This window comes from Phascolarctos cinereus, unplaced genomic scaffold (genome assembly GCF_003287225.1).
Source record: "Phascolarctos cinereus isolate Bilbo 61053 unplaced genomic scaffold, phaCin_HiC Scaffold_3;HRSCAF=262, whole genome shotgun sequence".
Taxonomy (NCBI): domain Eukaryota; kingdom Metazoa; phylum Chordata; class Mammalia; order Diprotodontia; family Phascolarctidae; genus Phascolarctos; species Phascolarctos cinereus.
The window spans coordinates 248,924,330-249,068,508 of NW_027555736.1; the positions used below are offsets into that span (position 1 = coordinate 248,924,330).

Genomic DNA, 144,179 nt, shown 5'->3' on the forward strand with positions numbered 1-144,179 from the left:
TATAGTATATTATTAATTAAATTAATGTTATTTTGTATATTTTATATTATTAATTATTATTAGAATCATGACTATTAGAATTATTGTGTTAAATTTATTATAATACTTAAAAATAATCTATATATAATAGAGATTTATAGTTTCATATCCAATTCTTTTTTTCTGCTTTTCTTTGTATGTGGGAATGATTGAGTCTGTTAATGTCTGTCAAGTCCATAATTTTTTTTAAAAAAGGGAAATCATAAAAGAAAAAAAGAATCTGTGTGCTAAGAGAACTGCTTCTCTTTTTAAAAATTTTTTTATTGATATATTTTGATTTATCAACATTACTTCCATATGCTTTTGAATCTAAAATTTTTCTCCCCCTTCCTCCCCACCACCCTCCCCAAGACAGTGCACAATCTGATATAGGCTATACATTTACGTTCCTATTAAACATATTTTCACATTAGTGAAGTTGTAAGTAAAAATTAAAACCAATAGGAGGAACCATCAGAAAGAAGAAACAAAACTCAACAGAAGAGAAAAAAAATTCACATTCACAGTTATGATTACTATCTGTGTCTTTTTCTCCATCCTTTTTTCCCCCATTTATGCTTTTCTTTCTCCTTTCTCCTTTCCCCCCATCACTAGTGTTTTGCTTTTGACCACCACCTCCTTCAGTCTCTCCTCCCTTCTATTATCCATTTCCCTTTTCTTCCCCTTTGCCCTTACTGCTTCTTCCCTCCCTTCTATCCCCCCCTCCCTTTTCTTTCCCCTTTTCCTTCCTACTGTCTATAGGGCAAGTTAGATTTCTATACCTAACTGATTATGTTATGCCCTTCTTGAGCCAAATCTCATGAGAGTAAGGTTCAAACAATGCTCACCCCGCCCCTTCTTTCCCTCTGCTGTAATAGGATTTTCTGTCTTTTCCTGTAATGTAATTTACCCTTGTCTGCCTCCTCCTTTCTCAGTACATTTTCTAAGATCAGACTAATCCACTTACTTGGATCCATTTAACCCACTCGATTAGATTTTTTTATCATTACATCAAAATCAACTAATATCCACCCCCTTTATGTATACTCCTTTAACATGGTGTAATAACAATAGAGTTCTCAAGAGTTTCAAGTGTCATCTTCCCTTGTAGGGATGTAAACAGTCGGCCCTTATTAACAACATTTTGTATCTTTCTGTCCCATTTGCCTTTTTATGTCTTTCTTGAATCTTGTACTTGAAGATCAAATTTTTTGTTGAGCTCTGTCCTTTTTATCAGGAGATTTGAAAGTCCCTTATTTCATTGAATATCCATCTCCTCCCTTGAAAACTCATGCTCATTTTTGCAGGGTGGTTGATCCTTGGCTGCAATTCAAGCTCCTTTGCCTTCTGGAATATCATGTTCCGCGCCTTGCCGTCTTTTAATGTAGAAGCTGCAAGGTCCTATGTAATCCTGACTGTGATTGCATGAATATATGTATACATACACACACACACATATATATTCCATATATGTAGGTGTGGGTGTGTGTATTCTCTATCAAGCAATATCCATTTATGTCCTCACAGGAATACTGGTTCAGAAGTTATGAAAATTCTAAGTAACAAGTACCTTGTGAATAGGGATTATAGGATAACAGAAGCTAAACGTCATGGAAAATGTTGCTTTATTGGCCCTGAGGCAACAGGGTACATAAAGCAGGCTAGTTTGTTTGGAATGTAGAGATAGGTTTGGGGGGAGAGGGTGGTGGAACAAGGGGAGCAATGTGAAATCATTCTTGCCCTTTGCCTTAGTATTGTCTGGCTTTTATTGTAAGCTGCTGCGGAGGCTGGGATTTGGTCGGGGGTCTTTAGGGTCTAGTACAGTACTATGAGTAAGTAGGCACATGCTTTTCGGTAATGATGAAAGCAATAATGATTGCCTTCCTTGTGTTGTAACACTGATATGAGAATGTCTCAATACTGGCTTGAGAAATGTTTTCCTTCTAATGTCATATTTTTTTCACTTGGAAAAAAGAATTCTACAAAACCAATATGGCACTTTGGGTTATGAAGATCATGTTTAATAACTATTTTGTCAAGTTATTTCTGTTTGCTCTTTAGACTCTGATCACATAACCTAAACACTAGATGACTGGGATGTTTTTGATCCCTTTTGCCAATTACCCCCATGATACTATATGAAAGGAATGTGTTTCTCTTGGACTTTCCTGTTCCTAGATGAAACGTGTTCCATTGAATCATGATCAGAGGAGTTGGGATTCAATATAAAAAATAATCAGAAGCCTCTGTAGATTTTGGAAGGGGGACATCATATCACCCAGGGTGACAGGTACCCCATTCCTCATCCCTTTAGTCCTTTGTGACTGTCTTAGCTCTGCTGGGGTGCAGCAGAACTGCTGCGGTGGCCCCTCTGACCTTTGGCACATCTGACTCAGTGTGCATTCTCTGTGTGCTTTCTTACTGGCTCCTTTCTTCCCTTATTTAATACGCTTTTTTCACTTCCCCTACCACCATCATTTCTGGTTGGAAGAGATAGACTCAGAGTGGGCAGGTAACTCTAAAAATGTTATTTCTCTTAGCTGACAAGGAGTTTGTTAGCTTTTTTTTTTGCTTCCCTCCTTCCACAAAAAGGGAATGTCAACATTAGCTGGTGTGGTATGGAGGAAAAATGCACTCTTTAGGAAAATTCACTAAGAGCCAGATGACCCATACTCAAGACTGAACTCTGCCATTGACTGCCTGTGTGACCTTGAGCAAGTCACCCTCTCTGAGCTTCCATTTCTTCACTGGTAAAATGAGAATGAGTACTTGTATGCCTTAATTTCCTCAACTATGAAATGAAGGGAGGCACTAAATTATTGGGTTCCCTCTAGGTCTAAATCCTATGGTATTATGTCTTTGAATTATACATTCATTCATTCATCATTGATGAAGTGCCTGTCATATGTTAGGCACTATACTAAGTACTTTGGACGCAAAGACAAAATGGAAACAGTCTCTGCTCTTAAAAAGTTTACATTCTATAAAAAAAGAGAAAATGACCTACATATGCAAAAATATTTATAGCAGCCCTTTTTGTGGTAGCAAAATACTGGAAATTGGGGCAGCGAGGTGGCGCAGTGGATTGAGCACCGGCCCTGGATTCAGGAGGACCTGAGTTCAAATCTGGACTGAGACACAAAGCACTTACTAGCTGTGTGACCCTGGGCAAGTCACTTAACCCCATTGCCTAGCAAAAAAAAAAATACTGGAAATTGACAGGATGCCCATTAATTGGGGAATGGCTGAACAAGCTGTAGTATATGAATGTAATGGAATACTATTGTGCAATAAGAAATGATGAACAGGCAGATTTCAGAAAAACCTGGAAAGACTTGTACAAACTGATGCAAAGTGAAATGAACAGAATCGGGAAAACATTGTCCGCAGTATCCGCAACACTGTGTGATAATCAACTATGAATGACCTAGCTGTTCTCAGCAACACAATGATCCAAGACAAATACAAAGGACTCTCGAAGAAAAATGCCATCTACATCCAGATAAAGAACTAATGGACTCTCAATGCAGATTGAAATATACTTTCTTCACTAACTTTATTCTTTTTCATGTTTTTTCCTTTTGATCTGTTTCTTCTTTCATAACTGTGACTAACATGGAAATGTGTTTTACATGACAGCACACATACAGCCTATATCAAATTGCCTACCATTTTGGGGAGAGGGAAGAAGGAAGGAGGAAAATTTTGGAATTCAAAATCTTGTAAAAATGAATACTAAAAAATTGTCTTGACATGTAACTGGGAAAAAATACTATTTTTTTTTAAAAAAGCTCACATTTTGTTAAGGGAAACAATGTTCACATAGCAACCTTGGAATCAAAGAAGATCCTGTATAGAAGGCCATCACTGAAAGAACTTGGTCATTCTCTAAAATAGAATTGACAAGTAAGAGAAGTCCAGGCACAGAGATGGAAGGAAAAGTGCTATAAAATATGAGGTATTATTATTATTATTGTTCATTTCTTCTGATTTCACCACATAACACTCTTAGGAAAACAAGCAGAAGATGAAGCAGTCACTATTCAAATAAGGTAGAAGAGATTTCTGTCCAGAGACTAGGGAGAACAGAAAACCCCATGGTCCCTTCCAGCTCTAAGATTATATAAGGAAGAATTAATGTATACATATAGAGTACTATTTTCATTCTACTGTATTTCAAATAACATCCCCTTTTATGTCATCTTTCTCCCATTAGAATGTAAGCTCCTTGAGGAGAGGGACTTGATTTTTGCTTGTATTTGTATTCCCAATGATTAGTGTGGTGCCTGGAACATAGTAAAGACTTAATAAATGTTTCATCTGTTTATCAGATGGTGCAGTGGATAGAGCACCGGACCTGGAGTCAGGAAGACCTGAGTTCAAATCTGGCCTCAGACATTTAATAGCTGTGTGACCCTAGGCAAGTCACTTAACTTCTGCTTGCCTCAGTTTCCTCATCTATAAAATGGGGATAATGATAGTTCCTTCCTCCTAGGGTTGTTCTGAGGATCAAATGAGATAATAATTGAGATAATAGTGCTTAGCACAGTGTCTGACACAAAGTAAGTGCTATGTAAATATTGGAAATCAATCTACTGCTGAAGTTGTGGGGGGGTTTTGTTACCTTTCAATACAAGACCCAGAGAGGAGTAAGAAAAAAAAAAGGAACCATCATGTCTAAGTGAATGTGATGGGATGAGTGAGATGCAGAGAAGTTTCTCCAGTTTCCCCACATTCCCTCCCCTAACAAGCTGAAGGTTTTGAACCTTCCTCCCAGTCCCAATTCAACAGTTAGGAACTGGACTACATCTCCCAGCAGGCCATGCTCTCACAGCTCACAAATTTAAATCCGATTCTGAGTTGAGCTCAGATCCAGTCTGCTGGGAGTAGCAGAGAAAGCAGACGGCCAGGAACCTGAGAGAAGTGAGAGTTACAACAGCAGGAGCAGCAGGTTGGAAAGATGATAGGCATCTTGGTGCTGCTCCCTTCCTTCTTTTCCTTCCTGTATGTGGCAGTTCCCTGCATCAGGTCTGTGTTCATTCGTTGGCTCACTAAAATTCTTTACTTATTCCTGAATCAGGGACCACTTCTGTTGAGAGAGGAAGAAGTGATGGAGGTGGACTGGGAGAAATGAGTGGGAGTACAGGAAGGCAGTAGTTACTTATACCACCCTGAGAGATGAGAAAGGAGATCAAGACCATTTGCAAAGTGCATCATGCAAGTGGAGGAGGGGTGATTTTGAATCCTTTAGGGACTGGTAAGAAGAGTGAAGGACCTTAGTAGATAACTTGCTGTTGGAATCTAACTGTATTGATTACTGTTAATGCATGCATGCTTCCCTGTCTACTAAGCATCCCTCGTCCAAACGGCACTGTTGAATGACGTGGGTCATGATTGCTGAGGGATTAATTGATGAATGCTTAGGGGAATTCTGGGAAAGAAATGAATAAACTCTTGTTTCCTTTGAAACTCCCATGTCTCAACAGACCTAGTTTCTCATTCTGTTTTGTGATTTCTCTGTTGTGGTTAGACTTTTGTAGATGTTAGGGGCTGCTTCTTAAGGGAAAATCTGGGGATTGTCAATAATCGAAAAGTCTAAAGAGAAGGAACAGTCACATCCCATTTGGAAGCCAAAGCATCTCTTTAGGTTCTTGTGATTCTTCTTTCGTTTGAACCATGAGTGGGCAACTATGGGCAATAGGGAGGAGCTCTGGTCCGGATAGGGAGGAGTTCGGTCAGTCAGTTAACAAGTATTGATTGAGTGTTGGGATTACCACCGTAGTGGAATAACAGCATTGTACCTCAGAGGACTGGCTTCCTAGACCTGTGGAGAGGTAGGGAGGTGGCCAGAGCAGAGTGTTCCTATAGAGGATGGCCAAAGTCTGACCCACTGATTGTACTGCTCAGAATTTGTCCATTGGTCCTGGGCAGATTAGTTTATTTGGCTAAGACTTATTAAGTGTATTATACTGAATGAGATGCGTATTATTTATAGGGTGTTGATAAAGTAGGGAACCTACTTTTAAAGGACTATTAGAACAAAACCATAAATATCTCAGGGATATTACAGAGGGGATTCCTGCTCAATAGATCTGGCCAAGTATCCTTTAAAGTCACTTCTAACTCTTAAGTTCCTGTGATTCTATGTCCTTTGCTACCTCATGGACTTGTCTCTGCTCCTGGTAAGGGAACTTTCTTCTGATTTACCTCAAATTTTTTTTTAGTACATTTTATTTTAAATATCAATCAGTATAAACATAAGGAAGAATAACAAAGGAAAAAATACAAACAAAACAAATCAAACAGAGCCCTCATCCTCTTTGCCCAGATGATTATCCCTTGTTCATAGGCATACATCACCTTCTAGCAGGGAATTCCAATGGATTGCCTCACTGAGCCAAAAGCAATCTGTTGACATCAGGAGAGTAATTATGGTTAAGGAGCATGTTCTCTGTCTCATGCTGATGCATAAAGAAAGGATGGACGAAATCTATGGTGATTTCTTATGCAAGTCATATAGGGCCTGGGAAAGAAAATGAGTTCTAATAACCTTTCCTTTTGTACCTATAGGAAGTACTTTGCTGGTGGAGTTTGTACATCAACTGTGCAGCTTCCTGGAAAGGTAGTTGTGGTCACTGGAGCCAACACGGGTATTGGAAAGGAGACGGCCAAAGAGCTTGCTCGTAGAGGCAAGTCCGTGCTCTCTCAGTTTTTGTCTTTTTCCCTGTTGCTGTCCCCTACTTCGTCACACTTCACTCTTCTTTTCTGCTAGCTGCTCCTGTTTTGGAGTCTGTGGCTAGGAGTTCAAGAACACATTTAATAAGTTTCCTCATGTGAAAGATAGAGGGGTTGGACTAAGTTTGTGATTCTCAACATTTTTTGTTCCATAAACCCCTTTCAACCAAAACAAAAATGCATTGTGAATCTCCTGGGTACTACTACTCATAACATTCTTTATAATTATTTACTGTTTTATGGTACCATTAAATAAGTTTTACTCAAATTTCATAGACTAAAGGTATCAAACATAGGATCCAGGGTGGCACGGTGGATAGAGCACCAGTCCTGGAGTCAGGAGGACTTAAATTCAAATCCAGCCCCCAATACTTGACACTTCCTAGCTGTGTGACCTTGGGCAAGTCACTTAACCCTGATTACCTTACCAAACAAACAAACAAACAAACAAAAAAGATAGATTATTTAAAAAAAAAAAGAAAACAAAAACATGGAACTTGAGTCACATTGTGGCCAGGATCATGAGTGAGGCTGTAATTGGGAAATATGATTAGGAAATATTTAATAGAATAAATAAAAATGCAAGAGAACATAAGATAATGTTAATATGTAGTTTTCTAAGTCAATATGAGTTTTTCAGGGATCCTCACATATAATTTAGTGGCCCTAGTTTCTATTTAAGTCTGACACCTCTGCCTTAGACTATTGTTGAAAACCCTTGAAGATAGGGGACAACTTAATGGGAATCTCTAGTCTAGGTGATCTTTAAAGTCTTTTCCAGGAATAAAATTCTGTGACTCTACTGTAATAATTCAGAACTGGGAGATTTAAATTGAGCAGGACCACTGACTTGTTTCGTGGCCCTCTGTAAACCTGCTGTCCCTACTGCCCCTTCTCATAGTCTGACAGGAATAATTACTGGTATATCTATATAATTTTACTATCTTTTGCCAGAAAAGCAGCAAGCATACATTCAACACCTGTGTATTTCTCCTCTCCTTCCCATTAATGCAGTGTACAAAGGAGTAAACACAGCCTGGAATCATGCTGATGTTAACAGATCTGAATGCACAAGTCCACCTCCTAACTCATCCAGAAGCATTTATCCCCAGAGATGGAAATTAAGTGATTCTTTCCTCTTTCCTTTGCCTAGGAGCTAGAGTATATATTGCCTGCCGGGATATACTAAAGGGAGAATCAGCAGCCAGTGAGATCCGGGCTGCAACAAAGAACCAGCAGGTGTTTGTTCGGAAGCTGGATTTGTCTGACACCAAGTCAATCCGAGCCTTTGCCGAAGGATTCCTTGCAGGTGATGGGGCAGCAGGTTGTTGTCCTTTGCTCTTGAGGAGGACCGTGGTATGAGGAAGGTGATATCATGACGTGCAAGTGAATCCGATTTAAGTGAGAGAGGGTTGTACAAAGTCACCAGCCTCACTCTTTCCTCCGGAGCCATCTGGGTCCAGTGGCAAGATACAGATTAGTACAATTGTGATGACCTGGGATGTAGTGGGAGTCCTTGGCCTTTTTTAAGCTAAGGTCTTTCCCAAGTCTTAGATCGTCTGAGGCGATGCCCATTCAGTGATTAAGGCTAGGTAAGAAATGAGACAAAGAATGGCCTCTTTTACCTAGTTTAAAAAAAAAATCAGGAAGGGCAGACTCTCAGAGTTTCTGGCCAAAATAGAAACGATTACTATTTATACTCACACTAAGCCAATCAGGGCCCAAACAATGACCAAGTGAGGCTTGGGACCTCTTGTTGGGTAATCAAAGAAAGCCAGAGTGATCTGGGTTTAAGGCATAATACTTAAGAAAGAAATCTAGTCCTTAAACCCCAAGCTATAAACTAGAGAAGAAAGAATACAGGTTGTAGGAGTGACTCCTCCACCCAGACTTCTTCCTTTTGCATCAGCACCATCTCAGTCCCACCCAACTGGTTCTGCTACTAGAACCTGCAGGACGGGATAGGGAGGCAGGAAAAGGGCAGGCAGAAAAACTGGGTGGGGCCCCTTATTTTCCTCTAGCCTCAGCGATGGGAATATGGGAAATGTGAGGCTCCTTGCCTGGACTTGAACTATAACATCAAGGTGTGGAACCAGCATTGCCGGGCCCTACATTGTCCTTTATTGTTTGCTGGTCAGTGAGCCAACAACGTTTGGTGGTCATAGGTATGCTCAGTGGGGCATATCAGCGGGCACTGCACTCTGGGATCATGGGTGACGGAGAACCAACTCTTACCTGCTGTTTAAAAGGGTTCATGAGCAAGACTTAAGGGGGGAGCACAATCCTAGAGAAAGGGCCCAAGATGATAATGATGGCTACTGAAGGGGAAGGCTATACACAACGTTTGTAACTGTCAACGAGCACACTTTCATGCTTCCTATTGTGTGTTGTCTCCTTCAATGAGATGGTAAGCTCCTTGGGGACAGGGACTGTCTTTATTAATTTTATATCCAGCAGTTTGCACAGTGCCTGGCACATAGCAGGTGCTTAATGTTTATTGGATTAGACTGGATTGGTGTGAGTGGATCCTTTGTGGAATCAACATTATGTAGTCATGAATAAAGGCACAAGGCAGACGCCCAGGGTCTTACTAGTTAGGATTGTGGCAGGCTGGCTCGGGTCCTCCTTACTCATGGCTCATTCTGCTTTTGTTGTGTTTTGTCAGAAGAAAAGCAGCTCCACATACTAATTAACAACGCAGGAGTGATGATGTGTCCCTACTCCAAGACAGCAGATGGCTTTGAGACTCACTTTGGAGTGAACCACTTGGGTAAGCAGCATGCCCATGGTGAATGCTGACCCATTCATGCCCTTCCTGTTCTCAAGGTCACATCCAGAGAAATGGGGCCATTTATGTCACCTAGAGCATGGGCCAGTTATGCCTGGGACCCCTAGCCCACTCCTATGCTTCCACGGTGTTCTCTTCTCCTGCATGGCTAATGCTAAGGGCTGAGAACCATGACATCCAGCTGCAGCATCTTGCAGAACTCTTTTCCCCAAATGCTAGGATTGTGCTATGGGAAGGTATTAGCGAGGGGTGGGGAACCCGCAGCCTCGAGACCACATGTGGCCTTCTAGGTCCTCGGGTGCAGCCTGTTGACTGAGTCCAAGTTTTACAGAACAAATCCTTTTATTAAGGGGATTTGTTCCATGAAGTTGCATTTAGTCAAAGGGCTGCACTTGAGGACCTAGAGGGCCACATGTGGGCTCAAGGCCGCAGACTCCCCACTCCTAGTATTAGCACTAATGTACACTCAGTTTTACATATTGAACACACAAGGTGGGAGTGATTCTCACTCTTCCCACCCTCCTACAAATCGAGGTTCATCCTTAGGACAAACTTGAAACGACTGGAGATTTACACCCAGGCAAATCACCTTTAGATTGCCCAGGGATCTACGTGCGAATACTTCCACAAATGCATGTACTTTCCACCATTCATGTCATTGTCTAAATCATTCTCTCTCTACCTCATCCTCACACTAGTATTCTACTCTCCTTTTTGGTACTCATCTAATAACTGCTCCATACTCAGCATGAATACTCAGGGGTTGGTTTCCTAACATGTCTCTTTCACCAATTAATTACCTGAGGTAGAAGGACATTGTGGCCACCCTTCGTGGCCTCGGAGTAGCTCCGGTTATAAGCACCTATGAGCCCTCAGCCCAACTTGCGGGCCTTGTAAGGCTCTCAGCATACCCCTCCCAGTTCTGCATATGGGGATGCCCTAAAACCAGCTCTATGAATTCTCAATAGCTTTGTGACAAGGAAAGGACTACAGGGCTATGGCAGACTGAATTAGGGTCACAATACATTGGACACACTGATATCAAGCAGATTGACTAATGCTGGTTCATGTCTCTTTCCTGATCTCTTTCTAAGAAAGGATTTTTATCCCATATAAGTCAGAACTTTCAGAAGATACTGGGGTGAATAGTGTCAATCTAGTGTGGGGTTGGCAGAACATATCGAGCCAGGTCAGGCCTGGGAAGCCAGGTATGGCTGGAAGGATCAGGCCAGAGGCAGAGCGGGCTATAAGTCAGGTCTAGAGAGACAGGCAAGGTTTGAGAATATTGGGCAGCCTCACAGGCAGGAAGAGAGGTCAAGGCTGTTGTGCTTGTGCAGTGTGGGAGCTCTTGGAAAGAGTGTTGGATTCAGAGGGAAGGCTCTTAGGTTCTAATTTGTGTGCTTTTTTTCCCATTGCAATTGTATTTTTTAAGGATTTGTTTTCTATAGTTAATTTTTGTCCTTTCTTTTCCAAGCTATTGACTCTCTCTTGCATACCTCTCATTTCTTTCCCAACTTTTCTTCTATTTCTCTTATTTGACTTCTAAAATCCTTCTAGAGCTCTTCCAAGAGGGCTTTTTGGGCTGCAGACCAGTTCATATTCTCCTTTTTTCCTGGGGTGATATTTTCTGGGCTTTCAGAGGTCAATAAGGAAGGATGAGAGAGACTTACTTCTTACTTCACCATCCTGGCTCCCAGAAGTGGATGCCCAGTCCTGCTATTTGATGTGGCAGCTAGGTGGCTCAGTGAATAGAGCACCAGGCCTGAAGTCAGGAAGACTCATCTTCCTGAGTTCAAATCTGGCCTCAGAAAATTACTAGCTGTGTGACCCTGGGCAAATCACTTAACCCTGTTTGCATCAGTTTCCTCATCTGTCAAATGACTTGGAGAAGGAAATGCAAATCATTTCAGCGTTTCTGCCAAGAAAGCCCCAAATGGGGTCACAAAGAGTTGGACAACAACCTGCTATGGACTTAGGCAAGTCACCTAAACTCTCTGGGCCTGTTTCCGTGTCTGTAAAATGACAAGGTTGAACTGGATGACCTCACAGATTCCTTCCAACTCTCAGCCTAGGATCCTGTAGTCCTACAAGGCCCATGTGCCTTCTGCCCTCTTTTACCCTTCTTGTCTGTGGCTTGGGGCCACATATATGTAATCATGGCCAGAGAGAGGGAGTGGGGCAAAGGCTGTTGGTGTTCTCCAACTGGGCAGAAGAAGAAGTGATGGAATTATCAAGAGGTTATTATAGAAAGGGACCAGGATAAGTGAAAAAATTGCCTGACCTTACCCTTGGCCATTGGTTTGAGAAAAAGGGAAAAGACTTGACTCCCTCATGGTAAAAATTCCCTTATGGACTCATTTTCTGATCTCATCCTTTAACAATGGGGCAGAGGTAGCACAACATTTGTATAGAGTTTTAAAGTTTGCAGAAGGCCTTCTTCGCAGTGAGATAGGTATTGAGAGCAGTATCATCCCCATTTTACAGATGAGGAAACTTGGGCTCAGTTGGAAGTGACTTTGACCAATTAATCAATCAACAGACATTTATTAAGTACTTAAGTCAGTGTTAAGTGCTTGAGATACACAGATAAAAGTGAAACAGTTCCAGCCATCCAGGGGCTTATATTCTATTGTAGGAAACAATATATACATATATAACTATATACAAAATAGTTATAAAGGCATTAGCAGCTGGGAGTGGGAGGAAGGGTGGACAGGGCTGGGAATCAATAAAATCTTCATGTAGAAGGTGGCAGTTGAACTTGAAGGAGACTAAAGATTCTAATAGGTGGTAGTGAGGAGGGGGTGCATGCCAGGCATAGGGTACAGCCAGTGCAGATGGAAAACAGAGTTCTATATATGAGAAAGAGTAAGAAGGCCACTTTGATGGGACCTTGGGATACACGCAAGGTAGTAATGTATAATAAAGCTGGAAAGATCATACCAAAGGTCAATTAGTAAATAAATAAACAAGCATTTATTAAGTGCCTAACAGATGCTAGGCACTGGATATATAAAGGCAAAAAATGATTCTTGTTATTATGGAGCATAGGATAGAGAGAGACTTTACTCAGTGATATGCTGGTAAATGTTTGACAACGAGTTCTCCGGGAAAAAAAAAAAATCAAATGGTATGCACAGCTTAAATGTATCTATTTAACTTTAATTTGCATTATTAACATTTTCTCTATCACTTTCTTAAATCTAGACAATCCACAAAATAATAAATCAAGCCCCGCCCGATTTGTGGTGTTTGCTGATTTCTGAGGTTTAAGTGCTAACATTGAAAATTTAACAACTGGTTCAAGCTGGCCCCAGCCCAGCCTTGGGACTTGAGGCAGGGAGACGGTACAGCTGATAAATGTTAAGAGTCACAATTTGAACCTGGTTCTCTCCTGGATCAATGTCCAGGATTCTTTTTACTTTCCCTCTTAGATAGCTGCTTGTGTCTTCCTAGCTTTCTCCATCATTCTAACCCTTCTGTTCTGCTCACAGGCCACTTCCTTCTGACTCACCTGCTGTTGGAGACCCTGAAGGAGTCAGCTCCATCCCGGGTGGTGAATGTATCTTCCATGATTCACCATTTTGGCAGTATTTACTTCCGTAACCTGAAAGGGGAAAAGTACTACAATCGTGTCTTTGCTTACTGCCAGAGCAAGCTGGCCAATATACTTTTTACCCGTGAATTGGCTTATCGGCTAAAAGGTGAGCCTGGAGCTGAGAGATGGGAATGGAGGGCACAGATTCAAGTTTAAGAAAAAAGAATGGTGGGAGTAAGGCTCAGAAAAAGTAAGAAAGATCCTCCACAATGGGAGGTCCTCATTCCAATGAAGTTAGAGGTCTTTATGCTGCCCTTCTCTCCCAGAACAAACCTCCCCACGTTACTCTTATCTCACCCCCAATGCCCAAGAAAAAAGGAAAAGAAAAAACAGACAAGAACATTTCCTTGAATATGTATTGAATGCTGGGCGTAAGTAGGGTTACTACTACCACTACAATGACACTACTATTACTACCACCACTATTTCTATTACTACTCCTAGTAGTACTATTACAACCACTGCTATTACTATTTCTTCTACTACTTCTGTTACTACTACTAGTATTGGTACTATTATTTCTACTATACCACCACTACTACTAGTACTACTACTACTACTACAACCTGACATTTATACAATGATAATGCTTTAAAGTTTGGAAAACACTTTACATGCATTATCTCATTGGAACCTTAAAATAATTTTGTGATGTAGGTATTACAGGCATAATATTTCTATTTTACAGATGAAAACACTGAGACTCAGAGGTTAAGTGATTTTTCCAAGGTTTCATAGCTAGTAAGTGTCAGGGGCAGGATTTTAACCTAAGTCTTCCTGACTCCAAGTACAACAGCAGAAGATCTTGCTCTCAAAGAGTTTAAAATCTAACAGTAGTAAGGTAGTAGAGCCTTAGTCCTGGGAAAATGTACTGGAGAGCTGCAGTCAAGTTCTGTCTTGACCGCTTACTAACTCTGTGAACTTCCACAAGCCAACTAAACTCTGTGGGTCTACTTTCCTCATCTGTAAAATGAAGGGTCTGGATATTATATGGTCTCTATAGTTGCTTTCAACTCTAAAATTCTAAGATTCTCTGAAATTTGAGAAAATTCTGACTTTTGCTGGTCTTGGGGAAGGGAGCAAGCATTTAAGTTCCTACTATGTGTCAGGCACTATACTAAGGGCTTTACAAATATTATCTCATTCGATCCTTACAACGATCCTGGGAAGTAGGTGCTATAATTATCCCCATTGTGGAAACTGAGGCAAACTGAAGTGACTTACCCAGGGTCACATAGCTAGTAAGTATCTGAGGCTGGCTTTAAACTCAGGTCTACATGACCCCAGGCCTTGCACGCTATCCACTGCACCACCTAGGTTCTAGCTGATTATAAGACAGAGTCTGTGATTCTACCTTGTGGAAGGGAGAGATTATCAATCTGTCCTCTGGTGAGAGGTAGCTTCTATCAAACCCTGCCATGATTCATGTGCATCAAATCTCTTTTCATCATTGCCCGACTATGGTGAGAGTGCTATGGACTCTTATTCCATGAATCCTCTTCCAGTACAACCCCTGTCCTTTGTGTCACAGGGACTGGTGTCACCACATACGCCGTCCACCCAGGCATTGTCCGATCTGAACTGGTGCGTCATTCGTTCGTCTTGTGTCTGTTGTGGCGTCTGTTTGCCCCTTTCGTGAAGTCAGCCCAACAAGGAGCTCAGACGAGCCTCCATTGTGCTTTGGCCGAGGGTATCGAGTCTCAGAGTGGCAGATATTTCAGGTGGGTATTAGCCTTACTGTCTGTTTGTATGGAGGAAATAAAGGCTGGAAACTCTGGGGGAAAAGTGACAGCTCTTTGGCACAATGGAAAGTGGAAAGATTGCATGTCAGAGGAACTGGGCTCAAATCTCCGCTCAGCCATCTACTACTTATGTGACCAAAGACAAGTCATTGGTCCTTTCTGGACCTCAGTTTCCTCATCTGTAAAATGAAGGAGAATTAGGGTGGGGTCCCAAATTGTTCGATCTACAATAAAAGAAACTGAGGCAGGGCTCCAAGCCAATAGCACTTTATTAAAGGGTCCACAGCCCCCTCTAATGAAATGGACCTCAGATCTTCCTCACGATCTGAGATGCTCCCTTTCCTCAAAGCCTTAGTTTTATAGCGTTTGATTCCCGGGAGATACAGAGGATACAAAGTAAAACACATGGTCTCATTGACTCTATCTTGACCTTCCAGGAGAATCTTCAGCTCATGGGTATGATAGATTGGCTGGTAGAGGATATCCAAATATAGGCAAAGCTGATGGTCTTTCATTGGCCTCATGTTGGTCGATAGATCGGGGAATAAATTCACAGGCAGCTCCAAATAAGGTCACCCATTTATCAAGTACTCATAGGAACCATAGGGCTGCTTCCTTAGCAAATTGATGACAAGGGTGGAGGTACAATTCAAAAATAGCTGGAAGACTTTCCATGCCACTGAGTCACCCCTGCTGGGATTGGTCATTTACTCATCAGGCATTTGTTAAGTAAGTGGATTCACTAGATTACTAACTGTATAGCAGTGGACAAGTACAACAGTAATAGTCACTGCCCCTATGAAATCAAACTCAACTGAATTATTAATACTAACTGGAAATAAAGTAGGGGTCTAAATAAAATAGGGGTCTAAATTAATCATCTCCCACATTAGGTAACCTTGAAGGTTCCTTCTAGTACTAAATCTGTGAAAAGGAGGGGAGAGGTTGAGCTGGTGGCTACGATGCGGGTTGGGGTTGGGACAAGCATTCTGCTGTCAGTCTCTGAAAAAACTGGAAGCATGAATAGTTCACAGAATGAAGTTCTTTTGTGGGTGTTCACTTTTATTCCTCAGCCTTGTGGCTTGTTAACAGGTACCAGGAAGCGGAATATTTTTTAGATATGCTATAGCTATGTTTTGCTCCTTCCTGATCTTTTGCTCCTTGATTCTTGTCGCCAATGGTAAGCAAGGAGCAAAATCGAGACGGTGTGGGTATAAATAATGGCTTTTTTGTTATTGTTTAGTTGTTTTTCAGTCATGTCTGACTTTTCATGACCACATTTAGGGTTTTACTGGCAAAGATACTGGAGTGGTTTGCCATTTCCTTCTCCAACTCATTTTACAGATGAGGAAACTGAGGCAAAGAGGGTTAAGTGACTTGTCCAGGGTCACATAGCTAATAAGTGTCTGAGGCCAGATTTGAACTCAGGAAGATGAATCTTTCTGACTTTAGGCCACTGCACGGGGGCAAGTATGTGCAAATAAAAAATTTTATGACTTCAAAGTTGCATTAGAATCCCCCCGCCATTCTCCTCCTGTAGGATGGGCAGTGTTGCTCACCTCACCACTGATGATTTCCTGTGTGATCTAAATGCCAGTCTGAGTTTCCAAAAGTATATGGTAGAAAGTCCAGACCCACTTGTCCTTCCCCTTCAGCCTTGTGGTTCCCTGTTAATTTCTTTCCTGATTTGTTTATTACCATCTAATAATACAAAGCACTGGGTGAAAGTCAGTCATAGCAGCCTGGATCTAGGGCTAAAAGACACCTCAGAGGACATCTGCTTTTTGAATCCAGTTCTTCTGAGTCCAGAGTCACTGTTCTTTCAGGTCCATCCTGTTACGTGCTCTGTTCTTAGCAAAACGTTGCCAAGAACAGCACTGTCCACCAGGGACATAGAAAATAGAAATAGTACTGGACGTTTGTCTGGGTTGGGTACCATAAGCTGGACCTCCCCACTTCTCTCTCATCCTCCAAACACCTTCCTCTCTCAACCAGTGATTGCAAGAAAGCATGGGTGTCACCAAAGGGTCGAAACAACAAAACAGCCAGACGCCTGTGGGATGTCAGCTGTGAACTCCTGGGCATCTAGCGGGAACACATGGTGGCAAAAGAGAAGGCGACTTCATATTCCTAGCCTGGACTAATTGAGCCCAAACAGCCACGAACAATTCCCAAAGGAGAAGGCACCTTGATGTGGGAAAGATCAACCTCTGCCCGTGGACACAATCCTCCTCTAATCCACCTCCATCACCTGTCTGAGAACCTTTCTTCTCTCTGCCCTCTTGCCAGCTTGGCTCATTTGGATCGACACTCACATTTGCATAATCTTCTCACCAAAGGGTATGGTGAGTAGCACAGTGGATTATTTGGTTAAGCCTAAAGGACAGGCCCCTGCTTACAAATGGCAGCCATTGAAAGGCTTCCAGGAAAGCTACCATTGATTTCCCCACTCATCATACTGGGTTCCAGCTAGTTAGTCTTCCATTTTAGAAGCACTCTTTACTTGGCCTCAGATTATTTGAAAGGGGCCTAGAGTTATACCTCTCAAACTAGCAGGAGACCATGGACAAGCCTTCTTCTCTTTGGAAGACCAATCCTTGTCAATGATGTCAGGGCACCCTCTAGAAAACCCTCCCTAAATCTGGATTCCCCTCTGGCTGCTTCCTCTGAGCCACCTTGTGTTGCTGCTGTAAAGACACTTTCCCATCTCTTTTTATATGTGTTTTGGTTGTTTGTTTTTTTTTTCTCCTCAATTTTTGGGGAAAATAAAGACCAAATAAGTTCTATATCTGCTTTTCTGTTGCTGTTTCTCAGAATAATAAGGTCATAGAAGAGAAGCTTTTGTAGGGGGTTTAGGCCTTCTGGCTTCTATTAGTGGCCTTACATCCAACCTACACTCTTTCTTTTTACTTCACCATTAGATCTGTGATTTCATCCATTTAGAGAGTTTATGAAGAAACTAGCTCCCTCCATCAGTGCAGACCCAACATTTGCTCTTCTATCTGCAGTCTTGAGAATTGACTGGGAGCACTGAGAAGTGACTTGCCTGGGCTCAGACAGCATGAAACTGGGACCCACAGGCTCCCAGGAGACCTAGCTTGTGTACAGATTCACACTGGTGCCCTTTTTGCATAGCCTTAGGAACACTAAGACAGAAGTCATCTCCTCTGTAAATGGATCGCTAAGGTCCTGTCAAATCCCAATAATTGATGATTTAGAGCATGTTGGCGGTGGCCTAAATCACACAGCTGTGTGGGAAGAAGACAACCTCTGGCGCAGATTAAGACAAGAGACTTCTGGCAGATAGCACAGATCTTAGTGGAACAGCTATAGGACAGTCAGAGCCAGATATTTCCCTGATCTAGGTTATCTAAACTTTCATCATGGCTCAGGCTCAAGCTTGATCAGATCCTTACCTTCCGGCTTCTTTAGACAAGAGATAGGGAGAAAGGAGATGCTACAACCCCATAAAGGGGTGGCCAACTGAATCATTCCAAGCAGATCAGATCTGAGAACTTAGAGACCACAAATTTCCAAATTGGTGCCCTTCTAGACCTTTATAATAGCTAAATGGCGCTAGTGCCTGACCTCTTAGCCAAGTACTAGAAGGAAGCACATTGTCTTGACTCCAGCCTAGACACAATTCCATGGATATCAAGTCCCCTTCCATGAAAGTGATTTGATTCCTCTGCTAAAATGTCATTGTGAGGTCTTCAGGATTTTTGTGCTAAAAGAGAAGACTGGGCATTTCCCAGGATGGGGTTTGGCTGTTTCAGGATGTGGTGTCTTTGCTCAGATATGACTTGCTCAGATCAAAAGACCTTTGAGCTGGGGTAGGTGTGCTGGGGACAGGGCTATGTAGGAATAAGAGAGGACAGGAAAAAGGGAAGGGGGAAAAATAGCAGTATTGGGTTGGAGGCAGAGCTAGTGAGAAGAGCTGATGAACAAAGCACAGGCAGACCTGGACAGAAGATTTCTAGAATGTTGGATCAGGAGTGCTGGGATTAGGGAAGAGCCTGGGAACAAAGTCTAAGGGCAGAGAGAAAATAGAGAACACATAAAGAAAAGAATATTCCTAGGATCAGTTCCAGAGAGATATTATTATTTGTTGACCTCCAAGTTCCCTTTATTCTCTGAAGTTATGTGACTCTATGTCATGAGGTAGGTAGGTGGTTTTTCAGAGAAAGAAATTAACCCAAAAGTCAATATTATGTATATTTGGAATCCAAACAGAAAAGGACATTTAACTACTGTTAAATGCTTGTAATGCCTCAAGAACCACAGGTATGTTATTTAGTGGGGAAATTTCCCCCTTGAATAGGTTCTACCCTTCACACAGAAGGATAAATCCTAAATCTACCAGAGATAAGATAGGATGCTCAATTCTGTCATCATACAGTTCCACCTTCTAGAAAAACAAGGTTGTCAATATTCACAGTTTCCATATTATACAGAAGACCCACACTGCCCATCCTTTCTCTAATTTTCTTCTGGAAAAGACCCAACTTGGAATCATAAGCTGTCAGTCAGAGTATTGCTTGGGCGAGGGAGCAGAGGTCTTCTTCCCATAGGGCAGAATGCCAGCCTTCAGCTCAAGGTAATATTTCCAGAAGAGACTTGCTCAAAGTACTCAGCAAATCTTGACGCCCTGAGTCATGGCTCAATCTGTTGATTTTTCTTCTCCAGATACTAGTAGAACAGCTGTAGGACAGTCAGATCCAGATACTTCCCTGATATAGGTTATCTAAACTTTCATCATGGCTTAGGCTCAAGCTTGATCAGATCCTTACCTTCTGGCTTCTTTAGACAAGAGGAAGAAAGAAAGGAGATGCTGCAGCCCCGTAAAGGGGTGGCCAACTGAATCATTCCAAGCAGACCTGATCTGAGAACCTAGAGACCACAAATTTCCAAATTGGTGCCCTTCTAGACCTTTATAATAGCCAAATGGCACTAGTGTCCAACCTCTTAGCCAAGTACTAGAAGGAAGCCACATTATCTTGACTCCAGCCTGGACACAATTCCATGGATACCTTGTGACATCAAGTCTCCTTCCATGAAAGTGAACTCAGATACTGTTTCTTAGTCTATCTCAAAGTGCCACAGGCAGGTCTCCAAGCACCAACAACGGCTCTTAGGAGCTGAGAGAAAAATACCCAGATGGCAAGGAAAAACAATCATAGCTCTTCCTTGATTCCCCTACACTTCATCTTTCCCTTCTCTATGTGTTCCATACTACCATGTCTGCCCTCATGGGAGATGCTGTTGTCTCTAGCTATTCAGAACTGAGGATAAAATATCCTTTTCCCTTAAGTTCAACTGAGACAAGGTGGGAATTTTCCCAAAGAAACTTTTTCTGGAAAACTGAAGGAAAAACAAAACTTAAAGGGGAAAAATGCAGAATCAAAGAAGGGAAGGGAAGGGGGAAGGGAAAAAGCATTTATTAAATGCCCACCATGTGTCAGGCACTGTGCTAAGCGCTTTACAAATATTATCTCATTTGGTATTCACAACGATCCTGGGAGGTAGGTGCTATTATGATCCCACCTATAAAAAAAAACAGTTTTTTACATTTGAGGAAACAGAGGCAGACAGACATTAAGTGACTTGCCGAGAGTCACACAGTAAATAACAGAAGCAAAATTTGAATTCAAGTCTTCCTGACTGTATCCACTGTGCCATCTAGCAAATAGATATACAAAGGACATATTCCTTAACTAGGTCAATATTTTAATAAATGCTTACTAAGTACAGGGCACTGTGTATGAGGTATTGTCTAGCCATAGATTGTCTTGGTGGGCACATAGCTTAGTGGGCACACACTCTGTTTCTTTGTCCTATCTTGGAGGGGGATGTCTCTATGGCACCAGGTGCTTGGAATTATCTATCCTTTGATGACATTCAGACTGCATGATCTATTAGCAGGGATATGGCATTAATCCATCAGTAAGCATTTATTAAGTGGCAACTCTGGGCCAGACTGTGATAAGCATCAGAGTTACAAAGACATAAATACAATAATAGTACCTGACCTCAAATTACTTACATTACATGAGGGGAGACATAGACATAAATTACACATAAGCACATACATATATAATTGTAAATAAGCACATATAAAATAAGTATAACATTTTAAAAAAGTAATATGAGGGTAATACGAGAATTACACACAAAAATATAGTGCAAAATAGAGTGTGCTAGAAGCAAAGGAAAGATTCACACAAAATGCTTTAAGAGCATTTGGGGGGTGCAGCTGGGTAGCACAATGGATAGAGCATCAGCTCTGGATTTAGGAGGACCTGAGTTCAAATCACTTAACCCCATTGCCTAGCCAAAAAAAAAAAAGAACATTTGAGGGAGGAGAGAAAACTTTCAGTTGGTGGGACACTGTTGGAATGACGGGGAGTGCTTCATAGAGGCACTAAAATATAGCCAAAACATGCCGATTTTAGTTGAGTCTTGAAAGAAAAAGGATTGTGGAAATAAAGAATGAATGCATTCCAGGCATGTGGAGGAGACCATATGAATACATGGGGGCAGGAAGAGAGCAGCAATAGCTTAGTAGTCCAGTTCGGCTGGTTGTGAAGGAGAATAATAGGGATCGTGGGGTGACACAGTAGATAGAGTGCTGGATCTGGGGTCAGGAAGACTTGAGTTCAAATCCTGTGTGATCATGGACAAATCAATTAATGCTCCTAGCCTGTTTCCTTCTCTATGAAATGGGAATAATGACACCTACTTCACAAGGTTGTTGTGAGGATGAAATGACACATTTGTAAAGCATTTTACAAACCTTAAAGTTCTAAATAAATGCTAGCTACTCTAAGTCCAGAAAGGTAGGTAGGACATGTAAGATTGTAGACAGCCTTAAGTGTCAGAGGTATGTGTTTTATCCTGGAGACAATAACAGGCCACTGAATGTTTTTCAGTGACAGAGAGGCCTCTATATTAATGCAGATGACGACAACAACAGTAACAACCAGCTAGCATTCATACTGGGGGCAGCGAGGTGGCACAGTGGATAGATTCCCCAGGCCTGGAGTCAGGAAGACCTGAGTTCAAATCTGGCCTCAGACACTTACTAGCTGGGTGACCCTAGGCAAGTCACTTAACCCCTTTTGCCTCAGTTTCCTCTTCTGTAAAATGAGCTGGAGGAAGAAATGGAAAACCACTCCAGAAAACCATACAGACTTGGACACCACTGAAAAATGATCTAACAACAAAAGGATTCATATAGTGCCTACTATGTGCCATACATTATGTTCAGTGCTCTATAAATATTACCTCATTTGATTCTCACAGCAACCTTGGGAAGTAGTTACTATTATTATCATCCCCATTTTACAACTGAGGAAAATGAGGCAAATAGAGGTTTAAGGGACTTGCCTGAAGACATATAGCTAATAGAATTTGAATTCGAATCTTCCTGACTCTAGGCCCAATCCTCTAATCCACTTCATCACCCAGCTGTGGCAGCTGTATGAAGGACGTCTAACCTGTGGCTCTGATTTCAGATTCACACAGAACGCCCCCACAGGATCCAATCCTGGAGGCTGACAGTTTCTCTGTTTGCCTTGTCCCGACCTCAGAGTTTTAATCCAAGGTGCTCATGGAAAGAAGACTTATAGTTTGTGTGTGGGTTTCTCTAAAGGTGGGTTGAATTAGATTATGGCAAGTTTAGATAACAAAGAGGACATAGCTGTTCCAGTTTCCCCCATGTGGATAATCTAAGGCATAGGTTCACGCCTCGGGTTGTGATCATTTGACAAGGAGACGTCTCTTGAGGAGTATATTAAGGACTCCTGTAGGCTCTGGAGGTTACCAAGTACACCTTTTTAGGGCAATAGGAAGAACTGTGGGAAGTTGTGTTCCCCATGTATTCTTGTACTACTTGTTGAGAATGATATCCTATCTCACTAAAGCAACTACTTTGCATCGCCTTTATAAAGACTGGAGCATCCTTACCTGAACTCACACTCACTCTGATGAGTCAGGTCCTCTAGAACAGTGGTGTCTAACTCAAATAGAAATGGGGGCCACTAATCTACATATAAGAATGCCTGCAGATGGCATATTGATTTAGTTTTAAAATGTAGTATTATCTATGTTTTATTATATTTTTACTTATTTTGTTAAATTTTCCCAAATTAGATTTTACTCTGGTTCTGGCTGCACTTGCAAGTGTTTGACAGCTCAGCCCTTGAACAAGGCTATATCTCTCCCTTTGGGTTCTCTGGATACCACTGAAAGGTTGGGAGTATTTTGCCATTGGCTTGAGTCTTTGTTCTGGTGACTCTAGACATTTTCTCTGCCTGTCCTCCACACCTGAAATGTTCTCTCTCCTCATTTCCACCTCCTATCTTCCTTTTTCATTGTCGTGGTTTCAGTTGTGTCTGCTACTTTGTGACCCCATTTGGGGTTTTCTGGGCAGAGACAAAGATGAGGGTCCAGGATTTTAGGAAAGATTTCTGAAGTACACTCATTAGTAGAGGATATTAAGCAAGCAAGCAAACACCTACTACGCGCTGATCACTGTGATTGAAAAGGTAAAGTCAAAATAGTCTCTGTTCTCAAGGAGGTTACCTTCACTTGGGGTACTAAATACAAAATGCATGTAAAGTAAACCCTAAGAAGTGTGTGTGTATGTGGGAGGAGGTCCTAGCAGGGATAATCAGGAAAGGCCATATGTAGGCAGGTGGCATTTAAGCAGAGCTTCAAAGGAAGCTTAGGGAATTCCAATGTCTATGGATGGACAGCCTGTTACAAAGGTAAGAAGGGAGATAGAACGTCGTGTACCAGGAATAGTCAGTAGATGAGTTTAGCTGGTCATAGAGTGAGGGAAAGGAGTCATGTGTAATTTATCATGTAATCATGTAATTAATCCTGAATGGTAGGCTGAAGGCGCATCATGAAGGCTTTCAACACCAGAGGAGATTCCTCTTTTATCCTAAGGCAACAGGCACCCATGGGAGCTTTTTGAGAGGAGGGTCAAGGTAGAGTTTTGCTTTAGGAATATAACTTTGGCAGCAGCAAAGGAAATTGAGGATTTTTTAGATAGGTAGGAAAACTTTGACTGAGGTGTCCTGGAAAGCCAGGGAGGAGTGAGCATTCAGGAGGGGAGGAGCCTCCTGGGATAGAATTAAGGGTGTAAGGAGTGGTGCTGGCACTGGCAAAAGGGGCATCTTCTTTCCCAGGGTGCAAAGGTGGAGAGCCTGGAGGTTGAAATCATTTGCAAGTTTAGAACTGGGGAAAAGACGGTTTGCAGCAGATAGCCTCAAGCTTTTCTGCGATGTGTGAGATGAGACCTTTGCTGAGAGGGAGGAGTGATGGAAGGGACTTGAGGAAAGAAATGGTTTGGAACCGATGCTGTGGGGAGGGTGATAGACGTCCAAACAAGATCTTCAGTTACCTCTGAGTTTCTCAAGTTTCCAAGCGTCACAAGATATGTGACCTAGATTCAGCTTTTGTGCCTCTATCTTCTTCCCCTCGGATGGATTTTTAAAAATGGATAGCTTTTGTTTTTTCATTGCCTTCATTTCCCAATATATGTATTTTTAAAGCCTACAGGGAGAAACAACAGCCAGACTCACCAATACATCAGCTGAGTTTAACAGGATGTGCATTGTTCTACATTCATAGTGTCCCTCCCCTGCAAAGAAGGGAGGGAGATGCATTCTCTCATCCTGTCTTTGGGACCAAATTTCATCATCCGGCAGTTTCATTTTCTTCCGGTGTTTCCATTTACATTGTTGTGGCACTTGTGTGTACTGTTTTCTAGTTTCTGCTTACTTCATTTTCTTAACAGCTGCTCTGTTTCTCTATTTCATATGGTGCCATGTTATTCCATTACATTCATGGACCAAAGTTTGTTTAGTCATTCTTCAATCAGAGGGCATCTACTTCGTTTCCAGTTCTTTGTTACTACCCAAAAAAATGCTGCTATGGTTATTTTGCTGTAAATGGGTTAGATGGACATATATGATGGGAGGAACCATGAGAAAGAAGAAACAAAAGAGAGAGAGGGAGAAGGAGAGGGAGAGGGAGAAACAGAGACACAGAGATACTCTGTATCGTGTGTGTGTGTGTGTGTGTGTGTGTGTGTGTAAAGACTGCAGCAGCATTGTGCCCAGTGTTTCTGGACTGAGTACTGGGCAACAAACTTTAAAACCATAGGGAGATAAATTCTGTTAAATTAAAATTATGACCTTAATTTTGTTTTTTAAGACCTATACCTAAATTGTTGGCCAACACTATTTTGAAGGAAACACTGACCACACACACACACACACACACACACACACACACACACACACACACACGCACACACGGTGTTCTTTAAAAAAGATTTCACTTGCAATTCTTTAAAGGATCTTCAAAAGACAAAGCAAGGAAAAGATATTTTATTGGTGGTAGCCCTTCACTGAAAATTTTGAGAACACAGGATGCCTAGGCTTAGTGTTTTTTTTTTAAAGTTCGAAAAATTATTTGATGAAACCTTAACATGCCGCCTGTAGTGGAATTAAAATGATAAGCAGGGGTTAGCTATAATTCAATAGTTCAATATAAAAAGAAAAATACATATTATTTGGAGCTAGATAAAATGCTAAAACACTTGATTTTATAGTTTGCTAAATGATTTTGTAATAAACTGTGCATCCAGTCAAAGGAATCTCTATTTACAGATGTAAAGGATAAGTGAAGATTTACATTATATATATTTATATATGTGCATGTAATATATGTATGTTTATTTATATACAGAACCCAACAGTACATGAGATAGATATTCTGAACCTAAGCAGTGAAACTAGAGTTTGTGTGCACCACACACACAGCTTGAGCCCAGCATTCAGAAATGTTTCAAATCCTGAATGTATTCTTGGGACAAAAGTCAAGATCTAGTGACTGACACAAAAGAGAGACGAGGAAACTCTTCCTGTTTTAATTTGTCATCTGCATTAGTAAGTCCAGTATCCTTGAGACAGGAACCACAGCAAAGAGAAGGGAAGACTTCCCCCCCACCCCGAGCCTTTTTTTGTTTAATTGCACTGGTATCATTGAGGCACCCGCCACCCCCAGCCTTTTGGGACAAACACCACTTGCTCCTTTGAAACTTCATGTTCGCTGGCATCGAGTTGGTTCATCGTAGACCCCAAACTCGCCATCTTCATTGAATAATCTAGTTTCCCGTTGGACTTTCTCCTTCCTTTCTTGAGTATCAACGCTTCTGTCTAAAATTTCAGTCTATTCTCTTTTGTTTGTTTGATGTTGTTGCTGCATCAATATCTTTGATTTTTAAATTGTTAAGTGATAACATTCCAGAAGTAGCATGACTTGTACTCATTCTGGTCTACTTGCCTTTTCACTTTCTTGATTATAGCCATCTTTTTCCTATCTATAAAGACTGTATTCTTTCCTGTTGCATATTTTATGTACATGACATGTTTACCCCACTCCCCTTCAGTTGGGCTAGAGATTTCTTATAATTTGGAGGGAAAATGTCAGGTGTGATCTATCTGGTACTTCATGCCCCTATAGAAAGGTTTTTTGTGGAGAATGATGTTTGTTCTATAGCTGGTCCTGAGAGCTATTAACATTGCACTCTCCTCCCAGCTACACTGAAGGCACAAGAGAATAGACCTTCTATAACCACTGGGAAAGTTGAGAACATAAGGCTCGTCATCAACTAGATGAGATACAACTTAGACTATATCAGGTATGCCAGTGGAGATCCCCAAGAATCTGGCCTTCCATATACATACTGAACTAGATCCTCTTGCTAAAGCAACTTGATATAAAGAGCTGAAATGGGTGATGGGAAATCTGTTTTGCTATAAACATTGCAGTTTTTGGAAGCCCAAAGCACAGGACCTTCTGACATTGGCTCTGCATTCTCTTCATTTTTCCATAGGCAGTGTACAATGGCTCTGAAAGATCTCACCCAAAATGGAATTGTAAGTCTTTTTAGAAAGTTCCTATCCTTCCTGAGTAGACGGCATAAAGTCACCATTGCATGACCTGCACTATTTGGTCCTTTCAATCTTTCTGATCGCTGATGCTCACAAACAAATCCAGATGAGTGAAAGAAGTCAGCATATATTTCCAAAAACAATCTTCCTTGGAGAATAGACATTGGGAGAGCTACCTTGCTAAGATCTGTTCCCAGCCTGACCTCAGATAAGAGATGCATGATGATGTTCTTTTGCTTTTTTTTTTCAGCCAGTTTATTAGTGATAAATCACATTGACCAGGCGACGCCCATAAAGACGAGCAGGCATGAGAGGTTCTCAGCCTTGTGGGCCTGGGATTCTCAGCATCTGAATGAGGGCCAAGGTGGATCCTAAATACCAAAGTAACTTTGGATGGCCAGTACTCTTTTGCTTTTTGACAGAACCAGCCTCTCTGTTACCATCTCAGTCATCATGGGAGTCAAAGAAGTCACTCTTTCCATTAGATGTGGAAGAAATAAGGCAATCTGTGGTATTATGGCATTTAAAACTATTCCCTGAACTGCTGTGTCAAGACTAAGGCAGACCTAGAGGAATCTCTGAAGCGCTTTAGAGAGGTGCTGCTTTGTTGGAATTTATTAGTATCACAGAACTAACCTTTGCTTCTACATAACTGAGCGGATGCTGAAGACGAGACAGTCTGGTAAGGCACTGAATGGACCACTGGTTCCAAGGGACTAGGTCTACTGATGTACCAAACCTACAGTTAATAGTACTTACCATTCCATATGCACGCTTTTCTTCATTACTCTAGTCTTTAGCCCTCTGTAACAACACAATGCAGTGTTTAATCGATTCTACGGTCATTTATGATCTGAGTGTTTTCTTTGTTCGCCATCTTTGCAGTTTTGAAGCTTGTTATCAAAGAACCTAAGCTAATCTATCAAGATTTGTAAGTGTGCTTCAGCCTCTATAAGCTTCTTATCAAAATCCTGAAGGCTGGAAACAAAATCCAGAATCCACACCACAGCAGGCGACCTTCAGGAGGCTGGCGTCCGCTCAGCGGCAGAAGCTGCCCGTGGGCCACCTGAGTTTGGGGCCTCGCTGGTGGGTGGCAGCTAAGGGTGGCAGCATGGAGGCAGCATATCACCTGGGCACAGTCATAATGGAAATGGTATCAATCATGGGAGGTACAATGGTACAGTGGAAAGAATATTGGCATAGAGGTCAGGAGGCTTGGGTTTTAGCCTTGGCCATCAGTGACTACTAGCTCGGTGACTTTGGACCTGTTTCCTCACCTGCTGAGGTTGGAGAAAGTGATTCCTAATTTTCCCTTTGGATCTAACATTCTATAATAAGAATTATTTAATGATGGTCCAAGAGCTAGAGGTCACTCGACCTTCTCCTCCATGCATACATCACAAGAGGGAAATATGGGAAGTAGAAAGAACAAGAGAGCAGAAAGACACATCAGAGGCAGAAGAGCTCATGGGGCAGACACTTTATTGTGATTAGTTTGTAAAAACACAACACATGAAAATGTACTTTCTCACTAGAGAGCCCAGCATCATGCTCAAAAATCTTTAGCCCTTTTGCATACTGGGCCACCCACCATCTGGTTTAATTAGTCATGAAAGGGGCACAGTGTGAGTTTAAAACCCAGGATTGGGCAATAAAATCTGTAACTCATTAGTGTAAAGTGCATACGTTCAGTGCAAAGAGGAAAGAATTCGAAGGGGATCGAAAAATCTCTAGAGGGGATGTGCCATTGGCCCCATGGAAAGAGTTCATTCTTTGACAAAGGGAAGGAAAAATCGCTCAGACTCTTTAAAGCCTTCCCCAAAAGGAGGGCAAACATTTCCTCTGGACCTCTAACTGCACAGAAGCAATGTCTGAAAGACAACCAAAGCGGATGTTAGTTGAATTTCTAAAAGGTGGTTCAGAAGGAAAGCCCACAGATCCTCCAGATGAGTACGGAGCATCACCTGCACTCACCTCTCCATCGAATGAGATGACCAGATTAAGTTCCAGTTGGCAAGAAGCCTTTCTAGGAGTTGGAGGATGGATGGTCTTAACTGACAGGCCATTTTTAGACCCAGCTAGTAAGTAGCACAAGCTCTATTTACTGGAATCACGTTTTAATTGGAGTCTAATTTTTCTTAATCTTAGGGAAAACATTAAAAAAAAAAAAGAGCAGCAGCTTGGTACTGAGTGATTTTTCTCTCTCTTTTCCCTTTTCTTCCTCCTTCTTGCGACTTCCCCTCACAGGCTCAAGAAGAAATAAGTACTTTGTTTACAATCCCTTGACTATCACTGTTACAACACAAGGAAGAAACAGGCAACCTCCCTAATGGTCAGGGTACCCCCTACCTGGGCCTTGAAGAGATGCTGGGAAATGGGGGGAAAGGGAGATACCAGTCCACATGGCTCTCCGAACCTATCTGAAGGTGCAAAACTGCATTTTCTGGCACCAGCAATGAAACGTTGCTCTATTTGGTGAAAGGAGATGTCCAATCTCAGGCCATTGTTTTTCTTCTTCTATCCTAAGAGGGGAATGGTGTCCTCTTACCTAATCATCCTTGCTGAAAAGGTATTCTAATTTGTGGAACTCACAAAGGTCTGTGAATTCCTTCTTCCTTCAGACCTGGTAATCCCTGATTGGTGAAAGGCAGTACTGTGCTTTCAGACATAGCATTACATCTAGTAAAAAGGGTTTGTTTCCTTTCTAGTATGCTGGCCTAGCAGTGATACGTACTTTCTGCCTACATCATGAACTGTCAGGCAGGGGAGTGGCATGTCTGGAGACTGACATTCACTGCCACAATTCTTGGATCCAAGGTCCATGAGAACCTTTTCCTACTCCATGAACTTCCAAAGCTTCATGTTAACAACTTGTGCTCATGAGAGAAGAGCATCCTACGGGGAAAAAAATCAATTTTATTTTGCAATAAACATGATCCTCAAAATAAAGTCTGTGAATCTCATAGAAGGACTGGAAGGGAATCAGAGTAAACTTTCTTGCAGTGCTTTGTAATCCTTGTAAAATCATTCTAGCTGAGACAATACAAAAACATTTCTGCACCAACAGGAGTGTATGCAAACAGAATGTACTGGATTAAGAACTAAACCACACAAGGAGTTTCAAGATTGGCAAAAAGGCAAAATTAAAGTGCCTCTTCTCAGTGGAAGAGAGTTTAGTTTGTTCAAAAAAGCTTGGGCACACGTGTGCATATACACACATACGTACAAACAAACACACACACACTCTCTCTCTCTCTCTCTCTCTCTCTCTCTCTCTCTTACAACGTGAGGTAGAAAGAAGTGGCCATCAGGACACCCACACCCACAAATACATGGCACTTGAGTGAATAGACCTGTCCTTTGTGAAGAGGGCGAGTGAGCTTTCAACTCCACTCATTTAAAACTGGGGACAGAGCCACATAAGAGCCGTGCTTTGGGAAAATGTACAAAACATGGCTACTGTTTCTTGCAGCTGAATTTCTCAGGGCTGCCCTGCCCAACCGTCACTTCCTAGAACTGAAGCCATATGGACACCTGGTATGGGAGGTGAGAAGCCACTGGGCACAGATATCCTGGACCACTTCGTCACCACTGCTCTGGGCTGCCTGCTGCACCTGCCGAACGAGGTCTGTGGCCCGGGAATGCTCTTGCTTCACTGCTATGAGGTACGCAGAACGCAGCTTGCTGCACATCAGATAGGCCAGAATCTTGGAGTCACATGTGCAGGCGGGAGAAAATGGAGTCCATTAGTAAGATCACGGGGTCAGTGGAGAGTTTGGTTTGTTTTTTAAATCAAAAGAACCTACAAACAGGAAGAGGCTCTGGTGTCCAAAACTGCCCGAATCCTTTCTATTTATGTGTCTCTAGACGAGTGCCACAAGACTGCCCCAGACTGGACTTAGGATGGTCACTGGCACCATCCCTCCCCTTAGCCTGCATTCTTACCAGCCTTACTTGCTTAGGGGTCACTTCCTAGACCTTCAGGCCTCACCACCAGGCCCCAATGTTCCCCTCTCTCCATACTGTCTGACTTGTGGGGAAAAAATCTACTTTGGGTTATTGAATCTTCTTTAAAAAAAAAAAGTCAGAGATTTTCAAAAGGAGCTTTTTCCAAGAAACTAAGGAGATAGGAAAGAATGAGTTCCAAGTTTCTAATCCCATCTAAAAAGACAGTTACAGAATAGTCTGGCTAACACAGCTTATAAATCACCCAGCGTCTGGTCTCTTTCCTTTGCCTCTGCCCACCTGGTTGGCAATGACCCAGCTCCCTCGCCATTCACTGATCAGGCTGACAGGACTGCGTTTCTAGCTCTAAGATTAGCCTCTCTAGTGACCATGCAGCTTTCACGGGAGGCAACATTTTTACCCAGAGCTTTTCTGTAGCACAGTCGCTTCTTCTTATAATCAAAAGGAGACCTTTCTCTTTCTGGCAATGTCAAAAGCCCCTGTGCTCCCTTTTGCCCCATCCACCAATTTCTTGTCTGAAGAACGCCTCTAACTTTCAGCTGATTTGTAAAACAGAAATGACTGATGAGTCCTGACCTCAAGAACTATTAGGTTACTAGATTTTCTCACTTTCTTTGGAATGCTAATGATTCAACCCATGAACGGTCTTCCAGAGTCACATCATTACCATCTGTTAATCTCAAAATACTTTAAACATATATTAAAAGTGATACAAATAAAATTCCCAAGAGAAAAGGGGCACTTCTCTCCAAAGTCTCGTTCCCTGATGCCTAGGGTCATCGATACCCAAGTATTCAATATATGCTAATGATCACATTACCCCTTTTCATGAGGAAATTATATTCTAAGGCTTGATGGAAGAACAATGATTAAGAGCTACGAGTGTTGTCCTCACTGGACCTATCAAGAGCCTGGTAATTCTAAACAGAATTGGGAGATGGGGGTGAAGTCTATCAGACAAAATAGTCAGCACAGCACAATTCTGGTTTTGGCTTTGCCATGGGCCACTCTAGACTGTGGGAAAATCATTTGCCACGTACATGGCAACCTACTCCACGTTTACACAATCCTATCTCCTCAACTTAGGAAAATAAGTTAGAATGCCACTTTTCTTTATTTCACCAGGACGTTGAGGGAATAAATGAGGGAATATTGAGCATTCTTTGACAGGAAAATATTCTATAAATTATCTGTAACATCGTCCTGATCACAGTTTGTGAGATCAGGAGGCAGCTCTTTGAACATCAGTTTTGCTCACAAGGGACCCATGGATAAACCAAGACAAGATGGTTGTGCTGCATGGGGCCAAGGCAGCATAAAACCTGGCTCACTTCCTTAATGGCTAGGGAGGTCTCTGAGGAAAGCCTCATCAGTAACAAGAGTTCTCTGCTACCTAGACAAAGAGACACTGAACTCTACCTGACCAAGGCAAGCAGAAAACATCCACTAATTTCTGACTGTGCCATGCCCTTCCCCAATGTCCTTAGGGGAAGAAACTTGCTTTAGGCAATGAGGGGTAACCAGAACGTGCTGAACAACAGATGGAGGTAGGGAGTTTTCTTTAGTTTCAAGAAGGTAGCCCTTGATTATGAGTAAGGAGACATAGGAAGCTTTTTGGAATCAAATTCAATTAGTTGACTGAGTGACTGAAATAGGTCTCAAAAGAAAAAGTAAGATTAGGAATAGCTTAGAGAGTCCCAAGAATATTTTTCTAGGGGATGAGACAGAATAAGGCAGTCTCATATAGTGAAGTGTTCTTCCTCCCCACTCCCTGTTACTAATCGCACTACTACTTAGCTAACAGAGCTAACCAAGAGGATGACGAGCAGGTACATGCAGCAGGAGTGGCAGAGAACTAACTGTAAGGTCATGTGGAATCAGAGGGCCGACCTGAGTCTCAGTCCTGTGTCTGCTACGTACTGCTTGGGTGACCTCGGGCACATCTATGAATTGCACTTTAAGTATCAGTTTCTTCAAATGTAAAAGATAGGGTTGCACTGGGCAGCTAAGGTCCTTCCCAGCTCTGAGTCTGCGATCCTGTCATGCTATGACCAGGGGTAAAGAAGACGACATTGAGCCTAAAGTGTGCTTCTAATTAACTTAGCCCAGAAATTCGGAGAAACTCAGGTTTAAAGATGCTTCCACTCAGAGGGATTTGGGGAGTCGGGGAGTTTCTGCTCACCTTGTTGTCATCACTGTGTATTGCCTGGATTAGGCCATCCAATTCCTGTGAAGAAGGAAAATACGCCCTCAGAACAGACCCATCAGGTTGCTTCGAGACACTTCCATTTGTATTGGGCCTCCCCTGCCTCCCTTGCCCTTTCCCTTACATTATTTTGTCCCGATGGCATTTTTGTTTTTTCAGATTTGTTAAAAATTACCTCAGAAAAAAAAGAAGGCAAATACAGATATTATAAGGGAGGATGGAGGAAGAGAGTCTGTTTCCTTCTTAGCTGAGCGATTCTGACGCTAGGATTGGGAATGCCTCTTTAGCTCTTCTTTCCTAACTCAGATTCAATTATAAAGGGTAGCTAAAGGGAATCAATTGGTAATACCAGTTCTGGGGCACTTGGGAGATAGAGGAAGAAGGAATGGTTCCTACGAAAATTGTGCTTAGTCTTCATGAATGGAAAAGGTAATCTTTTTACCCCAACAGGAAGACCATTATAGGAAAAATCATTTAAACACTGTTTGTCAATGAAGTTAAAAAAAAAAAAAGAACAGTGGGCCTTAACTAACTTAAAGATTAATGACCATGCTCCAAAGACTACTAAATAGAGAATTCCTAATTTAAGGCTCAAAGAAGGCCCTACTTCTTCACTAGAGCATGGTCCTACTGCTTAACAGAGGGTACTGTCCTGATGTCTTCTTGCCTCGTGTAGGGTAAATCAGTTGCTGAGGACAAGATCAAAACACCATGTGTGCTCTTCCAGGACACCAGGACACAAGAGGCAGTGAAACAGTTTAATTTACTCTTCTCTGGACCAGAAAAGGCCTGGCCCACCTAGAAGTTTTGGACACTTGCTGGGATATGTGACAAGACTTTTTTTTTTTTGCTTTTTTGATGAGGTAACACAGCTAGTAAGTGTCAAGTGTCTGTAGCTGGATTTGAACTCAGGTTCTTCTGACTCCAAGGCCGGAGCTCTATCCACTGTGCCATCTAGCTGCCCCCTGTGACTAGACTTTTAAAATAATTTAGTCCAGATCTAAAATTTCATCAATGTGAGGAGCTCCCTCGTATGAAAACTCTCTCCACTGATGCAGATTGGCAATTCATCTGTACCTTACTGAACTGCCTAGAATACTGAGACTTGCTCAGGCCCACTTGCTTACCCACATGGGTAAGAGACAGCACTTGACCCCAGGTCTTTCTGACCACACTATGTTGCCTCTCTGGATTTATCACACACAAAAAATTCCTACTGGTTTTGAAAAGCAGAATTTTCTGTGGTCATAAAAATGACTATTTACAAAGTCATACTAAAGCAGCCGCTTTCTTCACAAAGGCTTACTGTTCCCTCTAGCACTGCAGGGAGATGGCAAAACTTTTCTCTGGCTCCAACATCATCTCCAGGGGCAAGCCAAAGTAGGTACGGAGATTTGAGGCTTCTTGCAGAGTTTATAAAAACAACAGAAGAGTACCAAAGCATAACTAGCAAGTTCTGTGTCCAAAGGGAGAGCAGCTAATGGTAAGACATTCTACTTAGGTGCTTCCCTAACCGTTTTTACATGGAAGGATCCTATTATAAGAAGGCCATCATTGTAAAGGGGTTAGAGAAACAAGGGCATTAGGAGTATTCAAGGGGCAGCTGGGTGGTGCAGTGGATGGAGAACCGGCCCTGGAGTCAGGAGGACCTGAATTCAAATCCGGCCTCAGACACATAACACTTACTAGCTGTGTGACTCTGGGCAAGTCACTGAACCCCAAATGCTTCACAAAAAAAAAGTAGTATTCAAAGCAAGTAGAGAGTGAAAATAAGACTTTAAGACATTGTAGAATAAAGTGTGTGAAGAGAATGGGGGAGACTGTTACCTGGGATGGGATACTCTCAAATTTCTCCAGGCAACTAAGGAGAATAGTATCACCATCACTCTTGGCTGCCACACCAGATTCATTCACACATTTGAGTAACTGGCGTATCTCACTGTATTTCTCTCTTTTTACCAGCTGCTGGGCAGCTTTACAGTAAGTGGCAGGAGCATCCAGCTTGAAGTCCTAGAACAGAAAATGAGGGTAAAGGGTTTGGGACGTCAGAGAACATGCACAGTAGGATGGGGAAATGTTGATTCCAAAAAGTGCTTTGTCAACATTCGAGCTATAACAAAGGGGCTCTCCAGAACATGATCTGAAGGGTCCAGACTGGCTACATGTTGTGATTATAACTCCTAGAACAAGCACCAGGTATGGATCTCAGGTTTTTTAAACACTAGTTAAAATATGTGCACCCAGGGTGGTAAGCAGGCATTTAGGAAGCATCTCCTTAAAATTCTGTAGGCACTCCAAGCTCAGGCCTAAAAGGAATGCTTTACCTTCTTCCCCAAGTCACTATCTAAGAATTCTCAAGCCAGAACCATTTCACTTAATCTTCCAGGAATCACTATCTCTCCTCGGAAGGTAACCTTTAGCTACTGCAGTCTCAGACAGATGACTTTCTGATACGAGGTGCTTATACAGTCATCTCTACCTACGGTGTTTTTCTGCTTCTGCTCAGACAAGGAACTGCAAACATAATTATGTTTCTCCTATGATAGGAAGCTCTTGAAGAAAAGATGTTAGCACAATTAGGTTAGATGATAGTACAATTAGGTATACACTAAATTAGCTGAATGACTGGACCTAAAGAATAAGCATTAATGGGTTCATGTAAAATTGGTGGGTGTTCTTAAGTACCCCAGGGATCTGTTGTTAAAAAAAAATTATTATGTACTATTTAATATTGTACTAGAAATGCTAGCTATAGCAATAAGACAAGAAAAAGAAATTGAAGGAATTAGAATAGGCAATGAAGAAACAAAACTAACACTCTTTGCAGATGATATGATGGTATACTTGGAGAATCCCAGAGAATCAACTAAAAAACTAGGAAACAGTAGTAAACGACCATAAGATCCAAACTTTTGGGACAAAAGTCCACTATTTGACAAAAACTGCTTGGAAAACTGGGTATAGACCAACACCTCATACCATAAACCAAGATGAAGTAGAAATGCATAAATGAAATAGATATAAAGGATGATACCATAAGCAAATTAGGTGAGTGCGCAATAGTTTACCTGTCAGATCTATGGATAAGGGAAGAATTTATGACCAAGCAAGAGATAGACAGCATTACTTGACATAAAATGGATAATTTTGATTACATCAAATTAGGAAGGTTTTGTACAAACAAAACCAATATAGCCAAGATTAGAAGGAAAGCAGAAAACTGGGAAGACAATTTTTTTTTAACAGCACATGTCTCTGATAAAGGCCTCATTTCTCAAATATTTAGAGAATTGAGTCAAATTTAGAAGGATATGAGCCATTCCCCAATTGATAAATGATCAAAAGATATGATCAGCTTTCAGATGAAGTAATCAAAGCTATCTACAGCCAAATGAAAAAATGCTCTATTGATTGGAGAAATGCAAATTAAAACAATTCTGAGGTACTACCTCATACCTATTAGATTGGCTAAGATGACAGAAAAGGAAAATGACAAATGTTGGAGGGGATGTGGGAAAGTTGGGACACTAATGCACTGTTGTGGAGCTGTAAACTGATCCAACCATTCTGAAGAGACTATGCCCAAAGAACTATAAAATTGTGCATATCCTTTGACCTAGCAATACCACTACTAGGTCTACATGCCAAAGAGATTAAAAAAAAGGAAAATATGTACAAAAATATTTATAGCACCTCTTTTTGTGGTGGCAAAGAATTGGAAGTTGAGGGGATACCCACCAATTGGGGAATGGCTGAACAAGTTGCAGTATATGGTTGTGATGGAACACTAGTGTGTTCTATAAGAAATGACAAGCAAGATACTTTTAGAAAAATCCGGAAAGACTTATATGAACTGATGTAACCTGGAGTGAGCAGAACCAGAACACTATAGACAGTAACAGCAATACTGTTACAATGATAAAGAACTGTGAATAACTTGGCTATTCTCACAATACAAAGATCCAAGACAATTCTGAAGGAACCACGATGGAAAATGCTATCTACCTCCACAGAAAAAAACTAATAGAATCTGAATACAAGTTTAAACACACTGTTTTAAAATTTTCTTTATTTTTCTCATTTTTTTTTTGGTCTGTGTTTTCTTTTACAACATGACCATGAAACTATAGTTTGTATAACTGAATATGTATAACCTTTACCAAACTGCTTGCCTTCTGGGGAGAGAGAGTAAGAGAGAATCTGGAACTCAAAACTGTAAAAAAATAAAGTTATTTTACATGTAATCAGAATAAAATAAAATATTAAGATAAAAAATTATTGATATTTTGTTTTTATGTCTCCAGTTGATTTCTGAATATAGCTCTCTTCTCTCCTACTAGGCAAATCATCCTTTGTAACAAAGAATAAAAGAAAGAGAAAAAAAGTAGTTCTACAAAACCAACCAACATTGAGTCTGTCAGGTTATGTCCAAATACTCCACAGAGATACATTCTTAACTCTACATTAGATGAAGATATAGATGACATGCTTAATCAAATTTGTAGGTGACACAAAGCTGAGAGGGACATTTAACACGATGATGACAGTAGAGATCCAAAAGGATCTTTATTGGCTATAATGATGGGATGAATGTAAGAAGATGAAATTTAATAGAAATAAATGTAAAACACTAGGCGTAAGCTTACAGGGTCAATTCAGCAAGCACAGAAGGTGAGAGGTATGCCTGGGTGACAGTCCACATGAAAAAGATCTGGAGTTTTTCGTCAGATGCAAAACCAGGAAAAGTGCGCAGTGTTACAAGGCAGCCTAAAAAATTAATGTAATCTTGGACTATATTAAGGGAGGGATATCATTTGAAGGAAGGAGGTAATAGAGCAGGTCTGCACAACCTGCAGCCCATGGGCTGTTGATGGCCCGTGGGCAACCAAAGGATTTTGGGTGGCCTGTAAAAAACGTACAGGATGTTTTCCTCTACAGTTTTCCGTGGCCACCCAAAATCCTTTGGCAGGCCACAGGTTGTCCAGGCCTGAGCTAGAGGTTTGTGAACGTGGGAAAGCCACTTAGCCTTTATATCTCAGGTTCAGTTTCCTCATTTGTAAAATAGAGATAATAATAGCACATCTACCCTCTAGGGGCTGTCATGAGGATCAAATGAGATCCCCTATGTAAAGTACATTGCAAACCTGAACGTACCATATAAATACTAGCTCATCTTCTTTTATTATTATTATTATTATTATTATTATTATTATTATTGTTGTTGTTGTTGTTATCATCATTACTATGCTTTGGTCAGACAACATCTGGAATACTGGGCTGCATCCTAGGCATCCAGCCAGGTTTTGAGGATGTCCACTGACAAGAGAGGACAACCTCAGAAAAGAGCAACTAGAATGCTGTCAGGCCTGGAGTCGATGCCATTGGAGGACTGGTTGGAGAAACTTGGGATTGTTTGGTCTGGAGGAGGAATTGTTATTCAGTCATTTTTTCAGCTGTGTCCAACTCTTTGTGATCCCATTTGGGGTTTTGTTTGCAAAGATACTGGAGTAGTTTGCCATTTCCTTTTCTAACTCATTTTAAAGATGAGGAAACAGGGTTACACAACTAGTGTGTCTGAGCCTGGATCTGAACTCGAGAAAGTGAGTTTTCCCGATTTTTGGCCTGGCACGCCACCCACCGCGCCACCTATCTAGATAGGCGTTTTCAAATACCTGAAGGAAGGGGGATTGGACTTATTCTGCAAGGAGGGTGGAACGAAGGATAATGAGCAGAAGTAGCACAGAGGCAGATTTAAGCATGAGTGAAGAAAAATTTTCCTCACAGTGAGAGCTGGCCAGAATAGAATGGTCTGTTCTGGGTAATGGTCAGGCAACAATCGGCCCACAAGCATGGATTAAGCCCTTATGATGTGCCAGGAACTGTGCTAATCTCTAGAGACACAAAGAAAGGCAAAAAAATCTTTTTTTGTCAAGAAGCCTATATTCTAACAGGGAAGACAACATGTAAACATCTAGGGACACACAAGACAGAAAGCAATCTAAAAGAGGAAGGCATGAGTAATGGGGAGGGGGGGTAAATCAGGAAAAGGTCTCCCTTAGAAAGCGGAGTTTCAGCTGAGTCTCGAGGGAAACCAGAGAAATCAAGAAGGTGAGAAGTAAGGAAGGTGGTGTTGGGAGTGGGGGGGGGGGGACAGGGAAAGAAAGGGCACTGAGATGGGCGATGGAGCATCCCATCCAGGGAGCCACAAGTGGGTCAGTCTAGCTGGCCTGTGGAATGCACAGAGGGGAGTAAGTATAAGAAGGCTATAAGAGGCTTTAAACATCAAACAAATTAGTTTACATTTAATTCTGGAAAAGAGCTACTGGGGTTTCTTGGCAGGGAGGTGAAAACGTCAGATCCATAGTTTAGAAAAATCATGTTGGCAGATGAGTGGAGAATGTACTGGATTGGGAGGGGGGAGGCTTGAAGTACGGAGACAAGTTAGAAGCATATTGCAACAGCCAGGAGAGATGAAGTGATGAGTGAGGACGTTGTAAACTGGGTTAGTGGCTATGTTAGTGGAGAGAAAAGGATGCAAAAAGAGGTATTATGATAGTAGAAATGACAATATTTGGCAACAGACTGGATATGTGCAGTGAGAGTGACTCCAAAGTTGTGAACCGGAGTAACTGGAAGGATGTGGGTATCCTCAAGAGTGACGGGGAAGTTTGGAGGAAGGGAAGGTTGTGGGGAAAAGAATGAGTTCTGCTTTGGACATTCTGGTTTGAGATGTCCAAAAGAAGGTGGAGATGTGGAACTGAAGCTTAGTAGAGAGACCAGGACTGGATATAAACATACAGAAATCATCCATATGGAATGCAGGTGAACCCAGAGGAGCTGTTGAGGGCCCTGAGAAACACACTACTGAGCCCCAAAGAGAAGCAAGCCTGACATGGAGCCTTGGAGGACACCTACAGTTAGTGGGCATCATATGATGAAGAACTAGCAAAGTAGATTGAGAAAGAATGACTGGACAGACAGGAGAACAAGTAGAGAGTAACATCACAAAAATCTGGAGAGGACAGGGAGGCTACAGAAGGAGGTGACTGATAGTTTCATATGCTACAGAGAGGCCAAGGAGGATCAGGATTGAGAAATGGCCATCAGATATGGAAGGTAAGTAATCATCGGTAACTTTGGACAGCACATTTTTATCTGAATGGGGCCAAAAGCCACATTGCATAAGATTTAGAAGAGAGTGAAAGGAGAAGCATGGCACAGTGCAAACAGCTTTCCCATGTAGATCAATCACAAAAGGAGTGATATAAGATGACATGTCCTGGGAATGGTCAGCACAAGTGAGTCTTTTATGGATGAGGAAAACATGTAAGCAACAGGAAAACAGTGGATAAAAGGTGAAGAGGGAGAGTGGGAGGGAGAGAGAGAGAGAGACAGACAGACAGACAGATAGAGACACAGACAAAGAGATGATAGTGGGGACAATTTTCTGCAGAGGTTGGGAAGGGATGATGTCAAGGGTGCATAAAGGGATTTTTCTTGACAAGAAGAAGGTCCAACTCTTCATCTAAGATTAAAGGAGGAAATGGTGGAGGAAGACGTCTGAGTAATGTGAGTTGAGGAGGAGGGGAGAAAAGAGAGCTCTTGACACATGGTTTCAATTTTTTTCAGTGAAACATGATATAAGATTCCAGGCTAAGAGGGCAGAGCGAGAAGATGCTGTGGTAGGCTTGAAAACAAACAAGAAGTTGTGGAAGGCAAGTTTCCCTTCACTGATGGTCTTTAAGTGTAGGGTGATGAACATGTGTCAGACATATTGTAGAAAGGATTCCTGTTCAGGCACGGAATGGATTAGACTTTTGAGGCTCCCTGTAACTCAGAGTCTATGACTCTTGCTGGACTAAGTTTAGGTACTGTGCCCACTTGGTACAACCCCATTATAATCCAAGCCATACCTGTAGGACACGAAATGCTATCCCAAAGCCATCTTCCACATTCTTCCCTCCTAGCATTACCTAGAAGAGAAAGGAAATCAGTGACACAGCTGACAGGGCCAGTTATTCAAGCAAATCAGCGTGGAGCAATGGAAAGGGTGCTGAATTTGGAGTCAAATCTGGAATCAGATCTCAGCTCTTTTAGCAACAAACTGCATGACCTTGAAGAAATCACTTTTCCTCTTGGGCCTCAGTTTCCTCATGTAGAGGATAACCAGGTTGTACTAGATGCCCTCTGTCAGGTCCCTTCCATCTTTAAGTCCATGATCTTATAACATGTATAACATGTGTTTTGTTAGGCATAGGCTGTAAAAACTATCACATACCTTACAGGCAACATCCATTTATAACATGTATAACATGTGTTTTGTTAGGCATAGGCTGTAAAAACTATCACATACCTTACAGGCAACATCCATTTTCATGTTGTTGTTTCCAAACAGGGTTGGCAGGGGCATGGCTGTAATCTGGGAGGTTCCAGCACTCTCACACCGATGGAGAAACCTGGTAACTTCCAGCTGCAGGCCAACTGTATTCATGTGCCTGAAATTATGCAATATGTAAGCAACAGTCAGTCTCCACCTGAGTTTTTAGAAGTAATGTAACTGGGGCTGGAAAGTGAAGGAGCATCAAGAGTAAAAACAGAAAGGACATAGGATTTGGCTCTCTGCAGGTGAGAGATACGTATCTGTACATTTTTCTGAGAGGCTACAGGAGGACAAAAAACAGATTTCCCACGAGACTCAACAGGGACTCTAATGACCCTCTGGAGCTACAGAATTTGTGGTCTTAACCTTTCCAATCCCCTTCTGCAGTTTCTCCAATCTCTGGGATAGAAATTACCATCTAAGCCCTTCTACCACAGTGAGAACTGCTGCTAGAGCTTCTTCTCAAAGATCTAGAAATGCTCAATATTCTTCATGGCTTTCCTGAAGTAACAAACACCGAAATCCAATTAGCTCTCATCTTCTTGCCCCAGACTAAAGCTTTCCCTAGATTTTGCTACTACCTTGACACATCAGCTGCATTCATCTTTTTTCGGAAAAAAGTGAGTTTCTTCTTCCCTGTGCTCCGAGATGCCTCCTGCAGGTAGATCTTAAGGTGATCCTTAGCCTTAAGCAGCCAGGTAAGTTTTTCCCCCAGTTCCGCATATGTCTTTGCCTTATGACAAAAGAATCGGATGCAGGTCATGGCAGCACGGACTTGGTCCTGGGGAAGGGAAGAGATGATCAGGGATCCGGAAATGGTAGTGGTGATCATTCTTACTGGGCCCAGGTCCATGAAGCCCTCTAACCAGTATTTAAATAGCTATACCTTTAAAAAGCCAAATCAATAGCTTTTCTAAGTTTTCTCTTTATTAGCTGAATCGATCAAATCATCCTACAGCAGACTAACTTCTGCTTTCATTCAGAGTAACCACGTGCTTTAAAAGTAGGCCTAGGGCATACAAGTTCCATTCACTGACGTATGTTTCAGATTGTTTTGGTCTTCTTCAGTCTTGACAGCCTTCACATTTGATCCTATACAAGCACGTTCCCTAGGACACGTCTATGTTTTTTTCAATCGTTCTCCTTTACTTTCTTAAGCATGTCTACAATTCTTTTACCAGCTACCCCATGCTTGTAGTATTGTGAGTCGTCTGTACAGAGATCAAGACTTACCTACGACGGAATCATTTGGAAAGTGTTTAAGGAAGCCACAGAGCACCAAGCTCAACTCCAAAGTCACTTACTGGCATACTCAGGAACCCAACTGTGGGGTCTCACTCCCCAGACTCGGGTGGGCTCAGCTCAGCCAAACTCACATGGTTTCAGTGTTACAGCAACAACGCCGGGTGGGACCACGGTTACCTTCATGAACTGCTGCAGCTCGTAGAGAAGGTGGTAGTAGTTCTTCTTCTGTAAGTGCTGGCAGGCAGCGATCAAATACTTTCCCCAGCTCTCCAAAGTGGGATCAATGTCTTCGAGCAAGTTTTCCAAAAGGTGTAGCTTCCCACTTACGTAGCTTGGCTGGAAGATGCCTTCAATAAAGACTTCTGGGGGACTCTCCTACCGAAGGGAAAGGAAGACATAAGGACAGCCTGTGATCACCGGTGCCTTTAAAGCACGGCGCTAACTCCACGTCCCACCTCTCCTTTCAGCCCCCTCGTGCTGTTTCCTTGGGCCTTGGCAAACTGAGGAAGACATGTGTGTCAGCTGAACTGCCACTGCATAGGGAGAAATCTTCATGACTATCAATCTATGCCAGGGACTCCACGGCCCAAAGAGATGGTTTCCAAGAACTCAGCCTAACAGCTGGATAAAGGAAGAAGCTGCCTGCTGTTACTGGATCACCCACCTTCCTCTGGAGATGCTGCAGGGCTTCTCTCATGCAGTTGTGCCTCATGTAGAAGCTGACGATGGCCAGGTTGGTGCCGTAGTGATGTAAGTAGAAGAGGCACTCCTGGTAGTAGGTGTTGTGCATGGACTTCCCCTCTGGAATCACTTCTAGAGAGAGGCTCTTAGTTCTAAGAGTAGCTTCTAGTTCCTTCAGAGTGGCAAAATAATCATCATCCTGCTATGAGGAGAGGAGGAAGGAGCAGGAAAAGCATTCTGTTTAATAAATAATATTTACTAAGCATTTACTGTGTGGTAGTAACTAGGAGAGATACAAAGTTCAGATGAGACTTGAACGTTGTCCTTAGGAACTTATAGTTTAATGGAGGAATAAGATACATGCATAATTAAACATGTGATTAGAGAGAGTGAGTTGAAAGTCAAGGTGACTCCTCTATCTATGATACCACAATGACGTCTCCTTCTTTGAACTGCTTGCTGTTCTCTTACCACTGATAGGACAGGCTTTACTGTGGACTCCAGATACTCAATTACATCCTGTACCAGCCTTGAGCCGTGAGTTAGCTGATTGAGGTCGAGGGGTGGCTTGAGACATCGGCTGAACTTCTCACGTGCTGCTGTCAGGTTCCCAGCTTTCAGGCAGGCCATACCCCAAGCATGCCATGCACCAGTGAGATCCAGTCCAGTTTTTGTGGACACCTGGAGGCAAAAATTATTCATCGGAGGTGTGGGTAGCCAAGACAGCCAGAACAACTCCATTTCATCTGCAGTTCCTCTATCTTGCCCCTCTTCCTGCTTGTATGGCAACATCTCCATTCCCCCATCCCCACCCCGCCCCCAGCCCCATATATGACCTTACTGCTGAAACAGCAAGGGCAGTCTTGTCTGTTAGGGTGGGGTTACAAGATAGAGCTAACCTGAAGAAGAGCCTTTCCAATTGCTAGCCCAGTAATAGGTCCTGTCCAATCCTAAGGTACCTGATACCCGATTCACCTCCTACCTAAATCAAAGCCTTTGTCCTTTTGTTCCTTTGGGAAGTCTCTGCCTGTGTGGCTGGGGCTCCATTGCTAGCAAACTCAATAAACCCTTGTTGGCTGCTAAACTTATGGTACTGGGTTTGGGTTCTAGTTTGCTGGGGCACCAACAATTTTACCCACAGTAAATGGTGGCAGGCAATGGGATTCCTAGGCAGACTAGTGGAATTCCAGGGGTCACAATTTGGGAATGCCTTGGGCTGCTCTGCTTGGGATAGACATTACGGTTGGTGATGAGAATCTGGTAAGTATCTGTACTTAGGGGTGTGTGTGTGTGTGTGTGTGTGTGTGTGTGTATGTGGAGGATTGGCCATGCTCCTCCCATCCACAAATGGCAATACTTCCCACCCCCCCACCCCCACCCTGCCCCTTTCTGATCAAACTGGTGGTTTCGTTTGGTTTGAGTTAGAAAATGAAATCTTTGGATTAACTGGAAAAGATTTCACCAGAAAGTGCTTTTGTTCTGTCTTTGTTTCAATTTAAGTGTTTGTACTTAATGTCCAGTATGTTGTTATCATTGTGTTTTGTGTCTTGCTAAAATATAACTGACTTCTTCCTGTGATCTAATCAGACAAAGGAAAAAAGGTCGCAAAGAATGCAAACTTTTCTGTGGGACTTTCTCAGCCTTTAAAAGAAAGTCTTTCTCTGCATTTCTAATTCTGGCCAAGTGAGTTTTGGGGTACCGCTAAGCAGAATTTAAGGAAAAATAAGAAGAAAACTCTGTAAAAGTTACATAGATATTGCACCTAAACCATTTATCACTCTTTCCCTGCAGAGTGACAGATTTATTGTTTCAGTGCAAAGAAAGAAGGTTCTTTGCCGATTAGAGAGAAAGGAAAAAAAAAGAAGAGAACTGAAGCTAATTCAAAACTGAAGTTTCAAAGTGAAGGAAAAAAATGAGTTTGCAGTTTAAACTTATCTGGTACTGAAGAACTGCCTCTTATTAAATAAGGAAGCAACTTAAAAGTAAGTAAAATTTAATTTGGGAAAATGTTTTATGTTACCACCATACTTTCTTCTGTGAAGGATATAACAGAATGTAATTATTTAGGTAAACTTGAAGTAAAGTAACCTAAAAGAAATAAGAATGACTATGCATTTGCAAACTCTTAAGAACCCAAAAATGGTAACAGTGTTGCAATTAATTAGAATTGCATAATTAAAAACTTGCGCTAAAAACCTGGAGAAATTCAATGAAATAAAGGTAAGTTCTATAGAGTGGAATATGATTGGGAAGTAAAGAATTAGAGGAATTAGGTTGAATTATGTAAGAGAAGTGTTGGATCAGAATACAAAATAAATAAGAAAGGGGGCAATTTTGAAGGGCTTTAATCAAAGTCTACTGGAAGGATATAAGAAGAAAGGAAGGAAGTTTAAACAAATAGGGATGAGAGAAGAATGTATAGAAAATTAAAGAAAATTGGAATCTGTTTGCACTGACTGTAAATGGAAGGTTTAAAAGTCAAAGGTTTGGAGTTCTGGAAAGAGGTTTGAGGGAGGTTTTTGATCTCATTGAGATAAGAAAGACATGTGTGGTTATTCTTTAGGATATGGAAAATTTAGTAACAAGTAACAATATGGAATTACTTGAGGATAGTGTGCCAAAATTCTGTCCATGCAGGACCACTGGAAAGGTATATTTTAGTTGTTATGTGAGGTCTATAAGATCCTCATGAATCCTAGAAAAACGGGGCTGACAATACGAGACTGTCACTTTAAGTCTTTGGCAGTAGACTAACCGAAAGTAGCAGACCCTAGTAAGCGCTAGTAGTAAAATGACCCTTATACTATTTGTAATTATGTATCCAAGTGTGTTTTAATTTATTCAGCTCTCATCTTAAATGAAATGTTTTCTCCTGTTAGGATAATTGTGATCTTTCACCCTTTATAAATAAAATCCGCCTCAATGGAAAAGATATTTAATATTTGCAATTAAGGGAGTATGTTTTGAAAGTACAAGTTTTGTTACAGGTATAATGGATCAAAATTATTCTATACTGGTCTTGAATGCAATCAGCATAGAATGCTAAAAGTGATAAAACAAAGTGACTTTTTATATAAGATAATTTGGAAATATGTTCAACTGAATTGGTATCATCTGACTGGCAAAGTTTTGTTTCATGTTTTAAATACATGACACTGTGTATTTTATTATTGTATTTCTAAATTTTCTTGGATTGTAAAATTTGGGACACCATTGTATAAGAAATGCTGTTAAGATACTGCAATCGTATCATTGGAAAATCTAACTTCTTTTGATCTGTATACTGTAAAATTATTAAGTTCTTAGAGGTTATTGTCATAATGTTAAAACCTATCAAGTTTTTAATTGGGAATATTTTTAAAAGGAAGAATAATAATTATTTACTTTGTGGGAAAAGGAAAAAAGAAAACAACCTTGTAAAATCTCCTTATTGTAAACTTGCCAGGTTTCTTGGGTCATGTCCTTGGATAAAGTCCTGAAATCTTATCAGCCTTGTGAAGTAAGTTGCTAATGTTGTGAAATTCTAAAATAATGAACTGACTTTCTAAGAAAATGAGACTCCTTCTTCCATCACAAATCCTTTGCCAAAGGAGGGCAATTTATAAATTTGCTTATGGTATATAAGTGATGTATATGATGATCTGTGATTATGGGAGTCATGAAATCATACTTGGAACAGCATATATTGAAGTTATATCTTGAGCCAACTTAAAGATGTATTTTTGCCTTACAAATTTATAATATCTATACCTAGATAGACGGGTATCTGATAGTCTAGACTCTAGAGACTTATAATAAGTAAGCAGAGTTTTCTGGGTTTTGAGTGAGCTATTTGCTATCTATGTGGAATTCCAGAATGTGATTATTTTCTTAATTTGTAATGATTTATTTTTATACCCAGATGAGTTTAAAATTAAGAAGAAAAAAAAAAAAGAAAAGGATGTTGAATGAATCTTTTTTTTTAAAAGCCTGGTAAATTCTTTATTGTTAACTGTTACTGCAACAACATGAGAAATAATAACTCTCTAGTCCTAGGCTATGATCAGTGAAACTTGCTATTTGAGGTAAAATCTTTTGGGACTGTAATTTGATATTGTTCCAAGTTCTAAATTTAGGTATAAATATCTGAATTATCATTAAGTCAGTAATCTACCATTCAAGGGAAATTCCACAAGCTGTTCAAAGGGAGGGTGATCTGAGAACTACTACAGGTGGATATCTGTGTCTGGCAAAGTTGAGGGGACAACCTTGAGTAGGCAAAGGTAGGATTCTCTTGGATCAATTTCCTCATTGTGTTATTTCCTTTTTAAACAAGAATGTTTCCACCTGGTTAATACTGAGCCTGGCTATGATGTGTTGTGAATAACGTAGAACTTTGCTGTACGACTGATTGGCTGTTCCAAAAAGTTAACAAAGTCTTACCTAAAATCAAGTGGAACTAAGGATGCATCATCCCATTATTTCTACATTAAGTCACTCTGTGCCCTTAGGCTTAGGCTTGGAGGAACAGTCTGGAGGCTGTTAGAACCATCTCCCTGTTTCTTACTTTCATGGGAAATCTCTCTAACCGTAGCAAGCAAAAGGATAATTTTTTTATATCATGAATCTTGTTGTTGTAATACTTTAGCATCTCTGAAGTGATACAATGGGATACAAGTATAAGATAACTTATTGTGTAGCCTACTTGATCTTTCTATAGCTCTGTTGTTTATAAGGTTATCTCCATAAGGTCTGAACCTGTTTTCACCACATGGAAGGACAATTTGATTAGATTTTCTCAAGTTTTACTAAATTATGCTAAGTCTTATCACTAGCAGGCATTAGAAGCATTACCAAGAGAATTTCTACAACTGACCTGGTGGTCAAGGAACTACCTCCACAAACCATCCACAGACACCTGAAGATCATGGACACTGCCAAAGCACTTGACACCTTTACAACTGCAGCTCTATTAGTTTTCTTTATTCACCCTACTGTAATTTTGCTTGTTTTATTAGTTCTGTGTACGTTATCTATTTTGTAAGCTGCTTATCTGAACTGATATCAACTTGGGATTTGTTTAAAAAAAAATTGTAAGACTATTTATAGTCTCAAAGGGGGAAGTGGGTAGCTGAGAAGCTGAAGTAACTCTATTTTGTCTATAGCTCCTCTATCTTGTCTCTGACCCTGTATTGCAACTCCCATCCTGTCTGTGACCTTCCTTACTACTGAAATAGCAAAGATAATCCTGTTTATTAGGGTAGGGTTACAAGAGACAGCAAAACTGAAGAGTAGTCTTTCCTGTTACTAGCCTAGCAAAAGTCCTGTCCAATCCCAAGGCACCCTATACCCAATTTGCCTCCTGTCTAAAATGAAACCTATATAAACTTTGCTCTTTTGTTCCTTCAGGAATCTATAATTGTGTGTGAGTGAGGCTCCCTTACTCAATAAATCCTCACTGTTCTAGAATTTATGGCACTGGGTTTAGGTTGCAGTTTTGGGATTTTGGTTCTGGTTTGTTGTGATGATGACAATTTTTTAAAAAATTATTTTTAATATAAATTTGTTTATTTTTAGTTTTCAACATTCACTTCCATAAGTTTTTCAGTTCCAAATTTTCACCCCATCTCCCCCTCCCCCCACCCTAAGATGGCATGCATTCTGAATATCCCTTCCCCTAGTCTGTCCAGTCTTCTATCTCTCCCCTGACACTAACAATTTTACCCATACATAAGTATAAACTAAAAAAAATTCCACCATGCCAATTTGGCCATTGGCTCTGCTCAGAAAACTTACCTACTCCCACGAAGCACTGACAAGAGTGAATTTTGAGACTAGCAAAAGGCAATTCATTCTCACAAGCTAGATGCAGTCTGTGTTCCTCTCTTACCTCAACACCCAGCTGATAGTATTCAGCTTCCAAAAGTTGGTTCCTCAGTCTTGTTACTGCAGCTGGCTGCAGGATCTGGTCCAGAGATGGGACATGTCGATAGGCAGCAGCAACTAAAATATTCAGTACATCCACCTTGCTGATGTAGCTGTTAGGAAGAAAGGGACATGGAAATGAAATCGACACAGAACTCCCCCTAGAATAACTGCTGTTTGAGCTCCTGCGTTCATTTTCTGCTACGGTCACCAGGAGCATGAAGCAAAGCCTTTGCAGCAGCTAGTCTCAGGTTTTCCTTCTTAGGTCAGTTTGTCAACTAGCATTTACTAAGCACCTACTATGCCAGGCACTGTGCTCAGCACTAGGGATAAGAGAAAGGCAAAAGACAGTCTTTTCTCAAGAAGCTCACAGTCTAAAGGAGACAACATGAAAACAGCCCTTTGCAAACAAGGTAAGCTGGAGATCACCTTGGAGGGAAGGTACTAACATTGAGGAGGACTGTGAAAGGCTTCATGTAGAAGGTGGGGTCTGTGTGCTCTCTGCTGGCCGCTTTGCTTCAGCCATGCCCTCACCTGGATCACTATCAGATTAGATTCTCTTTCAGACTAGTACCCAGGTGATACCACTAATTTCCCAGCTGTTCTTTTTAGAGTCTCCCTACCCCTTTCTTTAGATTTGAGCCTCCTGCCTGGCTCAACTGAAGTTCTTTCATGGGCCTCTCGGTTCTGCTGCTTTGACTAGTTGCAGGCCCATATTCAAGCTTACAACCATCTTTCACTTGGGCCCCATCCCTGACAGACAGGGACTGTTCCAACTTGATAAGAAAGCAGAGAGCCCACAGGTCGATCCTGCTCTGTCTGATACTGCTGGACACGTCCTTTCTGATCTGTTCTGCCAGTGGACTCCTTGCCTCCTGATTCCAGTTGGGTGAACCCATGATTCCTAGTAGCAGACTATACCCTGTATCAGTCTATGATCTTAGCTGCTCATTGATTTCCCTGGAAGGGATTCTGAGCTATTGTGAGGCTGTACACAGGGTACTTCATGATCACCAGTCCTTCACATATTTTTATTATGTGAGAAAAAAGGTTGTTAGGGTTTATTCTAGAGGAAGCAATAGCTATCTCTTCAAGAATTCACAGTATTTTCATACCAGGATGGATCTTAAAAAGATCACCTTGTACAACACACTTATTTAAAAGATGAGGAAACTGAGACCCAAATGACTTGCCCAAGATCATAAAGTGAGTTAAAAGCACTAAGTCAACAGTGAGCATGTTATTTGAAGAAAGACATTCTCTTTGTTTTTCATCCTGGACCACATTTCAGCTACCTACAGTTACTGCTAGATGGCTTTAAGTCTCCATGTCTCTCCCGCGCTGAATCTATAACTCAATGCTCTGGGCCAAGTAGGTGGTGCTATAAAATTAGTTTCTGGTGTGCTTTTAGTTTGCAGGCAGAGATTCTAACAATTGCTGATGTTTATAAAGTAACTGTACGTTTACAAAGCCCTTCATATAGCTCCCTTGATCCACATGATAACTATGTGAGGTAGGTGCTTACAGGTATTATTACCTCCACTTTACAGATTAGTAAACTGAGGCACAGAGAAGTTACGTGCCCATGGTCATATGGCTGGTCAGCTTCAGAGGTGGAATATGAATTCAAGTTTCTCCTAAATCCAAAGCAGCACTCTTTCCACCACACCACACTGCCTTTATAATCTAAGGTACACAGCAGGCTTACTGTCTGTGACAAAAGGTCTAGAACCTGACACATTTGATACTGGTACTCCATTCACAAAATGAAAATAATTCATTAGCTACCACACCTACCTATAAGACTCTAATATTACGTGGTCTTAGCTTTTAGCAAAAGACAAGACCGAGTGAATTTTCCTTGGCACTAGAAAGCACTGGAATGAGCCTTACAATGCTAATTAAACTCCAAAATCAAGGTTTGTATTTTCTCCCTATTCTAGTCTCACTGATACAAATTTTTATCCCTGGGGACTCAGTATGGGAATATAGATACTGATATGAAAACAGAGTGAAGTGAAATCGCATAGGATTTAGCAATTAACTCATTAACATGAATCAATCAGAGTGGGCTGGCTTTCTGTCCAACCCTATGTGGGTTTTGTGGTGGTTGTGTTTTTAGGCAACTAGGGTTAAGGGACTTGCCCAGGATCACATGGCTAGTAAGCTGTGTTTTGTAATGCTGGTTTTGAACTCAGGTCTTCCTGACTCCAGGGCTGGTGCTCCATCCACTGTACCACCCAGCTGCCCCTCCAACCCTATCTGTTTGAAGAAGGGGGTGTTTAGATAATTGGGAGTGGAAGATACAGAAAGAAACCCTCCAGGCCCACAGAACAAGGCTACCTGTCGCACAGTGCTAAGTCTTGGCTCTGACCAGCTTTGACAAACATCATCTTGGCACTGAAGAGCAGCTGCTTCATGATATCTGTGAGTAGTCCAGCATCCACCTCGGGGTTGGTCAGGCCCCGGGACAGTCGGCAGCAGTGATCAATCAACTGATGGCCACAGGCAACGCTGTCACGGTGCAGGTTCAGGATGGCAATGCACAAGGAGGCACTGGGGGCCTAGCCAGGGGAAAAGGAAGAAAGCAGTGCCTGACTGAAACATTTTTAAAATACTGCCGAGAGAGAGGACTTATTTCCATTTTACAAATAGGCCAAGTGAAGTGGAGGGGAAGGAACTTGGGGAAAAAAATCCTCTTGTAAAGCAACAGTGGAGCTAAAATAAATCTAGGGGATCCAAAGGCCGCTGTATAAAACTCTCTCTGGTTGGCCTTATGTTTTCCTCCAGGGCACTGGTGGCTGCATGGCCAGTTGTCACCCACACCTTGCCATTACCTGTTCATAATAGAACTCGCTCCGGACCAGATCATTTTCTTCCTCATTTAGATCTAGAGTCCATTCCAGCTGAGCTGCTTTGGGGACTCGTACCACAGCCGAGTAGGGGGGGCTCTCACTTGAGGGGCTGTCTGAGGCTGAGGAGAGAAATACCGTTCATTCATCTGTCAGTCAGAGCACAGCCAATGGTGATCAGTCCTGACAGTAAGTGCAGACATTTGATTACGGTAATGACCTCCTTCTCCCTTCTTTTGGGAGAATTTGGGAGAAGGGACCAGCATCTCTTGAAAGAGATATACAGAACTTTGGTGCTTCATAGACAGTAGTAAATAACAAGGAATTTGATTCTCTGCATTTACTCAGGGTGAGATACATAAATATTTGTTTCCCCATAGCCATTTAACTCTGGTTTGTGGGAACTTAAGAATGGAAGTTAAAATTGTGCAACCTCAACTCGGAATTTGGGTCAGTTCTTAGCTCATCTGTTCTGAGGACTACACAACTAAAAAGTGGCCTGTTATCTCGGGGAAGGTGACAGTCATTAAATACCCTAGGAAGAACCTGCTGAGTTAAGAAACAGATGCACGTGGAGAGGGCTCAGGGATTAAATAAATGACTGACAGCAGCAGGAAGAGAACGTCCTTGATAGGCACATTGGATGAGGTCTTCATTGCAATAAGCCCTAAACATACAGGGAACTTCAGTTTAAAAACCAATATAAGAAGATTAGAGTATCTTTCAGGCTCACCTTCTAAATGTCCTATGCTCTCCTCTGGCAAACTGGAAATAGAAACAGAAAAATAAATTGCCTATCACGTATCTCATAGTTCAAAGGATCACAGGATCATAGATCTCAAGCTAGAAGATATCTCAGAGGCCATCTAGTCCAACTCCCATTTTACAGACAAAAAAACCTAAGGCCTAGGGAAGTTAACCGGCTTGGCCAAGGTCATTTGGATAACAAATATTAGAGACAAGATCTGAACCTATGCTTTGACTCTACACTCAGAGCTCTTTCTCATCTATGTACTGTCTCTCTGACAGTTGAAGGGAATTAGTCATTATTTTGATGAAAGAATCCCCTATGCTGTCCACAGATTACCTATTTCAACACAGACTTAAAGCCAGAGATGTAGACTCAGTCTATGCTACCAGGAATATCGAACTCTGGAGGTTCTCATGGTTTTTTGGAATGTGAGGCCAAATAGAAGATTTATTAGGGAAGTGTGACCGGCATGTCTGATGATTTTTTAAAAACTATGAGTTAGTAGTCATGGTTGTTGGCACAGGTAAGGTTACAATAATTAAAAACACTGACATCTGCATATCACTAGGGTTTACAAAGTAAGTTTCATATATTATCTAGTTGGATTTTACATGGCAAGTGGTGCCCAACTGGGATAAGAAACATTTAATTCAATTTAACATTTAATTAAGCACCCATGAAGCTAGCTGTCCTTTTCAGTCAGGTGGGATCCAGGAAGCAGAGACTGCTTCCAGTGGATAAAGAGTTAGTCGCTTCACTAACTGCAATGAACAGACTCTTGGGGTCAGGATGAAGAAATAAATTCCTGTGACGGAGGAATCCATGACAGGAACCCTGAACAAATGTTTCTTCTCATCATGCCTGGAAAGGATCAGTCCCTCCTATGGAGAGCTTGCTCTGCTATGAGTCCACACACACCTCGCTCCAGAAGTCACTGCATATTTGTTTGAGCAGGGCTGGTATCAGAGAAGCAGGCTTTTGGGGACCTGAAGGCTCAGGGGAAGGAGCAGAGCCCTTACTGCCCTGGCCCTTACTCACTATCTGTTGTAGTGGCTGTAGCACTGGTCACACACCCGAGCGGGGCTCTCTCTGCTGCCCTCCACGACCATTTTTTTGGTGGAGCAGGAGCCACACACCAGCCTGCCACAGCGACGGCAGTGATGACGGCGGTTAATCTAAGAAATAGAGAGAAGGGGAAAGGAAAGGGGAGATGGGGAGATTAATAAACACTTCTGTCAATGGGCTCCCCTTCCCTCTCTTCTTTCCTCCAGTTATTTCTTATTATGTCCTCATAGGACATGGTGGTCTTGGTGCTAAAGCAAATACATGCAATCTGATGTCCCTGCCCTAGAGGAGTGTCTCTTTCAGCTGATGGGAAAAACCTCAAAGTTCATTAAAGATTCTCCAACATTGGGCTGATCATGAAAACGAGTTCTACCTTCTGGTGGGCACAACACAGTAGGAAAGAAGAGACATCCACATTTCTGTTTAACAATAGCTTTCAACTAAACAATCAATCAATGTTTATTGAGTGCCTACTATATGTGCCAGGCACTGTGCCAACCAGATCAACAAAACCAATCAAATAACCTATATTTCTCAATAATAATACTTTATTAAAGCACTTTTACCCATCTATTACTTTGTTTCATCCTTATGGCCAAAGGGCGAGGTAGATAAGTTTTGTTGTACCCATTTTTAGACAAGAAAATGCTTGTTAGTGACACAGTTGGGACTACAACATAGGTCTCTTCATTTTGAGCTGAGCTGCATCTCATAAGAAATGAAGCAGGCAGCTGCTTACCATGGTGAAACGTTCACTTCTACACACCATGCAGGTGACTTCCATTTCATCTGGCACCCACTGCTGCCTAGCTGGGGGTTTTTCAGGGGGCACAAATTCCAAAGGATCACTCTCTTGGAAGCTTCTCTCCTTTAAGCTTGGAGATCGTGCAAAAGAGACTCCTAAAGGTCAGAGGAAAAGCAAGAACTAGATTTAGAGCTTGAATAGGGCTAAGTGGGCCAGGCCATATCCATATGTCATTAGCCTAGAACTTCTACTTGGCTGTGTTGGCTATCTGTTTTGAGAGAAATATCATTTATCATATGGTGAGAAATGTCATAGTCATTGCTTTTTTGGTCCCATTCAGAGCAAAGTTTTCTGGGTACTATAGAGGAAAAAAAAATCTTTCTAAGATTCTCAATACCACCTCAAAGATGAAAAGCTGCAAATCTACTAAGCACACTGTACCTCTGTATATTGTAACATTGCTAATCCACAGCTTTTAAGTCCCAATGTGGTAAGGTTTTTGAGTGCTACTCGACCAAAGCCAGGACACTAAAGAGGGATTTGAGGTCAGAGCAGCAAGGCAGAGGTTCCTGTTATTGATTTCCACAATATACATGTACAGTTAGAATAAGTCAGGAGAACTCTGACTGGAGGTCTAGGAAACCAAGTTAGGCTTGGGATTTCCTCTGGGCTACCATCTCTACGATACCCCCTTCTTCATAAAATTGAGAAATCATTTTTGGACAGTGTTTGATTGGAAAATTTAACTCCTTCAGAGTTCTGAGGCATAAAAGATAGTTCATAAGGCACTTTCTCTTATAAGGGGGAACTTGGATGTGTAACCCAGATTAGGCAAAGGTTACGATAAGGGACACCTTTTATTCCTGGAACGTTTTTTATTATAGTGACCAGGCAAAAGCTTGAGAAGAGACCATCAGCTTACTTTTATGGAATAGGAGTTTAGGATAATTTCCTGATCTTATCTTTATAGAAAAGAAAATTATCATTCTTGTTTTACAAATGAGAAAACAGATATAAACAATAAATTGTACCAGGTCTGAAAGTCAGTGAGTGACAGAGTCAAGAATTTAGGACTCCTGGTTATAATGGTATTAGAGCATAAGAGTAAGTAATCTGCTCAAGGTCACATGGTTAACAAGTGGTAGGGCCAGGTCCAGACAATGAGTTTACATTTACAAAAGAGTCCTTTACAAGTTTCAAAATGCTTTGGAGACCTCATCATTTGTTTCATAGTTACTGACAACCATGAAATCAGCAGGGCATGTATAATTATCTTCACTTTTTACAGATGGAAAAACTGAGGCTTAGAAGGCTTAAGTGATTAACCCAAGGACACATGGTTAGTATGAACTGGGATTAGATAATAATAGCTCATATTTATGTTGCTTCTTCAGGTTTACAAAGCACTTTCTTCATAAAAATCCTGTGAAGTAGTAGAGTTTTATCCTCATATTTCAGGTGAGGAAACTGATGCTTAGAGAGATGTTATAGTCCCACAGCTAGAAAGAATCAGAACTGGGGCTAAAACTAAAGTCTTTTGATTCTTAATCCAGTGTTCAGATGTCTGTATATGAAGAGAACTGGGACAGAAAAACAGAGGGGCAATGTTGTGATGAAAACAGCCTGGGGCTCTCCACAAGTGTCTGCTGCCTTTATTAGCCATATATTGCGAGATATTATAAAGTACTTGGGCAGTGGCGTGAAACTCAAATAGAAATGGATTCCTGTGGCTGCATATTGACTTAGAAAACCACAAACTAACATCTGTGTTTTGCTTATTTTGTTATACATTTCCCTATTACATTTTAATCTGCTGGCAGTAAATGTGATACTTCTGTATATAAGGATACTGTTTTGGGCACCACAAGGGTTATGAAGGAGGATAAAATATGGGCCCTCTTCTTAAGGTGTTGATGATGTAGCTGAGAAGTTGCTGGACAAAGCATAAACACACTTTAAAAAACGATAATTTAAGGAAATATCTAAAGGCTAAATAAATAGTACAGATAATAAGTGTTATAGGAAACTAGAGAAAGGAGAGAACTGTAGGCCAGAGAGGTTAGTTAAAAATCTAATGGAGAGAGAACTGATAAATACAAGTATGCATAGAGTAATTATCTATCTATACACATACATATATTTATGTATATACATACACCTATATGTGCCTTAATGGTGGCCACCTCTAGAGTGGGAGGGGGAGAAGGAAGAAAAAAAATTGACATGATAAATTTGTTGTATATTTGAAAGTAACAACACATTGTGCATAGAAGACTTGCAGTTTCATATGCAATCATCTTTTTTATCATACTATGTTATGGAAATGCTTGTTTTATCCAGTAAGTTAAAAAGAAATATAAAAAAGAAAAAAAATAAAATGCATGAATAAATCTTAATATTTATGGCAACTAAAAAAAAAATCTAACGGAGGAGGGCTGGACTTTAAGACCAACCTTGAAAAACAGGTAGGATTCAGGAACATACAATAGGTGGGGAAAGGCATTCCAGATAAGGGCAATTCAAAGCCCACAGTCTAGAACAGAGGGTTTTTGTAGAGAATGGTGGGATTTAAGTTTGTAAAAGTAGTATCAATGGATTGAAGGGACTTCAGAGATCATAGCCTAAGCTCTATTTTTACAGTTTAGAAGTTAAGTGACTGAAACTAGAATGTAGAAGGCCTTACACTGGTAACAAAGTTTAGAGCTGAGCCAAAAGGCTGTGGGAAATCTTTGAAGATTTTGAAATAAGGGAATGACATGGGAATGGCATAATAATGACATTTAAGGAATATCTGAGGAAACTCATGAAATACTCTCTTTTATGCAGGCTCCAGGAGTGTGGCTGTTTATAGAGGCTCCCTCCCTTCTAGATTCCTGGTAATGAATGGAAAAGAGTTCAGCTTTCTCTGTAGAGACATCTTTTTGCCTTAGTTCAATGAATTAGGGGAACAGATCAAGATGAATTTAGTCTCTACAGCTCACCTAATGCTTGTTCTTTCCAGTGAGTTTGACTCTCTCTCTCTTTTTTGTTTGTTTCTAGGCAACTGGGGTTAAGTGACTTGCCCAGGCTCACACAGCTAGTAAGTGTCAAGTATTTGGTCTGAGGATGGATTTGAACTCAGGTCCTTCTGACTTGAGGGCCAGTCCTCTATCCACTGCGCCACCTAGCTGCCCCTCCAGTGCATTTGAAAAAACATATTGGTTTTCTAATTAGGCATCTGGATAGTGAGAAACAGTCCTCAAAGCATTCACTAAATCCATTAACAGATTCATAAATTGCCATCTCTGGTATAGAAAGCTAGATCAAACCCAGAATGCGGGGCTTGAAAGAATAACTTACAGAATGTCAGATGCAGAGGTTTTTTTTTTTAGAAAGAGGCAAAAAAAAAAAGGAATATTAAGATAGCATTACAGGAAAAAAACAAGGGAAACTTTCAGAAATTTTTCTTACCAGGAAAAGTAGCAGCAGACAACTCAACTGATGTTGACCTAGACCAGGTCTCAGGCTCTGATACTTGATTAAAAATCTCTTGAAGGTGAATTACAGAATCTAAGGAGGAGAAATTTTTTAAAAATCAGGTAAATTATGGACAACATGTTGTTAAAAGCACGGCTCAAAAAAATGTACCCTCGTTCACTGTAAAGGGATAAATTAACTCAAAGCCAGTTCAGTTTGGGTGATGAACATTTCACTGCTCTCTTGAGAATACAGAGAGTTAAAATCCCCTATAACCCAGGAGCATATAGGTTCCCTCCCTCTGGTAATGAAAACATTTGTTTTGGTACCTTTTCAGCAAAAAGAGCTGAACCTTTAGCTAGAGGACAAAAGTGAACATTGACTTCTCCTAAACCAAGTCTCAAGATGCCCAAAGGAGGTGTCAAGACTTTGAAAGGATGCTCCACCTGGAGATGAAACCCAGATTGCTTCAAGTAATGGTTTCACTTTACTTCAGTGCTCCAAGAGGCTGTTTGTACCTCAGTAATGAATTATGATATGATGGAGTGCTTCTGGAAGTGACAGAACTTAAAGAATGACTGTGCCTATGCCAGCAGCAGACATGTCATTTCACTGTTCACACACTGTCACCCCAGCAATCCTGCTCTTGTAACCAGGGGCTCCAAATCCAAGGTTTTTCCTGCACAATAAATACCCTTCTGTGACCTTCAGCAACTCAGGGAAACAAAGGAGGGGCCGATTAGAAGTGCAGCATGGCTATACTGGTCCTCTGCCATCCCAAGACCACAGCATGCTACTGACAGTCCCTACCTGATCGCTTTTCTTTCAATGAATATGGGAAGTCGAGTGCTTTCTCTGCATATCTGGAAAGCAGTGCGTCAATATCCTCCAAGGTAAAGCCAAGTTCTTGCCCCATCAGCAGCTTGTGAAGAGTCTGCACAGCCACAGTAGCCCAGTCCACTTTCATGTTCATCAGCAGCTGCTCCAGCATGAGTAAGGGGCTGGAAGACAGGTGGGAGTAGCTGGCCCGGTACGGCTCAGGCAGAGTCAGCAGAACCTGTGCGGGAGTTTGATCACAGGAGGGATGATCATACGTGAACTTTAGGGAGACACTGAAGGCCTGTGGAATGCAATCCAACCCATAAGAACAACCAACTGCCCAAAGGGCTATAAAAATGTGCATACCCTTTGAGCCAGCAATAGCACTCTATCTAGGGCTGTATCCCAAAGAGATCATACAAATGGGAAAAGGACCCACATGTTCAAAAATATTTATAGCAGTTCTTTCTGTGGTGGCAAAGAATTAGAAATTGAGGGGGATGCCCATCAATTAGGGAATGGCTGAACAAGTTCTGGTATATGAATGTAATGGAATACTATTGTGCTATAAGAAATGATGAGCAGGCAGACTTCAAAAAACCTGGAAAGGCTTGTATACACTGATATTCAGTGAAGTGAGCAGAACCAGGAGAATGTTGTACATAGTAACAGCCACGTTGTGCGATGACTAACTTTGATAGATTTAGCCCTTCTCAGCAATGCAAGGATCTAAGACATCTCCAAAAGTCTCATGATGAAAAATGCTATCCACATCCAGAGAAAGAACTACGGCGTTCGAATGCAGATCGAAGTATACTATTTGCTCTTTTTTTTTTCTGTTTTGTTTCCTTTTTCTTATGGTTCCTCCTGTTAGCTCTAATTCTTCTTACAACATGACTAATGTGAAAATATGTTTAATAAGAATGTATATGTATAGCCTATATCACGTTGCATGCCGTCTTGGGGAGGGAGGTGGAGAGAGAAGGGGAAAAAAATTTAAAACTCAAAAGCATATGGAAGTGATTGTTGATAACTAAAAATAAATTAATAATAAAAAAAGAACAACCAACAGGTTTCTCTTGGGAGAAGAAAACCCCAATTCTGATCAAGACCCATAGGATCTCTAATGCTACAGCCCAATTTCTCCAGACCCAGAAGAAAGGATTCTGCTGAAATGGTGACTCAACCACCTGTCTCAGCCACTCTGAAGACTGGAGGAGCTCAACCACATTGGACTATATATGGTGGCTTAACTAAGCTATTGGATCTTTTAGTCAATGGTTTCCCCATGGTCAATATAAACTACCTAAGGAGGTCATGAAGGAAGCCTTTAAAAAAAATGCAGAAAAACCATTGAAATGTGAGCCATTATTGTACTTAAAGCTAAAGAAAGGCATTGTGGAATAGAGGCTAAAAAATCAGTTTTGCAGTCAATCAAAAAGCCCTCTGTTGAAATCTTACATCTTGATACATACTGGCCACATGACCATGGAAGGTATTTAATCTCTTAGTGTCCCAGGCAAGTCTCTTAAGACTACACCTGCAGAACAGATGCCTATCTGCACAGTAAAAGGAAGTCTGTGCAACAGAAATGTCCTCTGCCAATGAAATCCTAAGTCAGGACCCAAAAGTTATATTTCAGTCATACATTAATGATCTAAAGGAATTCTCAAGACTCTTCTCAAAGGGCTCCAAACATGGTTTGTTTTTAAATTATTCAGTGAATCTTTATATTATTCTGCTGATATATGGGATAGACATTGCCATCACTTTAGCCATGGAAAAACTGAGGCATTAGGATGCATAAGGTCACACAGAAAACTGTGGCTTCTGAGATGGAAACAAGATAGTCTTTTTAGGCTTCTTCCTAACAGGATATTAATCTGACAGGTAACACTTGGAGGTCTGTATTTGTTTGAATCATCATGTATGCCATAATTATGACTTTCAGTTTTCATATAAAACTGTTATACATATAAAATGTCATTTGTTGGTTTAAAATGCATTGTGATGTCTACATCTGCATCATAGAAACTGCCCGCCAAAGTCTCAAACTCCTTCATGATTAAATGTGATTCACCCAATCTCCCCAACATAAATAAAAATAAGAATCAAGCAAATATTCAAAATCACAGGGCTCAAAATATTTGCACTGACTCCACCCACATGATCAATATTAATAACTCCCACTCCTAAGTATTATTCCCTCACATCACTAGGTTGAGAAAATAAACAATAACCCACTTGTCACTTCCGCATACAGATTATCATTAGAACCAAAAGAAGAAAAAAGGATAGGAAGAGAAGATGATTATGATAATGTCAGGTATGCTCACTCTTTTAATTCTGGGCAATTACTTATCTTCATGATTGGTTATACGTGGTGCTGACCAATGGGCCCAGTACTACACATAGGTAGGTAGCCATCTACTTAGTATAAGCTGAGAACCTCAAGTGCTTAAAATCAGTCTCACATTATATTACCTCCTAGTTCAGGGGTAGGGAACCTGCACCCTCAAGGTCACATGTGGCCTTCTAGCTCCTTGGGTGTGGCCTTTTAACTGAGTTCACATTTTACACAACAAATCCTTTTATTAAGGGGAGCTAAGATAGGACCTGGCTGGTCTGAAGTTCCCTCTACTATCATTTCCCTAAGCAAAGCCAGAAAGGTGGGTACATAGTCTCCAGAAGACTCTTCTTTATATTCCAATGCCAACCCCACATTTCTCAGTGGCAACAGATTAGTTTATGACTCATTAGTTGAGACTCTAGAAACCACAGGAATCTTGAATCCAAGGGAATCAAGTAGTTTTTCCCCGTGGCCAGTGGCATAGCAAAGACTCATCTAGGGAAGACAGATCTGGATGGGGAAGCCTCATAAGGGCCTCAGGCAGTGAAGGGAGGGTGTACAAAGAACCTAAGTGCAGGTACCTGGGAGCAGAGGGCTTGACGCCTAAATGTAGAATATCACAAAGACTATTTCTGAGCTCTGGATAGGACTGGCCCTGCTCGGAGTGTTTCCTTCACAGGGCTGCAGTCTTCTTATGTGTATAAACTTTATATAATACTCTCCTTACCTTGGACCCCACATACAGAGCTTGGATCTCATAGTGTCGAGTAGCTGTCAGTTCCCTGTAGAAGTGAGTGGTGAGGTAGTTGGCTAAAAAGTGAGAGGCAGCTAGACTGGGATGCTGGTCAAGGGAACACTCCGTGACATCAAGGCGCATGGTGGGGTCAGAGATTCTCTGAAGGAGCTATAAGGAAGATGGAGAGGAGAGGAAAGTGAACCCTGTGGCCAACCATAACTATCTAGGCCAAATCCTCCCATGGCCCAGTATTTAGTAGATTCCTGAATCCAGCTGGCCAGCTGTACCTTCTATAGAGAAAGCTAGCTGGGCAACGTCCTCTCAATGTGTCTATGTAACATGTTCTTAATTTCTGCACGAAGCAAAGATCTGGAACTGCTGATGCACTTACAGCCACCCCTCCCCCACCAGCCTTTGGTCTGGACTTGTGATCCCCCCCCCCATGCCAATGGGGAGGGGGAAACCTCCTGGTATGTAAATTCCCTTCACTAAGGCAGATCAACAGCTCAGCTGTAACATCTGATCATCTGATCACTGAGAGTGAAGTGATCTGCCTATGCTTGTTCAGCCAGAATGTATCATTAGCAAGACTTGAATCCAGTGTCTTTTGACTCAGCAATCTGTCCAGCGTGCCTTAGTGGAGTTTAAAGTGAAACCTGATGTCAGATTTGGCTCACTCTCTTTTCCAACCAAACAGACGTGGATTTACCTGGAGGGCTTTTTCGTGATCTCCACTCTCTAAAAGGTAGAGGAGATGTTTTTGGTTCAAGCTGATCAAATGTTCTCTTGGAATAGGATAGAGGCAGCCCCACTCCTCACACAGCTGGTATTCCTGGTGTGGAAAGAGGAAAAGAAACACATGGGCTTTTAATCCAATAAAGCCTTATCACACACCTAACTCCTGCCTGGTTTTTCCAGTACACATTTGGCCTGAGTCGAGGGCAGCTCTAAGAAGATTTAGTGAGTGATAAAGGGGCAGTTACTGTAGGATTAAAGCTGGAGAAATCAGGATTGGAGTTGGATGAGGCCAGCATGGCGGTGCCTGGCTGTTGTCCCTGGGGCTAGGGGTTTGCTTGAGTTTAGGAGTTTTGAGCTGCAATCAGGATAAAGGCAATTGGGTATCTGCACTAAATCTGGCACCAATATGATAAGCCACAGAGAGCTGGGGGCCACAGGCTGCTGAAGGATGGGCAATCCAGCTCAGGCTGGAAAAAAGAAAAAGCAGGTTAAAGCTTCTGTACTACCTAGCATGGTGGCCACTGCACTTCCATCCTGAGCAAGACAGGGAGACCCAGTAACCAAAAACAAAAAAAAATGAAACTAAAAAATTTATTAAAAAATAAAATATAAGAAACTGGATTTGTACCATCAAAATGCTTTCCCATTTACTTACAATCTCACTTTTTCCTTGCAACTCTTTTTTTTTTTGGTGTTAAGTGGGTTTAGGGTTAAGTGACTTGCGAAAAGTTAAGACAGCTAGTGAGTGTTATATTATCCTTGCAACTCTTACAGCACAGGAAGTACTATAGTATGTCACAGGAGCAGAAACAGAGGCACCCAAAGGTTGAGCCTTGGCCATAGCCACATAGCCACATAAACTCAAACTTCCTGGTGCATTTCCCAATACTCTCTCCAATCATGAGAACAGTGCTGCTCAGTGTGCACCGTTTGTCTCCAGCTAGCACGCTAGCTGGCCTTCCAGAAAGACGATAGAAAAGAAGGGAGTCTGTATTTGTTCTAAGTATTCCAACCTCCTTATTCTTAGTGCTAGAATGCCTAGTGAATGGCTAGGGGGCACAGTGGACAGAGTGCTGGGCCAGAAGTCTGGAAGACTCACTCATCTCTCTGAGTTAAAATCTGGCCTCAATCACTTGCTAGCTTGTGGGACCCTGGGCAAGTCACTTAACTCTGTTTGCCTCATCAGTAAAATGAGCTAGAAAAGATAATGGCAAATCACAATAGTATCTTTGCTAAGAAAACCCCAAATGAAGTCATGAACAAAAACCACTTAATACAGTTTGAGATCAGCCTCAGGCTATTGCCTGGATGAGAAGTCACCAGGTTACAGGCTCTCATTTTTGGAGCAGAATGGAATAGTGGGAAAAATGCCAGGTTAGGAGTCACGAGTTAACCTTGGCCACACAACAAGTGCTATAAAAGCTTATTCCGGGGCAGCTAGGTGGCACAGTGGATAGAGCACCGGCCCTGAAGTCAGGAGGACCTGCGTTCAAATCTGGACTCAGACCAAACACTTGACACTTACTAGCTGTGTGACCCTGGGCAAGTCACTTAACTCCAATTGCCTTTAAAAAAAAAAGACCTGGATAAGATCAAGGCAGGGGAAGGAAGGCCCAGAGAAACTCAACAGTCAGACTTACTTTCCCTTTATTCACCATCCCAGAACTATGCTTGTTCTTACCTCACCTCTCCTTCCAAGGGCAAAATGACAACGTTCAAATAAAGGAGAAAAATGAATGGGTCAGTGGGTCCTGGGTCCTAAATATTACTATTTTTTTTTTGATAGTTAGTAAATGGGTTGAAGCAAATGATCAGGGAGGTCTTTTGCTTCATCTGGGAGTTCCCCAGACCAAGAAAGCTGGATCTCCACACTACTCAAACATACTGAAGAGGGATGGCTTTCTAAGGGGGATGAGGGAGGGGACAGTTTGGGAAACTGCACCTTTGCCTCTAGAATCAGGTCCATGACCACTGGTGGGTTGTCAGCACTACACCTCTTCAATGTCTGCCAGTCAGACCACACTGGGGTGGACTGTAAATCCAGAATCTAAGGGAAGATAAGAAAAAACATTAAAAAACACATGGCAGGTTTTTGATCCATAAGTAAGTCACTTAATTCTTCTGGAAATGAGTTATCCACAGATCCAGAAACATTTCCCAAAAAAAAGGAGGAATCAGAAAGCAAACAGATTAAAAAGCTAAAAGCTCTGAAAGATATGAGAGGATGGTGGGTTCAGACTGCTATCTTGTCAGCTTCCCTATTTTGGAAGAGGAAAAAGAAATAGAAGCTTGGGCACAAGGTGAAGGGAGGAGAAAAAGAGGGTACTGTAATTCACTGGTTGTGATAACTCCTGGAGGCCATGGCTCCATCTGAGATTATTAACTTTTTACAAGCCCCTACATTTCAGGGTTGAATTTAGGTCCTTGCTGGCAAGAAACTGGAGAGGAGGGAGAAAAACTTTTGTGAGCTAACATCTTGAGTTCTCCAGGCAGAATTCTGGACTCCATTTGCATTCCAATTAAGGATTTTCCTAAGAGCCCTGTAATCTCACAGATGGGATAAAACACCAAAGCAAACTTTTTTTATATGTTACATATATGCATTCTTTAAAAATCAGCTTTCAGGTGCTTCTCAATCTTGAATACAACATAAATCCAAGAGCCACATGTTCTTAAAAATGTCATAATCCTTTCAAATTGGACTTTGAAATTTAGCTGTAGCTTTGGCTAAAACAATTTTAACAAGTATATAATCTTCTCTGCACATATTATACATGGAACCTAAATGTTCTTCATCCTTGTCTGATGCATACTTAAGCATGAAATTATAGTTATAAGTGATCCTTTTAAAAATAAAATAAGCAGGGGCAACTAGGTGGCACTGGCCTTGAAGTCAAGAGGACCTGAGTTCCAATCCGACCTCAGACACAAAACACTTACTAGCTGTGTGACTCAGGGCAAGACACTTAACCACAACTGCCTCACCAAAAAAAAAAAAGTTCTTCTAGGGGCAGTTAGGTGGCCCAGTGGATAGAGTACCAGCCCTGGAGTCAGGAGAAACTGAGTTCAAATCTGCTCTCAGACCAGACACTTGACCACTTACTAGCTGTGTGATCCTGGGCAAGTCACTTAACCCCAACTGCCTCGCAAAAAATATATATATATAAATAAAAATAAAAATAAAACAAGCACAAAGTATGAAGAGCTGAAAAGATAGCAAAGGCAAATCTGCCCTGAAGTCCTTACTATCCTCACACAAATAGTCAAGACACAGATAAGCTAAACAATCTATTTCCTTTCTGATGGATGGTGGTTTTACCTTCTGGTAAACTTGGAGCTCCTTCAGCTTTGTATGCAATTCTGATAGTAATCCTTCTGGGACAGCAGGTTCCGAAATGCAAAAGGCCAAAATTTCTAGGCAAGGTTCCAGGGGCCACCTCTCCACAAACCAAAGGGCCATTTGGCTTCTCAAAGTTGCATTCTTTACAGAAAACAGGTACTGCCAGCCATCCTTATCTAGGAGGAAAACAGGAATCCCTGCAGTCAGTGAGCAGAGTGCTGAAGAAAGTTAACTCCATGTCATGAAATAGCAAGTCAGAGGATTCCTAAGCTATCTGCTCTAAATTCAGTTCTATCACTTATAACAACGGCACCCCTCTTCCTCCTTGGCCCCTCCCTCTAACCATCATTCAAGGACACACACTTATCGAATACCCAAGTGGGGATAATATGGATCCCAGTCATAGAACCCACAAGCCCTCAAAGATCTTCTATTCTCTACAAAGAGGACTGTTTCAGGGATATACAATCAATACGACTATCAGGAGCGTTCTCTGCCATCTCCATCCCTGTGACATCCAACCGAGTATCGCCATAATTGAGACAATTGGGAGTATCTGTTCCAACTCTGTTCTTTGCCATCACCATTACCATTAGCAAACTACAAGCAAACCTATGCTTCCCTGTCCAATTTCACAAATGTGAGAAACCACAGGAACCGAATTTTCCAGGGGTGGGACAGAATCTACTAGCTCTAACTTCTCCTGTGACGTGTATTTCCCTCTTCCCAAGCTCAACCTTTTTGTCTCTCAAAATACTGATCCCACTTACCATTCACTGTGGCACAGCTCAGAACTACATCCCTTATACTGCTTAATTCCTCCAGGTCTTGTCCATACAAGTCCATGAGTTGAAGGGCCTGGGCCCAATTTCTGCATCCTAGTGCTTCCTCAAAGGCCTTTGTCAGCACATCCACGGCAACAGGAGAGTGTAAGCCCAGGAGAACAGTAGAAAGACAAGTCTGGCCACACAATCCCCCTGCCAAGCTCTGTTCCTCCTCACAGGTACCCCGGAGAGGCTCCCAGGCGGCCATGAGGAAGGTTTCTAACACAGTGAACTGATCCAGGAGGCTTTCACATTCCTGGGCTACCTGTTCTGGGGCCAAAGGAGCCTCTCTCCAGCCACACAGTTCCTTCCATGATAGACTGGGCTTGGAGACTTGTGACCCCAAAGTAGCCCCTAGGCATGCCAGAGCTGTCAGTAACTTTGAGTGGGACTTGAGGAAAGCTAAGGCAGAAGCAGTGAGAGCAGGGGGTGGTGAGCCACTTGAAAAGGAGGGAGAAGGGGGATCGAACACAGGTTTTTCTTTAGGTTCTGCTGGGGTAAGACTAGGGAGTGGAATGTCAGTCAGGTAATGGGAGGTATGCAACTGTGCTAATACACCCAAATGGGTCAGAAGGGACCAAGTCTGCTGGCTCTGCCGAGAAGGACAAAGGGTAAGGGGCTCACAGCAGCAGCTGACGATAATCTGTGGCACACTCAGGCTGAGCTCCTCTTGGGCCAGAAGAGATGCCAGCCTGTAGAAAAAGGAGTAAGGGAGAGTAGAACATGAAAACTCAATATTTTGGTACAGATAAAGAGGAGGAAGGAAACTGAGAAATCATGAAGATTGAAGTAACAGTGCAAGTGGAAGCTTCATTTGGTAATGCAATCTCAGTTCTGATTCCCTGCATGACTCCAATTTTCATCTATTAAAGCTTCCTTATGGAGAAGAAACCAAAGGGTCTGTGTAGAAAAACAGACCAAAGCACCCACCTGTCTGGGGGAACCTGTCTTTCAAGGAGGAGGTGGGACATGAGCTGGGTAGGGCTCTGATGCAGAAGAACGAAAGGGTTCCCCACTTTCACCTTCACTGAATGATCTGTAAAGGGAGGAGGGAAAAGGAGAAATGTATCAGCAGAAAGACATAAGCTTTTTAGAGGCATCAAGGAATACACATGGAATGAAGCTGAAGAACGTGCTAGGAGTATGCTTAAATTCATCTCTTTGCTCTCGCCAGGCCAGACGCATTGTCTGCATACTTCTGACTTCAAGTTCACCTTCTTCCTACCAGCCCTGGACTAGGCATGATCTATTGTCAGGAAACAGAATCTACAGGGAGCAGATCTGATACTTCTCATGGTGAACCATTTGTGAAAGAGAGACAGATCACCTTTCTTTTTGGGAGCACAAGTCCTACTTCTTGGATACCCAGCACCTTTGCCAAACACTCATTATTCTGGGAAATCAAAGTCACACACCTGTACTGAAAGTCTTTGAGGTCATGTTTAGGGCACCTGGCTAGGGTTCTCTCTAGGCTCAAAACCCTTTCAAACTATCAGGGTCCCTTGCTATAATAAACCCCTATCTCAAAAGCAGGCACCTGCCTAAATCTGCTACTTACCAGGTTCAGAATTCAGGCTTCGAAGGAGCACAGAAGCCATGGTATTTGAATAACTGAAGAAGGCACCCATATAGTCAGCTGGCCCACTGTCTATTGGGATCTGGTTGCTTAGGTTCTTCATGAGAAGATGCATCTGGATCTGCACAGGATGAGCTCCTATTTCAGGCAGCTTCTGAGATGCTTGTGCCACCAAGGAAGACAGTGGGTTGCCCTTAGGTTCTAAGGAGAAGAGTAAGAGAAGCAATAAAGACTACTGTATAACCCATGAATTAGGATTCTCTGGCTTTACACCTGGCTTCTGTCTGTAGTCTAAACTATTTGCTCATATGGCAAGGAGAAATACAAATTTCTCATTATTTCAATCTACCTAATCATTTCTCAATGTGAGGGGCCTAAGATTTTATTCCTTAAACTGATGAAAAGCTTGTGTCTGAAGGAATCAGGTCGGGCAATCCTAAACCTCTGATTCAAGGTCACTGCGTGTAGAACACCTTCATTAGTGGCACAGAAATGCTCGGGTGAAGGGTGTCAAGATCTATTGAACATTTCTGGATACAAGACTATGTAATTAGGGATGATAATCACCTACTACCTTGAAAAGCTTCATCACTCACCTTACAGACAGGAAAACATACACACAAGTTTATGATATATATCACTTGGGCAAGTCAAGTAGAGGCATGTATAACTTGTATAATTCAATTCCTTATATGACCAAATTTATCAATTTTATCTTCAATGATTCTATTTGATGAATAAAAATAAGCCCCTACTGCGCAGCTGAAACAAATATATTATTCTTCTTTCAAATCTTTTATGATTGTTAAAAAGTATCTGGATCACTAGTATTAATACATTACCGTTACAGTATATGGTATGAACTGTGCATTGAAATCACTGTGCATTGAAATCCATTTTTTCATACAGCCATCCAGTTTCCCCAATGGATTCTATTCCTCTGAGTTTGAGTTGTAGGTTTATCAAATACAAATCTTTTATATTCATTGGGTTCTACTTCTGAGTTCCCTTTTCTGTTCTACTGATCATAATTCAATTCAATCAAACAATCACAAACCTTTATAGTCTTGGCCTTTAAGGAGCTTCTATTTTATTAATGGGGATATATTACGTACATATATCAGTAAAGATTACAAAGAAAGGGTCATATTTGAACGTAGCCTCAGAAGATTCTAAAGAGGAGTGGGAAGGAGCAATGTAATAATCATCCCCTATTTCTGGAATACTAAGGCATAGAACTGGGTCACAGCATTCTGAATTAGGGGAATGGGTTTTTGGCAGTTAGAATGCAGAACATGTGAAGGAAAGTAACATACAATAATTCTGCACAGGTGGGTTGAAGCCAGATTGTGGACGGCTTAAAATGCTGGACAAAGGACTTTGATTTTATCCTGAGATAACAGGAAATCAGAAAGATTTTTGAGCAGAAGAATAACACGGTCAGATTTGTGCCCTTAGGATATTATTTTGGCAGCTACTGAAAGCTGGATTAGATAAAGGTGAGATTTGAGGCAGAGATCGATAAGGAGGCTATTACAATATTCCAGGCAAGAGGTGATATGGGCATAAACTAGAGTAGTACTATGTGGGTGGGAAGAAGGGGAAAGAAACTATGGAATGAAGAGAAGAGGAAAGAAGCCAGCACAACTGTGAGGTGTTGAACCTGAGTGAATATGAATGGTGGTGCCCTCAAAAAAATAGGGATGTTTGGAGAAGGGATGGGTGATGAGTTCTGTTCTGGATATTCGTGTCATTATGTCCAGTAGGTGGTTGGTGATGTGGTGTGGAGACGAAAAGAGATAAGGTTGGATACACAGATTTGGGAGTCAACCAAATAATGAAGATAACTGAACCCATGTGAACAGATGAGACCACTGAAGAAAAGAGTGTAAAGGGTGATGAGGGCCCAGGTCAGAGCCTTGCATAGAAATGGAAGTGATAATTCCAGAACCACATAAGAAACATGATCCAATCCATAACTGAATAAGAATCCCTTTACAACACACTGAACAAGCAGTCATCCAGTCTCAAAACTTTCAGTGAACCTGCAGCTGCCCAATCCACCTTTGGACAGATCTAGTTTCTCCTGACATCAAGACAAAAACTGCCTCTTTGGATCTTCCACACACTGCTCCTAATTCTGTCTTTTGAGTGGTTCTGAGCTCTGAGCCTGGAGTCAGGAAGACTGGAGGGTTCAAATCTGGCCTCAGGCACTTTACTAGAGGTGTGACTCTGGACAAGTCACTTAATCTCTGCCTCACTTTCCTTCTCTGTAAAATGACGATAATGATAGCACCTACCTTATAAGGTTGTTGTGAGGATCAAATGAGATAAAATTTGTAAAGCATTTAGCACAGTTCTTCCATGTAACAGCCTTTCACCTACCTGACAATGGCCATCATACTTCCCCTGAGTCTTTTTCAGGCTAAATACCCTCGTTCCTTCTACTCATCCTCATATGGCATGGTCTTGAGGCCCTTTACCATCCTTGCAGTCAATCTCTGAACATCTGCCACGTTTTCAGTGTACATTCTGTATGTACACTGAAACATGGCACACAGAACCAAATCTACTCAGAGGACAGAGGGATGATTATATTCTGTTCCTCTCTCTCTCTCTCTTCTCTCTCTCTCTCTCTCTCTCTCTCTCTCTTTTTAGGCAATTGGGGTTAAGTGACTTGCCTAGGGTCACACAGCTACTGAGTGTCAAGTGTTTGGTCTGAGGCCGGATTTGAACTCGGGTCCCCCTGACTTCAGGGCCAGTGCTCCATCCACTGCTCCACCTAGCTGCCCTGTTCCTCTCTTAATGAAACCTAAAGCTTCATTAACATTCTTGGTTGCTCAATCATCCTGATGACTCATAGTGAACCTGCGGCTCACTAAAACCTTCAGATCTTTTCCAGATGGAACATTTGTCCCCTCATCTCATACTTATGGAATAAACCTGATTTTTTTGAACCCAAGTGTGAAATTACATTTAACCCTACAAACCCCACCTTATTAGATTCAGCCACATGCTGTGGCCCAGGGGTGGGGAACCTGCAGCCTAGAGGCTACCTGTGGCCTTCTAGGTCTGTGGGCATAGCCTTTTGACCAAGTCCAAATTTCACAGGACAAATCCTCTTATTAAGGGGATTTGTTCTGTGAAGCCACATGTGGCCTTGAGGCCACAGGTTACCCACTCCTGCTCTAGCCTGTCAAGATCTTTTTTTGGAGTTTGCTTTTTTATCCCATATTAGCCATTCCTTCCAGCTTTGTGTCATCCACAAACCTGATAAAAATACTGTGGCCTCTGATTCGAGGGGCTGGAGGGTGTAGTAAACAACTCCCTAAGCCTTCATTTAAAGAGGGCTCCCAGCCCAGTTCAGCAGCTCTGCACTCCCTGGACTAGACTCCACCAAGCCCCTTTGTCAGGTAGGTTCCCCCTCCCACCTAGTCCTGCTTTTCAGCTTCATTCTGTGTGATGTCTTCATCATTAAACTATAAGCTACTTGAGATCAGGGACTAGTTTAAAAAAAATGCGTGTGTGTGTGTGTGTGTGTGTGTGTGTGTGTGTGTGTGTGTGTGTGTGTGTGTGTGTCTGTCCCCAGCACTTGGCATAGTGCTTGGAACATTGTAGGCACTTAATAAATGTTTACTGACCGACTGTTAAAAATGTAAAACAGTATAGGACCAACCATATATTTCTGGCTTAGTCCACTGGAGACCTCTTCTTCCTAGATAACATCAAAACATTAATACCTACTATTTCAGCCTGGCCATTTGATCAGTTCGGAATTTATCAATTCATATTATTATCTACGCCACATCCCTCCATCTCAGCCACAAGAACAGTATGAGAGGTTTTGTCAAATACTTTGCTAAGATCTTTACAAGTTAGAATAATGAACTGAATTTAGTAAGATGAAGTTTATAATAGAGATAAATGTGATATCTTACACTGTTTCAAATATCAACTCTGCAAATAGAGGATAAGAAAGAAAAACTTCCCATTAAAAAAAGGCCTGAGTATTTTACTGGCCTGCCAAGTCAGTGAAGTGACAGGATGATGAAGCACCTGAAATGGCTTAAGTTGTCTTTGCATTAGGAGAAAAGGCCGCAGTCTGGTTGCATTTTGCCATCACTGGAGGAAATTGTGAGTATTTTGTTCAAGCTCTCAGCATCACATTTTGGAAGGACATCAACAAGATATAGAGCATCTAGAGGATAGCAACCAGGGCGCTGAGGAGTGAGGACCATGAGACCATGATATACAATGATCAGCTGTAGGAACTGAAGATGTTTAGCCTGAGGAAGAGAAGACCTAGGGGGACATAACAGCTGTCCTTCAACTATCTGAAGGGCTGTCATTCGGCAGAAGGCCCAAATTAAATGAGATAAAATTTGTAAAAAGTGCCAGGCACACAACAGGTGCTATAAAAGCTTATTCTGGGGCAGCTAGCTGGTGCAGTGGATAGAGGACCGGCCCTGAAGTCAGTAGGACCTGAATTCAAATCCAGCCTCAGACCAAATACTTGACACTTACTAGCTGTGTGACCCTGGGCAAGTCACTTAACCCCAATTGCCTAAAAAAAAAAAAAAGCTCATTCCCTTTCTCTTTTTCCTAGACAACTTCTTCTTGTCCCCAAAGATCAAAAACAGGAACAAGGGATGGAAGGTTAAAAGTTGTAACTGGGAGGTGAAATTTTCCTCAAACCTGGGCTGTCCAAAAGTGGAATGGGTTCCCCTTCACTAGAGTTTTTCATGCAAAGAATGACTGGTGATAGTGTAAAATGAATAACGCCTGTGGAGGTAGGTACAGGTCAGGTTTGACAATCGCTGAGGGCGACCACTGGGCTTCTGTGTGTCTTAGGTCTCTGTACTAAATGCCCAGTCTAACTTTGTTTTTTCCCCTACTTGAGCCCCTGTTCCTTCTTTTCCATTTGCAGTCTTTAGGAGGTAGAGAAAGGTGTGCTGACCTGGCAGCTGCAATGATTGCTTCAGTGTCTGAAGAATTTGCTCTCGCTGCTGGCACAGGGTGGCTTGGTTCGACACACAGTCCTCCGTCAGGCTCGGGAGGCACATCTGAAGGAGCTCTCTCACACTGTACCGAGGGTGACTGCCTGTTTTTTCTTCTGCATTGTCTATGGAAAGCAAATGAGAGTGAGGTGGAAGAGAGAGCCTAATGACAGACTCCTAATGCGTCAGTCCAGGAGAGAAAAGAGGAAAAGCAACTGACCAGATTTAGTTTGTCCTGCTGGCACAAAAGGGTAGTTGAGAAGTTTGCCAATTTGTTGAAGAACAACTGGAAAGCCTCTAACGCCATCAGAGTTCAGGAGAACATAGTCGAGCTTTCGACCTGGGAGCAGATGAAGGTGAGGGAACTTGGTAAAGTTAGGTGTTTCTAGAAATTAAAATTTCAGTGCTATATTCCAGTTACATTTACTTTTTTATTGTCTCTCCTCCAGGGGAGACGAGGCTATACATTTTTTCCCTCCTTCTTTGTGGTGGGACCTGAACTGCTGGTAGCTATAAAAACCCTCCCCACGTGGCCGAAGTGACGGCAATCCTGGCTTTGTGTCTACAACCCAGCAATGACAGACAGCAGGAGACCTGGAAACCTTCAAATTCCTCTGAATTGTGGCCACTTGTTACTGTGGTACTCTGCCATCAGCAGCAATGCTGAGGGGTTTGCTGGGCTTGAATATAATTCCTTATGCTGTCATGTCTCATCTCTTCTGTATTCCCACCATCAAACCTGGCACACCACTAGGGACATAACACATGCTTAACAAATGACCGACTGATACGAGGCTATTGTTGCTAAAAACTGCTGCAGCCTAGACAGAGCTCACACAATTTTATTTCCCTTTTACAAAATAAAATACCGGTAGGATGGCTGGCGGGGGCTAGTATCTATTTAATATGACAGGGATAATACTAAAATGAACAATTCTCAACAAAACAAAATGAGATGAAAATCAAACGGTATTTTAACCAAAAGGTCAGAAAGGATTTGGTGGATGAGAAGGGATAGTTTTGCTTCTAGGGAGCAGCTGTTGACTTCACAACTCATTTCCATTTTCCTCACTCTGCTCCTCTGAGGGTGAACAGCTGATTTTTCATTAGTCAGGGTTCTACTAACATCTGGAGCATACTGATGAGATGGGTTTGGTTGGATTAGGGCTTGGCTTGGCTGTCTTCTATCCTCAAGCCCCCTGCTTGTTCGTTAGTTCACCTTGGAGCATCATTCCCTCTCAATTTCCTTTCCTTCCAACCTTCAAGTTCAAAGCCTTTTCATTAATAGAAATCTAAGAAAATTTAAGGCAACGAATGACTACTATCTTTTCCCTTGGGAAAAAACCACTTCTTTCACAAACATCTTTCCCGAATTACAGAGGATTCTACAAAGGTGATTAAGAACTCTACTTCTTTAGAATCACATAAATAAATGTGTACATTTAGACATTAGGTTTTTCAATGAAGCCAACCTTAACTATACAATTAGTCTGGACTACAGAGATAAAGTAGACTGAGGGGCAATCCTTTCTCCCTATAGAACAGAGGAGAGGAAACTCATCTCACTAGAAGCTAAAGGGACAAAGTATGAAGCATCCTCACCTCGGCTCTCGAGGCTGCTGTGCAGACGTCGTTCAGCTGTTTCCAGAAGCTGCTTGCAAGTTTTCCACAGCTGGCACTGGGTGCAGGCTAGGTCAAATGCAGCCATAGCCGGGGGGCTGAGGTCTTCCAGAATGTCCCTCAAAGAAGCACTTGGCTCCATTTGCACATTGCTTATCCAGAAGTCTTCCTGGAGAATGGGGATGGAGTCTCTAGAGGTGCTAAGCAGTTTGTCACTCACATCAGAAATAGAGTAAAATACCATACCTGGAAAAAGAGCAGTAAAATGAAAAATGTAGGAGATTGAAATTAGCATCATCAGCCAATTAAAAAGCATTCAGTAAGCACCTACTATGCGTGAAGCAACATGTTAGGGATACAAAGATAAAAAAGGGGGCAGCTAGGTGGCGCAGTGGATAGAGCACAGGCCCTGAAGTCAGGAGGACCTGAGTTCAAATCCGGCCTCAGACCAAACACTTGTCATTCACTAGCTGTGTGACCCTGAGCAAGTCACTTAACCCCAATTGGCTAAAAACTGGAAAAAAAAAGATAAAAAAGGAAGTAGCTGTCTTTAAGTAGCTTACATTCTTCCGGGGAGACACAACATGTACAAATATAAGATCGCACAGATGTTAAGTATGAGATAGTTTTGTTTTTTGAGAGGAAAGGCACTAAGAGTTGGGGAGGGGGAGATGAGGTAGGTGGTGAGCTGAACCTGGAAAGGAGCTGGGGATTCTAAAAGGCAGACAGGAGAGCACTCCAAGTATGAGGACATACTCCCACTATAACAAAACCTAGCCACACAAAGGCAGGGAGACAATTTTTGAAACGTTGTGTGGGAGGAACAGCAAGGAGGACAGTGTGGCTGGAACATAACAGCATGTGAAAGAGAGGATTGTGGAACAAGGCAGGGAAGGTAGGTTAGAGTCAGGCTGTGAAGTCAAGGGTAAGAGGGGCCTACTTTCTCAGAAAGCAAGTGACATGGTCACTTGACCATGGCTTAGGGCTAATGCTCTTAGTACTAATGCTCTGGAGGGCCAGACTTGAGGCAGCCAGACCGATTAGGAAGCTACTGCACCAGTCCAGGTCACTGTGGGTCAGCAACACTCCTGAGTGTAACCCAACCAACTGGGAGATATTTAACAAAACAAGTTAAAGTACAACAGGACATAGATGTTAATGTGTGGCTTTCTAAGTCAATAGGTGGCCCTTATGTATGGTTTAGTGGTCCCATTACTATTTGAGCTTTACACCATCGGTCTAGGTGAGAGTCAACGAGGGCCTTAATTAGGGCGGTGGCCACATATATGAGTGGGAGAGATGGGATGATTCTCATTACAACTGTTGTCATTGTTGTTATTAACAAAGTTATCATCAAAAGGACAGGTGATTCTTTGCAAGTTAGTAGATAAAAATATCCTGCCCACCGTGTCAAGAGAAAGTAAAGTAGCACGGTTATAGTTAAGAGAGACCAAGAGAAATCCTTAAAAGAGGTCAAGAAGAGCTGTGTTTCTAGATGGGATCTAAAAAAGAAATTAATCAATCCATCAACCAACCAACATATTAGGAGTTTACTATGTGCCAGGAATTGTGCTAAGCTCTGGGGGATACAAAGAAAAGCACAAACTGCCCTCAGAGAGTTTACATACTAACAGGGGAGGCAGTACACAAATAAATAGGCACACATGATACACAGAGTAGAAGGAAGGTAACTTTAGAGGTAATGGCCATGTTTGTAGGCAACAGAACCATTAGACAGGGAGGGAGTGAAGATTAGTGAGAGAGTGAGGAGGATGTTGTAGTTATCCTCTGCTAGAGAAGGCATGGGGGGGAGGGGTGCAGAGGAATGTGTATATAAGGACTGGCCAATGAAAGGAGAAGGGCAACCCTTCCTTGTCAAGTCAAATGAGAATGCTCTTGTAACTGGGGACTTAACTTATGGTACTTCTACCACCCTGAACATTGGTAGTTGTGACTAGGTATAACATAAAAAGAGGGCTGTGAAGAGATAGGGGAACAAGGAACCAGCTTTTAAGAAGCAATTCAAACAGGGTCTTTTTTCCACTGGAGCCCAGGATGTAACAGATGGCTAACTCCCAGTGGACAGCATCAGCACTTGACGATACTCTCCTCTCTAACAATTAAACAAACTGACGCTCTTTAGAAAGCCTGAACAACTACACTGGGAAGGAAGCAAAATGCTCAGGCATATACAGAAGCACTGAGACTTATACCAACAAAATGGAGAAGCAGGATAAAAGGGTTTCTCTTTCAAGTATAGACAGTAAATAAGCTTAAGGGAATATCTAAAATGGCAGGTATCTGAAATACATTGTAGAGGAGATGGAACAGATATGAATTCCATAGTTTTCCTCCTCTGCAGGAGTTCTTAACCTAGAGGTCCGTGAATTTGTTTAATATTTTCATAACTATATTTCAACATAATTGGTTTCTTTTATAATGCTATGTATCTCATTTATACATTTAAGAACATTCTTCTCTTTCACAACATGACTAATATGTTTACATGACTGCACACGTATAACCTATATCAGATTGCTTGCCTTCCTGGGGAAGGGGGATGGAAGGGAGGGAGAAAAAAATTTGGAACTCAACATTTTACAAAAAATGAACGTTGAAAACTACCCTTATATGTAATTGGAAAAAAATAAAATGCTATTTAAAAAAAAACATTCTTCTGAGAAGAGGTCCATAAGCTTCATCAGACTGCCAAAGTGGTTCATGTTTTTGAGATTTTTTTTCTCACTACCAGCAGCATGCAACCTTTCCTACTTCATATCCTCACCTGCAGCAGCTGCGCTGCCAATGGCCTGCAGAGTGGAGCGGCCACTGCTGGTTCGGCGAGCAGTGGTACTGCCCCCGTCCGAGATGGTGTTTTCAATCTTGTGCTCCACTTGGGCCAACTCTCGGATCACCTCTTGGTAGCGCTCCATAAACATGAGCTCACCACAGCTAGGAGAGGACTTCAGGCCAAACATGAACACCACCTGTCACAGGGGGATAGGGGATGGATTATGTCTATGGCTACAGGAAATCCATAAATTTCTATGGAACTTCGATCTTGCAGTTATCAAGACGAGCACCTGACAGATCAGGTCCTTGAGGTCTGGGCAGCCCTGGATGTCAGAGCAGATCAGAGGGTGTTGATAACAGCTCGGCATCATGGAGGACTCAGAAGAAAAAGGCTTGAGCCCTGGCTCTGATCCTTACCACCTGTTTGACACTAACTTTGTGAACATGGACAGGTCATTTAAGTTTGAATGAGCTTCAGTTTCTTTACCTGCAAAATGGGGATAAAAATATTTGTACTAACTCACATGGATGCCTTTTCACTAATGAAAATGATTTGAAAACTACAAAGCGCTACCCAAAAGAGAGCTTTTACGATCAGCACGCAAGGGGAAGAAAGCGTCGCTGAAACACAATCAAGGGGGAAAGGGACATGGGACTTCCAGTGTGTGGTGGGGAGGCTATCTGGATGAGGATCATTGTTATTATTACTACAGATGGGATACAAAACCAAGAACAGGAAGGAGTGTACGGATGGCTCCTATCATCCGGGATTTTTCCCAGTGGTATTACTATTAGATGGATAATTGGCAAGAGTTTATAGCCCCTGAACAACTAAAGTGCGGTCTAAATAGTTTGTTTTGTTTTGTTTTTAGACAATTGGGGTCACATGACTCGCCCAGGGTCACACAGCTAGTACCAAGTGGTTGGTCTGAGGCCACATTTGAACTCAGGTCCTCCTGACTTCAGGGCTGATGCTCTATCCATTGTGCCACCTAGCTGCCCCATAAACTGAAGGAAGTAAAATGTTCACCCACATGCAAAAGATAAGAAGACAGCATTGTGTGTGATTATAGAAGCTACAACTCAACCTGCTTAAACAAGAGGTTGACTTTGGAAAATAAGCAGACAAAAGGGAAAACACTGATTCTGACTATAACACTTTAGTTGGTATGGCACACCGGACACAGGACAAACCTCAGTGTCAGGAAAAGTGGAAGTGAGTTCAGGTTCTAAGTAGTCGTCATCACAAAAAGGCTAAAAAGAACCATGAAACTACCAGCAGAAAACTCAATTCCTTTTCAAAATACATAGATGGCAGCCCAGAACAGCAATGTAGAGTGTAAGCTCATTTACAGTAGTGTCACCCCCAAAACCAACAAATTGGGGGGAAACAGAGTCTGCCAAGAGCTTGGTGTAAGAGACAACTAAATCCTATTATCCTGTGAGCATCTGGTGATAAAAACTAAAGGACAAAAACAAACAAACCCCCAGCATTCCTGTCATGATCTATTCACAGTGATAAGAGGAGAACTACCACATTTGTATACTAGATGGTGTATCTGTATCTGCATGTGGTGTGGGATTTAAGAAAATGAAGTCCGCAACAGGGGCTGGGCCTGTCGCTGTACCTAAAGTAGTTCTTGGCAGATAGTAAGCTCTTGATAATTGCTTACTCATAGATCATTTGATTTTTCACTAGTACTAGAACAGCGAAGGGAACAGACAAGACAAGCTTTGCATAGATGATTTTCTACAGAATACATCTTAAAAGTAATGTAGTTGACAGAGAATATAAAGATGTTTGTTTATTTTTAAAAAGAATTTGACTTGGTGGAACATAATCCACTCTGAAAAGCTCTGTTCAAGGAGGCAGCTAGGTGCCGCAGCGGATAGAGCTCCGGCCTTGGAGTCAGGAGGACCTGAGTCCAAATCTGGCCTCAGACAGTTGACACTTACTAGCTGTGTGACCATGGGCAAGTTACTTAACCCCAGGTACCTAACCAAAAAAACCCCTAAAAAACAAAAAGCTTTCTTCAAACAAGAGATCTCCCATACATGTTAAACTTATACAAAACTCCACAAACATGACTCCAGATGTAACTTTGTTCTATGATTCTCTGAATACTGACACAAAGAGGAGTAAAAATCAGGGACATATATGATACCCTCTGGTTTCCATGTCTTATGCAGAGTCCAAGCTAGATTCCAAATTCATGCTAAGGTTCTCCAAAGTGCTACCTAAATTATTCTCCTCCTCCTCTGACTCCACACTCAGTAAGTGATCATTTCACCTTAATCTGTTTTTTCAAACAGGCTCTCCTACTAGGTAACAGATGTGCCCTTTGGCTGACCCAATAATGATAATATTATAACACTACCATCTTGCATTTGTAAATTTCTTTATAGTTCTCATAGCGTTTACACCAGGGCTAGAATAAAGGATTTGTGTTAACCTTTGGATCATAAGACCTAGTACTGAGAAGGACCTTAGGGAATCATTTAGTCTGGGGTCAGAAAACTCTCTAGCCAACCGCCTGTGAGCCAAATGGTATTTACATTTTTAAATAAATTTTATTATTTTTAAATTATTTTTAAATTTTAAAATAAAGTTTTAATAAATGTGGAAATTTTAATGTAAAAACTATTCTTAACTCTGGGCCTTACAATAATCAGGTGGTGCCCCTAGGCAGTAGTTTGCTGACTCCTGCTGTAGTCTTAACACCTTCATTTTAAGCCCCCCAAAATAAAAAGAGTGGACCAATGTGGTAGTGGTAATAAGTAGTAGAAGCTAGATTTAAGTCTGTTTCCTCTGACTCCAAATCCTGTGAACCTTCCACGGTGTCCTTTGTGCCCTGAAAGCTTCAGCCGTTGCATGCAATTTGACGTCACAAAGGTCCTCCCTTCATTCCCTGGGTGCTGTGACCTAGGAGGTTGCCTGCCTTACACAGTTCTGCTCAAGCTCTGGCCTTGCCATATATGTGATCATGTGATCCTCATGATGATTAGTGAGGTAGACAGGGTAAGAGCCGTGTCACATCAGCAGAGAGGAGGCACTAAAATGACTTTTCAAAGATCACACGACTCGTCAGGAGTAAACCGAGGTCTTCTCATTCTTAGTCCAGTGCTCCATCCCAGGCCCTCAGCGATACTCTCGTCACTTGAAAATTACAACCCTTTTCGCTTTCAAAACACATAAAATAAAATTGGTATTGTGGTACATCAGGTTTTTGTGAGCTGAATCCATTTCTGGGGGGTCTGATCACCCCTTGGAATGGCTTAAGAAGGCTGCAAAGCCTGGCATTTAAACTGTAGCATGCCACCTTTCCAAGGAGCAGTCACCTGCTGAGCACTGGCCTAAGACAGCCACTGGGGCCTTCTTGTTTGCCCGCAGATGCAGCCTAGATCAAAGCTGTTGCCACCTGGGGGGTGGGGATAGTGAGTTCCTCCTTCTCACCTGATGTGCTTCCACAAAGTTCCCTCGGAGAATACAAGAAGCAAGAAGTGACTCCGGCTGGGACAGCATCATCGGGATAAGTGGGTTTTGTGGCTGAGGTTGCAGCTGGACCTCTAGCTCACTGCACCCAGACAAAGTACTCAGACTTCCCTCTACAAGGAACACAGGAAAAGGGGAAAATCAGGACAGACATGGTTTGCATGGCAAATTGTTCAAACCCCTTTCATCAGAGTACCCCATGGAGAAGCCTCTCCTCAGGAGGAGGACTATCTCCACACCTAGATTAGTTTAGCAAGTCACAGGTACTGACAAACCTCTGTTCCTCTTGGCTGAAGGTAAGCAGGTCTGATAGGGAAGCCTCTGAAAGGCTTTCTACAGAACCAGTCCTTACCCTTCCCTCGAACACCTGCCTGGCGCACAGTAAGCATCATCTTATAGTTCTCGGGCCAGTATTCACAGTCAGGCTGTGGGACCCCACTTCTTACACCACAGGACAAAGCTGGGGAACAGGACCTGCCCCAATACCTGAGGTGCTTGTGCTGAGTTCACTATTTGTACTTTCTAGTGACAGGTTGGAGACTCTGTCCCGGCAATCTAAAAGCGTTAGAAAGAAGAGAGAAAAAAAATCTACCATCAATTTCTTGTAGCGTAGAAAATGTCAAGTCCTCTTATTAACAGCAACGTGGGTAGTCTGACAGTGGAATACATACACACAGAAGGAAACTGCTGCCATCCATCCATCCATCCATCCATACACATGTCCGTACATACATACATACATAAAGGCAAGCATCAGGCAGGCAGCAGGGACCTCGGAGGCAACCCCGTCCACAACAGAAGTCTTTCTCTCTCTCTCTCCGGCAGCAGTTGATACCACACGTATGAGATAAAATTACAAGACTCCATCTAGCACAGACGTGAATGCATCAGGCTATGTAAGACAAGCTTCTTTGCATCACTTTCTGTGACTGTCCTTTTATCTGGAATGGATGAAATCCAGGGCCCTTGTGGGGAGCCCATGGAGCCTCTCAGCTTCAGGTCCCACAGTCTCCTTGCCTAATCTCTGAGCCACACAGATTTCTCAAATATTATTTTATGCGATGCACCTCAAACAGAATTGTTTCTTCTTTCTCATCCACTCATCAAATCCATCTTTCAAGTCCCAGTTAAAGTTCTACCTTGTCCAAGAAGCCTTCTCTATGCTAAAAGTAACTTTTATCTCGGTTGTTGTGAGGAAAATGTTGTGTAAATACAAGTCATTATTATTATTATTTTAATCCCTCTTGCGCTCACAGTAGGTAATTAAAGTAGCTAGCATTTATATAGCACTCCAAGATTTGCAAAGTGCTTTATATAAGTTACCTCTTTTGATCCTCACAACTCTGGGAGGCAGCTGCTATTATTATTACCATTTTATAGATAAGGAAACAGGGGCACAGATTAAGTAACTTGCCTAGGGTCACACATCTAGTAAATGCCTGAAGTTGGATTTGAACTCAGGACTTCCTGACTCCAGGCCTGGTCCTCAACTCGGTGCGCCACCTAATTCAGCACTTACTTCTTTTCCAATTGTTTCAGGCATGGTACTCCTGTCTCCCTAACTAGACTATAAGCTTCTTGAGGGTAGAGACTATGCACTGTCCCTCTCCTTCAGTATCTTTCAAAGTTTCCAGCTTGATGCTAGGTATAAATAAGTGACTGACTTCAGACACAAACAGCAGCACACAGGTTGCCCAAAGTATGGGAAGGAGATTCTGAGCTCACCTGACTTATTCCTTCTTGCCCGAGGAGGCCGGCGGAGACTGGAGCGGCGTGTGACAAAGGTGCGGCATTTCTGGGAGGCTGCCAGCTGCTCCTCTGAAATAGCAACCACCACAGGTCATACACAGAAGGATGAAGGCTTTGTTCTACCCCCTCCCTTGGGATCGCAGGTAGAAAAAGCCTGCTAAGGAGTAGAGCAATGTCCAAGTTTTACGATACAGGTTATGATGGCATCTGGCCCTCTGAAAATTACCTGGGCCACAGTGATAAGGGATTCTGAAACCCTTTCTGAGTTTTCTCCCTGCTCCTCCCACCCTTCCAGAATCATCCCTTGTCTTACCTGTGTTCTGGTTACTGATTACCACCTTATATCTCCACTGTGCCTCAGAGAGAACTTTGGAGAACTGGTGGAGCCGACTCTGTAAGCCATCCCTGCTTCCTGAGCAGCTCTGGCTCTCTACCAATTTTGGGTCCTCCGAGGGCTCACGGTTTTTGATTTCCTCTAGCTGCTCCTGGAGAAGCTTGAGAAAAGCTTCCATTGCTAATTCGTCAGCTAAAAACCCATTGCTACCACTAGTAAAGTGTTTCAGGTCCAGAAAGCCTTGTCCTTCATTCTTGCCTCTTGCCTCTGCAATCAGACAGCTTGGGGAGGTGTGAGGAAGACCTCTGTGCACCTCCAGGGCAGTTCCTTCTGACTTCCTCTCAGGCTGGGGCATATGCTGGCGGTTTTCAGAGGGAGACCATCCTGGATCTGGAGGACTTTTCCCATCAAGGTCATCATCTTCAGCATAGTCCTCAGGCAGGGCAGGCTCTGGGTGAAGGTCACTAGAGGTGATGAGCAGCAAAGAGAAAATATTTTCCAGAAGTTCTAGCCGCAGGGAATTGGGAATACTGCATAGGTAATGTTGACACTTGGCCAGGTATGTTGAGAAGAGATTCGAGGCACCTAAAGAGATGGGGAGTTTCAGAGAAGTTGCCAGAGAAAGAAAAATAAGTTTACATACACATGCATAGAGGCCCCCAAGCCAAAAGCAAAAAATAAAAATCTGCTAGCCTTATAAATATCTTCTTATCTGCAGACACTATCTTCTAAGCCAGGAGACTACGGCAATGGTCAGAAGACTAGTAAGATGTTATTGCATGATGTACTCCACAATAACACTGCAGTATACCTTGGGAGGGGGTCAGGCCCTTGGCAGAAATCAGAGATACTGGACACCAGTGTTTCTAGGATGGACTCACTGTGTTGGAGCCCGGAACCGGCCAATGAGCTACTCCAGGCTCTTCATGCTTCTTGACTGTGGAGAACAAACTCCTCTAGCCCACTGTATCTATCCAGTTCCTTCATATACCACTCAGTGTCCATCTGGGCCATCTGCCCTAATGTCCCACATGTATTTCTCCTCCCCTCCCTTCCACTCTCTAGCTCTGAGTACAATAATTAAATCGATACTACCATTGCTTTCTGGAAAGGCTATGTCACATAAGCCACTCTATACTCAACTTACTATCCCAATAACTTCCCAGACCAAAACTCCCTTCCTTAGCAACCACTCTTGTACATGTATTATCTGTCCTTCCCTACCCCCAATTAGATACCTTGAGGCCAAGAATTGTCTCTTCTCAGTACTTAATACAGGGCCTGGCATATTCTAGTACATATTAAGTACCTAGTATGTCCTTAATAAGTGTTTTTTCATTCATAGGACACAGATAAACCTCTTATACTTACGTTCAGCATGTGCTTTCAGCTAAGGCACTAAAATCTTGATAAGGTGGGTCTAGTACTATCTTACTATATCCCTTCTCTCTTATAAACACTCTATTTCTGATTTATCAGAATGAAGGTGGCATTCATCTTCCTTAATCAATCCTCTTCTATGGTTCCTCCCCAAAAGAGTAAACCCACAGTTTATCTTAGGTTCCCTGGGTACCAAGAGAACTATTGACTAGGCAAGAGGATTTGTTCCAAATTAACCTTGCTCATACACAGTTTAGAGTGGTGGTGGTATAATATTGGAAATAATGACTTCTAACTAAGTTATAGACAAGGTACACTGAAGACACAGAGACTTTAAAGTGTATTGATAAAAGCAAAGAAAAGGAAGTCAGGAGGTCTGACTCCATTAGATATTGGACAAGTTCTTTTTTGTTTCCCTTCATGTTTGGTTTTTCCCTTTACAACACTGAAGATAGTATTTGATAACACTGAAATAATTCTTGTGAGTAATAAAACCTCTAACTTGAAAAGTGCAGTGAAAGTGGCTGTCAGCACAAAGACGATATGTTGCATTTTTACTGCTAGTTCCACGCAGAAGATGGGGCCCAATTACTGCACCTGAGGAAGAAGAGTCCTTTGTTGGCTCCTGCTGAGGGGCCAGGTTCTCAGAGGGTCCTTCTTTGCAGACCTGGCACTGAGAGCGCTGGTGAGAATTCACACAGAGGGCATAGATGGCATACTTCATGGCACAGAACCCCTGGAAGAGTGTCAGGTTCTCACATTGGTTCAGATGGTTGGGGATTGAGACATCAGCTGAATATTAATTATAAGGAAGGAGAAAAGAAAGAGGTAAAACTCCTGAAGGTCAATTCTTTCACATTCCCACTGGCTGTGAGCACAAACTGAGGAGATGGAGAGCTTCTGAGCCATTTAGATGTGTCATCTCTCTACGCCATTTCTTATTTCTGCCAGTTCTTCTTGTCTTTTTTCTTTATCCCATTTAAGTTCAATATTATGATTCTTTTATTTCCTTCTTTCATTTACTCCCTAACCACAGAACAAAAACCTGAGTGTTGGAAGGGACCTCAGAAGCCACATAGTCTATGTTCTGTCTACCTCCCAAACTTGTGCTCTTATAAAGGCACTTCCTGATGGTCTTTAAAAATCCTTTCCCATACTCAATTAAAAATCCTTTCCCATACTCACTTATTCTAAGACATCCACCCGTCTGTGTAACACAACTCTTGCATATGAATAGAATAGAATGCACATTGTCCTACACCTCTGACACAGGCGTGGTACCATCATCCATCTTTTCTTTTCTAAAGTACATGCCTATGTCCTAACACATCTATAGTGCTCAGAATGAAATCAACTGAAAAGGTTTTATGTTTTTATATAGGAGAAAATTCTAATTTCTTTGAGGATCTGGGGTGGGGGTGGTAAAGCATCTTATTTGTAATTGCTCAGGATCACTATATTAATTTCCCAATGCCCTTCTCAGTCCTTATCCTCTTTGACAATGTATGGAATTCAAAATGAAACTTCTAATTTCGTTCAATTGGGGAAGATATGTATTGAGAGTTTCAAGTTACAGGTTGCTCAACTGTAACCTAAATTGCCTCAGAAAGGCCAGAGGACTCATATTTGCGATTCTGCTCCACGGATTCCCAACATCTCAGAGTTCCTACAAAGGTGAAGAAAACCCCACTTCTCTGGTGTGACTGACTCACTGTTGTTCCCTCAAGTTCAAGCACACCCTCAGGGACCATGGCCAAGCTGCCCATTTTAAGAAGTCATGGCAATAAGCCTGGCTAGACCTTCAGTTCTCAGGGGATGGACGTGACCTGGACCATCTCTACTTCAACTTACACTGATCCTGCTGTGGGTCCTTGATGAGCATTTTCTGCAGTAGCTCGAGAACATCTTCCTCCCTAAGAGCAGGAAGGTTTGTGAGGTGATGAAGAGAGTAGAGCACCGAATGGCTGTCTCCACCATACAAATGATGCAGGATCTCTCTCTCTGGTATGGGAAGGCTGCAAAGAGAAGATTGAGGAAGTGGGGGCTGGTCTCATAGTACTGTCACAGGAGAGCCTGCTGTCCTTTCCTCCTTGATCTTTCTGCTTCACTCTTCAGACCACAGATCTCACCTCTCTTAGCACTGAAAAGGAGCCAGATCTAGGATGGAAATTGTCAGTACCCACCATCCTGTGACTCCAGGAGATCCTGAAGGACAAGCCCCTTTCTACTAAGTCTCCTAATGTCTGCTGACAGAAACTCCCCTACACTGCAGCACTTTTGGCAAGTGCTAGGACAGTGACAGAACAGAGATCACCATTCTTCTCTACTGTTCCTCTACTTCTGGAACTCTGGATGAGGTGGGAAGGAGGTGAGCCTAGAACCACAGGTGAGCCAAGGTCAGGGAAACATGAGCCAAGATACTCCCTATGTTAATCTCCTATGGCCTGGGCAAAACTAGCAACTGTATATTCGTGTTGAAGAAGGCTAGAAGAGTTGATGGGCAGCATCATCAAAAAAGATTTACCATCCCTACTACAGGATGGAGAAGTGACCAAGAGAAGGCATCAGCTATCCTCACCTGTTTCGCTGCAGACACCACTCTAGGACCTCAACATGTGCAGACAAACCATCACAGGCATCTCTGAGGAGCTTGTCACACTCTTGATTCTGCTTTCAAATGGGAGAAAGGAGAGGTGTAGACTCAGACACCTGGGGCCTGAGACACCTGAGACTACCCATATTAAGCCTAACCCTTAAGTCTATAGTTCTGGAAGTACTCTCATCGCTAGAGAAATCCAAGGCTTCAGAATGGAAGACTTACCTCTGTCCTGTGGAGGGTCTGGAGCAGCAACTTGGCCGACTCCAGGCTCTGACAATGAGTCCATCCCAGAAGCACGAGGAGTTGACTGAGAGGCCTGAATTCTCTATCCAGCAAGCTACTCAGACCTGAAAAGTCTTCTTCCTTCAACAGCGTTAGTGCTGTCATCTGCAAGCCAAGACAAGGGTTATGAGAGAGGGACAAATCCATAAAAAAAAATCTAAATGAACTTGGCTCGAACCATAAAGGTAACAGCTTCTTAGCGTAGGGCTTCTTGGCAATTACAAAGTTGAGAGCAGATTGAGTGGGGCCAATTTTCAGGTTCTTCCAAAGGGAACTGCAGGCTACAGTAGGGAAAAGTTTTACTTCTCCATGCATGTCCTGAATCTCCTGAACTCATCTAAAGAACAGGAAAAAAAAATGGCATCAAACTTACTGGACTCTACTGTGACCTTCCTCCTTCTCAAGTAATCCCTAGACCTCGCTAACATTCTGCTTACTTCAAGAGACACATGCAATGCAATCACGTGTTATGCTGTGGGACCTTTATTTAAGTGGTCCTCCATGTCAGGAATGTACTCCCTCTTTACTCTTCTACCTCAGAGAATTTGAGCTTTGAGCTTCCCTCAAAGCACCAATCAGGTGCCACCTCTTACACGAGGCTGTTCCTCACCCCGCCCCAGTTATTAATGCTATCTTCCTATAGAAAATACTTCGTATTAAGATCGGAAATTTGTAGATGAGACTATAGGGGCAATTTAGTCCAACTTTCTCATCTGAAAAATGAGGAAACTAAGTCCCAGAGAGATTAAGTGACCTGAGGTCACAGAGATGATTAAATGACAGAGGTCCTCTGACTCTAAATCCAGTACTCTCCCCACTACAAGTTACTACCTCTCAACTTTGTAATTATTTGTTTGGATACAGAGGATCAACAGGTTCAATGCAGGAAGAGATCTTGGAAGTGATATGGTCCAAACCCTTCATCTTATATATGAGGTTAAGTAACTTGCCCAAGCCATATAGAAGTTAGGGGATTCAGGCTTTGAAAAATTTGGTGCTGTAATGATGTAATTTCAATAGCAGGGATGCTTCTTGTCTTTATAGCCTCAATCCATAGCCCAGTGCCTTGAACTAGACAAGCATTTAATAAATATTTGTTGTATGGGATTATTTATCACAGTCAATCATGTTTATAATGCCTAGCCTTTGTCCTAAGTGTGTATGCAAGGCAACAATAACTTTTTGCTGAATGAACCAAATCTGATGATCACTGATGCAAGCTCTCTAGTCTCCTTGTCCCTGGGAGAAGAGAGAAGCACCTGAGATGAATAAGAAGCAAGACACTGTGTAGGAGAGGTTTGTCCTTGAGGAGAAATTTGGGATGAGTTGAGGAAAATTTGAAGAGGAACATACTCAGTACCAGCTTCTGTGAGAAAATGTTGAAGGAAAAGGAGCAAGGTTAAGGAGGTTTAATGAGGATAAATTGATAAGGATTTCAAGAGAGACTCAGGAGAAGGGAAAGGAGAACAAATTAGAAGATAAAACCAATTGGCACAGTGGATTGGTTGGTGGGATAAGTTGTTGAAAAAGGATACTCAGTATGCAAAGGAGTTGCATACTAAATAGTTGATACTAAAGAAAGGAAGGTTATTAACAGGTGATAAATAGCTGTGAAGTCTTTAGGGGTGTAGCATAAACATGCCAAAGTATTCAAAGAAGCCCCATGAAGCCAAAAAATATCACAACTGGTATGGGAAGCAGGAGAGAATTCTTCAGTGACTTGTGCTAACTGCAAATGTTTGCTTTTCTGTCATAGTCAAGTGACTCACGTGCTCCAAGTACAGACTGGTCTTCCTCCCTGAAGAATAGGTGAAGGGACCTGAGAAATACCTCTCTATATTCCGGACCATTAGGGTCATTTAAGTGTTCCTAAAAAAATGAAAGCAGAACTTCAGTGGGAAAAAAAAAGGGGGTATTTGAGGTAAAGGAGGGGAGATTAGACTCCAGTAAGGAAGATGGAGGATGAAAGAGTACTACAGATTATAGGAAGAGAAGGAAAAAGGCACATCTATACTTACAGCTAAATAATAGATTTAAGGATCTTCCTGAAGAGAAGGAAGCTCTGAAGAGGAGGCAGCTGCTTGTCCTTTAAGGAATCACAGAAGAACCACCAAAGCTATCAAGGGAGAAATCCTTCAACAAGAGTCAGAGGAAGAAATGAAGAGTGGGGGCCATGACTGATGATTCCCTGCTTAGGGACACTGAGGCAGTTATTTGCTGCCTTGCTAACACTAACAGAGAAGTCTATTGTCTTCCAGTGGCATATATCTAAGATTTATCAAAACGGAAGTCTGCAATGCAATTCCAGTAATTCATATAGGCACAAATAATATAGCCAGAAATAGCCTAGAAAGTATTGTCAAAGATGATGAGATTTTGAGCAAGAGACCAAAGACAATATAGACACAGGTTGTTCTTTTCTCACTGTTGTTTACTGATAGCAAATGTACAAAAGAAAAAAGCAATTTGGGAAGTAAACAGTTGGCTAAAATAATAGTGTCTGAGAACGGGATTTGGGTTTCTGTACCAGGACTTAAATCTAATGATTAGAGACATCTACCTGGGGATGGACTAAACTTAATAAAAGCAGCTAAGAATGAATGGTTAGTTGGGCATATACACACTTAATCAAAAGGACTTTAAACTAAAAAAGGATTGGAAAGGGAGAAAACTGCCTAGCTTTAGGCAATTTTCTAAGCTAGATACCATGGATAGCTACACTGAAGAAAGAATAGCAGATGAGACACTCAGAAATCATCGGAGATAAAATCCAAGAAAGGAACCAGTAATAAACTCAATGGCCTCAGCTACCTATATAAACACTCAAAGTTTAAGCAAGAAGCAAGAGGACCTAGGGAGCAAATTTGACTGGAGGCATCACTGAGATTGATGGGATAAAATCTATTATTGGAATATGGCTCTTTAAAAGAAACAGCGCAGGTAAAAGAGAAGAAGAATGCGGTAGAGAAACACTGTATATTAATAAGCTATTCTCATGTGAGGAAATCCAGGAATGTCAGTGGGTAAGAATAGTGGAGAACATTTGGACAAAGATCAATGGAAGAAGAAATATGTATGCCTCAGACCACCCGAACAGAAAGAAATAGATGAGTTCAGAAAAAAAAAGATCATAGACCTTGAATGGAAAAGTGATCTAGATACTTTTGGAACTCTCTCTGCCTAAAGGAGATTAGCTAATAACATTCTGATTTGCATTGATAATAATTTTATCCTTCAAAAGGAGGTAGAACTAACAATAGGAAATTCTCTATTGGATCTAATTCTCACTAACTGGGAGGAGCTGCTTGCTGGAATAGAAATGGTGGAGTCCTTGACAAGGAAGTAACCATTCCTCCCTAGAGGCTGTGATTAAAGAGAAGAAAAGTTGAATGTAGTTTGACAGGTACCCTAAGTCTCAGGAAGGCTTCAGGGGAAGGACAAGTAGTACTCCCCTCTACAGGGGATGAAGAATGAAAAATTCTGAAGACCAAGGGAAACAATCCCAATGAGGAAGAAAAATGGAATTGTCGGAAGAGTAAGCTGTGGCTGCACAAGGAACTGACCAATCAACTCATATTTTTTAAAAGACATCAACAGGGGCAGCTAGGTGGTGCAGTGGATAGAGCACCAGCCCTGAAGTCAGGAAGACCTGAGTTCAAATCGGCCTCAGACTAAACACTTGACAATTACTAGCTGTGTGACCCTGGGCAAGTCACTTAACCCCAATTGCCTTAAAAAAAGAAAAAAAAAGAAAAGACATGAACAGAAGATGGAAGCACAGGCAGGTAAAAGAAGATGAATAAAAGAGTGGCACAGTCCTATAAAAATAGTGTCAGGAATACTGAAGTCAAAATGAGCTAAGGCTGATAAAGGGAGCTGCAGACACCAAAAACGGATTTCAAGAAGGGTTAGGACTGCTGCTTAGAGTGGAGTGAGCACAACTGACCACAGAGAGAACCCAGAATGACTCAACTCTTACTCTGCTTCCATTTCCGCCGTCCAGAAGAATGACCTGTGGACTGGAAATGACAGAACAACAGCTGAGAGGGAGCTGATATCGAAAACAAGTAAGAGAGCATTCAGTCACCATTGACGGATTTAAGTCAAACTGCATCCTAGGATGCTTAAAGAATGGCTAAATGTGAGAGGCAAGCAAGCCGTCGTCAGTAATAGCTAAAAAGCTGTGGAAATCAGCAGAGGTAATTCAGATGTGGAAAAAAAGGGAAAGAGAATAGAGTCTAAAAGGTATAGGCTGATAAGTCTGAATTCTTGGGAAAATTCTAGAATGAATCATTTTAAAAAACCAGCCAGTGAACATACAGAAAAGGAAATGGAGACTACAAAGAGAAAGCATGATTTTATCAAGCAATAAGTCATGCTAGACCAGAGGAGAGGAACCTGAAGCCTCAAGGCCACATGTGGCCTTCTAAAATCCTAGGCCTTTTGCCTGAGTCCGAGTTTTACAGAACAAGTCCTTTTAAGGGGATTTTTCTGTAAAATTTGAATTCAGTCAAAAGGCTACACTTGAGGACCTAGAGGCCAAAGGTTCCCTGCCCCTGTGTAGACCAACCTTATTTTTTTTTCCCCACAGGATTACTAAACTTGTAGGTGAAAGAATGCCTAAATATAGCTTGTCTAGATTTTTTAACAGAATATTTGATAAAGTAATTCAAACTATTCTTGTGGAAAAGATGGAGATACGTGGACATAACTGCTTACATGGACAAATCCATAGTAGTCATTCCATTTATAGTTCAATTTCACTATGGCAGGAGATCTCCAGGGCCAGAGTACCCTAGGGATTTGTGTTATTTAACATTTTCAACAATGGATGAAGGCCCAGGGGGCTGGCTCATCAAATTTAATCACACAAAGCTAGGAGATATTATAGCCAACATGATGGATGATAGCACAAGCATACAAAAATATGGCATCCTTTCCAGGGCTCAGCAGCAGGGTCAAACTAAGTTCTGTTGCACACCTAAGGACAGTCATCACAGACTGTTCTTCAGGTACTACTAGATGCAGCTTCTATGTGATAGCAGCCCTAGAGCAAGAGCATTGGACTGAATTAGATGAAATTTGATAGGAGTGGCGGACTTATACTCGGGTTCAAAAAATCAACTTTAAAAGTACATGATGGGGAGGGGGTGGAGCCAAGATGGCGGAGTGAAAGCAGTGACTTGCTTGAGCTCTCCCCCAAACCCCTCCAAATACTGGTAAAAAAATGGCTCTAAACAAATTCTAAAGCAGAAGAACCCATAAAAACACAGAGTAAAACAAATTTCCAGCCCAAGACAGCCTGGATGGCTGATCGGAGAGGCATATCGCGCTGGGTGGGGAAAGGAGAGCAGTTTGGTGTGGGCACACAGGCTGCAGGGAACCTGGAGCAGGCCTCAGAGGAACGAATCACAGGCAGCTGTGGCTGTTTCCAGACTCCTCAATCCACGATGACCGCCACAGACAACTTAGAAGGTCAATGGGAAAAGTCTGTTTTTTCGGTGAGAGAAGAGCTAGGCAAGAGCCAGTTCCAGACCGCAGAGCGTGGGCGCCAGGGCAGTGGCTGCGTCCTGAGCTTCCAGCCCACTGACTGAGGGGGAATCAAGTGGCTGATCAGAGGGGGACTGCAGGGATCTCTTTACCAGTGCTGAGGCAGGAATCTCTTGCTTTGCCCATGCTTGGATCTGGGTCACAGTTCTGGGTAGCAGTCCTGGGGTGAGAAGGAGCGCTGGCCCAGTGGAGCTTGTAGTGGCAGTGGAGAGATGAAGCCCTCCTCAGAGTTCCAAGAGAGAAAAGACTGCTTGTGGCCAGTCACTCAAAGACCAGAGCACAGGCCAGGAAAAGAGTAAACACCTCAACCCTTATCATGCCACCTTGGAAGAACTGAAAATTTACAGGGCCCTAGAGGTATCTCTGAAAACAGCTATACAAACCCCCAAAGCTTGGGACAGTATATTCTCCACATTGGAAGCAGACTCTTACCTTAACAAAGAGTTTAAAACTCAAGTAGTTGGCTGGGATCATGAGCAAACCTTGCAAAAAGAGTCAGACTGTATTATCTTACTTTGGTGACAAAGAGGATCAAAACATACAACCAGAAGAAGACAACAAAGTCAAAGCTCCCACATCCAAAGCCTCCAAGAAAAATGTGAATCCATTCCAGGCCTTGGAAGAACTCAAAAGGGCTTTTGAGAAGCACGTAGGAGAAGTAGAGGAAAAACTGGGAAGAGAAATGAGAGTGATGCAAGAAAATCATGAAAAACAAGTCAACAGCTTGCTAAAGGAGACCCCAAAAAATACTGAAGAAAATAACACCTTAAAAAATAGCCTAACCCAAATGGCAAAAGAGGTCCAAAAAGCCAATGAGAAGAAGAATGCCCTAAAAAGCAAAATTGGCCAAATGGAAAAGGAAGTCCAAAAGCTTACTGAAGAAAATACTTCCTTAAAAATTAGAATAGAGCAATTGGAAGATAGTGACTTTATGAGAATTCATGACACAGTAGAACAAATCCAAAAGAATGAAACATTAGAAAACAATGTGAAATATCTCACTGGAAAAACAACTGACCTGGAAAATAGATCCAGGAGAAAGAATTTAAAAATTACTGGACTATCTGAAAGCCATGATCAAAAAAAGAGCCTAGACATCATCTTTCAAGAAATTATCAAGGAAAACTGCCCTGATATTTTAGAACCAGAGGGCAAAATAGAAATTGAAAGAATCCACCGATCGCCTCCTGAAAGAGATCCCCAAAGGAAAACTCCTAGGAATATTGTAGCCAAATTCCAGAGTTCCCAGGTCAAGGAGAAAATATTGCAAGCAGCCAGAAAGAAACAATTCAAGTATGGTGGAAACACAATCAGGATAACACGAGATTTAGCAGCTTCTACATTAAGGGACCACAGGGCACAGAATATAATATTTTGGAGGGCAAAGGAGATAGGATTACAACCAAGAATCACCTACAAAAAGCAAAACTGTGTATAATCCTTCAGGTGAAAAAATAGTCATTCAGTGAAATAGAGGACTTTCAAGCATTCTTGATGAAAAGACCAGAGCTGAATAGAAAATTTGACTTTCAAATACAAGACTCAAGTGGAACATGAAGAGGTAAACAGGAAAGAGAAATCATAAGAGACCTATTAAGATTGAACTGTTTACATTCCTGCATGGAAAGATATTTATAACTCATGAGAGCTTTGTCAGTATTAGGGTAGTGGGAGGGGAAAAATTATATGTATGTATGTATAGATAGATAGATAGATAGAGATAGATAGATAGATAGATAGATAGATAGAGGGCACAGGGTGAGTTGAAGATGAAGGGGTGATATCCGGAGAATAAAATTAAGGGGTGAGAGAGGATTGTACTCGGAGAAGGAGAAAGTGAGAGGTAGAATGGGGTACATTATCTCTCACAAAACAGACAAGAAAAGTTTCTTACAGTGGAGGGGAAACAGGGGAAGGTGAGAGGAAATGAGGCAATCTTATTCTCATAGGATTTGGCTTAAGGAGGGATATAGGTATGGAAATCTGTCTTACCCTACAGGAAAACAGGGGAGGTAGGGGACCAGAGAGCAGGGGGATGATAGAGAGAAGGGCAGATTGGGAAAGGGGTAATCAAAAGGAAGTACTTCTGAGGAGGGACAGGGTCAAAAGAAAGAATAGAATAAATGGGGGGGGCAGGATGGGATTAAAGGAAATAGAGTTAGTTTTTCACAACATGTCTACTATAGAAGTGTTTTGCATAAGTGCATATGTATGGCCTGTATTGACTTGCTTGCCTTTTCAATGAGGGTAGGTGGGGTGGGAGGAAGGGAGAAAATTTGGAACCCAAAGTTTTAAAAACACATGTTTAAAAAAAATGTTTCCACATGCAATTGGGAAATAAGAAATATAGGAAAGGAGGTACAGAAATCTATCCTACCCTACAGGAAAATAGAAGGGGAAGGGGATGGGGGGGGGAGATAGAAGGGAAGGCAGACTAGGGGAAGGGGTATTCAGAATGCATGCCATCTTGGGGTAGGGGGAGGGGCAAGATGGGGTGAAAATTGGAATTCAAAATCTTGTGGAAGTAAATGTTGAAAACTAAAAATAAATAAATTTATATTAAAGAAAAAAAATAAAAGTACATGACGAGGGATAGCTAGGTGGTGCAGTGGATAGAGCACTGGCCCTAAAGTCAGGAGGACCTGAGTTCAAATCTGGCCTCAGACCAAACACTTGACACTTACTAGCTGTGTGACCCTGGACAAGTCACTTAATACCAGTTGCATAAAAAAAAAAAGTACACGATGGGGTGGGGGAAGCTAGGCGGCACAGTGAATAGAGCTCCAGCCTTTGAGTCAGGAGGACTTGAATTCAAATCTAGGCTCAGACACTTGACACTTACTAGCTGTGTGACCCTGGGCAAGTCACTTAAAGTCGATTGCCTCACAAAAAAAAATACATGATAGATGAACACGGTTAGAGAGCAGTTTGTCTGAAAAAGGTCTGAGGGCTTTAGTGGACTGCAAACTCAATCAATACCAGTTAGCAGTATGGGGTGGGCCGATACTCAGAAAAGCTGGGGCTACTTCAAGAGGGGCATTTCTTTCCAGGAATAAGGAAGTGAGAGTCTTTCTATACCCTGTCCTTGTCAGACACTATCTGGACTGCTGAGTTCAGCCTTGGAGTGTGAGGCTGGAGATGATCCAGAGAACAATCAAAGCTTTTGCATCCATGTCATACAGACTCCCGCTGAATGAAATGGGCATGTTTGGCCTGGAGAAGAAAAGGCTCTGGGGGCATATGATGACTATCTTCTGGTATCTGAAAAGCTGTGACATAGAGGAGGGATGAGAATTGTTCTATTTGGCTCTAAGAGGCCAGAAACAAGTAGTGGATGGGAAGCTACAAAGACACCAATTCAGGCTTGATGTCTTGGCAGACTTTGTAATGACTAGAGCTGTCTAAAAGTAGATCAGCTGAACTGACAGGTGATGAGTTTTTTCCTCACTGGAAATTTTCAGGCAGAGTCTGGAAACCACAGATGATATAGAAGGGGATGCCCTGGGCATGGGTTGGACCAACAAAGATAAATTCTGTGATTCTCTATGAATTATAGAGTAACGCTGATTGCCCATACCAGGATCTGCTCCAGGAAGTGTTTGTGACTACTCAAGCAGTAAAAATAGGCCATCTTCCAGGCCTGGGTTGTATTAGGATTGGAGAACAGAGTCAGCATTGCCTTCTCAGGATCCAGATGTTCAGATGGAACTAGAAATCAATAACACAGCAGGAGTTACTGAGGAAAAACCAGGATCTCAATTCCTATGATCAACTCCATTTCTAAACAAATTATGCAAGAGTTTGTTACTTCACAACTTTCAATAGCTTTCCCATTTCTGCTTGTTCTGAAAAAAAAAACAAAACCACTTCTTTCTGGGGCAGCTAGGTGGCACAGTGGATAAAGCACTGGCCCTGAAGTCAGGAGGACCTGAGTTCAAATCCACCCTCAGACCAAAACACTTGACACTTACTGTGTGACCCTAGGCAAGTCACTTAACCTTGTCTAAAAAACAAAAACAAAAAAACAAAAAAACCCCCTTCTTTCTTATTGCTAATAACTTATCTGTCTCCTACTACTACTACCTGAGTTTATGAAATGTTGCTTTGTCAAAATAATACCCAACATTCTCTAATCCCCATTAATACCTAGTTTTTCTTACCAGATTTCATAGTCTACATGGAGGTTATGGACCCCCAAAAAATTAGCATACCAAAATTTAGCAAAGGAAAGTCTTTGATCCCTAGATATAGACAGGGTAGAGAAAAGAAAACTTACCTTTTCCTAATGTTTTAGAGCCCAATGGCTTTTCCTTCACCTGTTCTGCATAGATATTGCCATATACAGCAACCAAGCTCCAGCTAGCTCTCCTTATCAGGCACCCCAAGAGTTGCTCCTCTTGCAGGGGACCACCTTCAGTTTCACAAGCTCTAAGCAGCTCTTCGCACAGGAGATGCCATTCAACCCCAAGCGGTTCTGCAGGGCAGCGTAACATACGCAGAGTCCCATAGATGGCATCAGCTACCCCAGAAGGGACAGGGCTGGGCCCCTTAAAAGACTTCAGTGCTTTCTGAATAAAATCGATTAACACTTTCTGCAAAGGCCAGCCGCAGGCTCCTATGCCATTGCCCACTCCAAGCAAGAGATCCAGCAGGGCCTGTGCCTGTGAGGGTGCCTGCCATAGGAGGTCCCAGAGGGTGGAAACAGCTTTTGTGCTCAGTTGGGGTGCCCAATTCTCCCTCTTCCTAATGCTGTCAGTCAAAGGATCCATGTCATCTTCTGGTATGGCCTCATACAGCTCCTGTGGAAAGACTAGTTGGTCAGAAATGCCTAAAAGCTACCACTTTTGTGCTTTCTTCTCTTTCCTTCATTACTAATATGGAATTTGTTGCTAAAACCCGTTTCCTCCTTCCAAACGCCTCTGGCATGACATCATCCCTTCCTCTTCATTTGCATAGTCACCAGGGCCTCATCACTTCATTACTCTAACAAACTGCTACTAGCCTTTCCTGCTTCCAGTCTTTCTCCCACTCAACATACCCCATATGGTTTGAGATAAGGACTGGCTCTGTGATTTCATTTGTATAGGGCTCCCTCCTTTCTGTGAACAATAGCACTTAAAATTAGTAACATATGATTTAGAACCTAATTGTTTCAGGTATTGTCTTGTCTCCTCAACAAGACTTAGCTCCTTGGGGGCAGTGACCATGTTTTCTATTTTTCTTGTATGTTGCATAATTTAGTACAATGCAAGTTACATAGCTGGTCAATAATACTTTTTATAGACTCAAAAATGGATCATGGGACTGCGGTGCCCCTACTCATACAAGCTATTTATCTTTCTCTTCTAACTACCAGTCTAACCAATCTATAAGCACTAGACAAATAGGTTAAATAAGTAGCTATATGCTCTGGAAGGATGCCTAGAATACTCTGAGAGAGATGTCTCAACCTCCAATGGAACTTAAGATCCTTAAAGAGCAGACAGTGTTTCCGTCTTGTTTTAGCATCCCCACAGCCTTGCAAGGTGCCCTGCATGCAACAGGTGATTAATAAATATTTGCTAAATTAAATCAAACCTAGACTGGCATGGGAGGGGAAAGAACACGGTATAGCCACTATCTTGAAAGTCAGCCTCTCCTAGAGGCACATTAGCAAAGGACACAACTTTAATAACTTAGAATAGCCTGGGGAAAGAAACCTGCAATTTAGGCTTTCTTCCTAGTCTTTTCCCCAGAGAAGCTCACCTTAAGGATGTCTTCTGGAATGTTATTTTGTAGATCTTCTGATAGCAAAAGAAATTCTGTCCTTCTCCGTATAGTAGATAGTATGGGAAATTTCTGGAAGAATTGAAAAGAAGGACCACAGAGGCTAAAGAAAAAGTTGAAGGCAAACAAATTATAGGCAAATATCTCACCTGGACTAGCCTATGAGTTGAGGTTGTCCTTATATAAAATACACTTAATGCAGTGAAATCAGCAAGATCGGAACAGCATGTACACCAATTACAACAATATTAAGAAAAAAATGTGAAAAGAAAGGAAAACAGGGCCAAAGGTGACAGAACTGTGGACAGACTTGGAAGGAGCCAAGTAACAAAAGCAACTCATGTGCCTATTTGTTAATTATTTTAAGTTCTATATATTCCAAAAGTCACTAAACTCTACATACTATATGACCCAGTGACGCCACTAGTAGGTATATATCCTGAAGACATCAAAGACAAAGGAAAAGGATCCACGTTGCACAAAAATATTACTATCATAACCTTTTGTGACACTCTAGCTGCAGCAAAAAATTGGAAAATAGAGATACCCATCACTTGGAGAACAGCTAAACAGAATGTGACAGGGCAGATGGGCATAGCCAGATCTTATGATAACTCAGCAGAGGTCCAGTATATTTAGACCATCCCCATACCACAAAGGTGAGACCCAACACAAGCTGTGAATTCTCTGCCTGGACTCTTCCCCTGTGGTTAATAAAAGCCCGGTGACACTGAGTCTGAGAGAAAATTATACCACTCTATCTGCCCTTGTCTTTATCTCAAAGCCCCTTGACATCATCCCTCCATTCTCTTCTTGCCTTTGTCAAGGCTCTCCCCGATTACTTGTACTCTTGATGAAAAGCAGGGATTATTTTGTCTTTATGTTTATATCCCCAATACCTAACATAGTGGCTGGCACATAGTAGACACTTACCAAATGCATGTTGATTAGCCGATCTCATCCCCTGATGTCCTCCCCATCATATTGTGCTATCATTCCTTCTCTTTCTCTAACATTCATTCTCTACGTGCTACTGATTCTTTCCCTGCTGCTTTCAAACACACCTACCAAACACCTTTCAAACAGCCCATCCTTGCTCTCTCTGCCTCCTGGCTTCCCTGGCTTTCTCAAAGTGCTAACTAAAATTTCACCTTCCACAGGAAGCCTTTTCAAGCCCTTCTTCATTCTAGTGCCTTCCCTCTTTTATCTTTATTTATCCTGTGGATCACTTGTTTGTATGTGTTTGCTTGTTGTCTCCCTTATTAGAGTGTGAGCTTATTAGAGTGAGGACTGTCTTTTGCCCCTGTTTGTATCCCTAGCAATTAGCACAGTGCCTGGCATATGCTTAATCAATGGTTATTGATTTCCTGGACTCCTGTAGTAGCTTCCTATTTAGTCTCCCTGCCTTGAGTCTCTCCCCATAGTAATCAGCTTCAAACATTTTGGATGACCCCTTTTATGCTGGAATTTCTGTGTTGATCACGATGAGAACTGGATATGCAAATTATTCTCTAAGAATACTGAAGACTTAAGGAAGTGTTGGATACTTATTTTTCAGTATTCTAGGACGGGCGATTTTATATCAAGTTGTGAGAGGCAATGTGAACTGGCCTCAGAATCAGCTGAGTTCGAGTTCCATTTCTGACATATTAGCTCTGTAGCCCCAGCTAAGTTCCTTGATTTCTCAATACCTCAGGAAAATCTCTAAATCTACAAGTTATCAAGAAGATGGTCATCCACATTGGCAGAAGTTCCTCACTACATACTGTCTCCACCAGCAAAACCAGAGGTCCAGTTAGAAAAAAAAAGAAGTCTTATCGTCTCATTTCACAATTACATTTAGCCTAGAGGCATAGTTCCTAAACCTTTAAGTTTCACAACCTTTTTCAGTTCAAAAATTAATCTCCTTAACCCCATGGACCAATAAGAACAAATCTTTGGTCAGAGGTGGGCCCATGGTCCAACAAAAAACAATGCTATATATCAAAACCCTGATGACATCTGTTATAGCTCTTTTAAATAAGAAACAATATTAAAGGTATCCCAACCTAAAGTAGGAAACACCTACCAATATGAGGAGGGATGCTGGATTTACCTACTTTCCATTCAAAATACAAAGGGATGAAAGGGAAAAGCTCTTCACACATAATCCTCCTTCTTTTTCTTGTGGTTGTTGTTAAATATATCATTTAAAACTTAATAGTGAACATGACTAAAATCAATTCTACTTGGTTAGCAACTAAAGTATTCAGTCACTGTCAAGATGCCCACCAAAATTCTTTGCACATTCATTTCCATTTACTTTGCTTAACTGATTATAGTTAATGCATAGCCTTTCTTCCAGTTTAAAGATTTTTCTATTTGCATTATTTCAGAAGGGTTTTTTCCAGATTTATTTGGCTTCGAAATTTACTTGGCTTTAAAATTCTGACCTTAATGCCAAAGAAGTTGACCATTTTCATATGCAAAGAACAAAAAAGAGTACATGAAGCTGTAAGTCTGTATTATGACCACTTTACTTTAATTTTTAAGTACATATTTAATTCAACATATTTTCAAAACTCTCTTGCTTGTTGGTTTCCTACTGAAATTTTATTCTCTCCTATGTATCTTTTTAAAATGACTTTGTTTTATTACTTTTCTTTTTCTTTCATTCTGGTAACCTCATCACTATCCCCCTTTTTGGCATCACTCCACCCCTCCCCATGAAAGAAAAAAACCCCAAAAAACCCTTTCATCAAGACATGCATAGTGAAGCAAACTAAACATTGGTCATATCCGAAAATGAACATTTCATTCTGCACTGGGTTCATCATCTTGCTGTCAGGAGATGGGCAGGATGTCATCACTGGTCATTTGGAATCTTGGGTTTTGTCACTGCATCAATCAGAGTGCTTAATCTTAATGTCTTTCAAACTTGTTTTTCTTTATGATGTTATTATATATTCTCTGACTACTCACTTCACCCTGTATTAGCTGATTTATGTCTTCCCGGATGTGTCTGAAACTACCCTTTTCGTTATTCTTTATGGTGCAATGATATTCCATTACATTTATTATCATAATGTGTTCAAGTATTCCCCAAATGAAATACTTTTGAACATATGGGTTTTTTCCTCTTTCTTTGATCTCTTTGAGGGTATGGGCTTCATAGGAGTTATCGCTGAAGTAAAAGGATAGATGAAATTTAGTCATGTTTGGGGAATAATTCTAAATTGCTTTTCAGGATGGATGAACCAATTTACAGCTCTACCAATACTGTATTAGTGTGCCTGCATTCTTCCAATCCCTTCAACAATTGTTATTTTCCTTTTTTTGTCAACTTTGCCAATCTGAAAGATATGAGATAGAACTTCAGAGTTGTTTTAACTTGCATTTTTTTACTATTAATTTGAAGCATTTTTTCATAAGGATTTTGATTGCTTGAGAAATGCCTGGTCATATCCTTTGACCATTTCTCTACTGGGGAATGGCTCTTCTTATATATTTGAATCAGTTTCTTATATATATTGGATATTAGATCTTTGCCAGAAAAAACATGTTGCAAAGAAATTTTCTTTGTATTCTTCATACTTGTTAGTGTCAATGGCATTAAATGTAAATACCTGTTGAATAACATATATTCTATCTCATTAATTTAATACAAATTATTTAATCATCTCCCTGTTTTTGGACATTTAGGTTACTTCCAGTTTATTACAACTACATTTCAAACTGCCACGATAATCTTGGATTAGGTAGCTTTTTTCTTGTTTTTTAATTTAAATACTTCCAGAGTATATTTCCAAAAATGAAATTGCTGGGTCAAAGGGGATGATTTTTTTGTTGTTCTTGTCAAATGTTAATTTATTGCAATAGCCTCCTTTGTAGCAGCACCATCACTGATGTCATCAATGACATCATGAGGATGTCTGCCATCAATGTTGTATCCCACAGACTGGGCTGTTCCAAGTATCTCTTTAATGGTTCCAGAAAGGTCTCTTGCCAAGGATTGGTGCCTCATCTGTTTAGCAATGTTGACAATCTCATCGAGCTTACATTTCCATTGTGTTTAATATTTTTCTGCTTCTTCCTGTCCCGAGGAGGTTCCTTTAGGACTTTGATGATCAAGGCTAAAGCAGAAGGCACAACCTCAATCTGGGCCTGTCTATTTCTGAATGGTTAACTTTCACTGTGAGCCTTCGCCCTTTCCAGTCACCAGCTGCCTTGGCAATGTCATCACCAACCTTTTTGCGAGACAAACCCAAGGGACCAATTTTGGGGGCCAGAGCTGATGTGGCACCAACTTCACCACCAGTGCACCTTAAAAACACGACTTTAATTTCATTAGGGTCAAACTTGGGAGGCATGGCAGCGATGAAGATGGAGTCTTGGCCTGGACACTGTGGGGTGGCTGCCGGTGTTGGATGAACTAAGATTTGAGACGACTGAAAGAAGTTACACTTTCACCACCATGAGCTGGGAGCCAAAAGTGATGATTATTTTTTTTATGACATTTTCATTAATTTGTGTGAGAGGGTCTTTTCAGGAGGGAGTAAAGAAAGGAAGTACCACGATACATGAAGGAAGGGAATTCACATAGGAAGACGTAGGCTTGTATAGCTGCTGGGGTCTGTAAGAAATAAGTAAGTTACCTAGGCAGCATATGCTTAATTGAAAAGAAGGTTAGGGCTTCCATTTAGAGCTCTAAAGCCAAGCAGACTAACATTTATTTTATTCATTACTTGACAATCATTATCCACAGATTCACAAATGGATTTCACGTTCATATTTCTCTTCATTAGTCAAGAATTTATTTACTGTATCTAAAATACAGATGTAAAACCATCTTGAGTACAAGACCCACCCTGAAAATATTACCTATAAAAATTACAACAAAATGAAAGGAAGAAAAGCAAAAATGGAAGAAAGAAAAGAAGGATGTCACCCACTAATCTGAAAATCAAAAAGGGAACTTTTACCAGAAGTTAGGGGGTTTAGAAAAGGAAGCACAGCAAGCAGTCTAGAAGAAAGCATGACTTTTTTGTCTGGTTTTGAAGCACCTTGCTAAGGAAGGTCAAAGGTTAATGTTGAGGGTTCCGTGTGGGTTTTAGGTAAGTTTAATAAACTCCCAGAGGACTCATCACATCTTTGAAGTTGCTTTGAAAAACAGAGCTACTGTGGTTTTAAGGAGCAAAAGCATTTACTTTAATCCTGAGAGAAATCAAGACAAAAGCCAAGCTGTGCCTGTGCAGTGAAATGTTGGAAAAGGACACGGAAGGGAAGGAGTGTCTGGGGATAATGAAATCCCCTGGTGCAGGAAAACTCCTGATCCAGTAGAGCAACCGTTCATAAAACAAGCAAATGAGAGGGGAAGGTTCACTTGGCTCAAGAAATTCAACGTTTAAGACAGAAAGATCCCTAATCGAGAACAATGAAGTTCTCTTCTTCAGAAACTGTTAAACATTGTATTTCAAACTCCTTCATAAGTCTAAAATAAACTATAATCACAGCTCACGAAGACACCTGGCTTCTTGTGCCTCCTTTTTCTTGCTTGATTTGCTCATTATGTTGCTAATGAGTACCTTCCCTAGGCAGACCCAGAAGCAGGGAGAAGAAGTCAATTTAAGTCGGCCATCTTGGTTGCTTTTTGGCATCTCTGTTGAAAAGATTTGGTCCCTGGTGACAATAAAGCCAGAGTAAAAAGCAATTTGGGATGAAGAAAAGAATAGTCTGATGAGAAGACTTGGAACACAAATGCAGCCTTCTAAAAAACTTTTAACGTATACAGTAATTGAAATAAAAGCTAACAAATATTAATCAATACAGAGTAATCCCAAGAAATGTGCTTTGACTGAGTTAGTACTGTAAACTGTTTCTAAAGGGAAGAAAAAAATTATTCTCATAATTAGATTTTTAAAAACTCTACTTGTACCCTTAATATGGTTAATGTGTGTGTGTGTGTGCATGTATGTGTGTGTATGGGGGGGGTATGGTAAACTGCATCCTAAGCCACATGTATTACAATAAGGTTTTAAAAATATTTCTGGATTTCAATTATTTACATATTCTTCCACTTCTCATATATAATCAATAAATGCTTATAGTTTATTAACTTTATTATTAATATTATGACCTTTTTTTCTATCTTCTCTTTCATATCCATCCTTGTGTTCAACAGTTGTCAACACTCACAGAGCCTATAAGAAACCCTATTAATTGAAGCACTATTATGTAAACTTTGGCAAATCTCAGATGAAAAGAAATCACTAACAACAGAAAAAATGAAGATTCCAAGACTAACACCTCATTCTCAATTTCCACCTCAGAGGCTAATTTGAGTTGTAAAGAAGATCCTTACCCTGTCCCATTCTAGCCATTTTTCTAGCATCAGAAGCCAAATCCAGGCCAATCTTTGGGGACTGTTATGCTGCCCACACCTGAAAAGGCAAGAAGAAATAGAGTTGCTCAGGGTTTCATGACAGTATATTTTGACTTCTTCTCTGTGACTTCAGACACAGGTTCCCCTATTTCTGTCAAACCTGAAAAGGCAAGATGATTTCAACAAGTAACAAGCACCCAAAAGTCTAGAAACTTTTTCTTTCACTTTTTAATTTTTTTTGGTGAGGCAATCAAGGTTAAGTGACTTACCCAGGGTCACACAGCTAGTTAAGTGTCAAGTGTCTGAGGCTGGATTTGAACTCAGATCCTCCTGACTTCAAGGCCAGAGCTCTATCCACTGCATCACTTAGCTGCCCCTAGAAACTTTTCTTCAGGAAACCCCTCTCCATACATACAATACCCAAGATTTATCTACTTTAATTTTTTTGCAGTGTGACCTTGGGATCTAAACTCCTTACAACTGGTGTGCGGGGAGTCAGAAGACGTCAGTTCAAGTGCTGGCTCTGACATTCTAGCCAAATGTTTGACAATTTTGTGAATCTAAGTTTCCTTGTTTTAGTTCAATCTACTCTACATGGTTGTTAAGTAAATTCAACAAATATTTATTAAATACTTCCTGTGTAGAGTATACTGTACAAAGCAGGAGGGTGGACAAAACATTTAGATAAATACTATCCCCGCCTTCATACTCCAGATCTTGTAGAGTCTGGGGATAAGACATACATAGGTAACTGTAATACAAAACATTACATGGTAAGAGCATCAGAGTGATTCAAAGTACTATGGGACAGGAAGAGAGATGGGGATCAGGAAATGCTTTATGGAGGTGGAAGAATATGAGGTAGGCTTTTAAAGAATGGGTAGAAATTCAATAGTTGAAGAAGGCCAGGGAGAACATTCCAGGAACAGAGGAAAGCATGAAAAGCAACATGAAAATAGGAGTAAACTGGGTGTATTCTGCAGAGGGAACGTGTGCCTGAGGCCTAGAGTATATGGAAGGTCATAATATGAGATAATGCCGGGGATGTAGCTTAGCACCCACCTTATTTTGGTAGGCCCTGAATGCCAACCAAGGGGGTATGAACTCTAGATAATGGGCAGTAAGAAGCTGCTAAAGACTTCTGAGCAGAGAAGTGACCTAAACGGACCTAGATCTGGTAAAGATGGATGGGTTGGAAAGGGGAGCAGGAAGAGGCAGAAATACCTGTTAAGTTAATGTGATAGTCCAGGGGAGGTGATGATGACGTCCTATACTAGAAGAGGGGATACATGCAAAAGATAATCTGAGGCAAAACTACTAGGACTTGGTAAATGATCCTAAATGAGAAGTGTTGGAGAAATAAGTCAAAGATAACAGGAAGGTTTTGTTGGGTGGTTGGTACTACCACTGGGTTGAGATGGCCACTCATGCAGCACTAATAAGCAGGGAGTCACTAACTAAAACGATTCTAGTAAGATGGAGGATCATCAGGCCTCACAATCTGCCCTGCTGCTAAGCCCTAAGAACCTGCGGACTCTACTATCTGCCACATAACGAAATTTAGTCCTGTACGTGTAATCCTTCCCAATGAGAAATGTGAAGTCTGTGAGCAGGGGACAACCTTGACTTTCTATCTGTATCGCCATTACTTAGCACAGTTCTTAGCACACAGCAACCACTTAATAGATGGTTTTTTTCATTCCTTCATTTATCCTGTGATTGGAGGAAAACAACAACCTGATGAATTTGGCTATTAGGAAGTCAGTGGTGCCCTTGGAACAGCAGTTTCAGAAGTGTTCTGGAGGTAAGAATTCAAATGAAAGAGGCTGCGGACAGAATGTGTGGTGATGAAGTGAAGGCACCCAGCATAGACAACTTTCTTCAAGGAGTTCAGCAGCAAATGAAAAAAGAGTGATGTAATAGGACCTAGACGGGGCAGAGTGCTTGCTGGCAGATACACATGAACCAGTAGGGAGAAAACTGAAGATGCATTACAAAGAGAGAATAACTACTGAAGCAAGGGCCTAGAAAAGGGATCAGGGATGGAAGCAGGAGGATTAACGAAAGTTCTCTTCTGAGATCAGAGGAAAGGAAGAAAAGGCAGGTGATGATGCTGAGAAGTTCTGAGGAATGAAGGAAGGCTGAGGGACAGGAAGACGGCCTTGATCGCCTTGGCCTTGGCAAAGGCTAAATCTTTCCCTTTTGTTGATGAAAGCATTCATCTGCATCCCATAAATTCTAACATGTTGCTTCCTTATTGTCATCAGGTTAAATCCATCTGCTGTGAGAGGGTAATACATGATTCTGTCCTTGAAGAAAGGTGAAAACTTATGTTAACAGTCATTGTGTAGAATGAGCTTGGAAGTCAATAATAGAACAGGAGTGGAACGTGGTGGTGAATGGTGTGAAGAGGTTATCGGACAGGTCCTTCAACTTGTATACCGAGGTATTCAGGGATGATGACAAAGGATGGCACATAACATCAACTTTAGCAAAGTCATTGAAGAAGCTAGCAATGATGTTGTTGTTCAGTCATATCCAACTCTGTGACCCCATTTGGGGTTTTTTTGGCAAAGCTGATACGGTGGTTTGCCATTTCCTTCTCCAGCTCATTTTATAGATGAGGAAACTGAGGTAAATAGGGTTAAATGACTTGCTCAGGGTCACACTGCTAGTAAGTATCTGAGGCCAGATTTGAACTCAGGAAGTTGTCTTCCTGACTCTAGGCCTGACACTGTCCACAGTGCCACCTAGCAAAGACCTTGAGATCAGTAAAGGACAGCAATAAGAATTAGGATGGGCAGGTATGGATGGACTGCCTAGGCTTCTAAAGGGAAAAAGGGAGGGAACAGGGAACATATTTAGAGAAAATACCCTCAAGGCAATGGGAAACAAAGAATGTACCACTCCCTTCTCTTAACCCTGTGATTTTGAAACAATAAGAAAAAAGACCTTCAAGGGACTGGGTATAGTATTTTTTGTTGTTGTTGTTAGGCAATTGGTGTTAATTGCCCAGTCACATAGCTAGTAAGTGTCAAGTGTTTGGTCTGAGGACGCATTTGAACTCAGGGCCTCGTTATTTCGAGGCCGGTGCTGTAACCCCTCCACCACCTAGCTGCCCCTTTGGTATAGTATTTTTAGGGAGCGTCAAGGTTGAATTAAAGGGAGCAGGGGGAAGAAGTGTTATTTAAAAATTTTGAGGATAATTTTGAGAATGGTGAGGTCTAAGAAGGTTAAGAAATTAAACTGAGAAAGTAGGATGGATAGATGAAACAAGAGAAGAATTTAGGATTAGGAACGCTTGAATATGTTTGTAGGTATTTAGGCAGGAACCATTAGAGATGGAGAGACTCACAGGAGAGAAGTAAGGATTGCAATAGGAATCTCTAGGAGAAGAAATTAATTTTGCTAAATAGAGCTGTGGTAAAGAAAGTGCTTCCTATTAAATACATGCTATTATTGTTATTCTATTTTTATAGGAGTACTGAACTGATGGCCTTTTTAATCTTCCCTTTCATTTGCAAATCTCCCAGGTCTAAAGTAAGAAGCAAATTTCTTAAGGAAAGGAACTTTCTTTGTATTCCTAGCACCTAGCCTAGTGTTTCCAACACTGGGAACTTAACGCTTGCTGAACTAAAATTAATTTTTGCTTCCTTAAAACATGCATTTATTTTGAGGTGTATATTGTTTCTTCAGCTCACTTTTCCCCCTTCCCTATCTTCTTTGCATAGAAAGAAAAGGATATGGAAGATTGGCTTTTTTTTTTTGGTAGCTGGCAAAAGTCACAGCCTAGAACAAAAACTGTAAGAAAAGTACTTATCCAAAACCTGAGGAAGAAAGCAATCTATTGTTTCGCCTCTCTACTGAGCTGAGGTACAAAAGGTGGAATAAAAAAAAAAAACTGAATAACATATTCGGCTTCTTTAGCAACAGCAGTTATTAGCAGGAACAATATTATGAACACAAGATGGAATTTCCTTTTATTCTTTTGCTTAAGCTGCAATGAAATCTTCACCCACATAGGGTGGAAGACAGGATTTGTATTTTTGAAGGAATGATAGAAAATACTCTCTAGGGATATTATATTCATCACCTCTCAAAGAGACTAGTTGTAAACAAGAGAAAGCTTGTCTCAGGGGTACTTTCCTGGACAGGCTCTGTACCAAGTTTTATATGATAGTCATAAGCTACTGCTTATAAGTTAATAAGTAATTGATAAAAATAGAGACTTGGAAAGAATCTGGATTTGTGATTTTTCAATGACATAAGGCAGCAGATCTCAAACTTTCCTGGCGTCAGCACTTCTTTATACTCTTAAAAACTGAGGACTCCCTAAAAAGCTTTTGTTTATGTAGTATATATCTATAATGTTTCAGTAGTATTAGACAGCTTTAATTTTGTGGACCCCCTGTTGCCAAGGCGTGTCCGTTTTTCTTTGTAAACATCTCTTGTATATGCCCCCTTTTCTCCATGGACACTGCCAACATCTTGCTGCAGCAGGCGCTTACTGACCCCCTCTTACACTTCTGTAATAGTCCTCTGGTCAGTCTCTGCCACAGATCTCTCCCAACTCCAGTCTATCTTCTATCACACTGTCACAGTGGTCTTCCTAAAGCACAGGTGTGACCATAACACCCCTCCTGCAAAACAAACTCCAGGATCAAATATAAAATCCTGTTTGTCGTCCAAAGCCCTTCATAAGTTGGGTCCTCCTACGTTTCCAGTCCTCCTACACTTTACACCCTTCTTTCTGTCCCTACACACTCTGTGATGCAGTGATACTGCCCTCCTTGCTGTTCCTTATACAAGACATTCCCCTCCCCCCCGGGCATTTTCACTGGCTGTCACCGGCACCTAAATACTCTCCTTCCTCATCTCTGCCTATTGGCTTCTCGGATTTCCCTGAAGTCCCAGCTAACAATCTCACCTCCTACAGGCAGCCTTTTCCTATCCCCCTTACTCCTAGCACCTGCCCTCTGTTGATTATTTCAAATTTATCCTTCATATACCAGAGCTTGATCACACACAGTGTTTGTGTGCTATGGCTACCGTGCCATGATAAGCTCTTCAAGGACGAGATCATCTTTAACTGTTAGATGTATCCTTAGCACTTAGCACAGTATCTGGCACACAGCAGGCACTTAATAAATACTTACTGATTGACATGAAAAGGTCTAGAAGACTCCAAGCTGTCCCTGGACCACACTTTGAGAACCATTAATAGGAATTCCCTCCACCAATGCAGGTCAGCACCTTCTCTTCAACTTAAGAACCTTACAGCCCTTGCTTGCCTAGACCACTGAGAAATTAAGCATGTCAAAACGATAAACATTTATTAGATTCCTACTATATGCCAGGCATTGTGCTAAGTACTGAAGATACAAAGAAAGGCAAAAACAGCTTCTGTCTTCGAGGAGCTCACAATATAATGGAGAAGAAAACATGCAGCTAACTACATACAAACAAGAGCTATGCCAGATAAATTGGAGATAATCTCAGAAAGAAGGCACTAGTGCTAGCATGAAGGAAGACCAGGAAAAGCTTCTTGCACAAGGTGGGATTTGAGCTGAGAACTGGAAAGAAGCCAGGAGGTAAAAATGAGGAAGGAAAGAAACCCAGGCATAGGGTACATTTAATGAAGTTCAGTCAGGAGGTAGAGTATCTTGTGTAAAGAAGGAAGGAGGCCAGTTTCACAGATTGAAAAGTACTTGGAGGGGAATAACGTATAAGAAAACTGGAAAGCTACGAAGAGGATAGCTTATGAAGGTCTTTAAAAGTCAAACGGGATTTTATATTTGATCCTGGAGGTGACAGGGAGCCACTAGAATGTACTGTATAGGGGTTGATATGGTCAGACCTGCACTTTAGGAAGATTACTTTGACAGGTGAGTGAAAGGAAGGACTGGAGTGAAGAAAGACTTGAAGTAGAGAGAACTAGCAGGCTACAGTAATAGTCCCAGGCATGAAGGCCTTCACTAAGATGGAGGCAGTGTCAGAGGAGAAAAAGAGTCATATATGAGAGATATTATAACGGTAGAAATGACAGCACTATGGGGAAGCTAGGTGGTGTAGTGGATAGAGCACCAGCCCTGGAGTCAGGAGGACCTGAGGTTCAAATCTGGCCTCAGACATATAATGCTTCCTAGCTGTGTGACTCTGGGCAAGTCACTTAACCTCAACTGCCTCATTTAACCAAAAAAAAAAGAAAAGAAAAGAAATGACAGCACTTGATCACTGACTGGATATGGGCGTGGTGGGGGCAGGTGGACAGAACTGGTGAGAGTGAGAAGTTGAAGATGACACCTAGGTTTTGAGCCTAGATAACTCGGAGGATAGTGGTTGCCTTGACAACCATAATAAAGTTAAGAAGAGGGGAAGTTTTTGGGAGAAAGATAGTAAGTTCAGTTTTGGATATATTTGGATATATTTAATTTAAGATGTCTATGTGACTAGTCCAAGTTAAGTGACTTGCCCAGGAACACACAGCCAGAACTATGAGGCAGAACTAGAATTTAAGTGTTTCTGGCTTTGAAGTTAGCTCTCTATTCACTATTAAAGGAAAATTCTCCTCTAGTTACTCAATGTGGGAAAATGCCTAAACAAAACCTGAAATTTCACTCTACTAATTATCTTAGTATAAAATTTAATTGGCACCTAAAGATTTATACACTAATTAAGTTGTGAATGGGCAGTGTTGGTGATGGAACACTTAGGGTATTTACCTCATCAGGCCTGGACAAGCCACCAGAGCCTGCAGGATCTTTTCCACCTTCTTGGGGATATCCCCATGTCCTTTGTGTAGCTGAGGGACACAGGCCTGTGCCAGTTCCCATTCTCCATGTGTCAGGCACTCACAAAAAAATCCAAAGAGCTGTTCTAGCGAGGCAGCTTCCTCTTTTCCAAATGGATGCATTTTCCCAACACAGAGTGTGGGGGAGAAAGAGGAAACTGAGCTATACTAAACAAACTGCTCTCAATATTTCCATTCTTGGTGCACCTCCTAGAAATGGAAAAACAAATAGGGAGAGTTAGAAAAGCAATAGAGGGAGGTGGGCTTAGGTTAATCAACAATTGCTAGTTCTATCAGAGAAAGCAGCACTTGAAAAAAAAGGTTATCATTTCTCATTTTGAAAGTTTAATCAGATAATTTCCCCCCCTTGCCCCTGGAGATATTTAAATGAACAAAGTGTGTAAACTGAACAAAAATGTCTAATAGAGGCATTGTGTTACCTGCTGAGGAAACAATGACAAGGAGAATCTCAGTCTACTGAAGAATATACAAAATATTCACAAATTAAGTGAAAACATTGTAATTAATTCAGAGTGGTGGGATTGCAGGAAGGCTGCACTCCTAACGCAGCATCTAAGACTAGCCTTGCAAGAAGAGAAATATTCTAAACAGACAGAAACGAGGAGAGCCGGCACGGGGGCAGCCTGTTGAAAGGCATGGAGCCAGAAGATGCATCTCCATGGGAACCATCCATTACCATTACCCAAAGCTGATTCACAACTCCTCGATCCGCCCCTTTCCAAAATGCCTCCTCCTTCCAGACTCCAACCCTCCCGAAGAAAGATCACTCCCTTCCCACTCCCCTGGAGGGAAACGTCTGGGACAGGAAGCCCCTGGGACTTCAACTATTCTGTCAAGACAGCGGATGTGGCGCCTGGACCCCTGACAGGGCCGGAGGGATCAGTCCGGCGCCGGGAGCCGGGCTTCCCCGCTTCGGGGGGTCGAGGAGGGCGCTGCTGATTCCCCTGGAGCACTCACCTACTCCCGGTACAGGCAAAGCCGCCCCAGCCAGCGCCGCCATGTTTAGAGTTGAGTCAGGTGACAGTTCTTTCCCGGAAGGGAGAGGACTCGGCAGCTTGTCACCCTGATTGGTGGAGAGACGAAAATATGTAAATGAGCCTCCATATTTTTTAGGGGCATTTGAAGCTGCAGAATGGGACCTGGAAAACGCAACAGGAAGTTTGGGATCGGATGATTCAATAGACTTCCGGCCCAGTGCCAGACAAAGCGTTTTACCTGTGACAGGACATCCCCAACTACAGGAGTAGACCAAAGAAGTGCTGGCAGATGTTTAACCACGCAGCTCTTCCTCCCAAAACACACACACACCACACACACACACACACACACACACACACACACACACACACACACACACGTTAAATCTGCGTTACTAACACTATCTAAAGTCTCAATAAATTAAACGATAAATGAAACCCTGTTTTGTAGTGTTTGCTGATTTCCGAGGTGTAAAAGCTCACAATGGAAATTTAACAATAGGCTCTCAAGAACCAGTTAAGAGTTGGTATCAAACCCGAGTGCAGTTCAGTCCTGTTGTCAGCCCCAGCAGGAGACAAAAGCTTTGAGCAGCATTAACCATCACACCCCAGTTTTCCTTCCCTTGTCTTGCCACACACACCTCCTCCCCTACTATGATCCCCTAATTTTCTTTCTCTACCCAAAACACCTAGAATACGTTTTCTTAATCTAGAGCTGGTGAGCTTTTTTTTAATCGATAACTTTCAATATCATTGTCACTTTTTATAATTCTATATTTAGTTTTATGCATTCTAAGAAGGGATCCATTGATTTCATCAGACTGCCAAAAGGCTTCAAAAGTTAAAGAACTTTTGTTCTTAAGTTTAACAAAAGTTAAAGAAAAAGTTAAGAACCTCTGACCTAGAGTCTGCATTTATGTTCTTTATTCCCAATTTTCCCTGTCCTTTTCTTTCACTCAGATTGCAAGCTTCTTCATCGAAACCTTCCTTAACCCCTTTTTTTGTATGTTCCCTCTTCTAATCAGAATAATCTTTGATTCTATATTTTTTAATCTCCTGAACGATACTCTAAAAAGAAAAAAAATGTTTTGTTTTGATATAACATTTTCCAACAAACACCCAAACAGTTCTATTAATCGTCCTTAAAAGAAAAGAAGTGTAAGGGTGTGGTAGGAGAGCTGGTTCAGAGTTGGTAAGAATACCAAGGCCAGAGTCCTTCCAAGCAGGGCTTTATTGTCTTATAAGCAAAGGAACCTAGCAGCTGAGGATACCGGTTGGTTGGGTGGAAGGGGAATGGGGACTTTCTTATATCAGAGCTGAAGGGGGAATAACTTAAGGAAATTTGCTATGGCATAATCTTTGTGCTATGCAAGCAAAAAAAGACTTTAGCCTGGGCTGTACTGGGTCTTCTGGGTGGCTATCATGAAATGGCTCTACTTTCACTCTGGAGACCCCCTTCATTACCATAGTCATAAGATGTAAATGGACTTTGACATCATATAAGTTGCCATTGGGCATCAAGAAGCCTTATTGTGCTTTCAAAGTCTTGGGACGGTCTCTTGACCACAAGGTTGCTGGAGTGGGAAGCATTTGTGGGAAGTAGTTATCTGTGCAGCACATGGGGGAAAGGGTTGTCTAATCAACATATAGGGAAAGGGTGGGGCCTTACTGTTCTGGGAGGAAAATAGGACTTTGCTGTTCCTACTCCATTTCCCCCACTTCTTGTGGGAATTAGGATGAAGGCCCAAGTCATCATTGGCTGCTTCAAGCTGATAAGGGGTGAGGTTAGGGCGCGTCAAAACAGGATCACCCAATATGAGCAACATGGCAGGAGGCAGTGGAGACATCAAGGGAGGTAGGATAAGGAGCTGCTGTGAGGACTCTGACTTAAAAGAGGTGCCTGGCAATGACAGAGGAGAGATAATTAATGAGGGTGGACCAAGGAAGAGGACCAAAGGTTTCTCCTGACTGGCCATTCTAGGTCTTAGGCCTTTCTCAGGTCTTGGGGGTTCAAAATGGTTTGGGGAGAGGTCTACTCTTGGTCAACGGTGTGCCAAAAGGCACCACCCTGCAGACCAGGGAAGACATGGGAAAACTTCACTCTTCTTCAGGGAGTGGGAAGAGATGTCCACTTGGAGCAGGTGTCCTCAGATGATTCAGGAGCCCACATCCACAAGGTGGCAGCTGTAGGAGTAGTCAGAAAGACTAGTAGGGGCTCTAAGAAGACTATATGAGTTGACAATTGAGAGAAAATAGCATAACATAGGTGTTTGGTTAAAGGCACAGAGAGATGGTTCAGTTTCCCAGCCACAGAGGGCTAGGTTCAAATAATACAATAAAGTTTTTTTCCGTCATAATTCACAAAATTGCATATAACATTAAATCAGGTATAGATTAAACTACTTAGAAGGCTCCTAGTAGACCAGTTTTGAGAAGGGAAATTTACATGTCACCAAGGTAACCAAGAAAATGTAAACATGAACTATGCAAATCAATACAATCATCATTACCAATGTTAACTAACATTAAGTTCCTTGTATTCCAGTAATCTATTCCCAATGTCTATTTAAGCAGTACCTTTTACAGTCCCAGATGTCTCATGTAGTTATCTGGTCCCTAAATATCCTTTGTTTGACAATAGGTTTTATTCTTAGGACAGTTCTAAAAGGGAGTTCTGCTTTTCTGGTTCAGAGTTAAAAGTTCCCAGATAATTCTGAGTCAATATAAATTAATATAATCACTTAAATTTGATTCTCCATTTTTGAAACTTCAGAGAATTTCAGTTTATATATCATCTGCTATTTATGTCCTTACCTAAATTCTGTACCTGGTATAAGGATCTTTAAAATGTGAGGCTTCAACCATAAAATAAGCCTTCTAAAATTGTCAGACAGGGGGCAGATAGGTGGCACAATGGATAGAGCACTGGCCTAGGATTCAGAAGGACCTGAGTTCAAATCCAGCCTCAGACATAACACTTATTAGCTGTGTGACCCTGGGCAAGTCCCTTAGCCCCGTTGCCTGACCAAAAATAAAAAATAATAATTATCAGAGAGATACTTTAATGAAGGAGAAATAATTTCTCTTACTTTTACCACTATCCTATATAATTAGATATCTATCACATTACATCTTTGTCTTATTACTTGGTTTAATCGTTTTCCCCTCAGGAGGATATTATCCCTATATTATTATTATTTGGCCACGAATGTAAGTCAAAATTGTAAGCTATTTATTCTTGCATCCTATTATAGTAACTCAGGGATGTTCCAGTATCCATCTATTATGTAATACATTTAGTATTTTACTTACAGAACTTCTCAATTATAGAAATTTGCTATAAAAGGAAAAAGAGGGATTATGTCATATATCATGACAGAAGGGAAAAAAAAATTCCTTAGGTCTGTTTGATTCCAGGCATGAATCACGTCTGACAGTCAGTCATGTAGTCACTAGATATTAAAAGCAGCAGGTAGGGAATTTTCTTTTTCAGAAAGGAAATAGCACAAATGGGAAGCAGAGTCAGGAAGATGCTACCTAGGCTGTGTCCAAGGTTGTCCTCAAAACTCTTCCCAGGCACAGACATCCACTTTTAGCAGTTCTCAGTCTGCAGCACATGCCATTCTACTATTGGCTTCATGATAATTCAGACAACTATCCCTGTAATCAAAGCTCAAAACAGTAGTTAATTGTAGTCCCATGAAGTCTTCAGTAGCAAATTCTAATAATCAGAGCTTCAGGTAAGTTTAGCTCTTCAAGGATCACACATCCTAAATAAGAAGTATTTAATCTCACATTGGTAACAATAAGAGATTGATCACAGAAAATTACTACTGCTCTCATGATCCCTTTAAACAGTGAGAGCATCTTAAAGTGAGTCTTAAGCAGTTTGCATAAATTTCTGTACGTTAATTCCAGATTTAAATAATATTAGATTTCCCATTAATATAACACAAAAGAGCTCATAAGTTACTTCTCTTCATTAACATAACTGTCTGTACTGGAATCCCATTCCTTAAACAAAACAAGAGGTTCCTAACTTTAACTTCACAGGTTGATGGATTTATTCTTCTCTAATTATATTCACTCTGGAAGAATAAGACACTTCGGGAATTGAAATCTTATACATATGATAAGTTCAGACACGAATTTAACTCTTGCACACAAGAGATTTTTTCTTTTGCTTGTATTCTCTTTTGCTCAGTAGGAATTCTACAGCACAAAAAACTTTTGCACACAGTTCATAAGAATTTTACATGAAACTGCTTAAATGTGACAAAACCTGGAAGTTTATCCTACTCCATTCATTCTCTCCTATTTTTTTGTACAATTCTTAATCTAACATGTAGATTATGAGAGGAATTGCTTTTACAACAACATAGCCGATACAACTGTTTACCAAATTACACAATTTAGGAATGTAACAAAACCCTGAACATTATTATGTATTTAAAACTTGACACAAGCTATTAACAATTTGGGCGAAAGCACCTCCAAATCACTTTGCACAGAGAATCATTCATCTCATCATTAATGTGTTTAAACCACTTTATATATTTTTACAACAGCCAAGATTTCAAATGAAAAATCTGCTATCATAGTAAATATCAGTATTATTATTATTACCTGTTTATAACCAAATATACCACATTAAATATTTAACAGTTTTCAAATAATCTATTTTATCACATCCTTTTAAAAGGCTCAATTCACATGCAACAAAATCCAGATTAAAATTGCTTTAACACCATTTCTTTTTAAAAATTTTTTTAAAAAGATTTTATTACCCTCACTTTTTTTCCCCTTGAAAATTAACTTAAAAAATGGAAAACAAAAGAAAATAATGTTCTATAAATGAGAAATTTTCAGACTGTTTCTGAATGTAGCAAAAAACAAAAACCAAAACAAAACAAAAACCCACGTAAGTTTTTCTCTTTTTGTTGAGTAGAATGGCTGAAAAGAGTGACTAAGATTTTCTACACAGGATAATTTTTAATTTAGTAGAAGTGTTCAGATACAATTCTCATCGAGATCTTTAAGTCATAAATAAGAAAGTACTTTAAATGTTTTATATGGCCCTTCTCAGATTTGAGATTCATTACTTCACTGGACACAAAGTTACAGGTCTAGACTAAATAACTGGGCAACAAAGGTTTCAAACGGGAGGAAGCCAATTAATGATCAATGAGTACATTTATACATATGTTCGCACCAATATTTGAACAAGAATTTTATTGTTGGCCTACAATCTGCCAACACAAGGAATCCGCTGAAAATAATTAAATGTTTCACAAGTTTTGAACTCTGTTTTGAAACTGACAGAATTTCAGTTGAAGCAAAGAAATTTTAAGCATACTCAATCATGAAAATTTCCTTTTTGCCTTCTTGAAAACCCATAAAAATAACTGCACCTTTGCAGAGTACTTAAACTGCACTTTTATAATTTGTTGTTTTAAAAGTTAATGATGTTATTCTTTTGTTCAATCTGAAGGCGATTAGTATCAAATATGTTTAAGAATAGAGAATACTAAATTAGTGGAGTTGATACAGTTCAATATCTGCATATACCAGTTATACATCTTGAGATATCTAAAAGACACCAGATCAAGTTGTCAAAAAAAAAAATCATTTGTTTGGATCAATTGATCTATTTTCAAGGTGTTTTTTTTTTAATACGGTTTGAATTTCTGGCAATGAAAATAACTGTTTCATTATTAAAGACTTGAGATCCAAATCAATGAAACATAGGAACCATCATTTCACAACTGTTCTAATTCGTTCACTTCATCTTTAAAATATTTTTTTCTTTAGCAGCAGATATTTGAATAAAAGCTTAAGATACATGTAGATCCAGATTTCAAGGGGAAATACCCTAGTAGACTTTCCTTACAACTCTTTGCTTTAATTGAGAATATAAGAATTCGTTTTTTATAGTGGGATCTGGAAAGAATACTTTTCTTGTAACACTGTTACATACAATCTTAGCAATTTCTCTGTATGTGTACTGCATAGGCTGACTTTATAAAGTTGGAAAACATGGTAAGCCACAGATAAAACTGAGTACAAATTGAGTTGTCCAGGGAAAACTTTTTTAAAGCGTTATTAGACACAAATGCAATTTTTATGAACCCTTGCATAATATCTAACCATTTTTCTCAAACAAAAAAAATGTTCATTATAGAAATGTTCTCATATGAGGATACAATTTTTCCTCTGAATCATATAGAATGGAAGTTGAGCAATCATTTACCAAGTTTGCTTTCTACTGTATGCAATAGAAATACCTCCTGTAGATCAACAGGTGACGTAAAAGAATGACATTTATAGAATGCAATTTTAGTGGCAGAACCATAAATAAGGTCGATCATTATGCAAATATCAATCCATTCTGGTATTAACAGTTGCGTCTTAGTTATTTATAGAGAACAACCTTGGTCCATTAACACATATAATTGAGAACAGCAACCAGGAGTCTTTCAGTCAAGGTACACAGCTGAAAGGGTTAATAATCACTCTTCCCATTGTTTTCTGTAGGCAAGTCCTTTTTCTATAGAAATCTGATAGCAATTAAATTCTGGCGTTTTCCAGCTACTAGATGAACAAGATGCTGAAAGCCACTACTATACAGCATACTGCTACATTAGGGACTCTTTCATTCACCGATTCTGGCACACTTCCAAAATATGCCTGAAGAGGTGTAGGACTTTTGGGGTGCTGCAAACCCAAAATTGCGGTACTGGGCCCTGCTGAATGAATTCAACTCAAGTCTTATTCAAGCCAGAGGAAAAGTTTATTAGTGATAAATCACATATGCCAGGTGACCCCTGTAAAGACAGGCGGGCATGAGAGGTTCTCAGCCTTTGGGGCAAGAGAGATTCTCAGCATCTGAATGGGGGCCAGGGTGGATCTTAAATACTAAAGTAACTTTGGGTGGCCAGAGAAGGGGGTTGGGAAAAGGGTCTAGGTAACAATTCTAATTGGGGAGGTCTGAGAGATTGAATAGACAATGGGAATAGCTAATGGAGGGAACAGGAAGGCAGAAGTTGGAAAGGCATCTGCACAAAATCAAAGGGTGGGGCTAGGACTTTCAAAAGGAGATAAGGAGAGTCGCTAAGGAACCCTTTGAGACCAAAGTAAGGCCATTCTGGGGCTCAGACAAAAGGGAGCCAGATTCTTTTAGAGGGCCAAAGGCGCATCTGAATAAGATTGAAAGGTAAGGCCGAGGCTTTCAAAGGGAGACGAAGGGCTGGGAACTGTCTTGGGCCCCGTCCCCATCCTAACCCAACAATCCAGTTTTATTTTTGTCCAAGAGGTTAGGAGTCAAGGATCGGATATATGCATAGGCAACTATAGGCAACAAGATTACTGTCAGTAGGCTCTGAAAGTTAAAAATGGCAGACATAGTGAGACCTCCGCTACCCCCCCAGTCACAACACCCTTCCGGGGCAAGGGCTAACACCATTTCTACCTCACAATGGTCTCTCAAATTTTACCATTGAAGAGAGTTTTAGAAATACAATACAATTTAGAAATACACTAATAGCACAAACAATACATTTCAGATGCATTTTCAGATTATTACGTATAGAAATTACTGATCTTATTACTTTTGGTATTTAAAACCAACTTCCAAGTTTTCAAATATGGAGCAATTACATTAAACTAGAGAGATAATAATGTGTCCAACCTATGCCAGTCATTGTATGAAGCACTTTATACTCATATCATTTTGATTCCATAACAACAGCCATTACTATTTTCCCCTTTACATATTAGGAAATGAGGCAAACAGAGATAAAATAGCTTTTTGTACATTTTGTAACTGGAACAGAGAAGTATGGGGCTTGCTAAGAACAGAGGCTGACTGGCTTCTTATCTCACTAGGCACTGCCAGGGGCACCTGGATTCTCTCAGGGAGCAGCTGGGAGCTGGGGGGTATGGCAGTGGGCACTGCCTAGGGGCTGGTGTGGCTGGCTGATGCCAGGGCCTTCCCAGGAGTGATAATTCCTGGTAGCAGGGCTTAGGGAATGTTCACTATAGGCCTGACCTGTCTACCTCTCCCCTCTTCACAGCTGCAGAATTTACTGAGCCTGGGGTGGTCTGCAGAACCTGGGTAATATTTTTAGGCTTTGCTTAGAGGGGCGGGCTGCAGGGTGCCCAGGGGCACAGGGCTGTTAGGGCCACTGCCAATCTGTGATCGCCGCCCCTCCCCTCCTTTTACCAGGTGGGGAAGGCTGATTGAAGTTTTCCGTGCGATTCTCTAGCATGCTCTTCTCTTCATCTGATCTGGGATGAGAGGGGTTAACAAGGGACCCGTGAGACCCCATACTGAGACACACTCCTAACTCGGGGGATGCAGTAGGAAATGCTGAGCAATCAGGAATGCGTGGAAGTGTTTTAGCAGAGGGTGAGCTTGTGGAATTACCTGAAAAGTTTTAGGATTTTTCTCCTGCAATCCCAAAAGGATCAATTTCCAGACTTCTTAATGGTTAATCTTAAGACCTCTAGAAAACGCTAAGATGTTTTCAGCTGTAGCTAACTTTTCACTGTAATTCCGGGCTGGCCAGGCCAGGAACCACAAGGAAAAGAGTCTTATAGGTCTGTTTGTTTTTCTAGCTGCAGCCCTTAGAAGTCTCTAGCTGGCTGTATTTTAAATCTCACCAGGTAACTAAACAGTATCTAGCTCATAATCCAACACCTATACATTTTAAAACACAAAGAGAGAAACAGAGAAATACAGAGTGCATAATTAATGACAGTATCTAGCTCATAATCCAACACCTAGACATTTTAAAACACAAAGAGAGAAACAGACAAATACAGACTGCATAATTAATGACAGTGAGAGGGGGAATTAGAGGCTCATTAGAAACCCCCATCAAGAATTTTCCTGTTTACAAAAAAGATGTAATTGCAAGATGGTATTATAATTCAGGAATCTGTTTTCTAGCTCTTTTTCCTGATCTTTTAGAGAATATTGAGGCCAGGCAGTGTTACAAAAAAGACTACACACTTTTCTCCAAATCCCCTCTCATGAATGTTTCCCAATTCTTTAACAAGTAGCCCAAAGTGGGGCACATGAGGATAGATGGTCCTTGCACCATCTCAAACAGCCAAAATCCCCAGGGATCTCAGCGTCCTGAGAACATGGAGAGAAAATGAAAATATGGACCATTCCTACCAAGGTGTCCCTTAGTTTAACAGAAGGCTACTACAATAGGACTGCATAGCATGCAACTCCCTCCACAGTTGGAGCTACCTGCAGCTGAGAAGTGGGAGCTTCTCGGGGAGTCCCCAGGCTGTTTAAGGGTGGGGCAAGGGAGAAGGGGATCTCTATAAAGAAAGCGAAAAGACTTACCCATCCCGGGCCAAGGTCAAATCAGTGAAGCCTGGTTAATAAAGGAGTCTGGCATGGGAAGAGGGGAGTGCCACTGAGGCACGAACCTCTCCTCCTGGGTTTCAGAATCAAGAAAGGCAGTGGGAGAGCTGGTTTGGAGTCGGTAAGAATACCAAGGCCAGAGTCCTTCCAAGCAGGGCTTTATTGTCGTAAGGGGAAGTAGTTGTCTATGCAGCATATGGTGGAAAGGGCTAAGAAGACAGGGGAAAGGGTTGCCTAATCAACATATAGGGAAAGGATGGGGCCTCACTGCTCTGGGGGAAAAATAGGACTTTTCTGTTCCTACTCCAAGGGTGGTGCCATGGCCTGGGATGCAATGATGAACCTTCTCTCAATAAATACAGGAAGTGGGGCAGCTAGGTGGCACAGTGGATAGAGCTCTGGCCTTGAAGTGAGGAGGACCTGAGTTCAAATCCGGCTTCAGACCAAACACTTGAACCTAGCTGTGTGACTCTGGGCAAGTCACTTAATCCCAATTGCCCAAAATAAATAAATAAATACAGGAAGCAAGGATGCCCATGCTTCCTAATCCTCCCTTCATTATTTGATATAGTTTTAGGAATGTTAGAAATAGCAATAAGACAGAGGAAATTAAAGACATAAAGAAAGGCAAAGAGGAGACAAAATTATCTTTATTTGTTGATAACATGATGCTTTGCTGAGAAAATCCTAAGGAGTCAGCAAAGAAACTAATTGAAAATAGTTTCAGCAACATTGCAGGCTATAAAATAAACCAACAAAAATCAATGGCATTTGCAAATAAAAATAAGCCAATCTAAGAAGCAAACATAGAGAGGGTAGTCCAACACAAAATAAATACAAAATGCATACAATATTTGAGAGTCAGTCTTTCAAAGTGCACTCAATGTTTGCACGTTTGTATGTGTACACACACACCCACACCCCCACACACACATAACGTATATATATTTACTTACAAAATGCTCCATGAGGAAAATGATGGACAATTTAAATAGCTGGAGGAATATTCAGTGTTTATGAATAAGTTGGACCAATATAATAAAAATGACCACATTACCAAAGTTAATTTACAAATTTAATGCTAATTTATAGATTTGATAAACTAAAAAGGGATACTTGACAAAGAGGGAAAATGACAAAATTCATCCATGGGGAAAAAAAGATCTAGAATATTAAGGGAATAATTTAAAATGTAAGAATAAATGAGGGGGAGGGTTTTTTCAGACCTCAAATTATATTAGAAAGCAACAATCACCAAAAACATTTGGTAATGGTTAAAAAATAGAAAAAGTATGTCAATTGTTTTGTATGGAGCAGAACAGGCTAGAAAAGGAAGCATCAAAATAAATCAAACTCATTAACCCAGTGTTCAATAAACCTGAAAACAAATTACCTATGAAAGAACTCTCTATTCAATAAGAACTCCTGGGAAAACTGGAAAGCATTTGGCAGAAATTAGTCTTCAGCTCATATCTTACAACCATATTCCACAATAAATTAAAACTGGACATACGACTTGAATATTAAAGATCATACCATAAAAAAATTAGAAGAGAAGTAGATCACATATATTTTATAGCAATGAGTAATAGATGAATTCTTAACCTAACAAGAGGGTAGAGACAATTACAAGAGATAAAATAGAGAAGTGTGATTATATGAAATTGAAAAACTTTTGCATAATAAAATTAGCCCATCTAGGATAAGAAGGGACATAGTCACCTGGGGAAAATCTTTGAATCAAATATTATGCTAAAAGTTTGATATACAACATATATAGACAACTAACAGAAATACATAAGACCAGACACCTCTTAATAGAGCAGTGGTCAAAAGATATTGAACAAGCAGTTCTCCAAAGAAGAAATGCTGAAAAACAATCACGTGGGAAAATGTTCCAAATCACTTATGCACATCAAAACAATAGTTAATGTTGTAGAGATTTTGCAAAGTCAGATACTCTACACAATGTTGGGTGGAGCTATGAATTGGACCAACAATTGTGGAAAGCAATTTGGAATTATGCATAAAAAGTGACTAAAATGTCCTTACCTTTTGACCCAGAGATTCTACTGCTAGGCAAATGTCCCAAGGAGGTTAATGACAAAAAGAAAGCCTCCATATACATCAAAATACTTATGGTAGCATTTTTGTGCCAGCAAAGAATTAAAAACAAAGTAGATGCCTTTCAATTGGGGAATATTGTTATCTCTATGCAGATGGAATAGGTCACATAACAGATAATAAATGTTTATTGACTGACTTTTATGGATGATTGAAATATAAATTAAACAATTAAAAAGAATAGTAAAATTTAGATGTAAACATCAGTCCTTTTGGAAAGAAAGGGAGGGAGAGAAATGAGAAAGTAAATCCTGCATTTTCCTCAATTTGTTTTATTCACTATCATATCTGGTAAGTTCAGTGTGAATTCTTTGCTGCCCAAAGTAGAGCCTACTTTCCCACACTTAGTGTACAGTCTCTCTCTTTTCAATCCCTTCAGAGGTTTCCGGTGGGTGATACAGCCTGCTGGAGCGGATGGAACAATGAGGGGTGCGGCTGTAGTAGCCACAGGTGCAATTGAGGGGGCTTTGAATAAAAATAAGGGGGCCGTGGAAGCAAAAGGAAAGAAGAGAAGAAAATTTTGAAAAACTATTCCTATATGTTTCATCTGTAATTGTCAAACAGAGTTAAAGTGATCACATTATTTTCAAAATAACACACAAAATGCAAGTTATAACCCATCAGCGGTCAAGTTTGCCGACAGATCTGAACAAACAAGAGTTGACAGGCAAGCATGTAGTGCATTGTCCGGAAGACCAGCATGCATCAGGAATATGTGTGTAATGACTTGTTGACAACACGACACAATATTGTGTCATCAAAATTTCAATGCAGGAAAAAACTCACAAATTTACAATAAATTATTAAATTTAAGATGCGTCTTTTAAAAACTTTTTTTTTGAAATGACACAAATTTTTTAAAAAAAGTTAAATTAGATTTCTAGAGGGGTGCTGAGTAATCTTTTTTTTTTTTGAAAAGGGGGTAGTAGGGCAAATAAGTTTGGGAACCTCTGCCTTAGATGCTAACAGGATTGCTATCCTCACCACTGCTTGCTCAGCTAATTAAGTTCCTGGGCAAGGGTGAAGGATGTGGTCACCACTGCTGCCATCACTCAGCTCATCTCCAAACTGAAACTAAATCTCACCTATAGCCCCCTCAGCTCAGAGCCTTTCCTCAAAGTTCTGGTGCTCTTTGGCATATGGATGGAACAAAACCTCTTGAATTTCCATTATGTGTTTCTCTATGTGCCTCAGATATTCCTAGTACAGTCAACAAATAGAAATGTGTTCCTCCTGACTCAGGTCTCTTGCTTTTCCCATCCATCATTCAAATTCTGTTTGGCATTTAAAGCTCTCCAAAACCTGTCCTTTTCCTACTTTTCCACTCTTAGACTTTACTTCTCTCAACTTATTCTACATTCTAATAATATTGACCTACTTGCTTGTCTTCACACGTACACCTGTGTCTCCTGTCCTTTCCTTTGCAATAGCAGTCCCCCATGCCTCCTCACCTCATTTAACTTCCACCTGTTGGAATTACTAGTTTACTTTAAGACCCAACTTAATTGTCACCTACTACATGAAGTCTCTGATGCTCCAGAGACTAGTGCTGTTCCCCCAGCCCCCACTGTTGTGTATTTATTTTGAATAATTTTCCACATGCTTATATACATTTAGTTCAAATAAGTTTCCATATGCTTATATACATAGACATCACCTCCCCTATTTGAATGTAAGCTCCTGGAGGGCAGGGGCTAATTTGTTTTCCTACTCATTTTTCCAGTTGCTACTTTATAAATTATGGTTAACTGATTTTTTAAAGTTCTCATTCTCCATGAATCAGGTCCCAAATCTGGATTTTCATCCACTAGTGGAATTAAGGGCAGCTAGGTGGTGAAGTGGATAGAGCACTGGGTTTGGAATCAGGAAGTTCCAATCCAGCCTCATACACCTTGGGCAAGTCACTTAACCCTGTTTACCTCAGTTTCTTTATTTGTAAAATGAGCTGGAGATGGTAATGGCAAACTGCTCCAATAGCTTTGCTAAGAAAACCCCAAGTGGGGTCATGAGGAGTCAGACATGACTGAAAACGGCTCAACGGTACTCAAAACTGGAATCAAAGAACTTTAGGGTTGGAAGTTCCCTCAGAAATTAATAGCAAATCATTTAAACGCAATTCATCACTATTTATTACACATCTACTTAAAAAATGATGCTCCCTTCCCCCTTACTTGTCTTTTCCTTCTTCTCTCCTCTTGTGTTTAGATAATGCCTACTCTACACTAAGTGCTTTTTAAATGCTATCACATTGGATCCTCACAACAACCTTAAAGGTAGGGTGCTTCTGCTACCTTTATTTTACATTTAAGAAATCTTAAGCAAACAGAGGTTACCTGATCTGCCCAAGATGGTTATTGGTGTTGGAGGCCAGGTTTAAACTTAGGTTTCCTAATGTTAAGCCCAGTAATCTATTCATAATAATAACACCCAACACTTCTGTGGTTCATTTGCCCGGCAAGGAAATGTCTGAGGCTAGATTTGAACTCAGGTCATCCTAACAGTCATAGACAGCATTGTCCACTGGGCCACCAGCTGCTTGTCTCAGTCACATCTATCCATCTGTACTTTATATAGATAGCCAGCTTTTACATTGGGAGTTATTAACCTAGGTGCCATTAACTTATTTTAAAAAATTGATAATCATATTTCAGTAATAACTGGTTTCCTTTGTAATCCTACACATTTTATTTATTTATTTTTTTGGTTAATTTAAACACATTATTCCCAGCAGGGGTCCACAGGTCTGCCAGAAGGGTTCAGGACACAGAAAGGTTAAGCAGCGCTTACAGGGAGATGAGAAAACTGATGGCCATAGTTTGTCTTAATGAACCAGATTTTTAATTTATGTCATCATTTTATGCATTTAGTCTGAGAATTGAAGGACTTTTCAGGTCCTCGTTTCAACATTCATCTACATTTCCCTTCACCCTTTCTGTCATTGGGAAATTAACCTCCCTGACCCTCAGTTTTCTCCCTGTGAATTTAGAGGGTTTGACTTCATTAGACTCTAGTTCATCTGGGTCCACGTCAGTCATTTCCACCCAACCCCACCCCTTTTCTCGACTCTTCCCTGGGGAGGCCATATCCCCCGGTGCCCCAGGGACAAGTGGAGCTGTTGCCGGCGCTGATTGGCTGCTTCTCTCCTCCTCTGCTCCTCCCTTCCCGCATTAAAGCTGCTCCTGGGACCTTTCCCTTCCAGTTCCGCGTATCTGGGCTGGGCATCTTAGTCTTTCTTCCGAAGGTTTGCTCCTGGGAAGTTCCACGTGCGGAGCTGAAGGTAGGGGCGCTGGGCATGCAGAAGCGGGGTTCATTCACCACTCGAGGCCTTGTTTCTTTTTTCTTTTCTCCTCTTTTCTCTTTTCTCTACTCTTTTCTTTTCTCCTCTTTTCTCTTTTCTCTTTTTTCCCCTTCTCTTTTCTCTTCTCCTCTTTTCTCTTTTCCTCTTTTCTCCTCTTTTCTCTTCATCACTTCTGGGAAGACTCTCGCAGGGGTGGGAGTGGGAGGTGGGAGCAAAAGATGGCTTTTCGACCCCACCTGTCCCAGCCAGCAGCTAGTTAGTCTTCACCCCTTGGGTATGGGGGGGGAGGGGAGGACAGAGTCTTCCCTGCCTGGAGTGCATCTCCTTAATGGGTGCCCGAGGAACCCTTTACTTTTGGGTTTGTGACTGATAAGTTTGTGAGCTCTTTCAGGAATATTGCATTTGTGTCTTTGCGCCCCAGTACCCTAGCATAGTACTTGGTATATAATACGCGCTTAATAAATGCTTGCTTGCTTGAATGGGGGGCCATAGCGCAGGTGGCATCATAGTATTAGGGAAAGGGCCCTTTACTTAGGGTCCATGAAGTTATTTTTAGGAAAAAATATTTTGATACCAATTCCAATATAATTTATTTCCTTTGTAATCTTATACATTTTATTTTATTCATTATAAACCATATCCACTGTGATCAAAACAGCGATCTAGGAGAATTCCAAAAGATTTAGGATGAAAAACACTAGCCACCTCCAGAGAGAGAACTGATGAACTTTGAGATTGAAGCATATTTCCCTCCTTTCCTTCCTTCCACCCTCCTTCCTGCTAGTCTTCCTTCTTTCCTTCCTTCCATTCTTTCTTTCCATCCTTTCCTTTCTCACCGTGGATAATATGGAAATATCTTTTGCATGACTTCACATATGTAATGGGTACTGTATTGCTTGCTTTCTCAAAGGGTGGGGGAGGAGGTGGAGGTGGAGGGATACAATTTGGAACTTAAAAAATTTTTAAAAAAATATCCTTTCAGTGGGGTCGGTGACTCAGAAAAAAAAGCCCTGCTTTTAGGCGTTTTTCAAGGAAGTTGCAGTGTTGAGGTGGTCCTATTCTATTTTGAAAAGAGCAGCTAACCTATTTTAAAGTGTTTTAAGAATTACAAAAAATAAAATTACAACTTTGAAAACCAAATGTTGACAGTGCAGTTTCTAGTGCTCACGGCGCTTTGATAACTTCTGCTTCGCCTGATATTTTAGGGCCTTCCTCGCTGAAAGAGCATAATCTTTGTTTTACTTTTGACATCTCAGTGAGATTCACTCACTACATTAGCAAGGCGCTAACAATCACAGTTTGTTTCATCTGTTTGCCTTCCTTTGTCAGACTGGAAGATTCTGGTACAAACGCTAAACAAAAAATGGAGTTTAGTAGTTAATTGTAATGTGAGTTGGTCCTGAATAGAACCATTCAGATCATTACCATTTCCATTGTTAAAGCTTACAAAAACACCTGGTGTAATTGCGATTTGCTAATTCAGAATATTTTGTCCTATTGTGTGGTTGAGTAACTTGTTTTATGCTACCTGTTAATGACTTGTTCTTCTGGGAAGCTTTGCTCAAGCCCAATTGCATATCCTTGCAAAAACAAACTGTAGAATAATTATGATGGGAACCACCTTGAGAGGTTACAAACCTCTTCTCTGCCTCTATCCCGTTACCTTTAGAAGGTTCAAGTCCATTAAAAGATAATTGTGTTATTTTAAATTCAGCCTTGTTTTCACTGCATGTGGAAAGGCTTAATAAATTGCACTGTTGCTCTTGAATAAATTTTGTGGTGTATTTCCCTTTACTTTATTGTAGATTGCATTATTCCTGTATTTTATGTTTTGTTAAGGTCCATTCTTTTTTCATTTACTACAGTTGGTGGCATGGCCAACAAGAAATTAACTCGAGTAGGCTTACCACAGGATCTGTGTGACCGGCTGAGTAGACATCAGATTGTCACTTGTCAGGTAAAATTTTAATTTTTTAAAATGAGAAAATTATAAATATATATTAAACATATTTTTAAGCACACATATAACAATTTTTGGGTTTTTAAAGATGTTAGGTAATAACTGACTTTCAAAAAAGAATTCACTGTAGTATACTTTTAAATAAGACTATTTTGGCACATTTAAAATAGTGTATGACAGCTTGAAAAAGTTTGATTTGTACACACTGCTTTCTGGAATGCATTTTTTTTTAATGAAAACACTTTGTAAAAAGCAATGTATTTCAAATTCATGTTTGAGACTCATTTCTCATGTTTCTCTGTTAGCTGCTCTTCCTTCCAAGTTCTGCATTTCTGCTGATGCCACAATTATCTGTTCAGTTACTCAGGCAAGAAAATCAGAGTCATCCTCAACTCCTCCCTCTCCTTCACTCCATCACATCCAATCAGTTGCAAAGTGTTATCAGTTCTAACTCCACAGTATCTTTTCTGTCCATTTCCTTCTCTCCATTCACCCTGCCACGATCCTACTTCAGGCACTTCTTTCCTGGACCATTAGTATAGCTTCAACTGGTCTTCCAGCCTTTGTTCTATTCTTTACAAAGCTGAAAAAAAATCTTTTGAATGTGCAAGTCGGCTATGTCAGCTCTTCTGCTTAAAATCTTCCAGCGGCTGCTTATTGCCAGGTCATGTGCGATTCTTTACTCTTTGGGCTTTTCTTGGGAATGGGATCTGGAAAACCCCCCCTTGGACTTTCCCTATAATTTTGGGAACCCAGTCCCTGAACCCAGATCCCTGACATTCACCTGAGGCACTTGGCTCATCTTAGCATAATCCTTTAAATTGTCCTTTCTTTGTGGCCCTGACCAACCCTCCGTTGACTGTTACTTCCAGATCACCCTAGGCTATTTGCCACTCTTAAATCACATCCAAATCTTCCATTTCTCTTTTTCCTTATAAAAATTTGGGAGTCTGGCGAGTTTTTTTTGGCATAACAAATAAACTGGCTACTTAGACTGGAAGGCTTGAGTGGTCAGATTCTTTTGAGGCAGACCCATGCCCTATATCTTAGCATTTCAGAGTTCCCAGCATGCCTAGACCACAACATTGGCAAAGATAACTGGAGTGGCTTGCCATTGCCATCTCATTTTACAGATGAGGAAACTGATGCAAACAGAGTTAAGGGACCTACCTAGAGTCACATAGCTAGTAAGTATCTGAGGCCGGATTTGAACTCATGAAGATGAGTCTTGGTGATTCCAAGCTCAGTGCTCTATCCACTGTGTCATCTAACTGCCCTAGTATCTGACTCTTTGTGACTGGACTCCATTTGTGGTTTTCTTGGGAAACATACTGGAGTGGTTTGCCATTTCCTTCTCCAGCTCATTTTACAGATGAGGAAAATGAGGCAACCAGGGTTAAATGACTTGCCCAGGGTCACATAGCTAGAGTCTGAGGCTAGATTTGAACTCAGGAAGATGAGTCTTCCTTACTTCAGGCCCTGCGATTTATCCACTATGCCACCCAGCTGCCCTAACAAATTAATATAATCAAGCAAAAAAAAATCATTTTATTAATTGCATCTGAAAGAATATGACTAATTTTGTACCTGTATGCTTTGTCAGCAGGTGTTTAGAATTGTTGAAAGTTAACTGCATTGACCAGAATTATTAAGTAATAATAAAAGTTGCTTTTATTTACGATGTTACAGTTATTGTATAATAGTTCTGGTTCTACTCAATTCGCTATATCAGTTCATGCAAGCCTTCCCAAGTTTCTCTGAATCAAGTATTATTCATTGTTTCTCTTACTTCCATAATGTTCCCTTGCACCTAGATACCATAATTTGTTCAGTGATTCCCCAGATGATGGGCACCTATTTTGTTTTTAGGTCTTTGGAAACAATAGGAAGTACTACAAATATACTAAAAAAGTGATATAAATATCTTGTTCATAGGTGATCTTTCCTCCTGTCTTATCTCTTTGGATTATATGCCTAGTAGACATATTGTTAGGTCAGAGTGGGGTTGTTTAATGACTTCTGGGGCAGAGCTCCAAATCGGTTTCCAGATTGGCTCCAACATTGGCAATTTCTTTTTCTTTTCTTTTTTCTTTTTGATGTTATCTTAATTAGTTGGGCATAAGATGAAACCTCAGAATTACTTTAATTTTCATTTCTCTTATTAGTGATTTGAAATTTTTTTTAATATGGTTTTTGATAGTTTAGATTTCAATTGTGAACTGCTTGTTAACATCCTTGGACCATTAACCTATTGGGAAATGGCTCTTATTCTTATATATTTGTATCAGTTCCCTATAGAGCTTGAATATCAGACCTTTAGGAGAAAAACTTGCTACAAAATTTTTTCCTAGTCACCTGTTTTCCTTCTAATTCTAACTATTGTTTATTGCGCAAAATCTTTACAATTTTATGGAATCAATTATCCATATTATTTCCTGTGATTCTCTATCCTTTTTCTGGTCAAGAAATCTTTCCTCCTTCATAGTTGTGAAAATTATCTATCTCCTTTCCTGTTTCTCCAAGTTATTCAGAATGTGACCTTTTATATGATCAAAAAGAATTAAGTCAGTAAATTTTTTTTTAATTAAAAACCTACTTTGCATCAGGCACAGTGCCAGGAGGATACAAATATTATGAAAACAGTTCTCACCCTCAAGGACCTTACAGTGTAATGGGGGTGGGGGAGAGTATAGAGGAAAGAAAACTAAAAAGTAGAGATTGTGGGGGAAAGTACTCAGCCGAGTGCAGCTGGGTGGGAAATGGGGCCATCTGAGGTCATATATCAGCTTGAAGGTTATTGTGGTATATAGTACAAGGTGCTTATCTTAGCCTACTTTCTCCTAAACTGCTTTCCAATTTTTCCAGCAGTTTTTGTCAAATAGGGAAGCCTTAAAGAAGTAATATGAATGTTAATTTTTCCTTTCACAAGATACTTGTCTTCACTTAATTGTTAGATGCTAGCTGTTTCTTTACATTTATCTAGATGTTAAGGAGCACATATTAAACTAATACTTAATTTTCTCTCAGTAAACATCTGTCTGAACTCATAAGGCACGATGTGCTTATTTAATAAGAATGAGTAAATGTGGCATGAAACGAACAATGTGATTAATTGCAACGATGTCATAAAACCCTAGATGCTTAAAGTGTTTCTACATGCGATTAAGAAGGGCATTGCTTCTGGATTTCTTAGAGGTGATTGTACATCTTTATAGACTCTGAGCTGCTGGTAGTTCTAAGTGTCTGGTGCCCTATGCCTTAGTGGGTACATGGTAACTCAATTAGGTAACCAGAAGATAAGAATCTGTCACCATATCTTTTAATTTATTGGAGAGGATTCGTTTGTTAAGATAATACTGCTATGAAAGATAAATCTAGAATGTTACCTTATCAACATATAGAATGCACACACTCTCAATGTAAGAGGGTTTCCATAAAATTTCAACCTGCTTTGTAGTTCATGTTGACCTGAACTGTTTCTCTGCATACTTTTATAGGATTTCTTGTGCCTTTCCCCCTTGGAACTTATGAAAATGACTGGCCAGAATTATCAGAGTGTCCAGGAACTTCTTTACACAGTTAGCAGAGACTGTGCCCCTCAAATGCAAACTGTAAGCTTCCTTTCCGTTTTGGTGGTTCATTGGCAGTAAAATTAACATGATTTTTATAAGCCATTTTAAAAAGCAATGATTAATGAAGACTTAACTTGTGATCATGAGGTTTAGGTTTTCTGTATGCCACAGACAGATCTGTTTATTTTAAAATTGCTATGCTGTTTATTTTTATTTCCTATAAAATGCCTCTTGCTGCTGGTTGTATTTTAATAACTTGTAATACGTGACAAAGAAAATGTGATACAAAAAGCCTTGTTTTCTTGTTAAACTGTGAGAATAGAGCAATTTGATCCTGACTTCAATTAATTTTTTAAATGAGCCAGCTGCTCAGAGCTGAGCACCATAAATAATAGGTTGGCATCAGATGGCACTTCTAGTCAGCCTCAGATAATATTGTATTAGTGATTCTTAAAAAAAAAATCTAGCCATTTGTGAAATGATCATTTCAGCTTATTGATGCTCCCTCCAAATATATCCAGCAGGCAGAAACAGATTGTTTTTCCTTCTAGTATTCATAAATAAACTTTTCTTTCTTTTTTTTTTTTTGCCTGGGAATCTGGAACTCTGCTTTTTAATTAGAATTAAATCTTTTAGGGGCAGCTAGGAGCATGGGCCCTTGATTCAGGAGGACCTGAGTCAATTCCGGCCTCAGGCATATAACACTTACTAGCTATGTGACCCTGGGCAAGTCATTTAACCTCATTGCCTAGCCAAAAAAAAATATCTTTTATTTAGTTCAAGAACTTGTCCTGTCTTTATTATAATAGTAACCTAAATTATCTACATATTGCTTATGATGTTATACTGATTATGCAAATTTTTATTTACCAGGCAAACTAGTATTTAAAAAACTTACTCCCTTTCTTGAATAAAGTTTATAAATGGTATCCCAGGAGGCTTAGTGTTATTTTAAGCTATAGTTTTTTAAAAACTTTTTTTCAACTTTTTAGCCATCTTTTATTTTTTTTTTACAACAGATTGAGTTGGATTATATTTTGGAATTCTCTTTCCCATTTCTGTAGCTTTTTAAAGTAGCTAATAGTAATGTGCACATTAGTGTATAAGATGGTAGATTTAAGAGGTTGGGAAAGTTGAAGGATTATTAATGAGCTGCAAAAGGTAGCAAGGATTATGTAGAAGCTGCAAATAGTGCACAGGGCAGACCCTGACCTCTGTTCTTCCTGTTCTAAATCCGCCTGACCCCCTCCTCCTCTCTTTCATAGAGATTTTTCATGAATGCAGAGACTAAATATTAGAAAAAAAATCAGGGCAGCTAGATGGCACAGTAGATAAAGCACTAGACTTGCAGTCAGGAAGACTTGGGTTCAAATCTGGCCTCAGACACTTGACACTGACTATGTGATCCTGGGCAAGTCACTTAACCCAGATTACCTTGCCAAAAAAAAGACATAACTTTTAAAATACTGCCTTTTTAAAATACTTTTAAAATATTGTCTTTACTATGTGAAGTCATGAAACAATTCTTTTCTGAACAAATCTGAACACTGACTTCCATGGAAGCTCCTCTAAGTAATTGTAGTATGGATTGAAAGAGAAACCTAACCACCTTTAGCTCCCAAAACCAAAGTTTGAGTTAGGAGTAGTGATAGTTTTTACAGATCTAAATGAGTCAAAAGTACAGAAAATTAACACTTTGGAAAAAATTATTAAAAGGTTATCTTCTGAGTTCAGATCCCAGCTTCAGACCGAATACTAGCTGTGTGTGACCCTGAGCAAGTCACTTAATCCCAGTTGTCTATTAAAAAAAAAAAAAGGTTGCCTTCTGATTGGACTCAAGTAAAGATTGAAGCTAATGGGAGTTTTTTGTCTTATTTTGAACATCTTTTTATGGACATTAACAAGGTAGAAATTTGTCTTGCTTGCTTATAGAAGAGTACCCCAGCTTCATTGAAAACTAGGGGAAAGATTTTGTTTGTGATACTGACTTCATAATATATGAAGTAGGTGCATTCAGACTTAATGTGTCATAAAAACAGTGATGTGACATCATTTGCTTTATTCTATGTTTGAGGCAAAAAATGAAAATTTGGAGCAAATGCTATAGGTTTTGATTAACCAGTTGAGTAAGAGTTCATTTTTTTCATGAGTGATCATGTAAATATTTTGCTATTTAGGCTTATGGAATGAAATTAGAGAAATCTGGTGACATTTCTTCAGCTTTCTTAGCTACAACCCTTCCCAGCTTAGATGAAGCTCTACATGGAGGTCTGCCTCGTGGCTCACTCACAGAGGTAGGGGAAAGATTCTTTTCTCTTTTTATTTTGTAGTCAATAATCAGTAAATCGATAAACATTAAGTGGGTAGAGTCAAAATAGAACTAGGTTAATAAAATCATTTATTTCATGAGAATTTATCTCCTGAATTAGATTGTGAGTACTTTGAACACAGGAACCATCTTCCAATTTTTTTGTTTAAATACCCTATACAGCTTATCTTTTTGATACCTTAATGCCATAATTTTCTTATCTCCTCTGGGAACTTGTTTTCTTAGTCAACCTGTCCTCTTAAATCTTTTAATTCCTTGAGGAGGGGAGGCCTGGCTTCCTCCCCTCTCCCTAAAAATATGCTCAGGTTGCTGCTATCCTAAGAAAAAAGCTAGCTGAGGCAAGGAGGATGACCCTCTCATCATCTGATACCAAAGGGGATGTAAGCAAGATTATTCGAGTTATTGAGGCAGTAAGATGGAAACTTTACTCAGAGTGACTGATATTAAAGTTTGTGAGCAGATGTCTTTATAATGTGCCCGATGGAAGTCAATCCCGTTGCACTTTTGCATGCCTGCTGTGTCTCAGCTGACCACCTCACTAGCTACTTTATGGGAAGACTCAAGTCATTGTAACATGAACGCTTCCTTTCATCTTTACATTCTGTCTCCACCCTCTCCTCCTTCCCGGATATGGTTTTGTCAATGGAAATGACGCTAAAGAACATGTATTACCAGCTGCTTTGCTGTTGAATTTTAAGGACCACTGGGTCTTTGTATTTGAATTTTAGCTGAAACCTTCTGTTTGGGAAACCTTTTACAATAGGAGCTCCTTGAGAGCATGAATTGTCTTGCTTTTTAAAATTTGTATCCCCAGTGGTTAGTACAGTGCTTTACACCAGAGATGTCACTCATGGCCCGCTAGGCTCTATGTGGTCTGACAAACTCCTGTGTTTGGCCCAAACCAGATGAAAATTTATTTGGGAAATGTTTAATAAATAAATATAGATATAGACTTTATTTATCTACATATAAATGTATAGATAAATAAACATACAGTAAAACATAGATCATGTTAATTTGTGCTTTTGTAAATCAAAATGAGGGGCAGCTATGTGTTGCAGTAGAGCACTGAATTTGGAGTCAGGAAGACTCGGGTTCAGGTCAGACCATAGACATTTCTTAGCTGTGTGCTGGGCTCAGTTTCCTTAACTGTAAAAAGAGAAGAAGAAAATGGCAAATCACTCCAGTATCTCTGCCAAGAAAATACTCAGTGGATCACAAAGAGTCAGATACAACTGGAGTGACTGAACAATGAAAACAAAGTCAATATGAGGCCTGGGGATCTGGTTCCATTTGAGTTTTGACAGCATTAGAATTTTTACACATAGTAAGTACTTAATAAATGCTTTTTCATTCATTCTTTCTCTCCTGTCTGAAAAGATGGATGATCCGTCTTGAAGGCTAATGCTTTTCCTTATGCTTAATGCTGTCCCTTTACATATTTTTAGTGAGTTTGCCATTATTTCTCTCAGCTGTAGGTTTTCTTTTTTGGGTCCTTTTGTGATGTCTATAAATAATTGCCAGCATTTACACAGTATTTTAAGATTTCAAAGTGCTTTACATATATTATCTTATTTGATCTTCAAAACAACAATAATAATGTTTATATAGCACCTACCATGTTCCAGGCACAGTTCTAAATGTTGTACAGTTATTATAATTTTTTCCCTCTTAACAACCCTGGGAAATAGGTGCTATTTTTTTTAATCCCTACTTTGTAGACTGAGGCTCTGAAAAGTTAGGTGGCTGGCCTAGGAGTGTATAGCCAATGAGGAGTCTGAAGCAGAATTCAAGAAGTCTTTCCAACTTTAAATCTAGTGCCACATTGTTTCTGTCCTTCCTATCCTAAAAAATGACAAAAATCCCCAAAAGTTCTTTTCTTGTTACACTCTTTGCCCCCTCAGACTGTCATTTATTCTCTGCTTCGTGACAATTTTCTAAGAAGGTTTACCCTACATTTGCTACTTCCAGTGCATTACTACCTATACTCTAAAGCTCCCCTCAGTCTAGTATGGCTTCTCTTGATTTCCCTCTACAGAAATCATACTCTTCTCAGTCTTTACTTTTCTTAACAATTCTGTATCATTTGGCACTTAGCCACTCCCTCCCTATGTTCTTGATATTCTCTTTCATTTTCCTTGACATGACTCTTTTTTCTACTAATACCTCTCAGATTGTTCCTTCTCAATCTTTTTTTCCCTATTTCTTTTTTCCTTTTCCTTTTTCCTTCCTTTCCCCATTCTCTTTCTTTTATTGAACTTAACCATTTTCAGGACTTTATTTACTGTGAGCATTCCAAATTCATCTGCTGGCTATTACTACCTTGATGACTAGCAAACTATCTCCAGCTAAGAATAAATTAATCTCACCCTCTACCTCCTGTTATATTTCATCCTCATCTTCCTCAACTGTGTCCCTCTCATATTGAAATACTTCTTGCTATGACCTGTCACTTCTAGACTTAATTTACTGCCATAATTCTCCTCTAATGAAGTTCATTTTCAAAAAAGTTTTCCTCCCATACAGATTATGGAGTTTTCTACCTGCCCCCAGGTCATTTTCCTTTCTTTTTCAAGGAGTTCGGCACCTGGCTCACTAGCTTTGTCTCTTTCCCAACTTGTGTTCTTGTTTGAGTGGACTTCAGCATTCAGGTTGGCACTTCCCCAAATAACCTAACCTCCCAGTTCCTCAATTTCACTTCCATTATCTACTCCTCCTTTCCACCTCAACTACATCCAGGGATGATCACACTGTGGAGTTCACCATTACTCATAAATATTCCACTTCCTTGATCACAGACTGATATTCTCTGACTGGAACATAATTCCTTCTCAGTCATCTTTTTTCTATAAATGACTTTTTCTAAACCCACTCTTCCCTCTCATTGAGACTTAGAATTCCAGAGCAGCAAGGTGGTGCAGGGGGTAGAGCACCTGCCCTGAAGTCAAAAGGACCTGAGTTCAAATTCATCCTCAGACCAGACACTTGACACTTACTAGCTGTGTGACCCTGGACAAGTCACTTAACCCCAATTGCTTAAAAAAAAAAAAGACTTTGAATTCCTGCTGCTCTCAGGTCATTAACTCAGTTTAGCTTTTAAACTGACAACCTGGTCCCAGCTTATCTCTATAGCTTCATCATGTATTACTCTCCTTGCAGCCAAATTGGCTTTTTTTTCCCACTTCCTCCTGTGTGGCATTCCATCTTCTATCACTATACTTTGTTTGCACTAGCCATCCCATCCCATATGCATATAAAGCATTCCTTCTTCCTCTTTGTCTCATAGAATACCCCTCCTTTCAAGATGCAGTCCAAATGCCACATTCTACTTGAAGCCTTTCACAATTACTCCTGACTGCTAGTGCCTGTTTCCCCCAACTGCCTTGCGTTTAACCACCTTTTATGAATTTTGCATTTATTTTGTGTTGTCATTCAGTTGTGTCTGACTCTTCATGACATGGACCATACTGTTGAGTTTTTTTGACAGATAGTAGAGTGATATGCCATCTCCTTCTCCAGTGGATTACAGCAAATAGAGGTTAAATGACTTGCTCAGAGTCCCACAGCTAGTAAGTGTCTGAGGCTGGATTTGAACTCAGATCTTCCTGACTCCAGGCCCAGCACTCTGTGTTTTTTTGGAAATTGGGTTTTTTTCTTTTTCTCTGTGTTCCTTTCACCTAGGCTTTTAATGCTTGTTGAATGATTGCTTTCAAAGGAAACTCATCATGTACAGCTCTGATCAGTTAATACATGTTAAACATGTTAAATCACTACACAGAAATCTTTAGCAGCTTCCTTCCTATAGAATAAAATATAAATGCCTTCTCCTAGCATCATAAGGCTCCAGCTTATCTTTTTAGCCTCATTTCATCCTATCTTCCTTCTTCAGTGTTTATCTCCTAAAGAGAAAAAGCTGATCCACTCTCACCAAGATGCCTAGAGAGGATTCCCTGTACCTCTTCTCCTGCTGACATCCTTTTGTTTTTTTTTTTTTTGTAATTTATTTTAAACTTAATACTGAAACTTAAACCCACAATAAAAAAAGAAAAAGAAACATAAACTTAAATACAAATAAGAAAAAAAAGCATTGCCGTGTGCACAGCAGAATATAAAATAGGATCCAAGATATACAGCAATAAATTTTTGTTTCAAGAAAGCCTATATAATAAATATTACTGTTCAGAGCTGTCCATCTTTTCTTTGCTTCCTTGTAAGTTTTCTTTTGTTGTCAGCTATGAACTTTTTAATTTGTTCAATTCCCTCCCCCCCTTCATCCTACCCCAAGAAGACTACAATTAAGTGTGGATACACACAAACATATATATACTTATATACATACATACACTTGCATACATATACTTAGATACCTATAATCATACTCATATATAGACATATACATTCATATGCATCTATGTAAGACCATACAGACTTGTTTGTCCTCTGTTTCTCAGGGTAGAAAAATCTTCCATGGTAAATCTGAGTCCTTCCATATTTTTCTAAGTCCACCAACTCATCATTACCTAAATGCCACAGTAATATTCTAATGTTGTACTATCTAATTGTTTTAAATAGTCCAAAAGAATATTATTAAATAGTCTAAAAGAAACCACATAATGTAGTTTCCCTATTTTTCTCTTTTGGTTAAATCAACTTTAGCTTTAAGTTTGTCTGAGATCATGAGTACTAACCTGCATTTTTCCCTAATTCTACTCCTGATCTTCATTCTGTTTGTGTATCTCTTAAATCCTATCTCCTAACTCCTCTACTTTACTTCTACCTGCTACCGGGTCCTCTTATTACTTAACCTACTCCCCTTCCCCAAGATACCTCCCTTATCCTTTCCACCCAACCCTTTCCCCTCTTGTTTCTGTCTGAATTTAGAAGACTTTTATAGCCTTCCAAATATATGTTATTCCCTCTTTTTTGCAATTCTTGTTAATGTGGACACCCTTCTATGACCCCCCCCATCCTATTCCCTTATCCTCTTATTTCTTTATACAGTTAGAAGACTTTTATTGCCTTCTAAATGTATATATTGTACCCTCTTTAACTCAGATGTGATATGAGTTTTTATCCTGTCCCCTGTCCCTATCCCCTTAGCTTTTTATTTCTTTCTGAATTTTGAAAACTTAAGTATATATGTATTATTCGCTCTTTAGCCCATTCCCATGAAGAGTAGGGTTCCAGCGGGCACATAGATGCACAGCTGGGGCCTAGGAGTCGGGAGGAACTGAATTCAAAACCAGCCTTAGACACTTGACACTTACTAGCTGTGTGAACCTGAGCAAGTCACTTAACCCCATTGCCTCACCAAAATAAATAAAATAAAGACTAGTATTCCAGAACTACCAGCTGTCTTCCTCCATCTAATTCCTCTGTGTCAGTTCTTCCTTTCTCACCTTATTTGTATAAGATAAATTACTATTTTTAGCTTTTCCTAAATAATTTTACTTTTTGGAATCATATCATAGTCAGATCTACCCCAAACTTTTTTTCAAACTACTCAATTAGTAATAACAATTTTAGACATATGTTTTACATTTCCTCATAAAAAAAATAGTCTGTCCTTATTGAGTCTTTGATGTGTAATTTACATTGCTCTTGGATCTTCTATGTCAAATTTTTTATTAAGTTCAGGTTTTTTTTGCAACAAATTCCTGAAAGTCTGGCAATTCATTGAAAGTCCATTTTTTTGTATTTAGGAATATGCTTAACTTTGCGTTTGATATTTTCTGCCACAACCTGAAATCTTTTGCAATTTGAAATTTATTGTTCCAAGGCCTGCAGTATTTTCTTGTCACTGTTGCTAGGTCTTGTGTGATTCTAATTATGGCTTCACCATATTTGAATAGTTTTTTTCTTGCTGTGTCTATTTTCTCCTTGAGCTGGGAATTTCAGAATTTTGACTGATATTCCTGTAGGTTTTCTTTTTGTAGGATCCCTTTTGGGTCATAAACAGTAGATTATTTTTTCTATTTCTAATTTACACTCTTGTTTTAATGCTTCAGGACAATTTTCTTTAATGATTTCTTGAATTATTGTATCAAGATTCTGTTGTCATAGCTTTCAGGTGGTCCAATTATTCTTATGTTTTCTCTTCTTGATCTCTTCTCCAGATCAGTTGTTTGTCTTATGAGATGTTTCAAATTTTTCTCCTTTTTCATTCTTTATATTTCGTTTTATTCAATTTTGGTCTCTTATAACTTGGCTGCCTTCCTTTTACCCAATTCTAATTTTCAAAGACTTGTTGTCTTCCTTAACATTCTGGATCTCCTTTTCTAGTTGGTTGACTTTCTTTTCATAGTCTTGTTTTTCTTGGCTTCTTTTTTTAAAAATTTTCTCTCATTAGATTTTTAGTCTGTTTCAAGTCTAATATGAATTCTCTTCAGGCAGGTAATCATTTGACATTTTGGGGTAGGAAAGGCTTATTTTGCTTCAGTATCCTTCTCTGAAGATGGACCTTGGTCTTCTCTGTTCCCATAGTAACTTACTATAATTGGGTTCTTTTTCCTTTGCATACTTTTTTTATTACTAGCAGCTTATTATTATAATCACCCCTAGGTTTGGGGCATGGGGGATGCTGCCTCTGGGCTCAGATCCTCCTTCACTTCTCCTTTCTGGCTGGAACTGAAGCCAAGAGCCAAGAGCTCCACACTCCCGCATGTGCCCACAGCCAGTAGCGTCCCTGCCCCACTGCTTCTGCACTCGACAGACTGTATGTTGGCTCCTTCTCTCACCCAGGGAGATGTCTCACCTGCATACCTGGGCCTTGCATCCTGTATCAGCAGATGTTCGGTCAGTCTTCCCCTGATAGACACCAAACTCCCATTACTGTCCGGCAGGTGAAAATTGCTGTAGCTGGAGTTAAAACTACCTCCCAACCCAAGTAACCCCAGGCCTCTCCACTTACTTGTTTCAGCAGAACTAGCCTGAAACTGTTGAGACTTCACAGGGACAGAACCTCAGTTCTGGGATTTTTCTCCTGATCCTCTCTGGTTATCCCAGGAGGACCCGTGTTCTGTCTCAACTCTTATTTTATTTTTCCCCGCTCTACAGTTGCCCTGAAACACTATTTTTTCCTGTTTGTGGAGGAAATCTGGAGAGCTTGGAATTTTCTGACCTGTGTTGCCATCTTCCCAGAACCTTTCTTCCATCCTTTTCTTTCTTTTTTTAACTTAATCCCTTTATTTTATTTTTTATTTTTATTTTTTCCATATGCTTTTGAGTTGAAAATTTTTTTCTCCCTTTTTCTCCCCCCCCCCCAGACGGCGCACAATCTGACATAGGCTTTACATTTACATACCCATTAAACATATTTTCACATTAGTGAAGTTATAAGTAAAAATTAAAACCAATAGGAGGAACCTAATAATGAAACAAAATTCAACTTAAGGTAAAAATAAGTGAGAGCGATTCGAATTCCATAGTTCCTTCTTTGAATGTGGACAGCATTTTCCATCCCGAGGCCTCTGAAGATGTCTTAGATCCTCGTAATGCTGAGAAGGGTTCAGTTTAACATTCTTAGTCATTGCATAAGGTGGCTGCTATTGTGTACAAAGTCCTCTGGGTTCTGCTCACTTCACTCAGCATCAGACTATATAAGTCTTTCCAGGTTTTTCTGTTCACCATTTCTTATAGCACAATAGTATTCCATTACATTCATATACCACAACTTGCTCAGCCATTCCTCAATGGATGGGCATCCTCTCAATTTCCAATTCTTTGCCACCACAAAAAGAGCTGCAATTAACATTTTTGTACATGTGGGTCATCCTTTCTTAATTACTTAGCAAGTGCTCTCTGCTTCATGAAGTATCTGAACTCTCCCCATTTAGAAGTGATTCCCTGCTTCTCCAGAAGGACAGCAAAGAATTTCAGGCAAAGGGAACAGGCTTATAAAGTCAGGGTGATGGAAGGAGGGATGATGCAGGTGTGTGTAACAGCAGGTTAGGTCAGTTTGAAAACTGGTGGTAAGAATGAGTGATGTGTGATCAGCTTGGAAAGGCAGTTTGAAGCAAGATTGTGAGGTCTCTCAATGGCAAACAGAGGCTTTGCATTTTATCCTAGACATGATAAGTTCTTGAGCAGGGAAATGACGTTGTTAGATCTTTGCTATAGGCACATCAGAGGATATATTGGAGAAGGGAATGGATGGATGATGCAGACTGAGAGAAATGAGTATGAAATAACCAAATTTTGGAGAGATCCCCGATTTTTTCCCCCTTATTTGTAGATTAGGTCCAAACTCCATTTCCTGAAGGGCAGGGCTGATGAGGATATGAAATCTTGTAGCTGTTTCCTCACCTAACTACAGAACTTAC

At 40.9% G+C, this 144,179-nt stretch overlaps 3 protein-coding genes, 1 long non-coding RNA gene and 2 pseudogenes across 8 annotated transcripts in view; 3 read left to right on the forward strand and 3 right to left on the reverse strand.

Annotated features, from left to right (window-relative positions):
* Positions 1-4,880: 4,880 nt before the first annotated feature.
* Positions 4,881-17,667, forward strand: RDH12 (retinol dehydrogenase 12). Of its 2 annotated transcripts, none has more exons than XM_021004637.2 (7): positions 4,881-5,046; positions 6,589-6,707; positions 7,907-8,077; positions 9,419-9,523; positions 13,036-13,245; positions 14,671-14,860; positions 16,877-17,667. In XM_021004637.2, the coding sequence occupies exons 1-7, from the start codon at positions 4,979-4,981 to the stop codon at positions 16,968-16,970; spliced, it is 957 nt and encodes a 318-aa protein (XP_020860296.1). In that variant the 5' UTR covers positions 4,881-4,978; the 3' UTR covers positions 16,971-17,667. The 2 variants fall into 2 exon arrangements, with proteins under 2 accessions (XP_020860296.1, XP_020860297.1); XM_021004638.2 differs by having other exon boundaries at positions 4,882-5,046; positions 7,907-8,062.
* Positions 17,668-25,537: 7,870 nt separating this feature from the next.
* LOC110220650 (oxysterol-binding protein-related protein 9 pseudogene) lies at positions 25,538-28,229 on the reverse strand (annotated as a pseudogene).
* An 86-nt stretch (positions 28,230-28,315) lies between these two features.
* ZFYVE26 (zinc finger FYVE-type containing 26) lies at positions 28,316-113,237 on the reverse strand. 3 transcript variants are annotated; one of them, XM_021004642.2, is made up of 42 exons: positions 113,177-113,237; positions 112,131-112,408; positions 105,388-105,466; positions 99,027-99,119; positions 97,558-98,080; positions 96,859-96,989; positions 87,672-87,836; positions 87,429-87,517; positions 86,702-86,865; positions 85,448-85,642; positions 83,450-84,055; positions 83,113-83,205; positions 81,874-81,942; positions 81,349-81,500; positions 77,887-78,088; positions 75,084-75,347; positions 73,702-73,821; positions 73,442-73,606; positions 68,467-68,685; positions 67,839-67,944; positions 66,855-67,600; positions 66,064-66,260; positions 64,687-64,791; positions 62,716-62,838; positions 61,998-62,174; positions 58,912-59,158; positions 58,096-58,194; positions 54,640-54,800; positions 53,874-54,010; positions 52,818-52,849; positions 52,070-52,206; positions 51,576-51,796; positions 49,198-49,345; positions 43,800-44,009; positions 43,312-43,530; positions 42,825-43,022; positions 41,984-42,183; positions 41,376-41,517; positions 40,936-40,995; positions 34,850-35,032; positions 32,999-33,043; positions 28,316-30,557 (listed from the first exon to the last, which is right to left on the reverse strand). In XM_021004642.2, the coding sequence occupies exons 2-42, from the start codon at positions 112,319-112,321 to the stop codon at positions 30,354-30,356; spliced, it is 7,617 nt and encodes a 2,538-aa protein (XP_020860301.1). In that variant the 5' UTR covers positions 112,322-112,408; positions 113,177-113,237; the 3' UTR covers positions 28,316-30,353. The 3 variants fall into 3 exon arrangements, with proteins under 3 accessions (XP_020860301.1, XP_020860302.1, XP_020860300.1); XM_021004643.2 differs by having other exon boundaries at positions 43,312-43,527; positions 87,429-87,520; XM_021004641.2 differs by having other exon boundaries at positions 87,429-87,520.
* On the forward strand, positions 44,513-47,083 carry LOC110220584 (uncharacterized). Of its 2 annotated transcripts, none has more exons than XR_002327912.2 (3): positions 44,513-44,588; positions 45,120-45,310; positions 46,774-47,083. It is a non-coding gene; the product is annotated as an uncharacterized LOC110220584 (long non-coding RNA). The 2 variants fall into 2 exon arrangements; XR_002327913.2 differs by lacking the exon at positions 44,513-44,588 and adding an exon at positions 44,933-45,011.
* A 6,550-nt stretch (positions 113,238-119,787) lies between the features above and the next one.
* Positions 119,788-120,598, reverse strand: LOC110220587 (protein kish-A-like; annotated as a pseudogene).
* Positions 120,599-127,891: 7,293 nt separating this feature from the next.
* RAD51B (RAD51 paralog B) overlaps positions 127,892-144,179 on the forward strand; it is a 911,937-nt gene continuing 895,649 nt past the window's right edge. The window contains exons 1-4 of the mRNA XM_078151552.1: positions 127,892-127,976; positions 129,863-129,954; positions 133,455-133,568; positions 135,707-135,823. Of these exons, the coding sequence (XP_078007678.1) occupies positions 129,871-129,954; positions 133,455-133,568; positions 135,707-135,823 (315 nt within the window). The 5' untranslated portion in view covers positions 127,892-127,976; positions 129,863-129,870. The remainder of the gene's footprint in view (positions 127,977-129,862; positions 129,955-133,454; positions 133,569-135,706; positions 135,824-144,179) is intronic.

Excerpts from the sequence above, each read along its gene's own strand:
- RDH12 (XM_021004637.2), top strand. The coding sequence starts at position 4,979 with ATGATAGGCATCTTGGTGCTGCTCCCTTCCTTCTTTTCCTTCCTGTAT. Across the intron at positions 5,047-6,588 it reads GTGGCAGTTCCCTGCATCAG|GAAGTACTTTGCTGGTGGAG; the intron begins GTCTGTGTTCAT and ends TTGTACCTATAG. Across the intron at positions 6,708-7,906 it reads CAAAGAGCTTGCTCGTAGAG|GAGCTAGAGTATATATTGCC; the intron begins GCAAGTCCGTGC and ends TCCTTTGCCTAG.
- ZFYVE26 (XM_021004641.2), bottom strand. The coding sequence starts at position 112,321 with ATGCATCCATTTGGAAAAGAGGAAGCTGCCTCGCTAGAACAGCTCTTT. Across the intron at positions 81,501-81,873 it reads ACTCAGCACAAGCACCTCAG|AGGGAAGTCTGAGTACTTTG; the intron begins GTATTGGGGCAG and ends TGTTCCTTGTAG. Across the intron at positions 59,159-61,997 it reads CTCTGTATGTGGGGTCCAAG|GTTCTGCTGACTCTGCCTGA; the intron begins GTAAGGAGAGTA and ends ACTCCCGCACAG.